At 47.4% G+C, this 144179-nt stretch overlaps 2 protein-coding genes across 3 annotated transcripts; both read left to right on the forward strand.

Annotated features, from left to right (window-relative positions):
• The first annotated feature begins 37115 nt into the window (after nucleotides 1-37115).
• On the forward strand, nucleotides 37116-38717 carry fabp7b (fatty acid binding protein 7, brain, b). Its single transcript, XM_038799719.1, has 4 exons — nucleotides 37116-37332; nucleotides 37650-37822; nucleotides 38116-38217; nucleotides 38323-38717. Exons 1-4 carry the CDS (start codon nucleotides 37260-37262, stop codon nucleotides 38371-38373), a joined length of 399 nt encoding a protein of 132 aa, XP_038655647.1. The 5' UTR covers nucleotides 37116-37259; the 3' UTR covers nucleotides 38374-38717.
• Nucleotides 38718-40234: 1517 nt separating this feature from the next.
• Nucleotides 40235-102588, forward strand: smpdl3a (sphingomyelin phosphodiesterase acid like 3A). 2 transcript variants are annotated; one of them, XM_038799717.1, is made up of 8 exons: nucleotides 40235-40397; nucleotides 65940-66153; nucleotides 70688-70832; nucleotides 81174-81270; nucleotides 84896-85074; nucleotides 93581-93761; nucleotides 95833-95957; nucleotides 102234-102588. In XM_038799717.1, exons 1-8 carry the CDS (start codon nucleotides 40280-40282, stop codon nucleotides 102537-102539), a joined length of 1365 nt encoding a protein of 454 aa, XP_038655645.1. In that variant the 5' UTR covers nucleotides 40235-40279; the 3' UTR covers nucleotides 102540-102588. The 2 variants fall into 2 exon arrangements, with proteins under 2 accessions (XP_038655645.1, XP_038655646.1); XM_038799718.1 differs by lacking the exons at nucleotides 40235-40397; nucleotides 65940-66153 and adding an exon at nucleotides 66202-66334.
• The last annotated feature ends 41591 nt before the right edge of the window (nucleotides 102589-144179 follow it).

Below are 144179 nucleotides of genomic sequence, written 5' to 3' on the forward strand. Positions count from 1 at the left end.
GTGATTTTTGAAAGATCTCAACCAACGCTTCCGCTATTTCTTCAGCCACCTCTCTCAGAACTCTAGGGTGTAGCCCATCGGGGCCAGGAGATTTGTCAATTTTAAGACCTTTTAGCTTTTTTAGCACCATCTCTTTTGTAATGGCAACCATACTCAACTCAGCCCCCTGACCCTCTATAATTTTTGGGATATTACTCATGTCTTCCACTGTGAAGACAGACGCAAAGTACTTATTAATTTCTCCAGCCATTTCCTCGTCTCCCATCACTAGCCTTCCGGAATCAGTTTGAATTGGCCCAATGTCTACTTTGGCCTGTCGTTTGTTTCTTATGTATTGAAAGAAACTTTTACTATCATTTCTTATATTACTGGCTAGCCTGCCTTCATATTTGATCCTCTCCTTCCTTATTTGTCTCTTTGTTAACCTCTGTTTGTTTTTGTAGCCTTCCCAATCTTCTGATTTCCCAGTGCTTTTGGCCACTTTATAGGATCTCTCTTTCTCTTTGATACATTTCCTGACCTCCTTTGTCAGCCATGGCTGTCTAATCCCTCCCCGGATAATCTTTCTTTTCTTGGGGATGAACCTCTGTACAGTGTCCTCAATTATGCATACAAACTCCTGCCATTTTTGCTCTGCTGTCTTCCCCACTAGGGTCTGCTTCCAGTTGATTTTCGCCAGTTCCTCTCTCATGCCCTCGTAATTACCTTTATTTAACTGTAACACCATTACATCCGATTTTGCCTTCTCTCTTTCAAACTGCAGACTGAACTCAACCATATTATGATCGCTGCTTCCTAAGTGTTCCCTTACTTTAAGATCTTTTATAAAGTCTGGTTCATTACATAGCACTAGGTCCAGAATAGCCTGCTCCCTTGTGGGCTCCATGACAAGCTGTTCCAAAAAGCCATCTTGTAAGCATTCCATGAATTCCTTTTCTTTGGATCCACTGGCTACGTTATTTACCCAATCCACCTGCATATTGAAGTCCCCCATGATCACCGTGACCTTGCCTTTCTGACATGCCTTTTCTATCCCGGTACATGTTGCGACCCTGGTCCTGACCACTGTTAGGAGGTCTGTACATAACTCCCATTATGGTTTTTTTTGCCTTTGTGGTTCCTCAATTCTACCCACACAGACTCCACATCATCCGACCCTATGTCGTTTAGTGCCATAGATTTAATTTTGTTCTTAACTAACAAGGCAACCCCACCCCCTTGGCCCACCTCCCTGTCTTTTCGATAGGTTGTATATCCTTGGATGTTTAACTGCCAGTCCTGAACCCCCTGCAGCCATGTCTCTGTGATGCCTACCACATCATAATCATTCACGATGATCTGTGCCATTAGTTCGTCTACTTTGTTACAAATGCTACGAGCATTCAGGTAAAGTACCTTAATGCTAACTTTCTTATCATTACAGATATTGGAAGTCCTAAGATGTCCAAAGTTATCCTTCCTTTTTGTTGAATTCCTAGTCTGCCTCAAGCTTAAATCCACCTGCCTACATTTTATCCTCCTGCGTATCTTGCCATTTAACTCCATGCTCCCTGTCGCTTTCACTTTCCCTTCCTTTCATTACTCCACCATTAATTCAAATTTCTACCAGTCTTTTGAATAAAGAAGGTAATTTGTTCAATTCCTATGAAAGGTTTAGCACCCCAGCCTACTTGCTGAGGCTGCATCCAAAGTTGTGTATCTTCAGTTCATTAGATGAGCTTCAGATCATTTATCGTATTAATTACCAAGAAGAACCATCCAGGATTTTGCATACCAGCAGAAACCTGTCATAAAGAATAAAAGAGGCAGGAGGGTGTGACTGTGTTAGAGGAGCTTTGGCCCTTGACTTTGATCAACAGGTATAAAATACTTGCTACTTATGTGGATGAGAAACTACAGATTCAAAAACAGCTTCTTCCCTGCTGTTACTGTAGTGATCTTTACATGGGTATGTACAGAGGGGGCTGGGTAATGGAAAGACCACAAGGGGGCAGCACTGGCGTGTATAAAAGGGGGAAACAAGCAGCTCTCTGGGCTGTGGGGTGGATTAGACTGTGAGGAGTACAGAGGCAGCGATTTAGCTCAGGGCTGCTAGTGTGGTCAGGCCTAGTTGTAGTGCATAGAAAAGTTGTAACCTTCCTACTAGTACAGTTCTTAAAGTAAGAACTCAGTTATTTAAGTTGTGTTGCTCAATAAACCTTCTATAAAACTTCTGGATGACTTTGACAATCCTGATTCTTTTGCCGTCAGTCTGGTCTCAATAAAATTTGAGATGGATTTGCAGGTATCAATTATTGTTTATTTTAACTAGCTAGCTGGGGTGACTCACTCTATTGGGAGAGCAGGACACAACCAGTCTCCTGAATCTTCAACAGCCAGAGTGAACAAAGGAACAAAACATTTCTGTACAGATACATTCAAGTTGCATCAAATTTCACATACATACGACCAAATAAGGCAACAGTAATGAATGCAAAATTTCCATCGGCTATCCCTATACACTTCTTGACCTGCCCATATATCCTGATTAGCTCATTTCACATTCCTCAGCCCTGGGCTCAGTTCACATTCTTCAGCCCTTGGGGACCCCCTTTCACTCAGCATTCTCGTCCTAGCAATTACCCATTTTGTATCACATTCGTTTGTTCAATTCCTCAACTTCGAGCCTTCTTCCAAAGCCTCTACTGTAACTGAGTTGAGTAGCACAGATTACCTGCCTTACAGGTAACAAAACAGTTACCAGACTCCTAAACGACCCTCTTATGGACTGACCTCATTAACACACCCCTGTATGTTTCACCCGATGCCGGTGTTATGTTGTTACATTGTGTACCTTGTGTTGCCCTATTATGTATTTTCTTTTATTACCTTTTCTTTTCATGTACTTAATGATCTGTTGGGCTGCTTGTAGAAAAATACTTTTCACTGTACCTTGGTACACGTGACAATAAACAACATCCAATCCATGGGTAAAATGACCATAAGTACAGTGAGGAGGGTAGTGAAAAGGAACATGGTAATGCTCAGAAATTGTATATAAAGGGCAATAGATACTATACTGTTCTCTGCAGTTATAAGTGGAAGTCTGGATGGTGTGTTCCTGCCCAATGCCAGGGTTAAAAGCATCTTGTGATGAGATCCAAAAGTTGGAGGGGAAGGATCCAGTTGCTGTGATCCATCTAGGAATCTGTGAACTCCGAATGATGTTCTGCTGAGATAATTTGAGGAGTAAGAGTTAAAGTTAAAAAGCAGAACCTCAGAAACAATCACTAGATTTTTACCTGAGCCACGCACCAATTGACATCGGGGTAAATTGAGTAGAGGTTTAAGTGAATGGCTGAAGGAATAGTGTAGGAGAAAGGAGGTTTGCTTTAGGGTCGCTGGCATGCTTACTGAGGAAAGAGGGAGCTTTTTGTTGGGACAGACCCCACTCATACTGCACAAGGACAAGTGTCCTGATGAATTGAATATCTAGGGCAGCAGCAGGCAGGGCTTTGTACTTTGTACTTGGGTTGAGCTAAGTAACAGCAAGGAGCAGAAAACACAGGAGGTGTTTCTCTGTCCTGCAACAGTAGTGTCAATGCAGGACAGAGTATATATCAAGAAGTTAGAGGCACATGTAATACGGGTAATATGATAATCATGGGGGACTTTAATTTGCATATGGACTGAGAAAACAGTCATGATGAGAAGGTGCGCAGAAATTAAAATCTCAAAAGTTTGTTTCTTTTCTGTATTCTTTTGTTTACATTCTATTTTTAAAAATGGACAGTCTCCTGGAAGGTGACACATCTTGCATTGTATGGACAGTCCAGTCAGGCCATCGTGAAGGACTAGCAGATGAAACATTTGAACCAGCTATGTCCTGTCCACAAAAAATGCAGGAGAAAACCAACCCAACCAATTACCACCCCTATCCCTCCTTTTGATCATTAGTAAATTGATGAAAGATGTCGACAATGCTAACAAGGGGCATTTAACCTGCAATAACCTGTTCACTGAAACACAGTTTAAATTCTGCCTGACCACTCAGCTCCTGGTCTCATTACAGCCTTGGTCCAAAGAAACACAAAAGAGTTGAACTCAAGAGGTGAGATGAGAGCTATCGTCCTTGACATAAAGGCACCATTTGAGTGAACGTGACATTAAGGAGCCCTATCAAAATTTAAGTGAATGGGAATCACTGGTTGGAGTTATATCAGTACAAAGGAAAATGGTTGTGGTTGTTGAAGGCCAATCACCTTAGGCCCTGGACATAAAGTGTTGTGTATTCATGTTTGTTCCTACTTGGAACAAGGTCAATTTAAGAGTTGAATCACGTGACATACTAATGATGTCATCGGCAGTTTGGGTGGGCTAACAGCCACTCTACACAGGCAGCCTGTGTGGCAACACATTCCCAATAAAACTCTTGGTTGTAATGTACCTTCACAGTCTGCAAGTTTCTCTTTTGAAATATCACATCAGGTAAGGAACATTCACATTGCACAAGTGCCAAGCAATAACTATCGAAAATATGAGATAATCTAACCACACCCTCTTGACATTCATTCACATTACCATCACTGAATCCTCACAATTAACATCTTATGGGTTATCATTGACCAGAAATTGCACTGGAACAGCCAAATAAATACTATAAGACTAAGCCAGTCACTGTATATCTGCAGCAAGAATCTTACCTCCAGACTCCCCAAAACCTATTCATCATCTACAAGGTACAAGTCAGGAGTGTAATGGAATACATTCTACTCACCTGCATGGCTGCAGCTTCAACAACACTTATATAGCTGGCTTGTGTCTCAGACTTTGAGCCACAGCTGTTTGGGGAATCTGACCATAGTTTCCATACAATTATTTTTGTCCATAATGGGAACTCGCTCTTCCATAGCCATGTCCATTCTTCCAGTAGCCTGGTGTTGAGGATTGAAAATTCAACTCAGACTGTGCTTGTCCATAACTTGAACCATACTCACTTTGACATTGACCATATCCAGAAACACCACCATCCTGCTAATATCCACCATAACCCTGTACAGCATGTAAGTCACAATAAACTCAACACCCTCCAGGACAAAACAGCCCACTTAATTGTTACTCCATCTACCACCTGAAACATTCACTCCCTCCACCATGATGCACAGTGGCAGCAGTGTGTACCATACAAGATGCCCTGCAATAACTTTCCAAGCCTCCTTCAAAACCAGCTTCCAAAGCTGTGAACTCTACCACCTAGAAGGAGAATGGCAGCACATGATTGGGAACATCACCACCTGTAAGTTTCCCTCCAAGCCACACTCAGCTCTGACTTGGAATACATTGCTCTTGCTGGATCAAAATCCTGGAACTCCTTTCCTAATAGCACAGTGGGTGTACCTATACCAGATGGGTGGCAACAGTTCAAGAAGGCAGCTAACCATTAATTACGGATGGGCAACAAAATGTTGGCCATGCCAGCGACATCACATTCAATGACAACATTTTTAAAATGTTTTCTGGATCAGTTTACTGGGAACTATCTAAGGACCAGGTTATTTTGCATCTCGCATTGTAAAATGAAAAAGTTTAACTGCTCACCTTGTAGTATAGGGGCCCTTCAGGCAGAATGACCATAATGTGTATATGGAGCTTGAAAGTGATTTAGTCAAGTCTAAGACTCGGGTCTTAAATCCAAGCAAAGCAAACTTCAGTGGTAAGCGGATGGAGTTGGCTATGGAAATTTAGAAATCACATTAAAATATATGACAAGTAGATAAGCAATAGCTATCATTAATACAAATATACATTTCATTAAGCACAGAAGTTACACAGAAGAAATGGTCTAACCATGTCTAACAACAGGAGTTAAAGATAGTGTTGGATCAAAAGACAAAGGTTTATAATGTTGCCAAAACAAAATAAGCCTGAGGTACGGGTGAATTTTAGAATTCAGCAAGGAGGACCAAGAAACTGAGAAGAAGAAAGAAAAGAGAATCGAGAATATGAGAAATATTAGCAAGAGACAAAAACAGATTGTAAACGTTTTTATGGGTAGGTAAATAGGAAGAGATTAGTAAAAGTAAATGTAGCTCTATTTGAGGCAGAGACAAGTGAAATTAGAAAGGAAATGGCATTGGCAAATATCTGTATTTGGCTTCACAGTAGAAAATACCAAAGTTATTTCAGACATCACAATCATTAGGGCACAAGGGTTTAGTGAGAGAGGGGAACTTAAAGAAATCAGTGTCATTATAGGAAATAGTGATGGGAAAATTAATGCAAATAAGTGGCAACAATTTTCCTGGACCTGGTAAGCTGTATCCTCGCATTTTCTAAGGGAAAGCTGCAGAGGCAGTGAATGCATTAGTTGATATCTTCCAGAAATCTTTAGATTCTAGGATATTTCCCAAAGATTGATCATAAGAAATAGGAACTGTAGTCGATCATTCAACCCATAGAGCCTGCTTTGCCATGGCTGATCTGATATTGGCTTCAACTCCACTTTCTGTCTGGCCCCATAACTCTCGACTCATTTGTAGATCAAACAAATCTGTCTGACTTGGCCTTGAATGCACCCAGTGACCCAGCCTCCACTTCTCTCTGTGGAAGAAAATTCCAAAGACTAACAACTCTCTGAGAGAAGAAATTTCTCCTCATCTCCATAATAAACGGACAGCTCCTTATTTTTAAACTGCATCCTCTGGTTCCCCCATGAGAGGAAACATCGTCAGCATCTACCCTGTCAAACTCCATCAGAATCTTATAGCTTTCAATAAGATCACCTCTCATTCTTCTAAACTCCAGTGAGCATCGTCCTAAACTGCTCAACTTTTTCTCATACCAGAAATCAGTCTAGTGAACCTTTTCTGAACTGCTTCCCTTCTTAAGTAAGGAGAAAAGATTAGCACAGGACTTCAGGTGTGATCTCACCAATGTCCTATACAGTTGTAACTTCTCCACTTTTATACTCCATCCCCTTTCAATAAAGGCCAATATTCCATTTGCCTTCCTAATTACATCCTGTATCTGCATACTAACTTTTCTGTGACTGATGTACAAGGACACCTTGATCCCTCTGCACTGCAGTATGCTGCAGTTTCTCTCCATTTAAATAATATTCTGCTTTTTAATTCATCCTGTTGTTAAGGAAACAGCTAATGTTAAATGCTAGGCTATGTCAAATCCCATAAGGGAAGCTTGAAATGCCTACACTCAATTGTGTTTTGCCATTTGGAATATTCTGAGGAAAGATCTGAAGGATGCCCCAGAAGCATTGGTGATGATTTTAAACAAAATAAATGTTTATTAAACAATAAAACACACAGGAAAGTCAAGTAGAAATATACTAACTATTTTAATGGTTATCCAAAGTATATTAACATTTTTCCAGTTCCAAATCACCCTATTTTCGAAATTTCAGAACTAAGCCTCTCCAAACAATATCCCATGGGTTTTAAAACTATAGGCAAAATCAAGCAATAGTTACCACACTTTGCACTTACACCTGTCGGGGTTATTTTCAGCTGAGGATCAAACAACTGGTTTCTCAAATAGACTTTTCTCCGAGCACAGCTTGTGGAGAGTTGACAGCTTCTTGTTGTGGGATGAGGTGTCAACAGCAGCTAACTTGCATAGGGTGAACTTGTCCCTGATACACTGGGTGGTATCTTACCATATTTTTTCAAAATATCAGGCACAGACTGAAAACTGGGGCATGGCTCCCCAGTTGCACAGACCAGATTTCACTCCAGATCTTGACCCTCTTTAAAGATAAAAAATGAGAGGGGGTGATTTAAGCTGTCACTCTGGCGGGTAGGAGCTTAATAGAGTTGGCACCCAGCTAGACAGAGATCGGGGCACCACACACATAAATGTAATCCCCCCCACCAATGGGTCTACAATGAGGGCCAGCCCCTGGCACTGTCCCGGCACATATTGGCTCTTCTAGTTTTGGCACTGCGAGTGTGGCATTTCTAGATCAGCACTGCCACCCTCTGCCAAGAGGCAATGCCAAGGAGCAGTGCCAAGGCATATGTGCCCCCCCCCCCCACACCCCAGGGGCTATACTTACCTTTGTGCCTCCAGAGGGATCGCTTGACTGATTCACATTTCTAAAATGCTGAGGTGTCAACAACATGTCAGATCAGCAAGGTATGAATATTTCTAACAATTGTACCAAGCCAAGGAGGCCGACTACAAGTGAATCGAACCAGCTCTTCCTCTTCCTGACTGAACATCGGGCACAAAAAAACAACGGGCTGCAGCTGGATATTACTTTTTTTTACATTTCCAAGATGGTGCCAGAGCGCGGTGACTCTCTGCGAGCTCTGCCCTACAGCTCCTCTTCCTACATCTTTTATAACCGTTATTATCGTATTATTATGATACGTTCTATTATTTATGTATCGTGTGATCTGCCTGGACTGTAAGTAGAACAATACTTTTCACTATACCTGGGCATATCAACATATCAAAACACCAGTTTTACCAATCCAGCCAACCTGTATCTCCTTTTTAAATAGGGGGCTGGATTCTCTTCCCTGTGACGTGGCAACGCGGATCACAATCTAGGTTCGCACTGGACGCCCAACCGACCGCTATGCTCTGGCCCCCCTGCTGGCGACTGGAACAGGGTTCGTGCATGCGAACCTAATGACCCATTTGCATCCATTAGCGGGCTCGCATCAGTCTCTGGGTCTTTGCAATTCTCCGGTCCTCAGGGCCGAGATCATATGGGCACGGATCACTGCTGGTCACGGATCACTGCTGGGCATGGATTACTGCTGGTATTTACCAGTGTGGCCCTCCTGACATTGGTGACCTCACCATGGACCAAGGGAGTAACTCCTTAAGGGAGCTGCCCCAAAAGTCCACCGAGGACATCCCCCAATGCACACCCTGCCCACCTCTCCCCTACCATTCCCACACACCCCTCGAGACCCCCTGAGTGGACAATGCCATATTTCCTCACATTATACTCCATCTGCCAATTTTTTTATCCATTCACTTAGCCTATCCATATTTCTTTAAAGACTATTTGCATTCTCCTCACAACTGGCTTTCCTATCATCAGCAAATTTGATTATGAAACAGACAGTCTCTTCATTCAGGTCATCAATATCAATGGAAAATACTTAAGGCCCCATCATTGATCCCTGTGGCCCTCTACTGGTTGCAACTTTCCAATCTCTCGACTCTCTGATTCCTGGAATGTTTTAAATATATTCTTGCTATTTAAGAGAGACGAGAATAAACTGGTACCTATAGGCCAGTTGGCCCAACATAGTACTGCTACAATATATTATTCAAGGCATGGTAATTTAAAAAAAAATAGATTTAGAGTACCCACTATTTTTCCAATTAAGAGGCAATTTAGCATGGCCAATCCACCTACTCTGTGTATCTTTTTGGGTTGTGGGAGTGAGATCCACACAGACACAGGGAGAATGGGCAAACTCCACACGAACAGTGACCCGGGGCCGGGTTTGAAGCCGGGTCCTTGCTGCTGTGAGGCAGCAGTGCTAACTACTGTGCCACCATGCCACCCTTCAAGACATGGTAATTGTGCAATTAGGGAATTCTTGTGTATATGTGTAGTATCCCTACTCTCCGTTTGAATACTATCCCAGGATTTGATGGTCAATTTGGGTGCATTCGTAATGCAATCAACTAAGTTGATTATTGACTTGTAAATCCTTTCAACGCACATCAATAGCAGATGACAAGAGCAGGAGCTATTCCTGGTCAGCCATATGGTCAGCCATATGATGAAAAGAAAATTGGAGCCTACAAAATGACCATCTATAGCTCCAGACTGCATCATGCATGTAAAAGTGCATGTTAGATTTAGATTTATTGCCATGTGTACCAAGGTACAATGAAAAGTATTGTTCTGCATACTGTCCAGGCAGATCGTTCCATACATGAAAAACATAGGACATACGGAGTAAATACAAAGACATACGGAGTGTAGTGCTATACAGTACAGAAAATGTGTGGAGAGATCCGTTCAGTCCATAAGAGCGTCATTCAGGAATCTGGCAACTGTTTTTGAGTCTGTCCATACGTGTTCTCATAGAATTTACAGTGCAGAAGGAGGCCATTCGGCCCATCGAGTCTGCACCAGCTCCTGGAAAGAGCACCCTACCCAATGTCAACACCTCCACCCTATCCCCACAACCCAGTAACCCCACCCAACACTAAGGGCAATTTTGTACACTAAGGGAAATTTATCATGGCCAATCCACCTAACCTGCATATCTTTGGACTGTGGGAGGAAACTGGAGCACCCGGAGGAAACCCATGCACACAGGGGGAGGATGTGCAGGCTCCGCACAGACGTGACCCAAGCCGGAATCGAACCTGGGACCCTGGAGCTGTGAAGCAATTGTGCTATCCACAATGCTACCGTGCTGCACAGGTGTTCTCAGACTTTTGCCCAATGGAAGAGGTCGGAAGAGAGAATAACCCGGGTGGAGGGGCCTTTGATTATGCTGCCGACTTTCCCAAGGTAGCAGAAGGTGTAGAAGGAGTCAATGGATGGGAGACATGTTTGTGTGATGGACTGGACTGTGTTCACGGCTCTCTATAGTTTCTTACGGTCTTGGGCCGAGCAATTGCCATTCCAAGCTGTGATGCAGCCATATAGGATGCTTTCTATGGGCCATCTGTAAAAATTGGTAAGAGTCAATGTGGAAATGCCAAATTTCCTTAGTTCCTTGAGGAAGTATAGGCGCTGTTGTGTTTTCTTGGTCGTAGCGTCGACGTGGGTGGACCAAGACAGATTGTTGATGATGTGTACACCTAGGAATTTGAAGCTGTCAACCATCTCCATCTCGGCACCATTGATGCAGACAGGGGCGTGTACGATACTTCCTGAAGTCAATGACCAGTTCTTTCGTTTTGCTGACATTAAGGGAGAGATTATTGTCATTACACCATGCCACTAGGTTCTCTATCTCTCTCAGCAACCACCATTACCACAGCAACCAGGACTCCGAGAATGTTCTGTGACACACCACCACCAACAATGCAATTAGAAAATCATAATACGATTAAGCAGAGTTTTTTAAAAAATAATTTTTATTCAAATTTTCACATTTTCACAAAAAAGAAAACAATAACAGAAAATTCTAAGAACAAAAAGAACAGAACCCCCATCCCCCCGTATATACAAAAGAGAAAATTAATGCCCGTCGTTGGCAAAAAACAGATATTCAACCCAATACAAAAACAAAGATATAACTCCACCCCCCCCCCCCCCCCCCCCCCCCCCCGCCCCACCCCAGGTTGCTGCTGCTGCTGACCTTTTGTTTTTACCGTTCTGCCAGGTGATCTAGGAATGGTTGCCATCTCCTGAAAAACCCCTGCACTGACCCCCTTAGGGCAAATTTCACCCTCTCCAATTTAATAAACCCTGCCATATCGTTGACCTAGGCCTCCACGCTTGGGTGCCTTGCATCCTTCCACTGAAGAAGAATCCTCCGCCGGGCTACTAGGGACGCAAAGGCCAGAACACCGGCCTCTTTCGCCTCCTGCACTCCTGGCTCCACTGCAACCCCAAATATTGCGAGTCCCCAGCCTGGATTGACCCTGGATCCTACCACCCTCAATACCGTCCTTGCTACACCCTTCCAAAATTCCCCCAGTGCTGGGCGTGCCCAGAACATGTGGACATGGTTTGCTGGGCTCCCTGAGCACCTAATACACCTGTCCTCGGTCCCAAAAAACCGGCTCATCCTTGTCCCGGTCATGTGAGCCCTGTGCAGTACCTTAAACTGTATGAGGCTAAGCCTCGTACACGAAGAGGAGGAGTTCACCCTTTCTAGGCCATCCGCCCACGTCCCCTCCTCAATCTCCTCACCCAGCTCCTTCTCCCATTTATCTTTCAGCTCCTCCACCGAGGCCTCGTCTACCACCTGCATCACCTGGTACACTCCCGAGATCCTCCCCTCTCCAACTGTTGCACGTTTTGGTATGTGGGCAAAACGCGTTTATTGGGGTGTATTAACTTCCAAGTGCTTAACACCACTAGGCTCTGTTCTATGTATTTATTCAGCTTTGGAGTCGCCAGGTGCCGTATAGACACCGTCACGAGTATTCCAAGGTCAAGTTCAAAGTAATAAAGACGATACACCGATTAGTAAGGTCCAAACGATAATATTTATTATACAGTTATAATAAATACTCATGCACACACTAAGAGACTAAGCTATGACTAAACTAAAGTAATCAGAATACTTATCTAACAGGAACAGGCAAGGTCAGGGAGCGAGGCCTTCGTCCTGGTCTTGGGCTGCAACCTTCAGCAAGCGTTCTGGTCACTGGGGGTTCTAGCGGGCTTAGTTCGCGTAGCGAGCGTCGTACTGGCACTTACGGTTCGGCGGCTGGTGCTCGACGGCTGGAGTCAGAGTGTATCTTCAAGGTCTTGGTCAGGGCCGGAGCACGGAATAACAGACCGGACAACACGAGGTCCCTGTCTTTTATAGGGATCCCATTGTCCTTCCCTCTTCTTGGGCGGGCTTTAACCTTTGGATATCTATTGGGTCAATTCCTCATCGATACTGTTTTAATTCCCCAATGCGAGGGGGTCTCCGTGATGGGGGGGGGGCGTTTCTTATGCCCTTTTGTTTGGAGGTTTCTGGTGCCTCGATGTCTGGGCCTGGGTTCAAATGTGTCCATTCAGAATCAAATGTTTCTATTGTGTGGGTGTTCAGGTCTGATTGCCTCATTAGCATGCAAAGCGTTTTCCATTTGCACCTAACTAAGGTCTTCTCACCTGAGCCCAAACTGGTTTCTGCTACTTGCAGAATGCAAAATGCTGTCTTTGCAGACTGCTGTTTTGGCTAAACTGCCTGTTTCCCTGCAGTCTTAGCGCTTGGCTTACTTTGTAGCTCAGCGTCCATTTTAGGTGGCTACATTCCCTCCTTGTGATCCTCACAATCAAAATATTGTGAAGGATCACCTATGTACGTCGCCTTGAGTGCATCTGGGTTGCCTTCTTTGTGTCCCCTGACCTCTTGCCAGTTCCTGGGCTACTCTATCTTAAACTATGGGAAGAAAAATTTTTTTTTACCTTACATCTCTATTTGGCGCTATGTCAAAGGGGACATGCATTACCATAAACTGGGAACCTCTACCTATCACAATTATCCTTAACTTAACTTAAACATTTCCTCACACTCTAAAACCTTAACCATTCACACCACAACATCACACTTCCTAACTCGGCAGTCGAGTATAGGACAATATAATACAGGGTCGAACTTTATTTACAGAGTGCTTTATTCATCATGGGGCAAAGGGGATTGATGAAATCGGAAAATAGGAGATCGAACTCCATAGACGGAAGGGCAGGAACGGGAGGCTCTCCTCTTCCACTTCCTCAACCTGAGGGTCTGTACAAGTATGGCGAGGATCGCAATCACTAGCAGTGATTCGATTACGTATGACATGGAGTACCATGTCATAAATTTCGTGCACCAGGTCTGAACCTCACTGATCAGAGCTGAGCACTGGGGAGTGGCTGTACGGGAAACATTTACGGTGGGGGTTGTGGGGGAAACGTGTCTTGCTTCCACACAAACAGATATAACAGTTAACAACAATAGGTGAGCTTCCATCATCTTCAACTTGGTTTTCCTTCTTTCTTCCTCCTGTATGGACAATCCTTGCTTCAATCCCTGTCTCGTCCTTCGAAAGCTATGGGATCAAGCACAGTATCTGTCAATACACAGTTTAAGATCTTTACCTGTTAGTGCATCTGTCTTTTAAATTCCAATTGACCCTTTAAAAATGACTGGCCAAGTCACACCCTGTGACTCCCCTCATTTTTTTTTTTTCAAAAGCGAATTTGAAGACCAGAATACACCTAACAATCCTTCTCCTGCGAGCCGTCTCGCAGGCTTTGCTAGTTTACCATCCGAATGTTCCCGGATGTAAATAGCATGTGGGATGGCGGCCTAAGGGCTGCCTAACGAAAAATGAAAACAAAATTTTGAAAGAAACGTCCGAATGAGTTGCGTATGGGCCGCGACGGGTACGAGTTGGATGGGATCCCCGGGTAGGGCGTGCTGTGCCATACCCGAGCTTGGCTGACCAAAGTGGGTTCTCAGACAGGGCGGGTCCTCAGTGCCGTTTGTCCACTGCCTGAGTAACCTGGAGTAAACGGGTAAGAATGTGTTAACCGTGACTTGCAGCCTCTATTCACCGAATAGAGGGGCACCTAAAAACAAGGGAGCCAAGATGCTCCTTCATCTGAAAATTGAGCTGGGCTTCAGATATTGTAGCCGATAAGGAAGGTGAGCTGCTCACCATAGAAGTTCTCAGAGGTTTCGGCAGAGAAACTAAAGTGCGTGTAAGGTGGTCACAAGCCTTACAACTTTGAAAAGATCTCCAATCAAACTGGTGTTTTGGAACCGAAGTTCTCAAAGGTATCGGCGGACAAACTAACGTGTATGTGAGGTGGTCACAATCTTTTCAGGTGAAAAGAAGATGTCCATCCTCCAGCTGAACCATTTACATTACTGAGACAAAACAAACATAAAACGAAGACAAACATACGTGCAGGTTCCATCAGAAAGGACATCGTTTCCCTCAAACGATTCCTATTTTACATCATCTGGACACCTCACTTTTCCTCTGTCTCTGTGAACAGGGTCACAAAGGGGTTGCCGTATCGGGATTCAGACACCGTGTCGTCCTGCTCTCCCGGATCCCACACCCTTGTGTGGATTAGGCATGCTATTTTTGCATTATGTGACCGGGGGTCACTTTCATCGTTGCGGACAAGTCGGTACGAATTGTCCCTGTGCCATAGTGTTGGGTCCAAACGTGAATGGGTATTGTCGGGGTCGTCGGGGTCGGGTGGTGGGTCTGGGTTTTTAATGTAAGTGACTTCCATGGGGTCACTGTAGTCGGGGTCATAGTCGCTGCTATGTGGGCTGTAGTGTGGTGTGCTGTGGCTGTCCTCAGAGTCAGTGTCTGCATCGCTGTCTCTGCCGCGGCAGCTTGTGGGCGTTTCGGGGCGTGGTCTGTCGTGGTCTGTAGGCGGAGTCGTGGGCGAGTCCGTTGATGAACTGGTCTGTGAGGGGGATGGTGGAAAGGTGTCTCTGGTGGGTGGGGTGAAGTGTTCTGCTGCGTCTAGCAGGACATGGTGAGCATGGTTGGCCTGTGTTCCATATGCCTTTAACTGGTTGATATGGAACCACGCGGTCTTACCATTAGGATATTTTATCCTATAAACTGAGGGGCTAATTTTATCCGAAATTGAGTATGGGCCGGAATATTTTGGAGCCAAAAAACTGCTGGGGTTGTAAACAGATAACATTACCTGTTGCCCAACCTGGAATTCTGTGGGGTGGACGGTCTTATTAAAACAAGCTGTGCGTTGTTGACGGCGTTTCCCTAGCTGAACGGCGGCTGCAATCTGTGCAGACCTCACAGTCTCAACCAAGTCTTTAACCGTCTTTTCGTGTGTGAGGGCCGTCACCTCGGGGCTGGTCATGTCCAGTCCTAAAAGGAATTCTGTACCTTTCATAGGGCGTCCGGTCATGAGTGTGTGTGGTGTGTAGCCTGTGGAAGTGGAAACAGTGTTCCTTATGAACATGAGTGCAAATGGGAGCACTGAATCCCATGTGGAGTTATTCTCCTGAACCATTTTTCTAAGCGTAGTTTTTATAGTCCGATTCATGCGCTCCACAATCCCGCTGGACTGTGGATGATACGCAATATGAAAATTTTGTTTTATTCCAAATATTGTCAGGACGTTCTTCATGACCCGTCCTGTAAAGTGAGATCCCTGGTCCGAATCAATACCTCGGGGTAAACCCCATCTCGTGAAGATGTGGTGGGTCAGGATCTTTGCAGCTGTCTTAGCTGTATTTGTTCTAGAGGGGAATGCCTCTACCCATTTGGTAAAGGTGTCAATGACCACCAGAACGTATTTATAGCCATTCCTGCAAGGGGGCAATGGTCCTATAAAATCGATCTGGAGGTTTGTCCAGGGGCCGTTAACTGGGCGAGTATGCCGAAGTTGTGCCTTTTTAGAATACCTCTCCGGGTTATTCTGAGCACAAATAAGGCAATTCTCAATATAATGCGTTACATCAGTCCTGAGATTAGGCCACCAACAGAGTTGTCTGAGGTGCCTCGTGGTTGCATCAATTCCTTGGTGCCCGTGGTTATCGTGAAATAAAGCAATCATTGCATTCCTGTCCTGCTGCGGGACCACATAAAGTTGTTCCTTTATGATCACACCCTCATGTGTGGTCAGTGCGTGTTTAAATCTCTCGTACTCTGGCACAAAGTTGCCTCTGAAAACCTCCCTGAGGTCCTTATCCTGCTTCTGTGCTGCTACAAGATCTTTAATATCTGTCTGTGAGATTTGGACTGCGCTCACAGGGGTGCTAGCTGGTGCGCTAGCTGGGGGTGTCCATAAGTGTCCTCGCCTGGAACCTGCCTTAGCCAGTGCGTCGGCTTTTACATTCCCAGGGGGGGATGACCTATGGTGACTTCGTACCTTTATTATGCCGAAGGTCCTGTCCTTCGCTTTTTCTAAAATATGCTGGAGTAGAGGGGCTGATGGAAGGGGTTTCCCGTCTGCGGAGACAAAACCTCGTGTCCTCCACAGGGGCAGAAAATCGGTTAAACTGTTACAGACATATAAGCTGTCTGAATATATGTCTGCTGGGCTGGGGAAAGAAGCGGGGTGGTCCACTATATACGCTATGGCCGCGAGCTCTGCTGCCTGCGCGCCTAAGTGTCCGGGTAGTTTTAAAGCTATCTCTTCGAGAGCGCGACCCTGCGCGTCCTCTACATAGATGCCGCATCCTGTGATACGCTCACCTTCTAAAACTGTGGATGAACCGTCTACGTAAATCCTCAGTGGTCCACATGTGTCTGTGGGTTGGGGGCTTTGTTTTGGGTTCCCTATCTTCCTGGGGGGTGTTTTTGCGATAAAGGGTCCTGTGTTATGCAGGGGAGCTACAATTTCACAGTCATGGGGCTGTCCGGGGTATTGGAGGTTGTCTGCTAAATATGTGTGTGTGCGGGTCCGTTTTACTGTAATGTCCCGTCCTTGTAAAAGTAGTGTCCATCTAGCTGCCCTAATCTGGCTAACTGAACCGTCCTTCAGTCGACCGTCTAGGAGTAACTGTGTGGGTGTGTGTTCGGTCAGAATAGTAATGGGGTTGAGTCCGGTAATGTATGAGAAGTATTGTACTGCCCAGAAGACAGCAAGGAGGTGCCTCTCACAGGCAGAGAATCCTTGTTCTACCGGGTCTAACAGTCGGGAGGCATAAGCCACTGGTCTTAGCTGCTCGTGCCGTTCCTGAAGCAACACGGCCGAGAGGGTCATATCGGTGCTCGCTACCTCTATTGCATAGGGGGAAAGTTGGTCTGGGACTAGCAGCGCGGGTGCTGCGCTAAGGGCTCTTTTTAACTCTTCCACAGCCTCTGTATGCTGCGGAAGCCATTCCCAGGGGGCTCCTTTCTTAAGGAGGTCTGAGAGTGGGGCGGCTTTTGTCGCGAATCCGTCGATGTGGTTCCGACAATAGCCAACCAGTCCTAAAAACGACCGGAGGGCCGAAACATTTTGGGGAAGGGGCAATTTGACAATCGAATCAATTCTTTTGAATTCGATCTCGCGTTTGCCGTGTGTGATGACTGTTCCCAAATACATCACTTTATTTTCCAAAATCTGGGCCTTTCTCGGGTTAACTTTACATCCAATTGAAGTCAACAGTTCCAGGAGTTCGGCCAGAAGCGTAATGTGCTCTGCCTTTGTGTCTGTCTGCAGTAGTAGGTCGTCTACATACTGTACCAGACATTCGGGGCGGGAGAATTTCTCTAAACCACTTGCCAACTGTCGGTGGAAAATGGAGGGGGAATTGTGGAATCCTTGTGGAAGGCATGTCCACGTATACTGCTGCGATTTGAAAGTGAAGGCAAATTTGTACTGGCACGCTTTTGCCAATGGTATTGACCAGAATCCGTTACTGATGTCCAATACCGTGAAGTATTTGGAGTTGAGTCCCTGCTTGAGCATGGTCTCGGGACTAGTAGCTACCGTTGGGGCTACTGCGGGGGTTACTTTGTTGAGTTCCCGATAATCGATGGTCAGACGCCATGATCCATCGGGCTTCCTCACTGGCCAAATAGGGGCATTATTGGTCGAGGCTACCGTTCTGAGCACACCTTGCTCCAATAAGCTTCCTATCACCTTTTCTATTTCCACCTCTGCTTCCAGGGGAAATCTATACTGTTTCTGTGGTCGGGGGTCCTGTCCGGTAACGTGAACTGGTCCAGTCATTCTGCCACAGTCATGACGGTGACTGGCAAATGCTGTCCTGTGTTTGTTCAGTAGGGCTTTTATTTGTCTGTCGGTGTGGAGTGTAGTCAGGTCAAATGAGTACTCTCCCACTGCGCTAATCCGATTAGCGTAGTCTCCTACTGTGAGGGTGGCGGGTGCTCTGTCTGATCTAGCCATTCGCCAGACACACTGGTTCACTGGGTCGAACGACAGGCTATGAGCGTTCATAAAATCTATCCCCAGGATGTGCTCTGCTGTCCGGGGAAGATTTACTAAAACTACGGGGTGTCTTGTGGAAATGTTCCCTAGCTGGATTGCTACGGGTGCCGTAATGTGTCCCTGCTGCGAGTGTCCTGTGAACCCGCTAAGTGTAATGGTGGATGTGGTCGGCCACGTGTCTGCGTGTGCCGTGGTCGTAGAGTTAATGGTGGTGCGGGACCCTCCTGTGTCCCAAAGTAACTCTATGGGCTTCCCTTTTACTCTCGCTGTGACTACGGGTCTCCCTGATGGATCCCATAGTGTGTCACAGACCCAAGTGGGGGAGCCCGAACACCGTCAGTTTGTCTCGTCCACATTGGTGGGTCCTGACTGTACTGCTATATTGTGGATGGGTTTTGCCTTACTGCGGTTCAGAGTGCCTGTCTGCTGGCCTCTCTGAGATCGCTGGGGTGCATTGCATTCCTTTGCCCAATGCCCTAACTGTCCACAGTTATAGCATTCCTGTCCTTTCTGCTGTGGGCTGCTCTTCCCTTCATTTACCCATGCGGGTTTCTGGTGCTCTCTCACTGCCTGAATATCTGCTGCAGCCTGAGCCTCTTCTGGGGATTGAACCTTACTCTTTCCCTGAATTGATTGCTCCCAAGCGCGGGACAACCTTTTCAGGACCCATTTCTCATTATGGGCCTCTTCTGAGGGGTCATAACTGTTGCAAGCGCTCTGTCCTGCCTCTGTCGCGTGTGACCATATTTTCCTGGTTCAAATGCGCTCTATTTAACTCGCCGAAAACTGCGTTGAAATGAATCCACAGCCTTCCTGCGAATGCTGTGGGGTGTTCGGATCTTTTCTGTCGGCACTTATTAAGTCCTTCTACGGGGTCACCTCGATTATACCCTATGGCATCTAAAATGGAGGTGTGCATCTCCTCTAGGGTGCCTCCGGCAACGTTCTGTGGGTCGAGGAGGGCTGCTACTACTGACTGGTCTAAGCTCAGCACGGTGAGCTTAACCTGCTCTCTCTCATCCAGGCCGTACATTGTAGCCTGCTGCTTTACTTTAGCAAAGAACTGGTGGGGGTCTGCGGTGGGGAGGAACGGAGTGATCTTCTCACATGCGTCCCTGAGCTGGGTTACAGTTAAGGGGGTGGTGTAGGTTATATCTGGTGCGCCTTCTGTTATAGCTTTTCTCTGCGTGGTTACTGGATTCATGGGTGCGGTTATGATCTGATCTGTGGGGGGTGGGGGTGCTTGCCTTTTCTGTTGTGCTGCTGGCGCACATGTTCCCTGAACATATCGCTGCGCTGTCTCACTTAATTCTTGCCAATCTGGGGCATTTTCTCCATCTAACTGGGTTCCAAAGGTGCTTGGAAACCCATTTTGCACCGAAAGCAGCGATTGCAGCTCTGCAATCTGTTTCCTGCATTTCGCGTGATCCACAGTACTTTGCCTTTGCTCTGTGGTTGCAGCATGGAGTGCTCTCAAAGCTGCTTTGAGATCAGAGCATTGCCTCTGCAAAGCCTCCACCTGCTTGTCTGATTCCTCTCTTATCAGAACGGCACGTTGCACGTCCTGATAAGCCTTTTCGTACTGGGTCTGGGAACTGCTGAGATGGGCTAGACAAGACTGATGTGCCCTCTTGGCATCATCCACCTCTCTACCTTTCTCTGCCAACTTCCCTCTTAGATCCAGGTTTTCCTTCTCAATGTCCCTGACATCGACCTTACTCATTCGGTTCCTTTCTTCTAATTCTGCCCGGAGCGTCCTGACGACCTCCTCTGTGCCTCGCAATTGTGCCAAATAGGACACAATCGCCATCGGCTTACGTGCTTTACTAAGGTTCTTTTTGTGAATTTGAGAGAGGTTCTCCCACCAAGTATGTCCTGTACTTCCGGGACCTGTCTCCTCATTTGCACAAAACTCTTTCCAAAGGGGCCATCCCTTTCCTTGCAGATATTTGCGGAGTTCCAGCTCCCACGTGGGACACTGGCCTACTCTGCTACTGCTGCTGGTCGCTGCGACCACAAACCTCTCTGGATCCATCAGACGTTCCATTGCCTGCATGGCCATTTTCTCTGACTCTCTTTTAGTTAATTTGGAACAGGGGGTTGCTGGGGTTGTGTTTCAAGAAACGGGTACGGCTTACGCTATGTTCCGTTCAAAAACTGCCGAAAGTTTGTCGCAACAAAAATGCTTTCAGTTTTACCTTACAGCCCTGTTAGTACGCATGCACTAAACACACTTCCGAATTACGCTTATTAGTTTGAACACCTTGAATACTCGTGATTTTCTTTACTTTCTTACTTTCTCTGTAATTTGGACTTCTAATTCAAATTTCAGGGTACACCGATTAGTAAGGTCCAAACGATAATATTTATTATACAGTTATAATAAATACTCATGCACACACTAAGAGACTAAGCTATGACTAAACTAAAGTAATCAGAATACTTATCTAACAGGAACAGGCAAGGTCAGGGAGCGAGGCCTTCGTCCTGGTCTTGGGCTGCAACCTTCAGCAAGCGTTCTGGTCACTGGGGGTTCTAGCGGGCTTAGTTCGCGTAGCGAGCGTCGTACTGGCACTTACGGTTCGGCGGCTGGTGCTCGACGGCTGGAGTCAGAGTGTATCTTCAAGGTCTTGGTCAGGGCCGGAGCACGGAATAACAGACCGGACAACACGAGGTCCCTGTCTTTTATAGGGATCCCATTGTCCTTCCCTCTTCTTGGGCGGGCTTTAACCTTTGGATATCTATTGGGTCAATTCCTCATCGATACTGTTTTAATTCCCCAATGCGAGGGGGTCTCCGTGATGGGGGGGGGGCGTTTCTTATGCCCTTTTGTTTGGAGGTTTCTGGTGCCTCGATGTCTGGGCCTGGGTTCAAATGTGTCCATTCAGAATCAAATGTTTCTATTGTGTGGGTGTTCAGGTCTGATTGCCTCATTAGCATGCAAAGCGTTTTCCATTTGCACCTAACTAAGGTCTTCTCACCTGAGCCCAAACTGGTTTCTGCTACTTGCAGAATGCAAAATGCTGTCTTTGCAGACTGCTGTTTTGGCTAAACTGCCTGTTTCCCTGCAGTCTTAGCGCTTGGCTTACTTTGTAGCTCAGCTTCCATTTTAGGTGGCTACACAACCCATACCCCCGAGAGCACCCTGTCCTGGACCCCACACGGCGGCAGCAGAGGGAACCCCGCCACCTGCTGCCTGACAAACGCCCTTACTTGCATGTACCTAAAGGTGTTCCCCGGGGGAAGCCCAAACTTCCCCTCCAGCTCACCCAGGCTCGCAAACTTCCCGTCTATGAACAGGTCCCCCAGCCTCCTGACACCTGCCCTGTGCCAACTCAGGAACCTGCCATCAATTCTCCCCGGAACAAACTGGTGGTTCCCCCGTATCGGGGACCCCATCGAGGCCCCCACCTCCCCCCTGTGCCGCCTCCATTGCCCCCAAATCTTGAGGGTAGCTGCCACCACCAGGCTCGTGGTAAACCTCGTCGGAGGGAGCGGCAGCGGTGCCGTTGCCAGCGCTTCCAGGCTCTTGCCCACACAGGATGCCATCTCCATCCTCTTCCATGCTGCCCCCTCCCCGTCCATTACCCACTTACGCACCATCGCTGTGTTGGCAGCCCAATAATACCCACAGAAGTTGGGCAACGCCAGCCCCCCTCATCCTTGCCCCGCTCCAAGAACACCCGTCTCACCCTTGGAGTCCCATGTGCCCACACAAACCCCGTAATGCTCCTGTTAACCCGCCTGAAAAAGGCCTTCAGGATAAGGATGGGGAGGCACTGGAACAGGAACAGAAACCTCGGGTGCACCGTCATCTTTACTGACAGCACCCTACCCGCCAAAGACAGCGGCAGCATGTCCCACCTCTTAAACTCCTCCTCCATTTGCTCCACCAGCCTTGTGAGGTTTAGCTTATGCAAGGCCCCCCAGCTCCTGGCCACCTGAACCCCCAAGTACCTGAAGCTCCTCTCTGCCCTTTTCAGTGGGAGCCTCCCAATCGCCCCCTCCTGGTCCCCCGGGTGTACCACAAACAGCTCGCTTTTCCCAAAGTTAAGTTTATACCCTGAGAAATCCCGAAATTCCCGGAGAATTCCCATCACCACCGGCATTCCCCCACCGGGTCCGCCACATATAACAATAGGTCATCCGCATAGAGCGACACTCGGTGCTCCTCCCCACCCCGGACCAGCCCCTTCCAATCCCCGGACTCCCTCAGCGCCATAGCCAGGGGTTCAAGTGCCAGCGCAAAAAGTAGGGGGGACAGGAGACACCCCTGCCTCGTCCCTCGGTATAGTCGAAAATACTCCGACCTTCTCGTATTCGTGGCCACACTCGCCATCAGGGCCTCATACAACAGCCTCACCCAACTGACAAACCCTTCCCCAAACCCAAACCTTTCCAGCACCTCCCACAAGTACCCCCACTCGACCCTATCAAAGGCCTTCTCCGCATCTAGCGCCACCACTATCTCCGCCTCCCCTTCCACCGCCGGCATCATAATAACGTTCAAGAGCCTCCGTATATTAGTGTTCAGCTGCCTCCCCTTCACAAACCCCGTTTGATCATCGTGGATAACCTGCGGCACACAATCTTCTATCCTCGTGGCTAAGATCTTTGCCAACAACTTGGCACCCACATTCAGGAGTGAGATCGGCCTGTATGACCCACACTGCAGGGGATCCTTGTCTCGCTTAAGGATCAAGGAGATCAGCGCCCGAGACGTCGTCAGGGGCAAAGCCCCCCTCCCTCGCCTCGTTGAAGGTCCTAACCAACAGGGGGCCCAACAGGTCTGCATACGACTTGTAAAATTCAACCGGGAACCCATCCAGCCCGGCGCCTTCCCCGACTGCATGTTCCCTATCCCTTTAACCAGCTCCTCAAGCTCAACTGGTGCCCCCAGACCCTCCACCCATCCCTCCTCCACCCTCGGGAATCTCAGCCGGTCCAAAAAGCGCCCCATCCCCCCCTTCTCCGCCGGAGGTTCGGACCGATATAGTCTCTCATAAAAGTCCCTGAAGACCCCATTAATGTCTACCCCCCTCCGCACCACATTTCCTCCCCGGTCCTTAACTCCACCAATCTTTTTTATTTATTTTTTATTTTTTTAATTTAGATTACCCAATTATTTTTTCCAATTAAGGGGCAATTTAGCGTGTCCAATCCACCTACTCTGCACATTTTTGGGTTGTGGGGGCGAAACCCACGCAGACACGGGGAGAATGTGCAAACTCCACACGGACAGTGACCCAGAGCCGGGATCGAACCTGGGACCTAAGCGCCGTGAGGCGGTTGTGCTAACCACTAGGCCACCGTGCTGCCCTAACTCCACCAATCTCCCTAGCCGCATCCCGCTTACGGAGCTAATGTGTCAGCATCCAACTCGCCTTCTCCCCATACTCGTACACCACACCCTGAGCCTTTCTCCATTGAGCCTCCACCTTTCTGGTGGTCAACAAGTCAAACTCAGCCCGAAGGCTGCGCTGCTCCCTCAGCAATCCCTCCTCCGGGGCCTCCGCGTACCTCCTGACCAGCCTCACCATCTCCCCCACCAATCTCTCCCTTTCTCTCTGCTCCCCTCTCTCCCTGTGGGCCCGAATTGAGATCAACTCCCCCCGAACCACCGCCTTCAGCGCCTCCCAGACCGTCCCCACTCGGACCTCCCCATTATCATTGGCCTCCAGGTGCCTCTCGACGCATCCTCAAACTCGCCCCCTCACATCCTCGTCCGCCAGCAGCCCCACCTCCAAGCACCACAACGGGCGCTGGTCCCTCTCCTCCCCCAGCTCGAGGTCCACCCAATGCGGGGCATGGTCATAAATGGCTGTCGCTGAGTACTCAGCGTCTACTACCCCCGCAATCAGCGCCCTACTCAAAACAAAGAAATCGATCCGGGAGTAGGCCTTATGCACATGGGAGAAGTATGAAAATTCCCTGGCCCTCGGCTTCGTGAACCTCCAAGGATCCACCCCTCCCATCTGGTCCATAAACCCCCTCAGCACCTTAGCCGCCGCAGGCCTCCTACCCGTCCTGGAACTGGATCCATCCAGTGGCGGATCCAGCACCGTGTTGAAATCCCCCCCCAATATCAGGCCCCCCACCTCCAAATCTGGAATCCGGCCCAACATGCGCTGCATGAAACCCGCATCATCCCAATTTTGGGCATATACATTGACCAGCACCACCCGCTCCCCGTGCAGCTTGCCGCTCACCATCACATACCTCCCGCCGCTGTCTGCCACAACACTCGCGCCTCAAACGACACCCTCTTCCCCACCAGGATCGCCACCCCCCGGTTTTTTGCATCCAGCCTCGAATGAAACACTTGGCCCACCCACCCCTTCCGCAACCTAACCTGATCCACCACCTTCAGGTGTGTCTCCTGAAGCATAGCCACGTCCGCCTTCAGCCCCCTCAGGTGCGCGACATGCGGGACCGTTTGACCGGCCCATTCAATCCCCTCACATTCCAGGTGATCAGCCGGATTGGAGGGCCACCTGCCCCCCTCCCCCGTCGACTAGCCATCGCCCTTCCGTAATCCGCCACGTGCCCACGCCCCCCCGCTCAGCCCGTTCCCCACAGCGACAGACCCCCATCCCGACCCCCTCTGCACTCTCCAGCTCCTTCTTGGGCCATTCCAGCAGCAACTCGGTATCCCCGGGAGAACAAAGTCACTGCTCAGTGAAAGGAACACAGTAAGAAGTCTTAGAACACCAGGTTCAAGTCCAACAGGTTTGTTTCGAATCACTAGCTTTCGGAGCACTGCTCCTTCCTCAGTTGACTCAGGTAAGTCACCTGATGAAGGAGCTGCACTCTGAAAGCTAGTGATTCGAAACAAACCTGTTGGACTTTAACCTGGTGTTGTAAGACTTCTTACTGTGCCTGCCCCAGTCCAACGCCGGCATCTCCACATCAATTTTTGAATGGTGAGAGATTGGGAAATGTTTGCAGTCAGAGGGACCTTGGTGCCTTTGTACATGAATTATAGCAAGTTAACATGCAGGTGCAGCAATCATTCAAAACGCAATTTAGTGCAGTAGCATTTTTATCAAAGAGATTGTAATATAAGAGTAAGGATTTGTACTACAATTGGACGGAGCACTGGTGAGTTTGAAATACTGTGTGAAGTTTTTGTTCTCCTTACTTAAGTGTCCTTACTTTGCTCGAGCTGTTGGGGAGGGTTTAAACTAATGTGGCAGGGGGATGGAAACCAATGGAGGAAGTTGGAAGGTAATAAAACAGGGACAGAAAGAAAAGGCAGTAAGGGGGAAAGTGTAAGGCACAGGAGTCACAGTCTAAAAGGGCGACAGTACAAGGTACAGTAACTGAGGGGAGCTCAGTGAATAGGCCCAGTAATACTAAAAGGAATAAAACGGGAAGTAAAAACATAAATGGTAAGCAACGCGGCAGGTTGTTTCATGAAGATATGGGTTCAACGACAAGGAAAATTAGGAGAAAAGTTAAGAGGAAATATAACTTAGGAGAGGTTACTGATCGAGGTGTTAAGATTCAAAACAGGTATAAACGCCAACATAAGTGTACTTTACCTAAATGCTCGTAGTATTTGGAATAAAGTAAATGAGTTGATGGCGCAAATCATTGTGAAAGACTATGATTTAGTGGCCATCACTGAAACATGGTTAAAGGATGGTCACGACTGGGAGTTAAATATCCAAGGGTATCAAACTATTCGTAAGGACAGAGTGGATGGTAAGGGAGGTGGTGTAGCTCTGTTATTTAAGGATGACATCCAGGCAATAGTAAAGGATGACATTGGTGCTATGGAGGATCAGGTTGAATCCATTTGGGTGGAAATCAGGAATAATAAGGCGAAAAAGTCATTGATAGGAGTAGTCTACAGGCCACCAAATAGTAACATTATGGTGGGGCAGGCCATAAAAAAGAAATAACTGATGCATGTAGAAATGGTACAGCAGTTATCATGGGGGATTTTAATATACATGTCGATTGGTTTAACCAGGTCGGTCAAGGCAGCCTTGAGGAGGAGTTTATAGAATGTATCCGTGATAGTTTCCTAGAACAGTATGTAATTGAACCGACAAGGGAACAAATGGTCCTAGATCTGGTCCTGTGTAATGAGACAGGATTGATTCATGATCTCATAGTTAGGGATCCTCTCAGAAGGAGCGATCACAATATGGTGGAATTTAAAATACAGATGGAGGGTGAGAAGGTAAAATCAAACACTAGTGTTTTGTGCTTAAACAAAGGAGATTACAATGGGATGAGAGAAGAGGTAAGGTAGACTGGGAGCAAAGACATTATGGTGAAACAGTTGAGGAACGTTGGAAAACCTTTCAAGCGATTTTTCACTGTGCTCAGCAAAGGTTTATACCAACAAAAAGGAAGGACGGTAGAAAGAGGGAAAATCGACCGTGGATTTCTAAGGAAATAAGGGAGAGTATCAAATTGAAGGAAAAAGCATACAAAGTGGCAAATATTAGTGGGAGACTAGAGGACTGGGAAATCTTTAGGGGGCAACAGAAAGCTACTAAAAAAAGCTATAAAGAAGAGTAAAATAGATTATGAGAGTAAACTTGCTCAGAATATAAAAACAGATAGTAAAAGTTTCTACAAATATATAAACAAAAAGAGTGGCTAAGGTAAATATTGGTCCTTTAGAGGAGGAGAAGGGAGTTTTAATAATGGGAGATGAGGAAATGGCTGAGGAACTTAACAGGTTTTTTGGGTCGGTCTTCACAGTGGGAGACACAAATAACATGCCAGCGACTGATAGAAATGAGGCTATGACAGGTAAGGACGTTGAGATGATTGTTATCACTAAGGAGGTAGTGATGGGCAAGCTAATAGGGCTAAAGGTAGACAAGTCTCCTGGCCCTGATGGAATGCATCCCAGAGTGCTAAAAGAGATGGCTAGGGAAATTGCAATGCACTAGTGATAATTTACCAAAATTCACTAGACTCTGGGGTGGTCTCGGCGGATTGGAAATTAGCAAACGTGACACCACTCTTTAAAAAAGGAGGTAGGCAGAAAGCAGATAATTATAGGTCAGTGAGCCTAACTTCGGTAGTAGGGAAGATGCTGGAATCTATCATCAAGGAAGAAATAGCGAGGCATCTGGATAGAAATTGTCCATTGGGCAGACGGGTATAGAGGGATATGGGCCAAATGCAGGCAAGTGGGACTAGCTTTGTGATAGAAACTGGGTGGCATGGACAAGGTGAGGCTAAGGGCCTGTTTCCATGCTGTAAACACTATGATTGTACTGGATTGGATTGGATTTGTTTATTGTCACATGTACCGAGGTACAGTGAAAAGTATTTTTCTGCGAGCAGCTCAACAGATCATTAAGTACATGGGAAGAAAAGGGAATAAAATCAAATACATAATAGGGCAACACAAGATATACAATGTAACTACCTTAGCACTGGCATCGGATGAAGCATACAGGGTGTAGTGTTAATGAGGTCAGTCCATAAGAAGGTCATTTAGGAGTCTGGTGACAGTGGGGAAGAAGCTGTTTTTGAGTTTGTTCGTGCGTGTTCTCAGACTTCTGTATCACCTGCCCGACGGAAGAAGTTGGAAGAGTGAGTAAGCCGGGTGGGAGAGATCTTTCATTATGCTGTCCGCTTTCCCCAGGCAGCAGGAGGTGAAGATGGAGTCAATGGATGGGAGGCAGGTTTGTGTGATGGACTGGGCAGTATTCACGACTCTCTATAGTTTCTTACGGTCTTGGGCCGAGCAGTTGCCATACCAGGCTGTGATGCAGCCCGATAGGATGCTTTCTATGGTGCATATGTAAAAGTTGGTAAGGGTTAATGTGGACATGCCGAATTTCCTTAGTTTCCTGAGGAAGTATAGGCGCTGTTGTGCTTTCTTGGTGGTAGCGTTGACGTGGGTGGACCAGGACAGATTTTTGGAGATGTGCACCCCTAGGAATTTAAAACTGCTAACCATCTCCACCTCAGCCCCGTTGATGCTGACAGGGGTGTGTACAGCACTTTGCTTCCTGAAGTCAATGACCAGCTCTTTAGTTTTGCTGGCATTGAGGGAGAGATTGTTGTCGCTACACCACTCCACTAGGTTCTCTATTTCCCTCCTGTATTCTGACTCGTCGTTATTCGAGATCCTGCCCACTATGGTCGTATCGTCAGCAAACATGTAGATGGAGTTGGAACCAAGTTTTGCCACACAGTCGTGTGTGTACAGGGAGCAGAGTAGGGAGCTAAGTACGCAGCCTTGTGGGGTCCCGGTATTGAGGACTATTGTGGAGGAGGTGTTGTTGTTCATTCTTACTGATTGTGGTCTGTGGTCAGAAAATCGAGGATCCAGTTGCAGAATGGAGAGCCAAGTCCGAGGTTTTGGAGCTTTGATATGAGCTTGGCTGGGATTATGCTGTTGAAGGCGGAGCTGTAGTCAATAAATAGGAATCTGATGTAGGAGTCCTTGTTTTCGAGATGCTCTGGGGATGAGTGTAGGGCCAGGGAAATGGGGTCTGATGTAGACCGGTTGCAACGGTATGCGAATAGCAGTGGATCAAGGCGTTCTGGGAGTATGGAGGTGATGCGCTTCATGGTCAACCTCTCGAAGCACGTGAATCAGAGAAAGCTAACATGCAGGTCCAACATTCTACACACAAGAAGCACAAGTTATGATAGCGCGTAGATGGCAGGAAACTGTTTCTACTGGCAGGAGAGTTGGTAATCAGTGAAAACAGATGTAACGTAATTGGCAAAATAACCAGAGATAACATTAGGAAATATGTTTGTACACAGTGACTGTCATAATCTGGAATGCACTTCTTGGAAGGGTGATTGAAACTTATTAAATAATAAAGTTCAAAGGGGAATTGGATAAATATTTGAAGGAAGAGGAATTGCAGGGCAATGGAGAAAGAGCAGTTGAGTGGGACTAAGTCTTTCAAAATAGCCAGCACAGATATAATGAGCCAACTGGTCTCCTTTGTGTTGTATGACTCAATGGTTCACTCAGTTAAAGTGTAAAGTCCAAAAAGTAGCAAGGTTCGTGGAAAGCCAGCTTAATGTCTCTGCACCAGATTTTCTGCCCCCATCAATTTATACTGGAAGGTAATTTCTACTTCCAACTCCACGTCGGGAACACCATTTCCATCCTACCTTTTTCATCACTACTGCTGAAATTCTTTTGCACGCCTTCTATACCATTGGGCTTTACTCCCCCTACGATCTGTGGTGCTTTCTCCACCAGCCACCGAACAGTGTTAAAATGTTTAGGTCAATGCTGGATATTCTCCTGAGCTCAGTGCCACTGGTTACTATTGCTGGTTGGTCCCCCACTGCTCCTAAGGCCTAGATTGCACCTTTAGACCTAATACATAGTTGTACAGTAGCACCACCCGGGATCCATAACAACAATTGCATAACTACTCATAATTTTGTTAATCACTGCTCTCGTTTTTTGGGCCGCAGCTATTTGCAATAGCTCTGCTGAAGTTATTCAAATCTCTTCCATGTCCATATACTTGTCCCATTACCATTCGTTTTTGCCATTCATCATAATCTATTTTGTCATTTAATCTCTCCTGTCTTCCACCTTTTACTCCCTTTCTCTCTTTTCCTGTCCTTGTGTAAAAACTGTTACATCTAACTTTTTCCAGTTCTGATGAAAGCTCGTTGACTTGAAATGTTAACTGTTTGACCTGCTGAGCGTTTCCAGAATTTTCTAATTTTATGACTGAAAACTGAATGAGAATTACTTATTGCCTCTCTTTCCTCATAGCATCAAAAATAACAAATTACAGAAATATTTTCCTTTTATATCGGTATACTTTTACTTTGCAAGACTATAGTAATAAATTGACTCCCGCGGGTTTAAAGTGATTATCGGTCAATCTCACTGTCCTAGGCCCCAAAGCCTCTGCAGACTTTTTTTTTCTCAAAACAGAGGGAAAGAGCCAATGATTTAACTTCCATTCCAAACCCCTGGTCAAAATACATTGTGTGATCAACTTAGACTCCTGCTGTGTGCAATAAGCGAAACTAATCCAGCATTATAGATGCAAGACTTCGAAAAAGGCAGGTTGGCTCACAAATCCATACTTTAAACAACATTTTAAAAATCTTTTGGTGAAGCTTGCAGCAGCTCGTTTAAGGAGTATTTATGAAACTGCAGAGGATGTATGGTGCACACTCTGGTGACAATGGTCATTAAACTTCACCAGGATATTATTGCCATATTGTGCCCTGATTTGTATGGGCTAATGAGGTGCTCGCCTGTTTCTGAATGGCAACAGGGATATCCATTATGAAGCCTCCAAACAAAATAACCTGAGTGAGAATGTAGCTGCAAATGCTACACTTAGCTCGGTTGGCTGGATGGCAGAGTGAGACTAACTGCACAGGTTCAATTTCTGTACTGTCTGAGGTTATTCATGAAGGCCCCGCTTTCTCAACTTTGCCCCTCGCCTGAGGTGTGGTAATCCTCAGGTTAAATCACCCCCAGTCAGCTCTCCCCCTCAAAGGGGAAAGAAGGCTATGGTCATCTGAGACTACGGCGACTTTACTTTTACTTTTTAAAACATTTATTTCTTCCCAGGAAGGAGAGGCTAGTGGATGATTCAGAAACAAAAATCAATATTCAAGATAAGATTGGATAGGTAGATGAAGGGAATGGGGGTGAAGAGATACGGGAAGTGACTAGATCAGTATAATTAGGGCCAATTTCTTGTGTGGAAGGAAAGTGACAACACTTTCCTGTAGTTATTTCTCTGTGCCTTAGATGAGGAAGACAAGTTCAGGAGAGGGTTACAAATGAGAACCCATCAAAACCTGGGGCATTTTTACACCTGTCATTATTAGGGGCTGGTTTAGCACACTGGGCTAAATTGCTGGCTTATAAAGCAGACCAACGCAGGCCAGCAGCAAGGTTCGATTCCTGTACCAGTCTCCCCGAACAGGCGCCGGAATGTGGCGACTAGGGGCTTTTCACAGTAACTTCATTTGAAGCCTACTTGTGACAATAAGCGATTTTCATTTCATTAAGGATGCCCAAATATAGACTTCATGCAGTCGCGTACACATCACAGGAGACTTGCTTTATTTCACCTCCAGCTGTTGCATACTGACCAGAAAATAATTTGGATTACAAGGGAGGATCAACTCCGTGGATGTGTTAAACTTTTATGAAGTGATTTTGGATGAATACTTTGGGCGTTAAGGAGGTACAGATGGGGTCTTCAACTGCAATGTCATTCATCGTGTCTTGGTAAAGTGTTGAAGGGCATGCTCAGGACAGCCACATGGAGGATTACTGAGAGATTGACAATTAAATTGCCTGCTAACACTACGAAAGAAGCTTAATGCCAATTTGGTGAATAATTCTTCATTTAACGACCTCTCTTAACTGCAATCCACCTTAGTGAACAAGTTGTTCCTGACGATTTTGACAGCTACTTAATAGTATACTCGGCTTTCACGGTTCAATTACTAATTAAAATCCACTGACTACAATGTACAACCTTTCATAAAATATTCATTTTCGGGGTATGGGTATCACTGCTTAAGACAGCATTTATTGCCCACCCTAATTACACTTGAGAAGGTGGTGGTGAGCTGCCTTCTTGAACCGCTGCAGTCATGTGATCTAGCTAAACTCACAGTGCTGTTAGGGAGGGAGTTCCATGATTTTGACCCAGCAAAAGTGAAGGAACGGTGATATATTTTCAAGTCAGGATGGTGAGTGGCTTGAATGGTAACTTCCAGGTGGTGATGTTCCCATTTATCTGCTGCCCTTGTCCTTCTAGATGGTAGTTCCCATGGGTTTGCAAGGTTCTCAGGAGCCATGGTGAGCTCCTGAAATATAACTTGTAGATAGTACACAAGGCTGCTAATGTGTGCTGGTGGTGGAGGTAGTGATTGCTTGTGGAAGGGGTGTCAATCAAAAGGGCTCCTGTGGCCTGGATGGTGTTGAGCTTCTTGAGTGTTGTTGGAGCTGCACTCATCCAGGCAAGTTGTTGGAGCTGCACTCACCCAGGTGAGTATTGTAGCCACCGAAGTTGGCCATTCCCTAAATACAAAATGGAGGAACGCAAAGCTTACAGGTTAAAATGGACAATGTTTGCAGCACCAGCAGGCTGCACCAAGCAAATGTGGATTCTGTTTGCTAAGAGAGCAGACAGCACCAAAACGAACATTCCGCATACTAATGAGGCAATCTCCGGCATCGTTAACATAGTAATGGAATGATCCCAGGGACAATGGACACAAATGGGGAAGTGATTGCAACAGTGTATGAGAAACCAGACACCCCGGCACCAGTGGGGTCCGAACACAAAGCACCTGAAAGCCCGCCCAGTAGCCAAGGAACAGCCTCAGTATTGGGGGGATTCAAACATATCGATTGGGAAGAGACCCAATCGATTCCAAGCAGGTAAAGGGGTCCACCCAAAGGGGCGCGGATCCCTGGGACCTATAAAAGGCAGGTCCCACACTTAGTTCATTCTCCTTAACCAGCCCTCCTCTCTGGACCAGCATTTCGACCAGCTTTGCCAAGAAGACCTTGAACGAGAGAGAGGAGAGGTTTGGGACAGCAGCCGCCAGCAAGTAAGTCTCACAACGATCGCTATCAGAGATAGACACTCCTGACCCCTTTTAACCCATACCAACCTGAAGTCTGCAGACCAGAGCAGAGCAAGAGGCCTTGTCCCCTGATCCGGCAGTTCCCTTTGAGATAAGTATTAGTTTATTTAGCGGTAGGAATAGTTTAATCCTCTTAGTGTGTGCATGGGTAGTATTATAATTGTATTATAATAAACTCAGTTGTTTGAACTTACTAATTGGTGTATGGTTTTATTGTTTTGAACTTAACTTTGAAACTTGTGGCGGTATCTTAACGATACCTGGCGACTCCAGAGCTAAGTAATGAAACAGAGCCAAATTGAGTGTTAAGCACGCTCACCCAGAACGAGCAACAGTATTCAATTCCACTCTTGAATTGTGCCTTGTGGGGTTACGGCGATAGGGTGAAGGTGTGACCTTAGGTAGGGTGCTGTTGCCAAGGGCCAGTGCAGACTCAATGGGCCGAATGGTTTCCTTCTACACTGTAAATTCTATGATTCTATGATTGTAGATGGTGGACAGGCTTTGGGAATCAGGAGGCGAGCTACTTACTCCAGGATTCTTAGCCTCTGACTTGCTCTTGTAACCACAGTATTTATATGTTCAGTTTCTGGTCAATGGTAACCTACAGGAATTTGATACTGAGGGATTCAGTGAAGGTAGTGCCATTGAATGTCAAGGGGCAATGGTTAGATTATCTCTTTTTGGAGATGGTTATTCCCTGGCAACTGTGTGGCGCGAATGTTACGTGCCTATTGTCCAGGTCATGTTGCATTTGGAAATGGACAGCTTCAGAGAAGTCATGAATGGTGCTGAACATTGTGCAGTCATGCAGGCCCCACTTCTTACCGTGTGATGGAAAGAAGGTCACTGATGAAGCAGCTGAAGATGGTTGGGCCTAGGGCACTACCCTGAGGAACTCCTGCAGTGATGTTGTGATGCATTTAAGGAGCAGCAGCAGAAGATGAAGATGATACCAGGCTGCCTGACACATGTGCTATACTAATACACTGGAGACTATCATGCCTGGCCATTGCACATATAACCATGTGCACATCTTCCTTCCCTCTCATATGCCAGCTCTGCTGAATCATCCTTAAATAGGTCAACCTACGTAACCTGCCACCCACAATAGCTCATTATTGTTAATTCCAAGAATACCAGAATATTGTGTGAATGCGCCACGCTTTTAGTACATTCGTTATTTTAATCAAAACCGATAAAGTGTGTATTTCAATAAAAACAGAAAATACTGGAAACATTCAGCAATTCTGGCAGCGGATGTGAAGAGACAAATAGTGTCTATCTGGAGGAGGCGTATCAAAGGTGAGACCAAGCTGGTGAAGCTGCATTGAAGATGCACACACCTGCACACTGGCACTTGTGCATCTGAACTTACAAACGGTTTCTCTTCACAGATGCTGCCAGACCTGCTGAGTATTTCCAGTATTTTTTATTTTTATTTTGAATTTCCTGCATCCACGTTTTTTTTCTTTTCTATTAGTATGTGTGCTTCCCTTGGTGCATGTATGTACCTACATGCCAAATGTCAGTACTTTATGCACCTTAGTTGGCAGCATTCCTGACTGTGAGTCACAACATTGTGGGTTCAAGTCCAACTCCAGATCTTGGAACATACGAATCTAGGCTGAAAGAGCACTGCACTGTTGGATGCGTTGGCTTTCAGGTGAGATGATAAACTGTGGTGCTGTCTGCTCTCCCAGCTGGGAGACACTAGTTTGAAGAAGAGTATTTCTCGGGATCTTGCTAGCATCAGATGTCCATGCTGTACCTTTTTTGCTTACCACTGTCTTCCAGGTGTGAAGCACTATTTCAGCCTTTTGGAAGACATTAAAATCAACACTCTAACTTATCATCTTCCAATTAGACATGTTACAGCCTCCTGCACACAACATTGAGTTCAACAACTTTAGACTATGAACTTCCCCCTCCACCTTGACCCCTCTTTTTGGGTTTTTTTCTTGGTTTGTCCCAATGCCCACTGCCTCCTTCATAGGACCATCTTCCTTTCACTGATGTGGAGATGCCGGCTTTGGACTGGGGTGAGCACAGTAAGAAGTCTTGCAACATCAGGTTAAAGTCCAACAGGTTTGTTTAAAACACTAGCTTTTGGAGCACTGCTCCAAGACCTCTTCATTCACCTGAGGAAAGAGCAGTGCTCTGAAAGCTAGTGTTTGAAACAAACCTGTTGGACTTTAACCTGGTGGTGTAAGACTTCTTACTGTGTTCCTTTCACTGAGCAGTGACTTTGTTCTCCCATTTATATGTTCTGCTACCTTACTTCAGTCCACAATTAACACTTCTTTAGTCCTTAATGTCACCGTTAACACCCCCTTTATCATGTGTCCATGACATATTCGTCCATCCCTCCTTAGCTCTGACCTTTCCCTGACCTCCTATTCTGCAAACCTCCACCCCCTCTCCAACTATATAATTCATTACATTTATATCCCTCTTCAGTTCTGAAGAAATCTTATTGACTCGAAATGTTAATTCTGTTTCTCTCTTCACAGATGCTGCCAGACTTGCTGAGCTTGTCCAGCATTTTGTTTTTATTTCAGATTTTCAGCATCCAGAGTATTTTGTTTTTATTACAGTAACCTACAATCTCTGATCAGAGACATATGATGAAACAAAAGCGGGTGGTGCATGAACCTCAGCAGCCCCCAGAGCATTGACCCACCTGTATTTCCAGAGTCCTCCCCCTCATTGTGACATAGGCTAGCTACCCACACAGCAAATTCTGTGGGGTGAATGGAAACCCCTCCGCCTCCCAGTGAAGGCTAAGGAACTAATAGCTGCAAATAGAGCCTGATCGAACTGTCACAGATTATTGTAATCTGCCAGGTTTGCACAATTTCCCCCTAAACTGGCCTGGCCCTGTTTCTGCAAACCCCTCGCCTCAGTTGGCTGGACGGCTGGTTTGTGATGCAGAGCGACACCAGCAGCGCGGGTTCAATTCCCGTACCCGCCAAGGTTATCCATGAAGGCCTCACCTTCTTAAACTTGCCCTTCGCCTAAGGTGTGGTGACCCTCAGTTTAAATCACCACCAGTCAGCTCTCTCGCTCAAAGGGGAGAGAAACCCTCGAGGACTATAGCGACTTTCATTTCACCACCTCCCTTTCATTCTTTTCTTTCATTTTAGTATTATCCCTTTCTTCCTTCATTATGATTCATCTCCTTCCCATCTCCCGTTCACTCTGTGGCTCTGCTGCTCGTGGAAACGATCCCAGCTATCGTGGACAGTAACTACTGCTGAGAAATTCTGCCTACAGTATGCAATAAATATAAAGTAGATGCATTCGAATAAGAAACTGGCCGTGAGCATTATCACTCACTCCCAGGCGGCCCTTTCCTCCGATCTTAGTGTTTTCTTTAAATTGAACAATAGGTGTCGCTTGTACTGGCCACAACTGTCCAGGACTCTCTCTCTCTCTCTCTCTCATTCATTCCGTCCCCAGACTGGATTTATCACAATTGCCTAAGATACGCTCCTTTCAATTATAGAAAAAGAACCTTGTACACAAACATTCAATCTTATTCAATCTTTGCGAATGTATAACACTGCATTTAAATTAAACCGAATTAAATACCATTGTTACTCTTAGGGAACAACTACATCACATAGTCTTTGGAAATGTGGAGCAGGTCTTTAATGCCAGCCCCACTCAGATTTGCGAACGGGAACAGTGCCCCAATGTGCACGGATAAAGCAGAGATTTCCCTGCTTGGGCAGAAAAGTTTACATCGCTTCATTTTCCACTCAAAACGGTGACTAGTGAACTGTAAAGATTCTGGCGGCGACAGATGGAAAGATTCGTAAACGCAACGGAGACAAAATAGTGAACAGAACTTCATCTCTGTTTTAATTACAGCCTCGCTATTTCCAGCGTTTTGTTCTTTTCACTGTTCTTTGCTACTTTCCCCCCCTTGAATTCCCTTTTGTGAAACTTTTTATCGTTTCAATCACATCCGATGAAAGGCAATTTGTCTTATCCGCTCTTGGCTCCGGCCCGCCCACAGCTCCTCCCCCCAGGGGACTGTATTTAGGGGCTCACATCCCACACTGGCCCACGGGCTTTGCAGTTTCACCGTCAGTCAGTTCCCATTCCAACGCCAAATCTCGTCCTTTCTCCAATCTCCAGAACCGTCACCATGGTCGATACTTTTGTTGGAACCTGGAAGCTGATTGAAAGCGATAATTTCGATGCATACATGAAAGCTTTGGGTAAGCAGCGCATTGGTAACCCGCTTAAATAGCTGGAGGTTCAATCTAAATCTTATATCTGCAGGCAGAGCCAAAAAGGATGGCTAAATCTTGTGGAGACGTGTGCTTGAAATAAATGCGTTTAGACTTTGATTACAGTGCAAAGTGGTCCAGATTTTAGGAGCTAAGCTGCGGGTATGTATTGATATTGTTACATATGTCTTGATGTTGTTCAAGCTAAACATTTCTGGTGATTTTTTTAGTGAGGCTAGCCGTAATTTCAGTCTCTGTCTTTGCCCAAAGAGCAGCAACTCCTGCAAGTTGTGTCTTTTTGGCAGGTGTGAGTTTCGCTACTCGCCAAGTTGGGAATGTGACCAAACCGACCATTATTATCAGTAAAGAGGAGGATAAGGTGGTGCTAAAGACCCAGAGTACCTTTAAAAATACCGAAATCAGTTTCAAACTTGGGGAAGAGTTTGACGAGACCACGCCAGATGACCGAAACTGCAAAGTAAGTTGAGAAAGTGACTGTGGCCATTCTGTGTTTCTATTAGGATGGGGAGTGAGTGGGACTTGCTCTCTGCGTTTTCTTTACCCCACCCACCCAGATTAGGTGGCACCGAGCTGAAATATTGCCCATTGCACCGTTATACGGAGAAGTGTGTTCTCTAAACTGGAATATTTCCAGTTACATTAACAACTGTGGCGGTTGGCAATGGGTGGCCTTGTCCATTCTTTAGAAAAGGCCTTGTCCATTTAACTAAAAGGTTTACCAGTCGGTAATTGGTATTTTGGTGTCAACAGACAACGGTGACTTTGAACGGCGATAAGCTTGTCCACGTCCAGAAATGGGATGGAAAGGAAACCACTTTCGCCAGAGAGATTAAGGATGGCAAAATGGTTATGGTATGTTAACCTGCAGTGACATTTCCTAGTGTTTTGCTCTTGCTGTGTGTGTGCGCGCGCGCGTGGCTTTAGTTGTCTTATTGAATTCTTTTTGTGTTCAAACAGACTCTCACATTTGACGATATTGTTGCCGTTCGTACCTACGAGAAGGCATAACGTTCCGTGGGGAGGGAGTTCCGTGCTCCCCTGTCAGAGTAATCGGGTCCGATTTATTGGACTCAATGACAGTATTTGAAATCTGGAGCGGTTCTTCCTCTTGCAGTTCTGTAACTTGCAGGGATTTCCACTGGAGGAGGGGGACGAACCCTCCAACCTCTTTTGTAACAAAATCCGAAATACTGCATTTTATGTTGTAAAGCTTAACAGAATAACCATTTTGTAATATCTGTACATCACTTATCCACCTTTTTATTTTTTATAAAACGGAGTTCAGCTGTGGAAAGCCTGTCTTTTAGTCACAATGACAAGTTGAAACGGTGAATAAAAGTGTTGCTCTGGAACTGGCAGTGGTGGTGTTTCTTATGTCAACGGTGGGTTTGCTTCAATATCAGATATTGATCGGGTCGTCAAATCACCTCCTGGCGTAGTTTTGACTATCCAAAAGTTATTTTTTAAACTGGGTGTTGTAGCTTCATTTTCGTGCAGTAGGTTTCACGAGTGTTGCATTTAAATACACGAGTCTATATGTTTATTGTGTCTGTCATTCGGCTGATTCCTGCGTCCCCTCCGGCGAACTTCAAAGGCCTGTTTGCTACATTTGTGTAAAATAGTCTGACTGGGTCCACAGTCAACCCCATTCAATACAATAGTCAGAGTGGGAGCAGAACACGTGTTTATTTAAAGATGATTTATTATTTGACAAACTATTGGCAGAATAGTAATACCTTTTAAAGGTTGATTAAGAAATTGTTCCACGTTAATTTAAAAAAATGACCCGTAATATAAAATTGGCAGTATCCTTATTTGTCCTTGAAAAATATTAAGGATTGATGATGGACTCTGACGTTTATGAAATATGCTGTAGACGACCGAACATTGTTCCCAGAAACTATAGGAATTCCAATGCATGCGAGAAAGTCATGCTTCAAATTTGCTTTGCAGAAAGACAGAGAGAACTTTCTTCTAGCTTTCCGCCCTGTTTGGTCTGGGTCACTGCTCTCTGGGTGGACATGATGTGGAGATTCCGGCATTGGACTGGGGTGAGCACAGTAAGAAGTCTTACAACACCAGGTTAAAGTCCAACAGGTTTGTTTCAAATCACTAGCTTTGGAAGCACTGCTCGGAAACAAACCTGTTGGACTTTAACCTGGTATTGTAAGACTTCTTACTGTGATCTGGGTGGAAGCATTGCAACTGGAGAACACTTTTATGTGGCGGGAATTTTCAATCTACACTACTGGAAATGCAGCATGTCCTCAATCGATGTTTTAAAAAAAGATTAACACGGCAATTCCGAATACATTTTTGGATTTGGATTTTGTTTATTGTCAGGTGTACCGAGGTACAGTGAAAAGTATTTTTCTGTCAGCAGCTCAAACAGATCATTAAGTGCATGAAAAGAAAAGGAAATAAAAGAAAATACATAATAGGGCAATACAAGTGGTGTTTTGAAAAAAAGTCCCCTCAAAACCAGTGAACTGAACCTGTGGAGTGCAACCGGCTGATTATTTAAGCAGCTGCAGTTTACTTCAAATGAATTTAAAACAAATGTTGCACTGCTTCGACACACATTAGAGGAACAACCTACTCCTTTAGTTATGCATTACGAGTGGGTTTTGTATGTACCAAATTCAAAATCAGGAGGAAAAGGAAAAGCTCTGGCAGATTTGTAAGAGTGCAGAATGTAGTTAGGTATCTGCATTCACTGTTTAAGAATTACAATGACCGGGGTGGACTCGCAAGTCCTTTTTTTGACTGTCAATGTTTCCTCAATGTGAACACTGTTAGATGCTAGCGGGGCAGGAACACTGGGAACTCGGTGAAAACTCTCCCACTTGCTCAATGAGCGTATCAGAGAGTGGACGTCAGTGACGTGAGGTCGCTCAGCTCTGCTGAGGCAGCGATGGAAGCGAGGGTGGCAGTGGTGTGTCTCTGCTTCTCCAGCTTGTGTGCCTTCATTCCAAATGCTTCTGCTTTCACCGCTGCCTTGCATCGGAAAAGGGTCGGAGGCAGGGCTGCTGGTGAGTTACCTCTGTCCTGGAAGTTAAAGGAACAGAGGAAGTATTTAGCTGCTGGAGTGAAGGCGCTTTGCCTGAGCTGGGGTCTCATCCCTCCCCTCCCCCCTCCCTTTTACTCCGTTCACACTCATTGCTGATTTATTGTGTCTCGAAAAGCAATGATCAAATAATCAAGCTATACCTATTGCTGCAATTGTTTGGATCTAAAGTCATGCTGGGAGAGCATTTGCTGACATTTTATGTTTTGGAATATAACGTCGCTGCAGAGATAAGATGACCTTTTTTGTTTTGGAACAAGTCGATCATTTGCGGGTTGCAGTCCGATTTGTTACAAAATATCCCGAGAAGTTGTTGCTGTAATTATCTGGACGAAACCGGTTTCTATCTCAGACAGCAACTCTGTGAGAAAGGTTTGTTGTTTAGTGGCTGATCCGGATATAATAACAGTGGGAAGGAGGTGTGCCCAATGTAGTTGAGTGACGCACAGCAGTTTGGAGAGGGACAATCACACACTGACAGGGAATGCTGCCTAGCATTCGCTTTCAGACCTGCTGCCTGAGACAGCAACCCCGCTCCTTCCGTCCCTCCACCCTTTGCTCATAGTCCTACACTTACTTTCCCTAAGGCAAACAAATAATTCCTTTCCATATGCCACTATTGAATCTACCTCCACCGCATGCTCAAGCGGTGCCATTTTTTATTCCAACCAATCCCTTTGGAAGAAAATAATTTTCTCATGTTGCTGGGAATTACCATGCTATTGGCCATAATCTTCCGATCCTCCCTTGATATGAGGGTGGTGCCGGAGGACTGGAGAATTGCAAATGTTAAATCCATGTTCAAAAAAAGGAATGCAAGGACAAAAGCAGCAATTGCAGGCCAATCAGTTTAGCCTTGGTGGTGGGAATGCTTTTGGAAACGATAATCTGGGTCGAAATCAACAATCAGACAAGTGTGGGTTAATTCAAGAAAAGCACAGATTGGTTAAGGCAAAGTTCCCTAGGTTTATTATTTTGATGAGGTAACAGAGGGGATTGACGAATGTAATTGGTTGAGGTGGTGTACATTAACTTCCAAAAGGCCTTTGATAAGGTGCCACATAACAGGCATGCCAGCAAGTTGAAGGTCATGGTATATAAATTGTTGGGGAGATTGTGGAGTAATATTAATGTCAGTGGATTAATAATGCAGAGGCCCAGACTATTGCTCTGGGGACACAGGTTCAAATCTCACCGTGGCAGCTGGTGGAATTGAAATTCAATTAATAAATCTGGAATTGAAAGCTAGTCTCTCGGTAATGGTGAAACTATCGATTGTCATAAAAACCCGCTTGGTGCACTAATGCCCTTTAGAGAAAGAAATCTGCCATCCTTACCTGGTCTGACCTACACATGACTGTAGACCCATGGCAGTGGTTGATGCTTACTTTCAATGGAATTAGGGCTGGGCAACAAAATGATGACCTACATTTCACGAAAGAATAAATAAAGTGCTAATCCCTCTTTCTACCTATGTCGATGCTGCCCTGACCTCTGGCTGTTCATCCTTCCCACTCAGACTGCCCTGAAGCTACTCAGTAACGTCTTTGACTCTTGTGAGTGAAGTAAAATATGATCCAGGAATTATAGGAGCCTGTCTGTTTTCCTGACTATGGAATCCTTCATGAGTATTGTTTTCCAAATCTTTCTTACTTCCCACTACTGCAGCTCAGTGACCTGTGGTGCCATGGACAAGGCTGCAGTCACAGTCGCTCATTCCCTCCAAGCCTGCATGTCCTTTAGTTGCGAGGTAATAATTTGTAGAAATCTTCCATCCACCACTGGATGCATTATACTGCTCACGCACAAACATTGTCTTGCAGTTCCCACATGGAGCAGAATGTTCATTCCAAGGAACAAAGGTCTCTTGCCATGTCTCTATTTATTAGACCAATATTCTTATCAGAAATAATATAAGACTTTAAAAACAACTTAAGAATGTTCACTTATCTGAGATTCTTATCTCAATACACAACCTGAATCATAATGTAAGTTTCCTTGTGATTTGCTGCTTCCTTTCTGACTCAAATCTCATTCTTTTTCAATTTCTGCCTGAGTTGTTGCTCTCGCATCACCCTCACAATCTCTGGATGATACTCCAGAATTGTTTATTGTTGTGGCAATTTTAGAACAAATTAATTGCCAGGTGAAAAATGCCAAAAGCTACCACGTACAAACTTATTTGGTTAAAGGAATCCTTTTCAATTTGATTTCAAATCACAGACACCCCTCTTCAGTGTCATAACACACTAAACATTTTGCCCATTTACATTTATTAATGTAAACTTCATTAGTGGCTTGCCAAAGGACTTGCATGTCATTTTGCTGGTGCTGTGAGAAACAGTGAACATTGATATAATTGTTGAAGAAATATTGCCTTTACGCTGAAGCAAAAATATAATATTACAGGTTCACAGACATGTCTGTTGTAAACGTCACTACAGCACACTTCTTCCTGGAATGAGAATTGGTTTAGGTAAAATAACACTCTTCCAGATGTAAACCTCCACCCCCTGCTGACTTGTCACTCAGCCCCCTGTTATTTAGGTTATTTCTCCCCCCCCCCCCTCCTTTTTTATTGGCTGGTCAGTGCTAAAGTATCACTGAAATGTTGCCTGGTGTGTGTCATTGTGACATTTCTACCATTGTGACATTGCCAGTAACTCATTTGGCTGGCAGCATGCACCGGACCCACACCATTGCAGCAATGGTTCCTATTCATATCATTTTATGGACTCCTGAGAACTCTCTTTAGGCCCACAGACTTCAGTTTCAAAACGATAGATCTTGCTCCTTTAGAATTTTGGCAATAATCAAAACACCTCCACACATCCCATTCTCCACTTTTCCAATGAGAATATATTCCATCGGCACAATAACTCATCAGAATTCCTCCGGTTGCTCTCTTCTTTATCCATTTAATATCCGATCCATGATTGGATTCAGTATTCTAAGTGCAGTCACACTAGCGATTTTTTTTTTCATAGAATTTACAGTGCAGAAGGAGGCCATTCGGCCCATCGAGCCTGCACCGGCTCTTGGAAAGAGCACCCTACCCAAGGTCAACACCTCCACCCTATCCCCATAACCCAGTAACCCCACCCAACACTAAGGGCAATTTTGGTCACTAAGGGCAATTTATCATGGCCAATCCACCTAACTTGCACATCTTTGGACTGTGGGAGGAAACCGGAGCACCCGGAGGAAACCCACGCACACACGGGGAGGATGTGCAGACTCCGCACAGACAGTGACCCAAGCCGGAATCAAACCTGGGACCCTGGAGCTGTGAAGCCATTGTGCTATCCACAATGCTACCGTGCTGCCCTTTATAAAGGCACAGAATTACCTCACTCTTTCACTTCAACATTGATACATAACTTTAGACCGGAATACTGTGAAGAGTGGAGTGGTCGAGAAGAACCTTCCACAGAAAATTTCTGTCACTTCATTTCTGACACTTGTTTTGGTCCATTTTATAGGTTTTTAAAATAGAATAATTCACAATTTTTAGTGACCTTTGTGGAAGTGAGAGTATTTCTGGATGTAAGACATTTCTACTCCTTACCGATCAAAAGAAGAAAAACTTGCTTGCCGAGAAGTGAATTGAACCTAACATAATTAGAATACACAGGACAGTTGCTCAGCAACCTGGCTTTTCTTCAAATTCTTGTGAAAGAACTATCTCTATAACAGACAAACAAGTGAAGCACCACTAACTAAGTGGCTACTGCGTATAGGTGCCAGGAAAATAGGTCCTTCTATCACTTTTTAAGTCAGCAATTGCAAGAAGTGTGCCTGACAACGTAGGAAACAAGAAAAAAGGGATGGATATTTGAACGGAAATCCAAAGTTGAAGGTACAAATTGTGAGTGCAGTTTTAGGCCGGTGCATCCCGTTTAAAAATGTTGCATTAAAATTCCTCATCAGCCACACGTAGCTTTCGCTTTATTACACTCCACTGGACTCCATACCTATTCACAGTAACCCTCGGTCATCAATAGGATATCTGAAATTGTAAGTTTATACAACACAGTGATTGGGCCACAGTTTATTAACCAAATCATTAAATGCATGATAAATAAAATGAGTAGATTCACCAATATGATGCCAGGGAAGGGAATCTGATTGCAAGGAAATACTGGGAATGTCACAACTGGACCACGATTTTCCAGGGGATTTAAAAATAATAACGTAGCTCGTGTTAGGGTGAATAGGGAAGGACTATTTCCTCCAATTGTGGAGTCAATAATGAATTTAAAATCTCCACTGAGAGGAAGGTCAGGAGAATTTTAAGCAGAGAGCTAAATTTTATGCAGAGAGAATGCTTTTCAGCCGGCATTGCTTTACATTTATTTTAAGTGAATGATGGTTAACTGAAGCGGAAGAAGACTGTGGCCTGTGGGGAGAGCATAGGCAATGGGGTTAATATTTTGATACGTCGAGCTAAGAGCTAGCACAGACACTACAGGCTGAATGGCATCCTCCTATGCTGTGAACATATCTGATTCTATAAAAGTATATATGTAAAATGTGCCAAAATGGTTGTGATAGGGGAAAAGGAGAGGTTAGAAAGAAGATAAAGGTTGCGTATAAAACAGGAGTTGCAGAAATATCTGAATGTCAATAGGTTTGAATAGAATATCCCAGTTGTAATGAATTGAGGTTTTCAGAAAATCACAGAATAATACAGCATAGACGAGGCCCTTCGGCCATCAAGTCTGCACCGACACATGAAAAACACCTGACCTGACTATCTAATCCCATTTGTTAGCACTTGGCCCATAGCCTTGAATGTTATGACATGCCAAGTGCTCATCCAGGTACTTTTAAAAATATGTGAGGCAACCCACCTCTACCACCATCCCACTTAGTGCATTCCAGACCGTCACCACCCCCTGGGTAAAAAGGTTTTCCTCAAATCCCCCAAAACATCCTGACCTTGAACTAGTATCTGATCCTTCAACTAAGGGGAACAACTGATCCCGAACCACCTTGTCCATGCCCATCATAATCTTGTACACCTCAGTCAGGTTGCCTCTCAATCTTCTCTGCTCCAGTAAAACAACCCAAGCCTATCCAAGCTCTCTGGATGTTCCATCGCAGACAACATCCTGGTGAATTGCCTCTGCACCCCCTCCAATGCAATCACATCCTTCCTATAATGTGGCGACCAGAATTGCACACAGTACTCCAGCTGTGGCTTTACCAAAGTTCTATACAACTTCAACTTGACTCCCTGCTTTTGTAATATATGCCTTGATTGATAAAGGCAGGTGTCCCATACGCTTTTTCACCACCTATTAAGCTGCCCTTCTGTCTTCAGAGATCTATGGACAAACATGCCAACGTCACTGTGTTCCTCAGAACGTCCCAGTGTCATGTCTTTCATTGAATACTTCCTTGTCACATTATTCCTTCCAAAGTGTATCACCTCACACTTTTCAGGGTTAAATTCCATCAGCTACCTTTCTGCCTATTTGGCCATCCCCTCTATATCGTCCTGTAATCCAAGACACTCAACCTCACTGTTAACCATCCGGCCAAACTTTGTGTCATCCACAAACTTACTGATCCTACCCACCACATAGTCATCTACATTATTTATATAAATGACAAACAATAGGGGACCAAGTACAGATCCCTGTGTTACACCACTGGACACTGGCTTCCTATCACGAAAGCAGCCGTCTGTCATCACCCTCTTCTATAGCTAAGCCGGCTTTGAATCCACCTTATCAAGTTACCCTGTGTCCCATGTGCATTTGCCTTTATAAGTCTCCCATGTGGGACCTTGTCAAAGGCTTTGCTGAAATCCATGTAAACTACATCAACTACACTACCGTCATCTACACACCTGATCACATATTCAAAAAATTCAATCAATTTCTTGAAAGCTACTAACTGGAAAAGAAGTGCTCAGCTGCAAAACTGGAACAGAATCCTTTGAAAGCACCTGTAGCAATGGGAAAGATGGGTGCATGAAAGTTTAAACAGAGATAACATAAAATAAGTTCATAAGAGACAGTTATATAGAATTGCCAGCACTTCCGGTGACGACATGTAGGTGGAGTCGCACATTGGGAGGCTCTCGCCAGAGTTCTCATATTTTGGACCTTTTCACCCAGTTTTTGAGGGAAATGTTCTGTGAACGGTCTCCAGCAAGGATGTAGTAATTAGAAGATGTCACAAGCCCAACGGAAGAATATGGGATGAAAAGCAGTGATAGTCTGTTTTCACATATCGGATGAAGGAGAAGGTGCTGAGATGGGCCAAGATGAAATGAGAGGTGAGGTGGGAAGGCAGCGGTGTTTGTATATACTGAAACGTCATGGTCGAGCTGGCAAAATGGCAGGCGGCCTTTAACGGTGAAGGCAGAGCTATATAAAAGTAATGTGTGGTTTGGTCTAACCGGCGAAGTTGAGAGTTATGCATAACTCCAAGGATCATTACTTACAGATGATGTGTTGGGGTGGGCGGGCGGTTTCTGGGAGGCAGGAGAGTGGTAGCTGGTTGACGGTGACTAGGGGCAGGGCTTGGTCCCGCTCGGATGGTGGGGCCGGGATCATGACTGATGGGGGGGTGAAGGTGAGAGACCCCTGTCCGAATGGTAATGTGGAACGTGTAGGGTTGGGTGGACTGGTGAAGCAGGTGAGAGTTTTCTTGCATTTAAAGAGCTTCAGAGCCAACGTGGTGCTGTTGCAGGAGACCGATTTGAAGGTGAAGGACCAGGTTGGGTTTTGGAAGGATTGGGTGAGTTAGGTGTTCCACTTGGGCTTTGCTAGCAGGGCCCAGGGGATAGCGGATCTTGGGGGTAAGAGAGTTAGGTTTCAGATGGAGAAGGAGGTGGCAGATCAGGGGGGTAGATATGTTATCGTAATGGGTGCGTTGGAGGGGAGGTTGCTGATGTTGATTAGCGTGTATGCCCTGAGGTGGGATGATATTGGGTTTATGAAGAGGACGTTGGCTGCAATACCAAGTCTGGATACGCATCAGTTAATTTTACGTGGAGGCTTAAACATTGTGTTGCATCTGAAGATAGATTGGTCTAAGCCATGCTCGTTGACACCTTCGGGGGCATGAAGGTTTTGACAGCAGAGGGCAGCAGAGCAGAGCTCCTGATCAGCTGTTCTGGGGAAATTTGCATACGTGCAGTGCGGTCAGCCTAAGTTGAAGGTGAACCTGCGAAGAAGACCCAAGGAGTTTGAGTAAAGGCAAGCAACCAGCAGAGGGCAGCAGAGCAGAGCTACTGATCAGCTGTTCTGGGGAAATTTGCATACGTGCAGTGCGGTCAGCCTAAGTTGAAGGTGAACCTGCGAAGAAGACCCAAGGAGTTTGAGTAAAGGCAAGCAACCAGCAGAGGGCAGCAGAGCAGAGCTCCTGATCAGCTGTTCTGGGGAAATTTGCATACGTGCAGTGCGGTCAGCCTAAGTTGAAGGTGAACCTGCGAAGAAGACCCAAGGAGTTTGAGTAAAGGCAAGCAACCAGCAGAGGGCAGCAGAGCAGAGCTCCTGATCAGCTGTTCTGGGGAAATTTGCATACGTGCAGTGCGGTCAGCCTAAGTTGAAGGTGAACCTGCGAAGAAGACCCAAGGAGTTTGAGTAAAGGCAAGCAACCAGCAGAGGGCAGCAGAGCAGAGCTACTGATCAGCTGTTCTGGGGAAATTTGCATACGTGCAGTGCGGTCAGCATAAGTTGAAGGTGGTTTGTGGAGGGGCTGTTGGCAAGTGACAGTTAAACCAGAAACACTTTGTGAGTGTTTCCCACCCTACCTCCTCCTCTAACCAACCCCCCCACCCCACGGTGGTTGGGAAGCGGGAGCAGGGGCCTGTCGTGAAGGTGAGTGAGTGCCTTTAAATTTGCTTACCTTTCAGCGGGATCAGGGTTTGAGGTAATATCAGGTAAGCTCTTCCTTTCTTTTTCTTTTTCTTGTTTTTTTTTAATCTAGAGGGGATGTCAGGGAAGGCAGTACAATGCTCCTCCTGCAGAATGTTTGAGGTGAGGGAAGCCGTCAGTGTCCCTGCTGATTTCATCTGTGGGAAGTGCACCCAACTCCAGCTCCTCAAAAACCGTGTTAGGGACCTGGAGCTTGAGCTGGATGAACTTCGGATCATTCGGGAGGCAGAGGGGGTCATAGATAGGAGCTTCAGGGAAGTAGTTACACCAAAGACTGGAGATAGATGGGTAACTGTAAGAGGGACTGGGAAGAAGCAGTCAGTGCAGGGACCCCCTGCGGTCGTTCCCCTGAGTAACAAGTATACCGTTTTGGATACTTGTGGGGGGGACGACTTACCAGGGGTAAGCCATGGGGTACGGGCCTCTGGCACGGAGTCTGTCCCTGTTGCTCAGAAGGGAAGGGGGGAAAGGAGTAGAACATTAGTAATTGGGGACTCAATAGTCAGGGGCACAGATAGGAGATTTTGTGGGAGCGAGAGAGACTCACGTTTGGTATGTTGCCTCCCAGGTGCAAGGGTACGTGATGTCTCGGATCGTGTTTTCCGGGTCCTTAAGGGGGAGGGGGAGCAGCCCCAAGTCGTAGTCCACATTGGCACTAACGACATAGGTAGGAAAGGGGACAATGATGTCAGGCAGGCCTTTAGGGAGCTAGGATGGAAGCTCAGAGCGAGAACAAACAGAGTTGTTATCTCTGGGTTGTTGCCCGTGCCACGTGATAGTGAGATGAGGAATAGGGAGAGAGAGCAATTAAACACGTGGCTACAGGGATGGTGCAGGCGGGAGGGATTCAGATTTCTGGATAACTGGGGCTCTTTCTGGGGAAGGTGGGACCTCTATAGACAGGATGGTCTACATCTGAACCTGAGGGGCACCAATATCCTGGGGGGGAGATTTGTTAGTACTCTTTGGGGGGGTTTAAACTAATTCAGCAGGGGCATGGGAACCTGGATTGTAGTTTTGGGGTGCGAGAGATTGAGAGTAGAGAGGTCAGGAGCACAGTTTTGACTTCGCAGGAGGGCGGCAGTGTTCAGGTCTGTGGTTTGAAGTGTGTCTATTTCAATGCCAGGAGTATACGAAATAAGGTAGGGGAACTGGCAGCATGGGTTGGTACCTGGGACTTCGATGTTGTGGCCATTTCAGAGACATGGATAGAGCAGGGACAGGAATGGTTGTTGCAGGTTCCGGGGTTTAGGTGCTTTAGTAAGGTCAGAGAAGGGGGCAAAAGAGGGGGAGGTGTGGCGCTGCTAGTCAAGGACAGTATTACGGTGGTAGAAAGGATGCAAGATGGGGACTCTTCTTCCGAGGTAGTATGGGCTGAGGTTAGAAACAGGAAAGGAGAGGTCACCCTGTTGGGAGTTTTCTATAGGCCACCTAATAGTTCTAGAGATGTAGAGGAAAGGATGGCGAAGATGATTCTGGAAAAGAGCGAAAGTAACAGGGTAGTTGTTATGGGAGACTTTAACTTTCCTAATATTGACTGGAAAAGATATAGTTCGAGTACATTGGATGGGTCGTTCTTTGTACAATGTGTGCAGGAGGGTTTTCTGACACAATATGTTGACAGGCCAACAAGAGGTGAGGCCACTTTGGATTTGGTTTTGGGTAATGAACCAGGCCAGGTGTTAGATCTGGAGGTAGGTGAGCACTTTGGAAACAGTGACCACAATTCGGTGACCTTTACGTTAGTGATGGAAAGGGATAAGTATACCCCGCAGGGCAAGAGTTATAGCTGGGGGAAGGGCAATTATGATGCCATTAGACATGACTTAGGATGTGTTGGTTGGAGAAGTAGGCTGCAAGGGTTGGGCACACTGGATATGTGGAGCTTGTTCAAGGAACAGCTATTGCATGTTCTTGATAAGTACGTACCAATCAGGCAGGGAGGAAGGGGTCGAGCGAGGGAACCGTGGTTTACCAAAGAAGTGGAATCTCTTGTTAAGAGGAAGAAGGAGGCCTATGTGAAGATGAGGCGTGAAGTTTCAGTTGGGGCGCTTGATAGTTACAAGGAAGCGAGGAAGGATCTAAAGAGAGAGCTGAGACGAGCAAGGAGGGGACATGAGAAGTCTTTGGCAGGTAGGATCAAGGAAAACCCAAAAGCTTTCTATAGGTATGTCAGGAATAAAAGAATGACTAGGGTAAGAGTAGGGCCAGTCAAGGACAGTGGTGGGAAGTTGTGTGTGGAGGCTGAGGAGATAAGCGAGATACTAAATGAATACTTTTCGTCAGTATTCACTCAAGAAAAAGATAATATTGTGGAGGAGAATGCTGAGACCCAGGCTATTAGAATAGATGGCATTGAGGTGCGTAGGGAAGAAGTGTTGGCAATTCTGGACAAGGTGAAAATAGATAAGTCCCCGGGGCCGGATGGGATTTATCCTAGGATTCTCTGGGAAGCCAGGGAAGAGATTGCTGAGCCTTTGGCTTTGATTTTTAGGTCATCATTGGCTACAGGAATAGTGCCAGAGGACTGGAGGATAGCAAATGTGGTCCCTTTGTTCAAGAAGGGGAGTAGAGATAACCCCGGTAACTATAGGCCGGTGAGCCTAACGTCTGTGGTGGGTAAAGTCTTGGAGAGGATTATAAAAGATACGATTTATAATCATCTAGATAGGAATAATATGATTAGGGATAGTCAGCATGGTTTTGTGAAGGGTAGGTCATGCCTCACAAACCTTATCGAGTTCTTTGAGAAGGTGACTGAACAGGTAGACGAGGGTAGAGCAGTTGATGTGGTGTATATGGATTTCAGTAAAGCGTTTGATAAGGTTCCCCACGGTCGGCTATTGCAGAAAATACGGAGGCTGGGGATTGAGGGTGATTTAGAGATGTGGATCAGAAATTGGCTAGTTGAAAGAAGACAGAGAGTGGTAGTTGATGGGAAATGTTCAGAATGGAGTTCAGTTACGAGTGGCGTACCACAAGGATCTGTTCTGGGGCCGTTGCTGTTTGTCATTTTTATAAATGACCTAGAGGAGGGCGCAGAAGGATGGGTGAGTAAATTTGCAGACGACACTAAAGTCGGTGGAGTTGTAGACAGTGCGGAAGGATGTTGCAGGTTACAGAGGGACATAGATAAGCTGCAGAGCTGGGCTGAGAGGTGGCAAATGGAGTTTAATGTGGAGAAGTGTGAGGTGATTCACTTTGGAAAGAATAACAGGCATGCGGAATATTTGGCTAATGGTAAAATTCTTGGTAGTGTGGATGAGCAGAGGGATCTCGGTGTCCATGTACATAGATCCCTGAAAGTTGCCACCCAGGTTGATAGGGTTGTGAAGAAGGCCTATGGTGTGTTGGCCTTTATTGGTAGAGGGATTGAGTTCCGGAGCCATGAGGTCATGATGCAGCTGTACCAAACTCTGGTACGGCCGCATTTGGAGTATTGCGTACAGTTCTGGTCGCCTCATTATAGGAAGGACGTGGAAGCTTTGGAACGGGTGCAGAGGAGATTTACCAGGATGTTGCCTGGTATGGAGGGAAAATCTTATGAGGAAAGGCTGATGGACTTGAGGTTGTTTTCGTTAGAGAGAAGAAGGTTAAGAGGTGACTTAATAGAGGCATACAAAATGATCAGAGGGTTAGATAGGGTGGAAAGCGAGAGCCTTCTCCCGCGGATGGAGGTGGCTAGCACGAGGGGACATAGCCTTAAATTGAGGGGTAATAGATATAGGACAGAGGTCAGAGGTGGGTTTTTTACGCAAAGAGTGGTGAGGCCGTGGAATGCCCTACCTGCAACAGTAGTGAACTCGCCAACATTGAGGGCATTTAAAAATTTATTGGATAAGCATATGGATGATAAGGGCATAGTGTAGTTAGATGGCCTTTAGTTTTTTTTTTCCATGTCGGTGCAACATCGAGGGCCGAAGGGCCTGTACTGCGCTGTATCGTTCTATGTTCTATGTTCTATGTTCTAGATGGGGGTAGCAGGTGGTTCTTACATCCAGGGGATAGAGTGTATTCCTTTTTTTTGCAAGTGCATAATGTATATTCGAGGATTCATTTCTTTATAATGGGGAGGTCATTGTTGGCGGGGTTGTGGAAAGTAGAATACTTGGCGATTGTCATTTCAGATCATGCTCTACATTTGGTGAATGTGGTCCTTGAGAAGGGACCTGTACAGAGGTGGCAGGGAGGTTAGATGTGGGGCTGCTCGCAGATCCGAGCTTTTGTGCAAGGATGGGAAAGTCGTTGATGATTATGTGGCGTTCAATAAGAATGGTCTCACTGTCAGTGGTTTGGGAGGCGCTGAAGGCAGTAGTCAGGGGTGAGATCATCTCATTTAAAGCACAGATGAACAGGGAGGCAAGAGAGGAGCGGCAGCAGCTGGTCGATGAAATCTTGGAAGTTAATGGGAACTATGCGGAAGATCCCATTCCGGAACCTTTGGTCAGTAGGAGGGAACTGCAGGCACGGTTTGACCTTTGTCTACAAGGACAGTGGGATGTCAGTTGAGGCTGGCGACGGGGTAGTTTATGAATGCGGGTAGAAGGCCATTCACTTGTTGGTAGCTCAGCTCCAGCAGCAGGTGGCCTCGTGAGAGACTGGGATGGGAAAAAGGGGCTGACAGTGACGTTGGAGCAGGTGAGCAGGGCATTGAAAGAGGTTTGTAAAAGGTTGTATATGTTGGAGCCACCGGGGGTTGAGTCAGATATGAGGTATGTTTTTTGGGGCAGGCGGGAGCTGGAGTGTCCTCGTCGGAGAGGAAGAACGGGCAGGGTTGAAAGAGCCAGTGGTGATTGAGGAGGTTTGGAAGGATATTGGGGAAGATGCAGACGAGTAAAGCACCAGGGCCTAATGGTTTTCCAGTGGGATTCTAAAAAACATTTCTGGATAGGTTGGCGCTGTTGCTGGTGGAGATGTTTCATGATGCGGTGGCTAAGGGGGCGCTATGGAAGACGATGGGACAGGCATCTATTTCCCCATTGTTAAAAAGGGATAAGGAACGGTGGAGAGTGAGACCTATTGGCTAATATCTCTGCTAAATCATAGAATTTATAGTTCAGGAGGAGGCCATTCGGCCCATCAAGTCTGCACCGGTTCTTGGAAAGAGGACCCTACCCAAGGTCCACACCTCCACCCTATCCCCATAATCCAGTAGCCCCACCCAACACTAAGGGCAATTTTGGACACTAAGGGCAATTTAGCATGGCCAATCAACCTAACCCAGACATCTTTGGATTGTGGGAAGAAACCGGAACACCCGGAGTAAACCCACGCACACACAGGGAGAACGTGCTGACTCCGCACAGACAGTGACCCAAGCTGGGAATCGAACCTGGGATCCTGGAGCTGTGAAGCAATTGTGCGAACCACTATGCTACCGTGCTGCCCTAAGTGGATGCCAAGATATGGGCAGCAGGGTAGCATGGTGGTTAGCATAAATGCTTCACAGCTCCAGGGTCCCAGGTTCGATTCCCGGCTGGGTCACTGTCTGTGTGGAGTCTGCATGTCCTCCCCCTGTGTGTGTGGGTTTCCTCCGGGTGCTCCGGTTTCCTCCCACAGTCCAAAGATGTGCGGGTTAGGTGGATTGGCCGTGATAAATTGCCCGTAGTGTCCTAATAAAAGTAAGGTTAAGGGGGGGGTTGTTGGGTTACGGGTATAGGGTGGATACGTGGGTTTGAGTAGGGTGATCATGGCTCGGCACAACATTGAGGGCCGAAGGGCCTATTCTGTGCTGTACTGTTCTATGACTCTATTCTCTCTAAGGTGTTGCCGCTCAGGTTGGAAAAGTGCCTTCCAACGGTAACTGGAGAGGATCAGACGGGATTTGTAAAGGGTAGGCATTTGTTAAATGTGGTGCTAACCCAATCTGAAGGTGGGGAACCGGTGATGGCACAGCATGCGGAGAAGGTGTTTGGTCGAGTAGACCAGAGTTACTTGTTTGTGTGTTGGAGTATTTATGGGTTAAGTTGTTACATAAGGAGCCTAAGGCGAGTGTGCTTATGAATGAGGTGAATTCGGAATATTTTCAGTTGCAAAGGGGAACGAGACAGCAGTGTCCCTTGTTTGTGTTGGCGATAGAGCCTTTGGCCATTACACTGAGGTAAAAGTGGATGGCGATAGTAAGGTGGGAGAGTGTATGCTGATGACATTTTGCTATATTTAACCCGGGTCCCATGGTGGGGGATATAACATTGCTACTCAAGAGGTTTGGGGCTTTTTTGGGATATAAACTGAATTTGGAAAAGAGCTTTTTGGTTTCTTCTCCAGGAGTAAGGGCAGACTTGCGGGGAATGGGGGGATTGCAGTTTCGTGTGGCGACTACAGGTGTTTGGGGGTGCAGGTGGCTTGGGACTGAGCCCCCTCCGCATGTTGAATTTTACCAGCCTGATGGATAGGGTTCGAGTGGATTTGTCGATGTGGGTATCCTTCCCTTATCATTGGCGGGCCGGGTGCAGGCGGTAAAGATGAATATCTTGCCATGGTTTTTATTTTATTCCAGTGCTTACCAATATTTTTGCCATTGGCATTTTATAAGGGATGGTAGAATGCTTGAATTTACCTTTTTTATGGGCAGGTAAGGTAGCGAGCATTCGGAAGACGGTGCTTCAGAGAGGGTGACAATTAGGCGGTTTGGCTCTTCTAAAACATTTGTATTATTATTGATTGGCGAACGACGAAAAGGTGTGGGGCAGGGGTAGGGTGCCGGAGGCAATGTGGGTGAGGTTGGAGGCAGGCTCTTGTAGGGTATCGAGTTTGTGGGCACTGGCAGCACCGCTTGCCCCAGGGTAATGCTCAGGTAGTCCGGTGGTGGTAGCCACGCAGAAGATATGGAGGCTATTTTGACAGCATTTTAAGTTGGGGACGGGGTCAAAGCTGATGCCTGTCGAGAAAATCATATGTTTGAGCCGACGTGGCTGGATGCTAGGTTTCAGGGTTGGGGGGAGCGGGGGTGATGGAAATGAAGGGAAGTATTTTTGGAAGGGCGGTTTGCGAGTTTTGAGAAGTTTGGGATTCCGCGGGAAGACGCCTTTAGGTATATGCAGGTGTGAGACTTTGCAAGGAAGATTTCCCAAAGGTTTCTGGTAATACCATCGTCCTTGTTTTTGGGGGGAGTGTTGTCGGTGATGGGGTTGTAGGGAGGGGTCATCTCAGCAATTTATGGGAAGATTTTGGAGGAGCATGTGGCGTCGCTGGAGGGGGTTAAGGCCAAGTGAGAGGAGAAGCTGGAGGAGGGATTGCAGTGTGAGGTGTTGCGGAGGGTGAATGCATCAATCTCGTGTGCGAGGCCAGGGTTAATACAGTTAAAGGTGGTGCACAGGGTGCACCTGACAAGGTTGAAGATGAGACGCTTCTTTGAGGTGGTGGAGGACATTTGCGAACGGTGTGGAAGAGGTCCGGATAACCATTTAACACAGGGGTGGGCAAACTTTTCCGTGCAAGGGCCACATTCAGAAATTCACAATTTTAAAGGGCCGCATAGTATATTAATTAATAGTCCCGGTTGTAACCAATTAGCGTGCGGCATATACCTCAGCGCTTCCCCCGGCGGCATCCTGCCTTTAACCCTCTTTTTCTCTACTTTTCAAAAATGGCGCTTCACCCGGTTATGATTCTGGGCGCCTCATATAGAACATAGAACATAGAACAGTACAGCACAGAACAGGCCCTTCGGCCCTCGATGTTGTGTCGAGCAATGATCACCCTACTCAAGTCAACGTATTCACCCTATACCAGTAACCCAACAGCCCCCCCCCCATTAACCTTATAAAAAAATATATAAAAAATTTAAAAAAAAAACATTTTTTTTTTTTATGACTTGATCTTGGTGGGCCGCATAAAGACCTTTGGTGGGCCGTAGTTTGCCCACCCCTGATTTAACATATGTTCTGATCCTGCCCGAAGGTGGAGAAATTTTCGGGAACGTTTTTCAGCACCATGTCGGCCATCTTGCATGTGGATGTGGAGTCCAGTCCCCTGGGGCCATATTTGGGGTATCAGATCTGCCGGAGCTGCAGATGGGAGTGGCGGCAGATATTTTAGTCTTCGCCTCGCCGATTACCCGCAGTCGGGACCTGTTGTGGTGAACATAAACCTCTCTGCCCTGTGCCTCGGTATGGCTTGGGGACCTGATGGAGTTTCTGTATTTGGAGAAGGTTAAGTTTGCTTTGAGAGGAGCGATTGAAGGCTTCCACAAGAGATGGGGGTCTGTTTATTCTGCACTTTAAGAGTTGGTTACCGTCAGCTGCTAAAGGGAGGTGGGTGGTTGATGGGGAGGTGTTTTGTGGCATTATTGGGGTGTTGGCCGGTGAAGTGGGGAAGGGGATAGCTGGTGTTTTTGTTATTTTTGCATTTTAACAAATGTATATAATGTTAACAACCGCTCCACATAAGTCTCCTACAATCTCTTCATCCAACTCTAGCAGCATGACACTCCATTTCTTTCCTCATGTGTTTACTCAACTTTCCTTTAAATGCATCTCTGCTAGCTGGCTCAACAATTATTTGCAGTCATGAGTTCAACATTTTTGTCCATGAAGTTTCTTTTGAATTTGATATCGGATTTTAGAATGTCTTAATCTTGATTGATTTGATTTGATTCATTGTCACAAGTACCGAAGTACAGTGAAAAACATTTTTCTGCAGCCGAGGGAACGTATACAGTACGTACATAGTAGACAAAATGACTAATCAACATAGTACATTGGCAAATGGTACATCGATAAACACTAATTGGTTACAGTGTGGAACAAGGGGCCAAACAAAGCAAATACATGAGCAAGAGCAGCATAGGGCATCGTGAATAATGTTCTTACAGTGAACAGGTCAGTCCGAGGGCGGAGTCATTGATAAGTCTTGTAGCTGTGGGGAACAAGCTGTTCTGATGTTTGGATGTGAGGGTCTTCAGACTTCTGTACCTTCTGCCTGATGGAAGGGTCTGGAAGAAGGCAATGCCTGGGTGGGCAGCGTCTCTGATAATGCTGTCCGCCTTCCTGAGGCAGCAGGTGGTGTAAACAGAATCAATGTGGGGGTGGCAAACTGGTGCGATGCTTGGGCTGAGTTCACCACACTCTGCAGTTTCTTGCGATCTTGGACCAAGCAGTTGCCACACCATCCAAGCTGCAGCCGGATAGGATGCTCTCTATGGAGCACCCGTGGACCGTCGCTGTTGGCGATGATGACCCCCAGGAACGTAACGCAATCGACCATCTCCACATCGGAGCCATTGATGCAGACGGGAGTGTTTGTCGTTCTGCGCTTCCTGAAGTCGATGATCAGTTCCTTGGTCTTTCCAATATTTAGAGAGAGGTTGTTTTTGGTACACCATGCAACCAAGTGATTGATCTGCCTTCCGTAGTCTGATTCGTCGTGGTTTGAGATACAGCCCACCACAGTCGTATCATCCGCAAACTTATAGATTGAGTTGGTGTTAAATCTTGCCACGCAGAGGGAGTACAGCAGAGGACAGAGCACACATCCTTGCAGGGCCCCGGTGTTGAGGACAATTGTGGAGGAGGTGCTGTTGCCTATCCTGACAGATTGGTGAGGAAGTCAAGGATCCAGCTGCACAGGGAGGGGTCCAAGATTGCAGAGTTTGGTTATTAGTCTTGTCAGGATAATGGCGTTGAAGGCAGAGCTGTAGTCTATGAACAGCAGTCTATGTAGGTGTCCTTGTTGTCGAGGTGTTCGAGTGTTGATTGAGTCCTGCTGTGGTGATAGGCAAACTGCAATGGATCGAGACCGTCTGGGAGGCTGGCATTGATCCATCTCATGACTAGCCGCTCGAAGTCTTTCAGGTAACAGACGTCAGGGCCACCGGTTGGTAGTCGTTGAACTTGTTCAGATCATCGGGTAGGGATGCTCCAGCCCCAGATATTCCACCTAGCCTTGCTTTGTGGCCTGTGATTTTGTGTAGGCACTGCCATAGTAGTTGTGGGTTAGTGTTGTTGGCCTGGGACTGCAGTTTGCTGCGGTATTATCGTTTTGCATCCCTGATGGCTTTCAGTATGTTGTACCTGGATTTCTTATATAGGTCAGGGTCTTCAGACTTGAACGCCTCCGTCTGGAACTTCAGCAGGGAGTGAACCCTTTGGTTGAGCCAGGGTTTCCGATTGGGGAATACACGTATTATCCTCTTGGTACACAGTCTTTGACACATTTACTGATGAAGTCTGTGAAGGTGTTTGCTTACTCGTCCAGCTTAGCTGCCGCTGCCTTGAATTTGGACCAGTCCACAGTCTCCAAGCAGTCGCGGAGGATGTCCTCAGATGCCTCGGACCAGCACTGCACGGTTTTCCTGACTGGTTCAGCACGCTTGAGTTGCTGTTTGTATGCCGGGAGTAGGAATACCGATTTGTGGTCGGATTTGCTGAAGTGTGGTCAGGGAATGGAGCGATAGGCACCTTTGATGCTTGTGTAGCAATAATCCAGGGTGTTTGCACCTCTGGTGGGGCAGGAGATATGTTGATGGAGTTTGGGTAGAACCTTCCTGAGGTTGGCCTAGTTGAAATCTCCAGCCACGATTGGCAGGGCTTTCGGGTGATTTGTTTCTTGGTTGTTGATGGCGGTATGAAGTTCGTCATTAATCTTCCTGATTACTTGCTGCACCTTCATGCTAGCCTTCAATGACTTACTAACAAGAACACACAGGTCCCTTTGTACATCTACACTTTTTAATCTCTCATCATTTAAGAAATACTCCTACCAAAGTTGATAATTTCACATGTTTCCACATTATATTCCATCTACCATGTTCTTGCCAACTCACTGCATGGGATTTTCAACATCCCCCGTGGCGTGTTTTGCGGCAGCGGAGGCATCCCACCATTGCCCGACGCTGGGATCCTTTGGGTTCCGCTGCTGTCAACAGTGGGGTTTCCATTGTTCGTATTGTCCACTGCCAGGGAATCTGCAGGGTAGATGGTGGGTGTGGTGGAGGGGGTAATGTTGGCAGGACCGAAAGATCCTGCCAATGGGAACGGCCAGAAATACCTGTCCCAGGTCTGTCCAAATCACTGAGAAGCCACTTTGCATCTTCCTTATAAAACACAGTCCTACCTAGTTTTATGTCATCTGTGAACTTAGAAATATCACATTTGGTCCCCACACCCAAATCATTAATAAATATTCTGAATGGCTGGGGCCCAAATAAAACTCTTGCGTTACCCCACTAGCCACAGCCTGCCAACGCGGGGATGACCCATTTATTCCTACTGTTTTGTGTCTGTTAAAACAATCCTTAATCCATGCCAATGTATTACCTCCTATCCCATGTGCCTTAACTTTGTTAACCAACCTCCTGTTGGTGACTTGTCAAAAGCCTTCTGAATATCCAAGTACACTACATCTATCAACTCCCTTTTATCAATTCTACTATTAACATCCTCAAAGAACTCCCCAACAGATTTGTCAAACATGATTCCCCATTCAGAAATCCATGTTGAGTACCGGCCTCCCCGAAAAGGTGCCGGAATGTGGCGACTAGGGGCTTTTCACAGTAACTTCGTTGAAGCATACTTGTGACAATAAGCGATTATTATTATCATCAGATCCTTATTATTATCCTAGTATCCATTTATCACTTCCTTTAGAATAGACTTTAGAATATACAGTATTGATATACGGCTAACACATCAGTAGTTCCTATTTTCTCTCTTCCTCCCTTCTTAAACAGTGGGATGGCATTTGCTACCTTCCAATCTGCAGGAACCAATCCAGAATCTATAGAATTTTGGTAGATGATCACTATTGCATCCTCTATCTTCATAAATACCTTTTTCAATACTTGGGAGACCCATAATATCAGGTTCTGGAGACGCATCAACCTCCAGTCGCATTAATTTTTCCAACATAACCTTCTTCTACAATCTTCTCTGATTGCTCATTCTTCAGAGTCTCATGGATCTCTAATAGTGGGAGATTTATTGTACCTTCCTCAGTGAAGACAGACACAAAGGGTGAATTATACGCCAGCAGCTTCTGTGGCCTTTCTCTATCCCCCATTGTAAATTTCCTGAATCTCCCTGTAATGAACCGATATTTGTTTTAGCCAAGCGCTTCCTTTTTACTATAGAAGATTTCAAAGTCCATTTTTATTTTTTACTAGTTTACATTCACATTCTATTATCCTTTTTCCTGATCAGTTTTTTGATCCTCCTTTACTGTATTCTAAAATTCTCCCAATCCTCAGGTTTCCTCCTAATGCTGGCAATTTCACAGGCCTTTTCCTTTCACCTCATATAATCCTTAACTTCTTTGGTTAGCCACAGTTGACTGAATTTACTTTCAAGGACTTTTGTGCCTTGAAGGAATGTATAGTTGCTATAAACTATATAATAATTCTTTTTTTAAAAATAAATTTAGAATACCCAATTTTTTTTCCAATTAAGGGGCAATTTAGCATGCCCAATCCACCTAAGCTGCACATCTTTGAGTTGTGAGGTGAAACCCACACAGACACGGAGAGAATGTGCAAACCCCACACAGACAGTGACCCGGGTCCTCAGCGCCATAGGCAGCAGTGCTAACAACTGCACCACCCTACTGCCCTAACTATATAATAATTCTTTAAAGGCTGTCCATTTGTTTATGTATTGTCATACCTTTTAATGTATTTTTCCAATCGATCCTAGCCAATTTATCCTCGTACCTTCATAATTTCCTTTGTTCAGATTTAAAACTCTGCATCAGATGAATTACCTCACTTTCAAATACAGTGCAAATACAGTGTAAAATTCTATCATTTTATGGTCACTGATGCCAAAAGGTTCTTTTACGAGATTAATGAGCCCTTTCTCATTACATAATACTACATCTAAAATAATCTGCATTCTAGTTGGTTCCTTGATATACTACTCTAGAAAACCAATCCAGAAACCCACCTCAGCATTACGGCTGATTTGGTTTACCTAGTCTGCATGCAGATTGAATTCACTCAAGTTACCTACTTCCATTTTAGAGGGGTGCTCTGCTTGCTGGAGATATGGAATTACTTTTATAGTCTGTCTAATTCTGAATACTTGACACAGTTAAGGACTGTTCAGTAACAGCTTTTTGAAGACCATGCAGTTTTACAATATATGGCTGAGGATAAAGTGTATCAGCTTACAGTTGGGTCTCCCTCCAGCATTACAACACAGCAAACCAATTATTAGATGACAGCAATATTTAGGGTGCTTGGGAGGGTAGGGCGACAGTCTTGAAAAGTTGTGTTGTGCTGAAAGCACAATGGTGTATCAGGCACCCAGCACCAAACTAGGAACTGCGATGATGGCACAGAAGCCAGGGAAGGATTTCAGTGAATGGAAGATCAGTTTACAGACAGACTTTGAATTAAATGCTGATGTACTGTTAAAATACTTGCGCTCACAAGAAAAGTGACTTGATTAAATAAACAACTGAATAAGTGAATAAAACAGCCTTCATTCTTTAGTGATTTGAGGCAGATGAAACGTTTGCAGGATAGTCACCATCACAAAATTACACAGGAACTTAAAAAATTTACACCACAGAAAAGAGGTCATTTGGCTCATCTTATCTGCGACAGCTGAAGAAAAAGCTATCCAGCCGAATCCCACCGTCCAATTCTTGGTCTGTAGCCTTGAAGGTTACGGCACCTCTAAGTGCATCCCAATAATCTTTGTTAATACAATGAGAGTTTTTGCCTCTGTTACCTTTCAGGCAGTGAGTTCCAGAAACCCCCACCCCCAACTCGGAGTGAAAAAAAGCTCTTCCTCAGCTTCCTACTCATCTTTCTGCCAGTTAATTTAAATCTATGCCCCTGATTATCAGCCTCCCTGCTAAAGAAAATAGGCCCAGCCCCATCTTCTATTCAGGTCCCTCATAATTTTGCCAACCTCAATTAAATTTTCCCTCAGCCTCCTGTGTTCCAAAGAAAATAATCCCAACCCATCCAGTCTTTCTTCACAGCTAAAATTCTCCATTCCTGGTAACATCCTTGTAAATCTTCTTGTACTCTCTAGTGAGGTGGTGTCCTTCCTGGCTAGAATTATATGCAGCACTCAAGCTATGGGCTAGCTGGTGGTTTATACAGTTCAGGTATAACCTCCCTGCTCTTGAATTCTATGCTGTGGATTATTAAAGGGAAGTATTTTTTTTTTACATTTAGAGTACCCAATTATTTATTTCCAATTTAGCGTGGACAATCCACCTAGCCTGCGCATCTTTGGGTTGTGGAGGAGAAACCCACGCAAACACGGGGAGAATGTGCAAACTCCACACGGACAGTAATCCAGAGCCGGGATCGAACTGGGATCTTGGCGCCGTGAGGCAGCAGGGCTAACCCACTGTGACACCGTGCTGACCCTAAAGGGAAGTATTTTGTGTGCCATTTTAGCCGCCTCATCCACTTGTCTTACTACTAGGAATCTGCAGAAGTGCAACCACCTCCCCGCCCAATGCATTAGCTCAGACATCTTCAGATTGAATTTCATTTACCACTTTTCTGCTCACATAACCATTACTATCTTCCTGCAGTGTACAAGTTTCTTTCTCACTATCAGTCATACTACCTATTATTGTATCAGCTGCAAACTTTTTAATTGGGTCCCCTACATTTAAATCTAAATGATATATACAAGAACAAGCAAAGGATCAAAATACCCATCAGCCATTAGCAATTGCTTCCTGTCACTGACCCAATTTTGGATGTAACTTGGTCCATGCCCATGGAGCCCATGGAACTTTAATTTTCTGACCAATACATCATATGGGACTTTGTCAAAAACTGTGCTAATATCCATATTGGCTACATCTTACGTGTTACCCCCACTGTCCCTCTTTGTTGCCTCCTCAGAAAGAAGTCAGACATGACCTTCCCTTATTAAATTAACATTGACTGTAATACTGATCTTCAGAATCTTTTTACAGCAATCTGAGTACTACTGTGGTTTGGTTGACTGGCCTGTACCTAAACAACAATTTGATTGGGGCTTCAAACTTGACTTTGGTCTCCACCCACTGCATCAAGAATTGCAATGAGGCCTTTGAGTGGCCATCAATTGGCCCAAGGATGCCCAATGCCTCCCCAGTCATTGTGGTGGGGCCAGAGATGGGCGGGTAAGCACCTAGAATAGCACTTGTGGCGCTGGACCCAATTTTACATTCCCTGCCACCCTGCCCCTTTAGTATAAAGTTCTGCCCAGAGTTACAAGAGAAGACCTGTAAGTTGTCTTCTGAATTTAGAAGGCTGAGGTGTTAGCAAACATTGGCTGTCATGGGTCTTGCTCATTGGAAAAAAAATGTATGACTGCAGTTAACAGAGGTCATTAGGCTGCCATACGTATGGAGAATTTGGATCAAAGAACGCTGTTTAGGACATAGGATTCATGGATTAGGAAATACAATTTAAAGTTAAAGGTGTCAAGCAAAATAAGAAACGTAGGTAATATGTTATTTAGTGAAAGGGTGTTAGAATTAGAGATTGCTAATGGGGATTATGTAACGGTAAACTTTTGCAGTTTAAAAAAGAAAGGATTTGATGAATTTCTGTTAGTGAATAGCATATATAACTGGTTAGAGTTCACTTCTGAAATTACAATTTAATTTCCACTCTTTCTTTGAACTTATGGTTAAATCCTTGATAAAAAAAAACCATATTGGGCGGAATTCTCCGGGAATCGGAGGGGTGGGCAGAAACGGCGCAGTGGAGTGGCGGGAACCACTCCGGCGTCGGGCCACCCTAAAGGTGCGGAATCCTACGCACCTACAGGGGCTAGGCCGGCACCGGAGTGATTTGCGCCCCGCCGGCCGGCATGGAAGGCCTTTGGCGCCTCGCCAGCCGGGGCCGAAGGGACTCCGCTGGCCGACGCGGGTTCACCTTCGCACAGGCCATCGCGGAGACTTACACGGCCTGCGCGTAGGACTAGAATGCCCCCACGGCACAGGCCCACCCGCGGATCGGTGGCCGCTGATCGCAGGCCAGGCCACCGTGGGGGCACCCCCCCGGGGCCAGATCACCCAGAGGCCCCCCCCCCCCCCCCGAGGACCCCGGAGCCCGCCCGCGCCGCCAGGTCCCGCTGGTAAGGGACCAATTCCAATTTCCACCCAGCGGGACTGGCATAGAACGGGCGGGACTTCGGGCCATCGCGGGGGGAGCCCGCCAACCGGCACGATTCCTGCCCCCCGCCAAATCTCCGGCGCGGAGAATTCGGCAGCCGGCGGGGGCAGGATTCACGCCGCCCCCCGGCGATTCTCCGACCCGGTGGGGGGTCGGAGAATCCCGCCCATTGAATTTAATCTTACACTGCAATATACAAATAACTCAAGTTCATTCAAAACTCTGCTGCCCATATCCTAACTCACAGTAATCCCATTCTTTCATCACATCTGTATTCGCTAACTTACGTGGCTCCTTGTGCAGCAGTGTCTCGATTTCAAGGTTCTGATCCTGACTTTCACATTCTTCACGGCATTGCTCCATGCCACCTCTGTAACCTCCTCCAGACCTCCTCTAACCATGCCCTTCTGATTTGGCTTGTTGTCTAAGCCCCATAGCACTATTTCAAACAAGGGCAGGGAGTTATTTTACTCCCCAATGTCCTGAACAATATTCATCCCTCAACCAGCATCACATCACCAGATTATCTGATCATTATCAAATTACTGTTTGTGGGAGCGTGTGTGAAAATTGCTAGCTGCATTTCCCATATTGGAACAGTACTTCGCTGGCTGTAATATGCTTGGGGATGTCCTGTGCTAATGAAACACATTATATAATTGCAGGTTTTGGTTACATTTTTTCTAATTGCCCCACCTCATCTTGGAGCCAACCCGATCCGAGGGCTAATTGTCCACTCCCTCCCCGCCTGTGAATCGAGCAGGAGAATGACTAGTAGGGTCTTATCGTGAATGAACTCTGCTGATTCCTTTGACATCTCTTGGAAAGGATTGTGACAGTATCTGGTTGAGCTTACTTTTAGCCCAAGTATTTTAACATGCTCAGTTGCCTGTTTAGACATGTTAGTATCTTTGTGCCCATGTGTCATGTAGGAGAGCACCTCAGTGAGAAGCATGACAATGGAATGAAGATGCTACATCGAGCTGGAATGGAACCCAGCTCTGCAACACCCTTACTGATATGATGCTGCATTTTAGCTTTGGATAAGGTCATTTCATATAGTCTGATACAAATGCAATTCTGCACGGAACAAATATCGACAATGTATTAGAATTGTGGTTCTCGATAATTGATCATTTTAAAAAAAGAAATGTGATTATCATTTATTTTTAAATGTGGGGGTACCACTAAACGTGTTAGCGGCCTCTTTTAACATAAAAACCCAAGTAAAGATAAAACAAGTTACAGCATTCAATTGGAAAGGGTCAAATGATGAAGGGTAGGAACAAGCTGGAGCAGAAGTAGATGTTCAGAGAGGAAAGTGACAGTGGCTCACAGGTTCAAAGTGCGTGCTGCGGCACGAGTCCTAACATTTCAAAATAGATCCAACAGTGATATGAACCTCATTGAGCAACTGCAAGTAAATATACATTGGCAGTTCAATTTGGTTCACTGTTGATATCTTATTGGAATTTGAATTTTGTGTGGCAGGTTCTGTCTGGCAAATTGCTAACCTTTGCATTTTATTTTCTGTTAGGACAATTCTGGCACATAACTGACTTGCATTTGGATCCCACCTACCACTTGACGAAGGACCCCACCAAAGTTTGCTTTTCATCAATGGGGCGCCCGGCAAAGCATGCAGGACCTTATGGAGACTATTTATGTGATTCACCATATAATCTTATCCAGTCTGCTTTAACGTTTATGAAAGATGCTAAAGTTCAACCTTCCTTTATGATCTGGACTGGGTAAATATTGACACAATGTCAAACTGAACTAGATGAGTCTTATTGCCAAGTACTAGCAGAGTGTAAAACCTTTGATTATGTCTAAAATGGTATCGATTGTAATAGAGAGACTATGCTACACTGTTGGGAAGTGCCATCTTTTGGATGAGATGTTGAATTTACATCATGTGTGCCCTGGCAAGTGAGTATAAAATATTCCATGGAATAATTTGTAGAAGAGTTCTCACTAAATCCTTGGCAAAAAATTATCTCTTTGTGACGAATGCAGGATCTTAGATATATTGGATTATAAACATTTGGCAATTTAAGGATCAAGCCTGGGTTGGAGTGCGTTTGACTGCAGTAGTCATGTTTTTAAAAATAATCTTGTTTTGCAAGATCAGAAAGCTGTTAAGGAGCCAGAGGTGAAATTGACCAGAGCAAAAAGATTGGGCTAATGCCCAGCCTCCACCACCATTCCTGGACTGATTCCCCCGATCCCTGGCCCGCCCTGAGATCCTCCCCTCCCGGCCTTATCCTCAACCCCCCATGGACCCGACACCCACCATCCTCTCCCGACCCGGCCCCCACCCTCCATGGACCTGAGCCTCCCTCCCGCCTCTCCGGACCTGACACCCATCTCCCCCCACTGGACCCGACACCCCCTCCCAGTCCAATCCCCCTTCCCCATGTGACTTGATATGACCCCCCTTTCTCTTGTACTGACCCCACCTCTGGTCAACCCACCTTCCCTCTCCGGCTCAACCCTCCTCATCCTGGATTGATCACGCTCCTCCAGTCCGAACCCCCCCCACCCCCCTCCCTGGGTCTGGTCTGCCTCCTCCCTCCAGCCCCCTTTCTCCCCCTCTGGTCCGACCTCATTTCCCCCAATTCCCCCAGTCCAACCCGATCTGCCCCCATATTGTTTGAATCACTGACCTTTTAAGTGTCCCATTAAACCGCTCCTTTCTGGCAGCTACTGCCATATAAAGGGGGACTGACCTACCTCTCTGCGCCCCAGTTACTCCATGTCGATGCAGCCAGGGGCACGATTCCCAGCCTGAGTGAGGAAGGTTGGGCGAGGCGGTGGCTTTGGATTCCCAGTGAAGGTAAATCCATCGGCACTGGCGATCCGGAGAGCGCTACTCTGAGGAGGTTCCAGGCCAATAAGACCACAGTCGGAATACCATGCAGGTTTTGGCTTCAAACTAAAGGCAGGATGTTTAGGCATCAAAAGGATCCAGATCAGAATCGCTAGGATGCTGCATTGTATGATGAAATACAAATGAAATTCAGACCGTTGGCGGTGCTATTTGATAGGGGTGTTTAAAATTCTGAATATTTGGGACAAGGTGTAGATCGAAATTAACTCTTTGCAGTAGTTGAAGGAATTTAGTACACGTGGCTTGCTTATAACATTAAAGGCAAGAGTTAGTCAGAGGACAGATTTTTTTTCATGAATGCCATGAGTGTTACTGGAGTTGAAGCAGGGACCATATCAGCATCGAAGAATAAATCAGATCAATGACTGAAAGAACATGGGGCTGGATTCTCCGACCCGGCCGGGGGCCGGCGTGAATCCCGACCCGCCAACCGCCGAATTCTCCGGCACCGGATATTCGGCGGGGACAGGAATCACGCCGTGCCTATTTGCATGCCCCCCCCCGGCGATTCTCCAGCCCGCGATGGGCCGAAGTCCCGCTGCTGTTATGCCGGTCCCGCCGGCGGGAATTAAACAAGGTATTTACCGGCAGGACCAGGCGGGCTCCGAGGATTCCGCACCTTTGGGGCGACCCGACGCAGGAGTGGTTCACACCACTCCATTCCGCCGGGACCTCCCGCCCCACCGGATAGGGGAGAATCCAGCCCATGGTTTATGGCTACAACATTTTAAAAAATTTTAAAAATAAATTTAGAGTACCCAATTATTTTTTCCAATTAAGGGGCAATTTAGCACGGCCAATCCACCTACCCTGCACATCTTTTGGGTTGTGGGGGTGGAACCCATGCAGACACGAGGAGAATGTACAAACTCCACACAGACAGTGACCCAGGGCCGGGATTCGAACCCAGGTCCTCAGTGCCGTAGGCAGCAATGCTAACCACTGTGCCACCGTGCTGCCCTGGCTGCAGCATTTTTGGCTAGTTTGGCTGAATGGCCCTGTTGAAATTTTATGAACTTCTACCTTTATAGTCTAGTCACCCATGGTGTTCTTCATGCAAAGCCAAGATCAAGTACAGTGTCCAGATCAAGGAGAGTAATGTGGGTGGGTGGATAATTGAACCCAGATGAAAGAGTGATAAGAACCATCGTAGAATTGGATGAAATTTGGTGAACTGCTTCGAGGCAGTATTTTCCTCTTCATCAGATGGGAGGGGCGGTGGTGCGGGTGGGGGTGGGGGGTGGTGATGACAGCTACACCGCAGCTATAACAGTTGCATCCTCGGAGCTCCCATCCGAGGTGCTCTCCTCGGAGTCAGGAGAGAGGGCAAGCAGGGGGTGGGCCAGCTCCTTCGGCTAGTGGACCTATGAGAGAATGGACATATGTTCAGTGGGAGGGATGGGTCAATCAGTACTCACGTTTGATATGTCCTCCGGGTGGAGCCTAGTAGTTCCTCGCCTCTGCGGCTTCCGCCACCTCTGCGTTGGTGACCAATCTGCCCTCGGCCACCCCAGTCACCTCCAGGGCCCGATCCTTGAAGGAGGTGGGGATTCTGATGTCCGGCACCCCACCGCCAGTCTGGGCCCTCTCCCGGCGATTATGGGAGAGCTTTTCCCGAGGAGACACAGAGAGGGCATCATTAGCCACATGGGTGGTTCACAGTGGTGGGAGGGGGTGAGGGAGGGAGGGGGGGGGGGGGTTGGGGTTGGGGGGGGGGGTGTTTAGGCCGGGGTTGGGGCATTGGTGTCTACTCATTTGTGCTGTCCGCTGTAGGTCATTGACCTTTTTCTGGCACTGAATGCCAGTCTTCCTGGTCACACTCCCTGACCTGACGGGTGCCGCCACCTCATCCCAGGCAGTACTGGCTGTCTTGTGACTTGCCCTCCGGGACCGTCGGGGGAACGGGGCATCCCTCCAGGCCTGCACCGGGTCCAGGAGCCTCCCTCGGTCAGCTTCCCCAAAGCTTGGGGCTGGTATCCTCGGTGCCATTATTGCGAGATGGCAGGGGCTGGCTCAGCAAGTGTATGCGAACAAGTGCTGCTCGAACTTGGTTAGCAGGGCTGGCGAGTGTGGTCCCAGCAAATCAGCTGGCGAGCAGTCATTTCCATCGAGAAGCCCGTAAGGCCTAGTTAAGTGGATCAATTAACGTTGAATTGCGTCGGCGACCTCACTGGGCTGAGCGCCGGGAAGCTCGCGGTAATTCCCGCTCGCTGTCACATTTTGAAATTTTTCCAGAGAATCGCGCCCAATGTGATGGCTCTTCCCACACCACACCAGTACCTGGTGGATGGACTCTGCAATTGCAAGCATGCTAAAAGCATTTGTCTTACCAAATTGCCATGGATTTTGTCACAGTGTAGCACCTTACAACCTCAGGCTATTCTGGTACCTTTGAAACAGCTGTAATAGAAGAAATGTGGCAGTTGTGCACAGCTAGATACCACAATAAGAATGACCAGTTTCTAGTTAACTGAGGGATAAATATTGACCAGGTCACTGAGGAGCATTCCCCTCTTCTTTGTCAATGCATGTCAAGAGAAGGAAGTCAGAGTATCGGTTTGGCATCTCTTCTGAATGCTGACATCTTCTGCAGTCCAGGCTCACTTTGTACTTCACTGAGGTATCAGCTGGTCAAGTCTCCCCAGTGGCACAGGAACCCACTCAAGAGTGGGAGTGGTACCATTGAGTCAAAGGCCAAAATCTTCCCTCATCGTTCGTGGCTGGAATTTTCCAATGATACCAAAAGTTAATGGAGTTTTCGCAGGGATACCAAAATTTCCATACTCATTGGCAATGGGTCCCACCATGGATGAGACCCGAGAACCGCACCCAAAGCTGATTTTACTCTGCAATAGGAGGAGTTAATTATTCGGAAAATAAATGCTACCATTTAACCTGTACAGCACCTGAATTTACGAAGTATTTTGAAATGGAATGTTCTGACCTGCTCGGTATTTTCAAAATATTATAAGTTGACCCTGTAAATGTCCAAGGATAACAGGGTATCATGGTAGCACAGTGGTTAGCACTGTTGCTTCACAGCGGCAGGGAGCCGGGTTCGTTTCTGGCTTGGGTCACTGTGCATAGTCTGCACTTTCTCCCCGTGTCTACGTGGGTTTCCTCCGGGTGCTCCGATTTCCTCCCACAGTCCAAAGATGTGCAGGTTTGGTGGATTGGTCACGCTAAATTGTCCAAAAGTTAGGTGGGGTTGCTAGGTTATGGGGAGAGGGTGGAGGCTTAGCTCTTTTAGGTGTTGGTGTAGTCTCGATGGGCCAAATGGCCTTCCGCTCTGTAAATGTCTAAGGATAAGAGCATGTAGTTTGGTTGTCAAAATATTGAGTCCTGTGACCACTTCCATCATCGTTGCTTTTACTTTTCTTTTGTTATTGTAGAGATAGTCCTCCCCATGTACCTGTGCCAAAGCTTTCTACAAAAATTGTGATCGACATTCTCCATAATATGACACAGACCATCCGGCAATACTTCAAAGATCTGCAGGTTTTCCCTACATTGGGAAACCATGACTATTGGCCACAGGTTAGTAGCTTAGTTCAATTTTGTAATGAAGGAAATATTGCAGAATATATAACATAATATAGATCTTAGCTGAAACAGAAAACAGCTATTTACCACATGCATTGTATTTATATTCACAAGAGAGAAACTCCACAAACCCAAATAGTTGAATTGTTTAAAATTAAATGTACAGTCCAGACCAACTTCAGCAGATGCTCTTTAGGTAGAAACTTTCAGATTTGTAAGAGTGAAAAATAACGCCAAGGTTTGATTTATTTTATAACAAATCAACAAAATTCACAATTTAGATTAACGAGAAAGTCATTTTGGATTCATTATTAACAGCTTGAAAGGATGATCATTTTTATGCTTTTTAAAAAAGTTGTTAAAAAAAATCAATAAGCATAAAAACTAACATGTTTTGGGGGAAAGACAATTAGCCAAATATAGCAAGTGTTTCAACTTCTCTCCCATCAAGGATTGTTCAGTATTGTTAACATTGAAGAGTAACCTCCTTGTGAAAACCTCACCCAACAGCAGAGTAAATGAAGACAGTGGTCAATGAGACCAGTGTGTCTGATTCACTGGGCTTCCAATTTTCTGGTGATTTATATGAATTATTAAAAGGAAATCACAAGTGCTGCAAATTCAGACACTAACCTTCCAAGTCTGAATATCCAATTCACATCCTGCTCAAACAGGCTCTTTATTTGGCCAAGGGTGGAAGCGTCAATTACTAGGGGACATAGGTTTACGGTGCGAGGGGCAAAGTTTAGAGGTGAGGGGCGTGATTCTCTGATGTCGCGCCGCATCGAGAAAGCCGTCGTGAACTCGGTCGAGTTCAACGACGGCGTGAAACGGCCCCGATCGCGATCGTTTCTGGCCCCGGGAATGGGCTAGCATCGGGGCCGCGCAGAACGCGGGGTCGTGACGTCGAATGCGCGTCGTCTGTGCGCGACGCCCGAATGACGCTGCTCCGCGTCGTAAAAGGGCACGATCTACGCACAGAAAGGATGGAGGGAAATGTCGGAGCCACGGAGGGCCGCCCCGAGGTTCCGTGATACAGACCTGGAGAACCTTCTCGATGAGGTGGAGCAGCGCAGGGGCATCGTCTGCCCAAGACGAGGGCATCGCCACCCTTCCAGCGTCGTGCGACGGGCCTGGCGTGAGGTGGGCACGGCAGTCAGTGCTGTGGGGCAGACCCCTCAGTCTGGGGAGCAGTGCCGCAAGAAGCTCCACGACCTCACCAGGGCTGCCAGGGTAAGTGCCACGAGGGTCCCCCCGGGTCACAACCATTCCCCTCCCCCCATGTCCCTCATCACACCCCCCCCCCCCTCCCGCGGGCACAAGGGAGGGGGGGGGGCGAGAGTGAGTGGAGGGTGGTTAACAAAGTTGTCACAGACTCACATGAGCGCTGCAACCCCCTGGAGAGATGCCATGGTGTAGCTGCAACTTTGACCCCAACCTGTGCCAATATCTGAACGCCCTGATGTTCCCTGCCGAATTGTGATGATCTATCTATGCCCCCACCCCCAACAGGACAAGACTGCTCACAACAGCTGGTGTGCAACAGAACCGGAGGGGGTTCACCCGTTATGCAGCCCCTGACAGTGTTTGAGCAGAGGGCACTGGACCTTGCTGGGGGATCTGCCACTCGGGAGGTCGCGCAATGCGAGGTTGGAGGTGCAGAACCAAGTGAGACAACCCTGCATGACATCCCCCCCCCCCCCCCACCCCAGCCCATCCTCTGTCCCCTCACACTCTTCCCACTGGACCCCCCATCCTCTGTCCCCTCACACTCTGCCCACTGGACCCCCCATCCTCTGTCCCCCTCACACTCTGCCCACTGGATCCCCCATCCTCTGTCCCCTCACACTCTGCCCACTGGAACATCCTACGCCCGGCCGAGCGTGTCTAACTAATCCCGTATCATTCTGTTCCCTAGGGCTAGCTGACGAACGTCCAGGGCCGTCTGGTGCCACACACAGGCGACCATCCACGACAACCACCGCACCCAGGGTCGCACGGCAGAGGGTGGCAGGAGATCGGCCAGGAGTGCCATCCTCCAAATCCGGGACTCGAGCGGGACGTACAGAGGACGGACAGTGACGACTTTCATGGCTGTGCGTTGCCCGAAGGTCGGGCCGTGAGACAGGACAGGATGGGGTCAGTATACCCAGACGCACAAAGGACGGCGACGCAGTCACGGACTCGCCTGACGCTGAACCGTACATGGGCTGCTTGCGCACTGCGCTGGGATATGACTGGGACCAGGACCATCCTGAATTTCTGATGGACGGGGACCTAGAGCTTGCGGCACTGCTGTCTCCCACACCATCCACCATCCCAGAGACACTCACCTCGGTTGGGCAATTAAGTGATGAGGCTCCTGGGTCACAGACTGGTGTGCACCACACAGCTGAGCCGGTACAGCAGGTGGAGTTCGGAGCAGCCGAGGGGCTGGACGGTTGGAGGGCAGCCCAGGCCCAGCATCCAGCTGGCACCCAGACGTTTCCCGGGTTCCTGGATTTACTCGACCCACCTGGACAGCCGATGCATTTTGAAACCCAGGGACACAATGACGGGATGTGGGCCGTCTTCCAGCAGCTGCAGACGCAGGTAGAGGAGTCGTTTTCTCAGATCGTTTTTTCGGGATCCTTAAGGGGGAGGGGGAACAACCCCAAGTCGTGGTCCACATAGGTACCAACGACATAGGTAGGAAAAGGGATAGGGATGTAAGGCAGGAATTCAGGGAGCTAGGGTGGAAACTTAGAGCTAGAACAAACAGAGTTATTATCTCTGGGTTGTTACCCGTGCCACGTGCTAGCGAGTCGAGGAATAGGGAGAGAGAGCAGTTGAACACGTGGCTGCAGGGATGGTGCAGGAGGGAGGGTTTCAGATTCCTGGACAATTGGGGCTCATTCTGGGGTAGGTGGGACCTCTACAAACGGGATGGTCTACACCTGGACCAGAGGGGTACTAATATCCTCGGGGGAAGGTTTGCTAATGCTCTTCGGGAGGGTTTAAACTAGTTCAGCAGGGGATTGGGAACCTGAATTGTAGCTCCAGTACACAAGAGGTTGAGAGTAGTGAGGTCATGAGTAAGGTTTCAAAGTTGCAGGTGTGTACCGGCAGGAAGGAAGGTGGTCTAAAGTGCGTCTACTTCAATGCCAGGAGCATCCGGAATAAGGTGGGTGAGCTTGCGGCATGGGTCAGTACCTGGGACTTCGATGTTGTGGCCATTTCGGAGACATGGATAGAGCAGGGCGAGGAATGGTTGTTGCAGGTGCCGGGGTTTAGATATTTCAGTAAGTTCAGGGAAGGTGGTAAGAGATGGGGAGGGGTGGCATTGTTAGTCAAGGACAGTATTACGGTGGCTGAGAGGACATTTGATGAGGACTCGAATACTGAGGTAGTATGGGCTGAGTTAAGAAACAGGAAAGGAGAGGTCACCCTGTTAGGGCTTTTCTATAGGCCTCCGAAAAGTTCCAGAGATGTAGAGGAAAGGATTGCAAAGATGATTCTGGATAGGAGCGAAAATAACAGGGTAGTTGTTATGGGGGACTTTAACTTTCCAAATATTGACTGGAAACACTATAGTTCGAGTACTTTAGATGGATCCGTTTTTGTCCAATGTGTGCAGGAGGGTTTCCTGATGCAGTATGTAGATAGGCCAACAAAAGGCGAGGCCATATTGGATTTGGTACTGGGTAATGAACCAGGACAGGTGTTAGATTTGGAGGTAGGTGAGCATTTTGGTGATAGTGACCACAATTCGATTACGTTTACTTTAGCGATGGAAAGGGATAGGTATAAACCGCAGGGCAAGAGTTATTGCTGGGGGAAAGGCAATTATGATGCGATGAGGCAAGACTTAGGATGCATCGCCTGGAGAGGAAAACTGCAGGGGATGGACACAATGGAAATGTGGAGCATGTTCAAGGAACAGCTACTGCGTGTCCTTGATAAGTATGTACCTGTTAGGCAGGGAGGAAGTGGTCGAGTGAGGGAACCATGGGTTACTAAAGCAGTTGACTCACTTGTCAAGAGGAAGAAGAAGGCTTATGTGAAGATGAGACGTGATGGTTCAGTTGGGTCGCTTGAGAGTTACAAGTTAGCTAGGAAAGCTCTAAAGAGAGAGCTAAGAAGAGCCAAGTGAGGACATGAGAAGTCTTTGGCAAGTAGGATCAAGGATAACCCTAAAGCTTTCTATAGGTATGTCAGGAATAAAAGAATGACGAAGGTAAGAGTAGGACCAGTCAAGGACAGTAGTGGGAAGTTGTGCGTAGAGTCCGAGGAGATAGGAGAGGTGCTAAATGAGTATTTTTCGTCAGTATTCACACAGGAAAAAGATAAAGTTGTCGAGGAGAATACTGAGAAACAGGCTACTAGACTAGAAGGGCTTGAGGTTCATAAGGAGGAGGTGTTAGCGATTCTGGAAAGTGTGAAAATAGATAAGTCCCCTGAGCCGGATGGGATTTATCCTAGGATTCTCTGGGAAGCTAGGGAGGAGATTGCTGAGCCTTTGGCTTTGATCTTTAAGTCATCTTTGTCTACAGGAATAGTGCCAGAGGACTGGAGGATAGCAAATGTTGTCCCCTTGTACAAGAAGGGGAGTAGAGATAACCCCGGTAACTATAGTCCAGTGAGCCTTACTTCTGTTGTGGGAAAAGTCGTGGAAAGGTTTATAAGAGATAGGATGTATAATCATCTGGAAAGGAATAATTTGATTAGAGATAGTCAACATGGTTTTGTGAAGGGTAGGTTGTGCCTCACAAACCTCATTGAGTTCTTCGAGAAGGTGACCAAACAGGTGGACGAGGGTAAAGCAGTTGATGTGGTGTACATGGATTTCAGTAAAGCGTTTGATAAGGTTCCCCACGGTAGGCTATTGCAGAAAATACAGAGGCATGGGATTCAGGGTGATTTAGCAGTTTGGATCAGAAATTGGCTAGCTGATAGAAGACAAAGAGTGGTGGTTGATGGGAAATGCTCTGACTGGTGTCCAGTTACTAGTGGTGTGCCACAAGGATCTGTTTTGGGGCCGTTGCTGTTTGTCATTTTTATAAATGACCTGGAGGAGGGCGTAGAAGGATGGGTGAGTAAATTTGCGGATGACACTAAAGTCGGTGGAGTTGTGGACAGTGCAGAAGGATGTTACAAGTTACAGAGGGACATAGATAAGTTGCAGAGCTGGGCTGACAGGTGGCAAATGGAGTTTAATGCAGAAAAGTGTGAGGTGATTCATTTTGGAAGGAATAACAGAAAGGCAGAGTACTGGGCTAATGGTAAGATTCTTGGTAGTGTGGACGAGGCAGAGAGATCTCGGTGTCCATGTCCATAGATCCCTGAAAGTTGCCACCCAGGTTGAGAGGGTTGTTAAGAAGGCGTATGGTGTTTTAGCTTTTATTGGTAGAGGAATTGAGTTTCGGAGCCATGAGGTCATGTTGCAGTTGTACAAAACTCTGGTGCGGCCGCATTTGGAGTATTGTGTGCAGTTCTGGTCGCCACATTATAGGAAGGATGTGGAAGCATTGGAAAGGGTACAGAGGAGATTTACAAGAATGTTGCCTGGTATGTAGGGAAGATCATATGAGGAAAGGCTGAAGGACTTGTGCCTGTTTTCGTTAGAGAGAAGAAGGTTAAGAGGTGACTTAATTGAGGCATACAAGATGATCAGAGGATTAGATAGGGTGGACAGTGAGAGCCTTTTTCCTCGGATGGTGATGTCCAGCACGAGGGGACATAGCTTTAAATTGAGGGGAGATAGATATAGGACAGATGTCAGAGGTATGTTCTTTACTCAGAGAGTAGTAAGGGCGTGGAATGCCCTGCCTGCAACAGTAGTGGACTCACCAACACTAAACGCATTCAAATGGTCATTGGATAGGCATATGGACGATAAGGGAATAGTGTAGAGGGAGTTTAGAGGGGTGTCACAGGACGGCGCAACATCGTGGGCCGAAGGGCCTATACTGCGCTGTAATGTTCTATGAGTCAAACCGCGTCCAGGAGCTTGAAGTGATGCCGCTCATGGCAGTCACCGAGGCTGGCACTGCATGGGTGGCGTCCGCGGTCGAGGCAATGAGTGAAACGGTATCGACCATGGGTCAGGTTCTGCATGGCGTTGGGCTTCACGTGCACGCGTCATCCATGGCCCTGGAGAGGGCTGCCCTCTCACAGGCAATACGCCAGAGCCAACATGACATTGCCGGCGCGCTACGGGTCCTGGCCGAGTCTCACCAGGCCATGGCCCAGTCCCAGCACGCCCTGGCCGAGTCTCACCAGGCCATGGCCCAGTCCCAGCACGCCATGGCACAGTCCCAGCAGTCAGTCGCGGACAGCATCGACCGCCTGATGCACGTGCTGGATGGCGTTGCGCACTCACAGGTTGAGGTCGCACAGTCCCTGGCGGGAATATCTCACTCCCTGGATTCCGTCTCTGTGAACGTTCAGACCCTGGTCGATACCGTTGCAGGCCTCCAGGACTGGCAGCGCCAGGTGTCGGTGGGGCGACGGGGCACCTCCTCGCTCGCACCTCCGTCCCACAGTGAGGCCCAGGGGCCACTGGGCTCCCCGAGGGAGGAGGAGGTTCTGGGGCCCGTCCCATTTGTTCCATCACGGGACGTCCCGGGACGCTCGGCCTCCCCCCGTCCCATCCCTGGTGCATCAGGTGGGCAGCGGGCAGAGCAGGGTGGCACCACGTCATCCGAAATACCCGCAGAGCAGCCTGGCCCATCAGGGCCGGGTCGCCCCAGGAAACGAGTGCCGACAGGGAGACATGTCGCTAGGCATGATTCTCAGCAGTCCGCCTCCACTCCTCCTGTACCATCTGGGGATTCACTTAGACATAGTGGTAGGGCCCGTAAGGCAATGAAGAGGGACACAGAGTAAGTTGGCATGGGTGAAGGGCACAGTTTAGTTGTAGGGGCTAGGGCATCTGTACATAATATTCACCATTAAACTCACTGTTGCACCTAACTTGTCAGACTGTGTGATTTTTCCGTTGCCATAGGGATCGTGATGGTGACCGAGTGTCGCTGGGGGTGACGAGCGGTGAAATGTTGGTGCCGGGTGTGCAGTCCCTTCCTCCCTCCCTCCCGCAGTCTGACACTGTAGTCCTCGGCTGACGAACTCAGCAACCACCAAGATGGATGGTTCAGCTATTGCCATGAGTCAGACTTTGTCTAACGATTCTGAGCTCACAGCTCATCGCAGATCAAGCTGTCATCATTCAACATGGCACTGATCACACCCACTGACACAGCCATCAATGTCGTGCCATACCGTTGCGCCGCAGTGGTAAGGATGATTTCGAAGTGGAGCATAGTACACGGAGCAGGGGTGTGGGGGAGGGGGGTTGGTGGTGGGAGTTGTGTGCTGTCCGTCTGCACGACTGGCGATGCAGGTGGTAGTGGTAGTGTTGAGCAATGCCGTCGCACATGATGCGTGAATCTTGCAGCCACCAACGCATCACGTGCCCGCTGACCTCGCCGGTGCCGTCAGGCAGCCTCCTGGACATTACCAGCACCCGGGTCGTGTCTGTGTGCTGCGCCCGACGCACCACCAGCCTCCTCCACCTCCTCCACCTCCTCCTCCTCGTCAACCTCCTCCTCCATGTTGGGACCACTGCCAGTGGCTTCTCCCTCCGACTCCTCCACCAGGGCATCTCCCCTCTGCATTGCGATGTTGTGCAGCGCACAGCAGACCACAACAATGCGAGCGACCCTCTCGGGCTGGTACTGCAGGGCCCCTCCAGAGCAGTCCAGGCACCTGAATCTCATGTTGAGCAGACCAAAGCAGCGCTCCACCACATGGGCCTCATTGTAAAGGGTCTCCGCGTTGGTCTAAGGCCTCCGTATGAGCGTCATCAGCTAAGACCTCAGTGGATAACCCCTGTTGCCCAGCAACCAGCCCCTCAGCCGGGGGGGCCGTCCCTCAAATATAGCAGGGATGAACGACTGCGCAAGAATGTACAAATCATGCACACTCCCTGGGTACCTTGCGCACACGTGCATGATCTTCATGTGGGGGTCGCATACCACCTGGATGTTCATGGAGTATGTCCCCTTCCTGTTAGTGAACACTTCCCTGTTGCCTTCAGGCGGGCGCATGGGGACGTGTACACCATCAACCCTGGACCATCGGTATCCCGGCCACCTTGGCAAATCCACGGGCTCGTGCTTCTTGATTTGCTCGGTCCTCGGGAAAGGTGATGTAACGGTCCGCGATGGCGAACAGGGCGTCGGTCACGTCCCGGATGCACCTGTGGACTGATGCCTGCGATATCCCGGATAGGTCCCCACTCGGAGACTGTAAGGAACCGGTAGCATAGAAGTTAAGTGCCACCATCACCTTGACGGCAACCGGTATCGCGTGTCCTCCTCCCGTTCCACGTGGGGCGAGGTGCGCCACGAGGTGGCAGATATGTGCGACCGTCTCTCTGCTGAACCGGAGTCTCCTGCAGGTGATATCCGGCAGTGTCTCGAAAGAGATCCGGGCACGGTACACCCTAGGCCTCGATTGTCGCCTCTGGCGCCCTGGCTCCACCAACAGTGTCTCCCCCTCCTCCTCCTCCCCCCCCCATGCTGCTCGACATCAGTGCCCGTATCCTGTGCCTTCCTCAGCATTTGGGGGTCAATGTTCCCCTCAGCCTCCCCCTGGACATACCGGCCATGAGCGCCTGCGGCCTGTACGGCGACGACGGGCCACTCCGCGGCCATTCCCTCTGCTGCTGCAGCTGCCCCTGCATCCACTGTGGGATGTCGCTGTGGATGCTGCTGGATGTCCAACTGCAGTGCAGCGGCCCCAACCACTGTGCTGAACATCGCCGTTCAGTTCGAATACATTATGGTGACCTACAGAAGGGTGGTGGGGAGCAGAGAAACGACATGTTAGACGGAGGTTATTCGACACCTCGGCAGCCGCCTGCCACGGGATACCTGTGTGTCCCGGTGGCCTGGTCGCACTGCTGACACGCGGCCAGCCTAACCCCTGGTCACTTTCTGCGTCCGACGGTCAGTTAAGAACGTCCTCCTCACTGGTGCATCAGTGGGCTGTGCCCATCAACCACAGGGAAACCAGGACTCCGGGACGGTCCGCTCACCTCCTCACTGCTCGTGCTGGCTGATGACTTTAAAAAGCAGGTGTGGACGGCGATGCCTTGAACTGGGGTCACGCCTTCGGGACTTTGGCCCATCCGGGCCGGAGAATAGCGGGAGTTCTGGAGAATCGCCATTTTGGGTGCCTCGGGCGATTCTGTGGGTTTTGGCGCGCGGAACACGATGGAACAGATTTCGCCATTTCGGAGAATCGCGGGAGCGCGTCGGACCAGCGTCGCATGAAAAACTAGCGCTGCCCACTATTCTCCCAACCGGCGTGACATCGGAGAATCGCACCCGAGGTTCAAGTTAATTTTTTTTACACAGAGGGTAGTGGGTGCCTGGAACTCGCTGCCGGAGGAGGTGGTGGAAGCAGGGACGATAGTGGCATTTAAGGGGCGTCTTGACAAATACATGAATAGGATGGGAATAGAGAGATACGGACCCCGGACGTGTAGAAGGGTTTAGGTTAGACGGGCAGCATGGTTGGCACAACCTTGGAGGACTTAAGGGGCTGTACTTTTCTCTGTTCTTTGCCCTTGCTGAGATTTTGAGGATTAAGGCACATTGTCAGTCATCGTAGGGGAGCTTTTCTGTTATTTCAGTTGTGCTATATCTGAGCTGATCATGTTTGATACTAAAAGTGGACGTTTTAAACAGAGATGTCTTCCATCCCCTGATGCTATCATCCCTTGCTTTGATGAACATGTTATTCAACTGAGAAGAACAATCAGAAAACAATTCTGCTTGTAACTATTGCTTTGAATCACAGTGGTATTGGTTCCCCTGATGAACAATTGTCTTTCGAGTCCATCCAGCACAGATAGTAGGTCCCAGGTTTAAGTAATTTGTGCTTTAATTGGTAATCCTGGCCTGACTGAGGTTGTCTAATTGGAAGAGTGGTATAATTGACAAAGGTAAATTGTAGGACTCTGATAAATACTATTTGGAGTTTCCTGCCCTGAATATTCTGTGACATCTTCTGAAAACACAGAAGTGTGGACATTGCTTGATTGTGATGTTGTCCAGACACCGCAGGAAGAATGCTTTTTAAAGTCACCGCTGTGTATTTTCTTCTTCAAAATGTCTTGCCAAAAGTAACTTGATAAAACTGTATCCCAGCAAAGGCCACATTATCAGTAGAAGGATGAGGAGTAGAAGAGAAAATGAAATAAAAATCCCAATGATATTTAAAATTCAAAGTAAGTAATTTCTTAAAACAAAAAAATGGTGATTTTGTTTGTTTTTCTTATTTTGATAGGACCAGCTTCCTGTTAATGTAAGTGAAGTTTACAATGCAGCAGCTGACATGTGGAAACAGTGGTTGACGAGCAATGCACGTAGGACTTTGCAAAAAGGTTAAAATTTAATCCTTGTTGCTTGGATTGTGGTTTTAAATGAAAGTGGAAATTCTATTTAAATGTAAAGTACCATCTAAAAATTGACTTTAAAGGATTTATGTGTATTTTCTTCTTCAAAATGTTTTGCCAAGAGTAACGTGACCATGTGACATCCCGAGTGTGCTTGATAGGGTCGATGTGGAGAGGATGTTTCCCGCTGTGGCAGAATCTAGTACTAGGGGCCACTGTTAAAAAATAAGGGGTCACCCATTTCAGGCAGAGATGAGGAGAAATCTTTCCTTTCAGAGGGTCGTGGGTCTTTGGAACTCTTTTCCTCAAAAGGTGGTATAATCAGACTCTTTGAATATTTTTAAGGCAGAGGCAGGAGTATCTTTATAAATAAGGGAGGGAAAGGTTGCCGAGTGTGGGCGGGAACATGGAATTGATTTTGAAATCCGATCAACCATGATCTTATTGAAGGGCTGAATGGCCTTCTCCTCCTAATTCATATGTATACTTGCAGCGCCATTTTAATAAAGTGATGTATGACACAAAAGAAGACCATTTAATCCATGGAGTTCATGCAATTCTTTGTAAAAGAATCCAGTCAGTACCATTGTGTTGCTCTCTCCCTGTAGCCCTGAAGGGTTACTGCCCTCAAGTGCCCATCCAAACTCCTTTTGAAATCATAGAATCCCTGCAGTGCACAAGGATGTCACTCGGTCCATCGAGTCTGCACTGACCCTCTGAAAGAACAACGTAACCTAAGCCCAATCCCCCATCCTATCCCTGTAACCCCACCTAGGGACAATTTAGCATATCCAATCCAGCTAACCTGGACATCTTTGGACTGTGGGACGAAACCTACGCAGACACAGGAAGACAGTGGCCCGAGGTTGGAATTGAATTTGGGTCCCTGGTGCTGTGAAGCGGCAGTGCTAACCACTGTGTCACTGTGTCGCCCAATCATTGATTGTTCCTGCTTCTACCACTCTTGTAAGCAGCTAGCTCCAGCACATTGCCACTTTCTGCATAACATTATTCTTCCTTACAGTGGAGCTAATTTATTTAATGATATAATAATAATCTTTATTATTGTCACAAGTAGGCTTATATTAGCAATGCAATGAAGTTACTGTGAAAATCCCCGAGTCGCCGCACTCTGGCGGCTGTTCGGATACACAGAGGGAGAATTCAAAATGTCCAATTCGAAACATGTTGGTAACAAGAAGGGCAGTGCGGTGGCCCAGTGGTTAGCTCTACTGCCTCACGGCACCATGGTCCCAGGTTCGATCCCAGCTCTGGGTCACTGTCCATGTGGAGTTTACACATTCTCCCCGTGTTTGCGTGGGTTTCGCCCCCACGACCCAAAGATGTGCAGGATAGGTGGATTGGCCACACTAAATTGCCCCTTAATTGAAAAAAAATGAATTGGGCACTCTAAATTTATTTTCAAAAAAATGTTGGTAACAAGAAGCAGAATTGAAAAAAAAATGTTCCTCTCTCTGGACAAGTGTGCAGTCTTCTGATTCAATAATGCATGTAAGACTGAATTTATACTGTATGCCTTGGAACCTCCTTACTGGCTGAGATGGCATGGGGGAAGAACCTCTCAACTGAAGGTTTAAGTACACAAGGTTGCATTCTGAGTTATATACCCACTTTAGTATTGTAGGGTACCCAAAATCACTTTGTGTTGAAACGGTAGTGCACCATGAGTACAGCTTAAAGTGCCTTGTGATAACAGTCTCCCTGAACAGGTGAACAAGTTAAGAGTATGTAATCTAAGCACAGTCATGTTGAATTCATGAACCCACACCTCCACGCATGCCCCCTCTCCCATTATACTCATTATCATTTAGAATCAAACTTTTCATAATGACAGCTTTCCATTCAGTGCAACATAAAACACCACAATTAATTAAATCATATTGAACAAAATGGTGCTTCTTAAACCAACTTTTGGGTAGAATTGTTTAGGTGTGTGAAGACCCTTTTTAGAATTGACCTTTTCAGATGTAGCAACGTTCCTAGTTGAAAGAAAACAAAAGTTTTAAGTTTACTGCAAACTTATCATCGGTTCGGAGTTGTCCTTTATCCCAATCGTTCCCCCCGTAGTGCTATCTGTTTTACAAATTCCTCAGTTCTATTACTTTTTTAAAAAAGTAATTTTTATTCAAACTTTTTACATTTTAACATTTGAAAAACATTACAATACAACATAAACCAAACACAGAACCCCACCCTTGGTAGCCCCCATCCCCCCAGACCGGCTCTTCCCGGTAAATGCAGAATAAACAAACCACACCTCTTGTAGAACACTTCTAGGGCAAATTTAACCTTCTAACTGCAGGAACTCCATTAGATCCCCCAAGCCACACCGAGGCACAGGGTGGAGAAGCTGACCTCTACCCCAACAAAAGCCACCTGCGATCAATCAGCGAGAAGAGGGCAGCACGGTAGCATGGTGGTTAGCATAAATGCTTCACAGCTCCAGGGTCCCAGGTTTGATTCCCGGCTGGGTCACTGTCTGTGCGGAGTCTGCACGTCCTCCCCGTGTGTGCGTGGGTTTCCTCCGGGTGCTCCGGTTTCCTCCCACAGTCCAAAGATGTGCGGGTTAGGTGGATTGGCCATGCTAAATTGCCCGCAGTGTCCTAAAAAGTAAGGTTAATGGGGGGGGTTGTTGGGTTACGGGTATAGGGTGGATACGTGGGTTTGAGTAGGGTGATCATTGCTCGGCACAACATCGAGGGCCGAAGGGCCTGTTCTGTGCTGTACTGTTCTATGTTCTATGTTCTAAGACTAAAACATGTGCCCCCACTCCCGTCTGCAACTCCGGTGGGTCTGATGCCCTGAATATGGCCCCCAGGGAACTGGGCTCCAAGTCCACATTTAAGATTGCCGACATGGTGCTGAAAAATAACTCCCAAAATTTCTCCAACTTTGGGTAGGACCTTAACATGTGCACATTATTAGCTGGACCCCTCCCACATGTTCACAAATATCCTCTACCCACTCAAACAGCCGGTTCATCCTTGACTTCATCAGCTGCTCCCTGTGCATCACCTTTATCAACCCCAGCCTCGCACACGAGGTTGAGGCATTTCAGTTCTTATACTTTCAGGGTAGATAAGCAGAAGATGGTTTATGACAATATTATTGACTTGACTTTAAAAACAATGGTAAAGAAGTGGAGGGGAAACTCTTCAAAATTAATTGTATCTGTGTAATCTTTTTTTCAAATTCATCCAGTTGATTTTCTGGTGCGCAATAATTCTCATCTGAATTAATGTAATCAAAATCACAATGATGACATTCTACCCTCCCATATTTTCGTTGTGTCCAAAGTCAAGCTACAGTGAGATTCCCACATCCTTTTGTTAAAAATAATAGCTTCCTCTGTAAATTGATTTAATAATAATAATAATCTTTTATTGTCACAAGTATGAAGTTACTGTGAAAAGCCCCTAGTCGCCACATTCCGACGCCTGTTCGTGTAAGCTGGTATGGGGATTGAAACCATGATTCTGGCTTGGTTCTGCATCACAAACCAGCTGTCTAGCCCCCTGAGCTAAATTCTTTAGTTTTCTGGAGTATTTTTATAACTAAATTCTTTGTTACATTTGCTTTCTTCTTTCTATAGGTGGGTTCTATACCCAAGTCTTTAATTGTAATGTTACCCAACAGACTCTCAGGATAATCAGTTTAAACACAAACTTATACTATGGTCCCAATAAAGTGACTGAGGGAATCTCGGACCCTGCAGGGCAGTTTGCCTGGCTTGAAGATACACTGAAGAGAGCTCAACAAAACAAAGAGAGGGTAAATCCATTTAACAATCTTCCAAAAAAGATGTGAATTTAAACTAGTATAAGCAGATTTTGTGACAATTCTCCTTAATAAATGTTACATTTATTTGGAAATGAATTTGCTACAGGTATTTAACAAGTTGGCTCAGTTAGTGGCATTCGATTCTCAAGTTTGTGCCATCAATACCCATGAAGAATTTGACCAGAATGTTGACTGTCACCATTTACTGACATTGTTAGATGTTCTGTCTTGCAGATGAAATTTTAACTAAGTTCCTGTCAGTTTGTTCAGATGAATGTGAATATTCTTAATCATAAGTATCTACCCTTCAAATAATAATCCATTATTTTTACACTTCTTTTGAATGTCCTGAGGACACGACAAGGAATTGTACAAATATAAAGGGACTAAGCAATCTGAAGGGATAAGCACTAAGTGCAGTAGCAAGCGCAACTTGCCGGGTGCTTCCCAATGGCCGACATGACAAGACCACGACAAATATCTATGGCACAGGCTTCACGACAACAATGACTGTCCCACCAGCTGATTCACCTGGACCGAGCCTGGCAGCTCCCTGCTAACGAGGAGGTGTGTCACACAAACCGCTGCCTCTGAGCCATGCCACTACGCAGATCCGCTCCACGTTTCGGAGATGCTGATCTGGCCAGACAGTTGGATGGGGTGGAGTCAGAACAGGACACTCTGTTCCCTTGAGAGGGCTGGAGGGTCAGCCACAGGTTAGCCAGTGCTGCCTGGGAGGCATCAGCCATCAGATCGGTAGGGTTACGAGGAATACCTCAGTCCAGCGTTCAACTGCTCCACTAGGGCCACCCATGGACCCTGCCACTGCCCCCCTCCCCAAACTACAAGCTGGCAGCTTGTATCGCAAACCCCACCCCCCCCAGTAAAATACCAAGCCTGTGCCCTGGCACGCCCTGGCCTTCACCAGCACAACCTACCCATGCCCAGCAGCGGTGCCCACACCTTTCTCCTGGCATAGATGCCCGCCAATGCATGAAGCGTGCAGCTAAAAATGCCCTCTCACTCCCCACAGGAGACGTTGGCACATAACAGGTGGAAAAATGCCCAGACAGGCCGCGGGGTGCCGGACATTCACCTGGAATGAGGAGTGGGCCTTGGTCGTCGGGGTGACCGAGGATGGAGCAGTCACTGACAGCAAGGTTGGTCTGTGCTGCAGAGATAAGGATTCACCCAGATAACCTGTAGCAAGTTAGTTGTTCATGTCAGACTCACTGACCACGTGTCCATTCTACCATAGGAGCTCCATCCTATGGTGCGAGCCCATGCAGGCCCTCCTCCTTCACCCCTCCCCCTTCCAAGAGAACATCTTGGAGGAGAGTTCCGGGAATGCCACCATCGTGGCATCACAGCCTTTCACCAGAACAGAGACCCACACCTTTAGTGGACAGGGTTCTGGAGAACTATTTGGTGAGCACCTCACAGATGCTTTGCATATCAGATGGAGGCAGAAACATCCAGGCGAGACCGCAGTCGGAGATCTGGTCCCAGTCGGATGCCAAGCCTCTGGACAAAGTTATCCCGGAGCTGATGTAGACGTTAGGGTGCAGCCATGAGATTCAGAGACTCTAGCAGGTCCAAAGCCAATTGGAGGAGTCCCAAAGGCTACGGCACAGGAGATGCCGCCGGCAACACATGGCACCGAGGTCAGCACTGCTGGGGTGGTGTTCGCAGTGGAAAACATGAGGCACAATGTCAGTTTCATGAGTGGGAGTGTCCATCATTGAGCGCCTCAACAGCATCTCCCAGTTGCTGGAGGACATGTCCTGGATGCATGTGGACATTGTTGTGGCCTAGTCACTGAATGATGTGTCCCAGATGCAGGTGGAGATTGCCGAGGCACTCCAAAGTGTGGCCCAATCACAGAGAAGCATCGCTGAAGACTATCACCCTGGAGTGATGTTACACAGACCCTGGCAGGGTAGAACAGGGTAGTTGGGGAGGGATGGATGGGGAAATAGATGAGGGCGGGGGGGAGTGATTGGGAGGTGTGCGGAAATTGGTTGGGATGACGGACAAAACCCTGTCCTATGAAAAGTGGGCGAAGATGAGGGCTTCTCTGATCCTCTGGGCATGCCAAGCCCTCTCCGCCGCTTCTCCTTCATCCTTCAGCTGCTCCCGCAGGTCCTCCCCGAGCACGTACTCCAACCCCTCCTGGTCCGTCTCCTCCATGCACCCCTCCTAAGAGGAGGCCACATGTCTCCTCCCCACCACCTCAGCACATTGCCTCACTGCTGTGCGAGGTTGTGGAGGGCACAGCAGACCACCATAAAGCAGGCGACCCTCTGGGGGGTGCCGCAGTGCTCCCTCCCGGGTTCCTCCCCAGCCTGATGGGTGGCTGGGTCCTCAGGGCATTGGGTGGGGCCCCTGCACATGGACTGCCCCTGCACATGGGCTTCCGCCACCACCTTAGGCGTCTGGCTGCCTGGACTGCCACCATCACTGAGGGCAGATGCCCTCGATAAAATCCATAATGTGATTCCTGTAAGAAATTGGAGAGGGTGAGAGACTGATACTCAGTTATGGGTTTGATCCTGAGACTCAAATCCTCCAAGTCTCTCGTGCTCTTACATTCCCTGCTATCTCTCAGGGTATCATCCAGTGAGCCAGTTGTGCTGGGGGACCCCGCCCTGCACACATGCCCCAAGCCACAGCAGAGGCCCCAGACACCAGACTGTGGACCCCAGACCCCTGCTGGGAACATTATTTGGACCAGGCTCAGGTTCCTTCCCTGATCAACACAAGGCTGCGGGGATATCCCCAGTGTGAAGCCCGGCATTCAGCTGTTTGATTGTTGCCTGCTGCCTCAGTGGTGTTAATCACTGGAGGGTTCAGGCAGAAGTGTCCAGCCCTCACAGTTTGATTGGAATGTTAGGCAATAACACTTGTCTGAGATATGGCACATGTACCCATAGGGTTCCACTCGAGCTGTGAAATGCACATATAACTAACAATGTAAGTGCAGCGCAGTGGCTCAGTGGTTAGCATTGCTGCCTCATGGTGCCAAGGTCCCAGGTTCGATCCCAGCTCTGGGTCACTGTCCGTGTGGAGTATGCACATTCTCCCCGTGTTTGCGTAGGTTTCGCCCCCAGAACCCAATGATGTGCAGGGTAGGTGAATTGGCCACGCTAAATTGCCATTTAATTGGAAAAAATGAATTGGGTACTCTAAATTTAGATAAATAAAGAACAATACTAATTCCCAATTAGCAATAGTCTTCAGCTATGCAACCAGAGGCTGCTCACAGTCAGAGGGAGTTAAAGTGACTTTCATCATATTACCACAGACAGACAGACAGTGCTCTGCCCTGGCCATGTTCAGTAGGATGGACAGGCAGCAGCTGAGGGTGCCCCTTCTATGGGTAAACACAATCCGGACCCGTGGGCGCTGAACGCCTCACCCTCCTAGCCCAGGGGAGAACCCCCCTCCCTCATCACTGATGGCACCAAGCCCCCTCCATCCCCTAGCGGCTCCTCCACCTGGAGAACTGTGGCAGCAGCTCCAAAGGTCCCGGGATGTATGCTTAATTTCGAAGATGGCAACTCAGTTCCTCCGATTCCCTCAGCAGCCATTGCGCTTGCTTCCTGTTTTTAAATAGGTATGTTAAACCTTACTGTATGGCCTCCCGCTGGGGAGCCGGTTAGATCTCAGCAGGCCATTAGATAAGGCGTGCATCCCATTAATGATATGGAATTGTGTTAATTGGAACTTCACCATGTCTAGGCGGGACCTGGAATACGAAAACTGGAGCGGGCCGGTTACATCACAGCTCCAGGGTCCCAGGTTCGATTCCGGCTTGGGTCACTGTCTATGGGGAGTCTGCACATCCTCCCCGTGTGTGCGTGGGTTTCCTCCGAGTGCTCCGGTTTCCTCCCACAGTCCAAAGATGTGCAGGTTAGGTGGATTGGCCATGATAAATTGCCCTTAGTGTCCAAAATTGCCCTTAGTGTTGGGTGGGGTTACTGGGTTATGGGGATAGGGTGGAGGTGTTGACCTTGGGTAGGGTGCTCTTTCCAACAGCCGGTGCAGACTCGATGGGCCGAATGGTTTCCTTCTGCACGGTAAATTCTATGATTCTATGATATCAGAAACCAATCGACACTTGCCGCGGATCCTGATTTTGGCTTCTCCTGCGATCTAACGCTCGCACAGATCCCCGCTGGGTGCAGGGCGGCCGTTAAATTGCGCCAAAGATTTTTCAACACGTTGAAAGTTACAAATTAAACTTGTAACAATATTTTTTCATTTGGATGTGTCCAGATACCATTGGTTTGGTGGGAAAATAAAGCCAGTATAACATTTTCTAAGAAACCTTTACAGCTGTGGAGTCCGCATGATTTCCCCTATTGTGTCTATAAGGCATGGCCTTCGTGGGTGAGCTTCCGCTCATTTCTTTTACATTAGGAATGAGTCACAACACAAGATGTTTCACAGCATGACAGAAATAAACTTTCCAAAAACACTGCATTCCTATATTTTGTTTTGTAAATTTCCACAATTTCTTCATGTTTTTGGAAGTATTTCTAGTATTTTTATATAGAATAGAATGTTTAGTTCCTTTATTTTTTGATTAACAGTCACGGATTGTTAGAAGTGTGCAAGATTTATAAAGTATGTTAAAGATTGCAATTCACTAAAATGCATACTTTATTGAAAGTATGAAGGCAGGCAAAAATAAAAATGTAATAATCATTGCAGAGTAATAAATCAGACCAGAGCGAGCCTGAAGAGGAATTGGCATTGGGTTCAAATATAGAAGTGAGATATATAGATGGAGATCTTTTATCACTCTGTAAAGTGATAAGAGATTACTGGTACTGAATGAAAACTGAGCTGTTGGATAGCATACTCTATGTCACAATATCTACAAGAAATGGTTGCTGCTTTATAATTGGGAATTGTTCGCGAGGGGAGTGGGAGGTACATGGTGTGTGTGCGTGAGTTTGTGTGTGTGTGCTCACCTTAAATCCTACTGACTGTGCCGGCTTCTGGCTGCACAGTTGGAGGCTGTTGGGAATAAGAAATTGTCAATATTAGTAATGTGAGCACTCCACACTCCCAGTGGATTCCCGTAGGTAGACGGGAGTTACTGTCTGGCATCCCAATCACACTCTTGAGGTCTGGACACTATGCCTGAACCCTAGAGGCATCAACATCTTAGATACAGCAGCCAACAATCAAACACCCATGAGCTGGGCTTGAGCACTGGGGACATCTCCGTTACCAGGGAGTATGTTGTGTGGACCAGGGAGTGGACCTCTGCCCAATCAAAGTAATATTCCAGGCGGGGGTCTGTGGTCCGGTGACTAGGGAGCCCCCACTGAGGCCGGTGTGTGTGTGAGGCAGGGTCCCCCAGCTAAACAGACTCTTTGGATGCTACCCTGAGAGATGGCAGGATCTGTAAGGACAGACAGGCTTGGGGGAATTCAAGGGTACCAGGGTGGAAGCTATAACCAATTGTCGTCCCTCACCCTCTCAAACTCCTTACATATATTGTGGACTCCGCAGCAGCTTCCATCGCTGTGGCAGTGGCAGTCCAGGTGGCCAGACACCGCAGAAGGTGGCAGCGGCAGCGTCGACAGAGGCCTGAGGTGACAGTCCATGTGTAGGGGCCCACCTCCGATGCTGAGGACTCAGCCACTTATCTGGACAGGGAGGGACCCAGAGGCGGAGGTCGGCGATGGTCCATTGTGTACAGCATCGCTGGTCATTTGAAGAGATGTCAGACAGCATGTGCCGCAGGCCACTCCACCTCAACAAGTTGGATGATGCGGCACCTGTGCCATGTTCTTGCGAACTTGGCACCACATAGAGGAGGAGGAGGATATCTGCTCCAGGTGGCCATCAAGGTCTTCCCAGCAACCCTGACATTCCGGGGTTCGAGTGGGACTTGTGTGGCATTTCCCAACCAACAGCCCACAAGTACAGCCATGAAGTTACAGATGCCCTATCTCCCAGGCAGCCAACTATATAAACTTTGACCTGGACTAGGCCCATTAAGATGCCCGGCAGCAGGATTCACCCCTATCACTGAGATACCCCAGGCACAGAGGGTAATAGATGGCATGCATGTCGCCTTACACGCACATGTGGTCCAAGAGTGCCCTTCATTAACAGAAAGGGTTCCAGGGAGGGCGCATGACAACTACATTCTGGGGCAGTTGGAGATCCTCGGTGTCTTCGGAGGACCTTCCAGGATGACCGTTTGGCTCTTGGGGGATAAGGGGTACCCACTGAGGTCCTGGCTAATGATGCCAGTGTAGAGGCCGGAGATCCATGCGGACACCCGATATAATGAACGGAGCTCTGGTGCTCCTCAATCTATGCCATAGTCTGACTCCTGAGCCACTCATGCTGCTGACATCGTACTCCAGGTTCTCCATTGCGGTCGCCACCCTAGCAGTGTTGGCCTCGGTGCTACACATTGGCAGTGGCATCACCTGTGCCCATAGCCTTTGGAACTCCACCAATCGGCTGTGAACCCACTGGAGCACAGTGGTTAGCACAGTTGCTTCACAGCTCCAGAGTCCCAGGTGGAGTCTGCATAATCTCCCCGTGTCTGTGTGGGTTTCCTCCGGGTGCTCCGGTTTCCTCCCACAATCCAAAGATGCGCAGGTTAGGTGGATTGGCCATGATAAATTGCCCTTGGTTTAGGATGGGTTGCTGGGTTACGGGATAGGATGTAGGTGTGGGCTTAAGTAGGGTGCACTTTCCAAGAGTCGGTGCAGACTCGATGGGCCGAATGGCCTCCTTCTGTACTGTAAATTCTATGATTCTATAGTGTCACTGACATCCCCTTCTGAAACATATGGCTGCACTCTTGCGTCTGCATCTGCTCTGGGATAACCTGATCCAGAGGTTAGAACCTGACTGGGACCCAGTTGGTCCTGGGATGCAGCAGACTTCCGACTGCTGCCTCCTCTGGATGTTCCTGCTTCCACTTGATATGCATTGGTAAACATGTGGTGCTCACCATAATGTGCCCGTCCATCACTTCGCCCAGTGAGATGTGTGGCTCTGCGCTGGTACAGGGTGGGGATGACAACTGTGATGCCTTGACTGTGGCATCCAAGTCTTCGACAGCAGGGGCGGGGACCACCCTGGATGGGCTGGCTCCATCGAATGGAGATCCTGCAGGAGAATGCCCATGTGGTCTGTGGGAGGGAAGAATCATTATGTCTGACATGGACAACCTACATGTGACAGACCATCTGGGTGCGGGTCGGTGAATACTTACCTCTGCGGCGCAGGCTCACCTCGGCATCGATGACCACTCTGTCCTTGGCCACACCTGCAACCTCCAGGGCCCATTCCAATGGCTGGGGTATACTGGTGGGTGCCAGGGTGTGCTGGGGCACAAGCATGGTATTGTGCTGTTGGGGATTCAGTGCCAGCCGCAGGATCGTTGATTTGCAGAGGGGCGGCGGGGGGGGGGGGGGGGGGGGGGGGTCATGTGGTGGCCCAGGGTGGCAGCTGGGACCAGTGCCATGGGGCCGATGTCAGCTCACCAGTGCAGTTCAGTGGAGGTTGTTTAGCTTCTTGCGGCACTAAGTGCCAGTTCTAATTATGACACTCCCCGTGCTGACGGCCGTTGCCACTGTCCCTCAGGTGGCACCGGCTGCCCTGTGGCTGACCCTCCGACTCCCTCAGGGGAACAGGGTACCCGTTTCATAGAATCACAGAATTTACAATGCAGATGGGGTCCATTCGGCCCATCGAGTCTGCACCAGCCCTTGGAATGAGCACCCTACTTAATCCCACGCTTCCACCCTATTCCTGTAAACCAGTAACCCCACCTAACCTTTTGGACATAAAGGGGCAATTCATCATGGCCAATCACCTAACCTGCACAGCTTTAGACTGTGGGAGGAAACCGGAGCACGCGGAGGAAACCCACGCAGACACGGAGAGAATGTGCAAACTCCACCGAGACAGTCACCCGAGGCCGGAATTGAACCCAGGACTCTGGAGCTGTGAGGCAACAGTCTGGTCAGGTTGTCATCTTCGAATCATGTAGCAGGTCTGTCCTACGGCATGGCAGCGTGCTGTCTGGGGTTTGCTCTGTGGGATTGGTTTGAGTGCTGTTCCCCCTCGTTAGCGGAGAGCTGCCAGGCGGACCAGGCGATTTAGCTGGCAGGACAATAGTTTCCAAGGTGAAGCCCTTGGAACACCATTACCGACCCTGATTGGCATTAGATACTGGTAGCTGTTCCGCCGTTGTTGGCCGTCGGGAAGCATCTGGCAATTCTTGCTTGCTACCACACTTAGAAACCTTTCCATTAGATCGCGCCCCAAAAGTTAGCTTCTGTTAGTAGGGTATGGTGGCAGAAATATTTTAAAGGTAAAACTCTTTAATGATTGGCTTAGATTTGCCTTCTATGTATTTAAAGGTAAGAAGGACAGTTGGAAGAAGAGTTTTAAATAACGACATTATGCTGAGTGGGTTTCAATTTCTCATCAGTGAATGCATTTCTTCCAGGTATATCTCATAGCACATGTTCCTCTGGGCTACTTGCCAGATTCAATGAGCACCACGGCAATAAGGGAGAAAGACAATGAGCGGCTGCTGCAGATTCTTTGCAAATACAGCGATGTCATCGATGGACAGTTTTTTGGTCACACTCACAAGGACAGCATCATGGTCCTTCTGGATAATCACGGTAATGGATTCTTGTTCCTTCCTCCTGTTGCTGACAGTTTTTTTCCAGTCGGTTTCTCCTTCCCCCAGGAAAGCATAAATTCCCTGCTGGAATATAGTTCCAAGGGTGTTGCTGATCCTCTCTTGTTCATGTGGCTTGTTTTTCATACAGATGTCCAGAAAATGGATAATCAGGTTGTGGAAGAATAAAAATGTGTTCAGTCATATTACACATGGTACCCACAAACTTTCATCAAAGGTTTCTGAAGATCCAAATCCCAGGCAAAATTAAAAACACTTTGCCCCTGCTGAATGGCAAGACCACTCGCGCGTTAGGCACCCGAATGCTGAACAAGAGGGGCTTCGGTCTGACTCTTTAACTGATTCACAGCATTGGTATTCCACTTCCATGTTTCCTGGTCCATCAGAGAGGGTGCTAGTTGATTGATTGATATTTATTGTCACATGTACCAAAGTACAGTGAAAAGTATTTTTCTGCAGCCAAGGGAACGTACACAGTACGTACATTGTAGACAAAAGAATAATGGACAGAGTACATTGACAATGGTACATCAACAAATAGTGATTGGTTACAGTGCGGAACAAGGGGCCAAACAAGAGCAGCATAGGGCATCGTAAATAGTGTTCTTACAGGGAACAGATCAGTCTGAAGGGGAGTCGTTGAGGAGTCTTGTAGCTGTGGGGAAGAAGCTGTTCCTATGTCTGGATGTGCAGGTCTTCAAACTTCTGTACCTTCTGCCTGATGGAAGGATCTGAAAGAGGGCAAAGTCCGGATGTGAGGGGTCTCTGGCAATGCTGTCTGCCTTCCTGAGGCAGCAGGAGGTGTAAACAGAATCAATGTGGGGGTGGCAAGCTTGTGTGATGTGATGTGCTGAGTTCACCAGACTCTGCAGTTTCTAGCGATCTTGGACCGAGCAGTTGCCATAACAAGCTGTAATGCAGCTGGATAGGATGTTCTCTGTGGCACATCTGTCAAAGTTTGTTAGATTTGATGCAGACATACCGAATTTCTTTAGCTTCCATAGGAAGGAGAGACGTTGTTGGGCTTTCTTGACTGTTGCATCAATGTGAGTGGGGCAGGACAAACTGTTGGTGATGGTGACCCCCAGGATCTTAAAGCTATCGACCATCTCTACTTCGGAGCCATTGATGTAGTCAGCGGGGTGGGGCATTGATATAGATGGGGAGGGGTGGTCGTGCTATGCTTCCTGACGTCGATGATCAGTTCCTTGGTCTTTCCAGCACTGAGAGAGAGGTTGTTTTTGGTACACCATGAAGTGATCTATCTCCCTTCTACAGTCTGATTTGTCGTTATTTGAGAAACGACCCATCACAGTCGTATCATCTGCAAACTTATAGATTGAATTGGAGTTGTATCTTACCACACAGTCGTGTGTGTACAGGGAGTACAGTAGAGAGCTGAACACACATCCTTGAAGGTGTTAAGAAAGGGATTTCTGATTAAAGGGACCTTGGCAGAGTTCAGAAAGATTGAACCACACACGTCGTTTTGAGGCTCAGCAACCATAGCAATGGGGAGACCTGGGAAGGTGCTTCGCTCTTACTTGAAGGTCCTTCTGTGAGATCTGAGGGACTGAAGTGAAACAAACTCTTCCAAAAACACTCAAGAAGCTTGACACCATCTGGGAGAAAACAGCTCATGTAACTGACACCCTAACTATTATTTGTGTGTTTGCTATAAATGCCTGAATAAAAATATTTTAAAAAAAGAACCACGCAGAAACTCTGGCTGTATTTCTTCAGAAGCTGTTTCTCAGCTTGTATGAGCTAACCTTCCAGCCACTCAATGTGGCTGGGTGCAATCATCCAATGAATGGGTAACACACAGTTGCTATGCTTTCTATATTTTAATCAAAGAGTGCAAGTTAAATGTGCCTCACAATACCCATGCTTGTTTCCATGGGTGGGTTCCAGTTTCGCCCCCATATTGATTTAGATCTCTAAAAGCATATTAATAATTTCAGGAATATATTTTAGAAATTTACGTATCGGTGTTGCAAATGTTTTCAATGATTAAGTTATTTTATTTCATGTCCATTATTCTTCACCAGGGTATCCTATCAACTCTTTATTTGTTGCACCAGCTGTCACTCCACAACGACGAACTTTGAACGGTGTAACCAATAACCCAGGATTACGCTTGTACAAGTATGACACAAATGACTACACCTTGTTGGTAAGAGTCTTTTAGACACTGGAATTTGGACAAAAGTGAGGCAGTGTTTCTGTTTTGGCCACAATCAGAAAATTCTTGTCAAAACATGCTTGCTATGGAATTGGGTTGGGCTTCATGTTTGTGTGAAAATGAATTGCTTAAATATAAATGTAGTGTTCCATGAAGCGGAACAGTTGGGCAATGTAATAGAAAGAATGGCGCTGGCGATTTTCAGCCCATGTTAGCCATCCGCGAGATCAGCGGCACAGGCGCAGTGGACAATGAGAATCTGGGAATGTGATTCTCGCTGGCTGGATCACATTTTCCCATTTTCCAGGCCCTTGCAGGTGCTGTAACGAGAACCTCACCACGGAAGGTCAGGAACCTCATTTAAACACATGAGCATCTTATCGAGCCTTCCCGAGACTTCCCCTCGCTGAATATTCATTGGGTGCCAACGTGACGTCACACCAGCATGATTTACAACAGCTGTATAAGAACAAGAACCTGGCAACCTCACCCCCAAGGGGATACCGGAGGTGAGCGCTCAGGTCGGCATCACCCTCCAGGGTGCCAATTGAAGAGGGGGCCCTGGAGAGGATGCGGGTGACCCAAATAAGTACAACTCGTCGCCTTGGGGAGGTTGGGGGGGTCAAGCTCAGTATCTAGGGGGGGGGGGGGGGAGGGGTGGTTATGGTGAGGGGGGTGGCTCGCAGCCCTTAACCCTTCATGGTTGTGAGCCTCTAGTTTTAAAGGGGTCTGGTGACTGGTTTGCAGGCAGCACCTCCCGTGTCCTCCTTGCTGGGCCTGTGGTGATATCATTGCTGAGGGATTGGCCTTCTAGAGCAACAGCTTGAAAGTGGGTGGGATTAGGTAAATCCAGAGTCAACACCGGGAGTGACTGTGAGGTCCCTGGGTGGTGTCATGTGATATGGCAGGCAGCATAGGCTGAGTGGGGGACATTGACAAGGGGTGTTCTCCAACTTCATGAGGGCTGAAGATCCATACACAATGAGGAGGACAAGTGCAGTCAGAATGAACCTCGACACTCTGGTTGTACTTTGAAGCCAGAGGGCATGAGCTGTCTGGACATTCAAGGCCACTGGTTATGGAGGCCAGCCTGTCAGGGATTGTGTATGGTGCCTGGCATGTTCAAGGTTTAATCCGCAGCCCACGAGAACTGGGGAATGAGGGTGCCCTCTAAGGAAGACATTGACTGCAAATTGCAGTCTTCACATGCATCAGGTATGCCTCACTTACCACAAAAGGAAGCCAGTTGCTGAATGAGCTCCTCGAGCTAATTGTGCCAATTTAGTCAGCATTGCAATGCGTGAGTGTGTCACTGATTGGTGCCCAATTGTTAACCCTGTTTGGTTTAAGGCAGTTTCTCTTTAAGGGGATGTCTCTTTAATTTGTCCTTACGTTTATTTGATTTAGTTTCCTTGGTTAATTGTTGACCAAATAGTTGGAAGCCTAACCCCCAAGCATTAAACTCTAAGGCTAATACTCATATCTCCATAACAGAGAGAGGTTTTTTTTATTAATCCTTGGCCTGGCCAGCATTTATTATCCATCCCTAATTGCCCTTGAACAGAGGGCATTTCAGAAGGGATTTTAAGAGTTAAACACATTGTTGTGTGTCTGCCGGCCTGGAGTCACATGTAAGCCAAACCGGGTACAATGCAGCTCCAAATGGAAGGCATTATGTTAAAGGTGCTCACCAGCTACCTTGTTCAGGCGATGATGGGCGGCAGAATCTTGTTTCCATCATGAGGCTAGAATGCAGACCCATTGAATGCACTCAACTGCCCTTGGAGGAGTCACCCATCCCGCAAAGGCTTGGAAGGGTCAAAGTGCTTCATTTCGGTGGAGTTGAGAGGGGCAACTGTGCGGAAGTGGCTATTATGTGACAGGAGAGGCAGTGAGGCTCATTGGAAAGGTGCTCGTATATGGGGATGCGCGCAGGTGGCTGTCCAAGATCCTGAGAGGGCTGTGGGCCAGGCCTCCTCAATGCTCACTTTGATCTTTTCCTTTCAGTTTTTGATTCGGTAAAATCACGGAGCCAGTCACGCTAACAGTTCTTTTGATTGCTATTGAGCAGCAGCAGTGACACTGACATGCCGCTGCACATGGCCTGGACCAGCGCCCTGCAGAGGAGGGAGAGACAGGGCCTGTTGATATTCTGGATGCTGTGACACAGGTGGCAGAGCCTCGGACGAGACACGATCGGCCAAGGGTATTCTGCCATAGAACTGCTTATCTCCAGATGTCCGAGGACCAGTGCCAGAGAAGACTGCTTCTGTCCCGGGGGTCAGTGGAGCACCTGTGCTAGGTAACGCAAGGGTTGGCATCACATGGATTGTGAAGCCACCCATTGCCTGTGGCATTGAAAGTTACTGCCGCTCTGAACTTCTATGCCAGCAGTTTGTTTCAGGGCTGCATGACTGACCTATGCGGCATCTCCCAGTCAGCAGTGCACAAGTGCATAAAGGAGGTCACAGATGTGTTATTTGAGGGCCCACATGTGCATCAACTTGGACTGGGACCCAGGCAAACCATGGTACCAGGGCCTTGGACTTCTCCCACATACTGGCATGCCCCAGGTACAGGGGGCGGGATTCTGCAATCCCATGGCAGAGTGTCCCGCGTTTTATGATGGTGTGAACGGACCGCTCCCACGACTAATTCTGGCCCCTCCAGGGGGCCAGCACGGCGCTGGAGCGGTCCGCGCCGCTCCAGCTGCAGATCCCGGCGCCAGAGACATAGCGTACACTGCACAGGGATGAAGCATTGCATTTGTGTGGGGGTTTGCGAAGCGTGGCACCATGACATTGTGGAGTATTCATATGGGTGATCAAAGTGATATTTAATATAAGTGCTTTAATACAATGGTGACATATCTCTATTAGTGCCCATGTTCACCCGTGTCCAGTAGGTGCCTATCATTGTTTACTCTTCCTCGCCCACTCACTACATCTAGGTGTATCCCCAGGATCCGAAGCTGAGGTTGGGGCGACCTTCTAACTTCCACACCCTGCTGCTTGAGATGATCTCGGCAGGCGTTCCATGAGGGGCCTGGACCTTGAGAGTTTGGGCCTACTTTCAGGCTGCACGGGTGGGGCAGGACTGCCCATCTCATTGTGTGAGGCTAGAGGTGTTTTGCTCATTGGGTGGTGGGGTCAGATGGGATGGACACCCCAGAGGGTCTCCTATTGCACTCCAGCCTATCCTATTCTCTTCGGGTGTCCGGGGAGTCCTGGCCTCCTCCATGGGATGGAAGGGCAGCTGGAGTGAGATCCTGAAGCCCCGTCGCACTCTGGCACTGATATTCATGGATTCCCATGAGTGCCTGCATCATTGCACTTATTCCCTCAGTTACGGAGGCCATAAGCCAAACCATGGAGCGGACATCCCCTGCCATGGAGTGCAAGTCATGTGCCAAGGTCTCCACTGTGGATGCCACCCTCGCAGTGCTGGCCCTGTTGCATAGGAGTGACAACACTCTCTACCCGGACAGAAGGCGATGACCTGAGCACCAGAGACTTTTGAGTTTGGGAGCTATTGGATAACGGAGAGAGGAAGGACGAGGTCAGAAAAATATTGTCACCACTGAAAATCTGCCATTAGACAAGGAGAGAAAAGTACCCCTGAATGATAACTGCATACCCACAGGGACACGCATACCTCACTTTGGGAACGACTGTATTTTAAAAAAAGTCTCAGAAATTTTGTGCAGAATTGTTTGCTGCTGGCAGGATTTGACTGATGTAACTCCAGCAGCAATGTCCTGGGACTGAGATGAATGACCTCCAGCACCCATCTTTTGTGCTAAGTATGACTCCAACCAGTGGAAAGGTATCCCCAAGTATTGCAAATACCCCTTGATGCTACACTCAGTCAAATGTGGTCTGGAGGACAAAGGCTTAACCTCATCTCTTGAGTTCAGCTCTTTTGTTCATATTTGGACCAAGGCTGCAATGAGGTCAGGATCTGAATAACACTGGCAGAATCCAAACTGAGAATCAGTGAGCAAGATATTGCTAAGTGCCAATTGACAGCACTTTCCATCATGATTCTGATGGGGGGAGGGGAGGGGGGGGGGTGGCACGGTGGTACAGTTGTTAGCACTGTTGCCTGACAGCTCCAGTAACCTGTGTTCAATTCTGGCATTGGGTGTCTGTCATTGTGGAATTTGCACGGTCTGTGTCTGAGTGGGTTCCCTCCGGGTGTTCCAGTTTCCTCCCACAGTCCAAAGATGTGCAGGTTAGGTGGATTGGTCATGTTAAATTGCCCCTTAGTATCCAATGATGTGCAGGTTAAGTGGGATTACAGGCACAGGGTGGGTATGTAGACCTAGGTAGGGTACTCTTTTGGAGGGTTGGTGCAGATGGCCTAATAGCCTTTGTCTGCACTGTAGGGATTCTATGATTTATATAGATTCTAAATTCCACCTGTCAGATGTCTGACCATTCTACTAGCCTAATTATGTAATTTTGCAGATGATTCATATCATCCTCACTATTTGCCACTCTTCCAATTTTGGTACAATCGGCACATTTTGAAATTTTACTCTTTACTTCAAGAGCCACATAATTTCTATGTATAAAAATACCTGTGGTCCAAGCACTGGCTCTTGGGGAATAGCAGCACTGTTTACTGTCCTCCTGTCTGAAAAATAACCATTTTCACGACCTGTAGTTCCCTTTCCTTAAGCCATTTTTATTAATCCAATCGAACACGCATCCCCATTCCATGTGCCATGATTTTGTTAACCAGCCTTTCATATGGTTCTTTTTGGAACACTTTCTTAAAATCCATGTAGACGACATCCACGGATTTCCTGTTACTTCTCTGATTGGCTCTCTTATACATAGGGCCAAGAAATCAGTGGTGTGGGAGATGGTGGTGTACTCATTGCGGCACTTCTCCACATCCACCTCGTACAAATAAAGTTCCCTTCCAGAGACCCAATGCACTGCCACATCATAAGCTGAGAAGTCTTCGGACCTGTGAATTAGAATGCCTGGGCAGCACGGTAGCGTTGTGGATAGCACAATTGCTTCACAGCTCCAGGGTCCCAGGTTCGATTCCCGGCTTGGGTCACTGTCTGTGTGGAGTCTGCACGTTCTCCCCGTGTGTGCGTGGGTTTCCTCCGGGTGCTCCGGTTTCCTCCCACAGTCCAAAGATGTGCGGGTTAGGTGGATTAGCCATGCTAAATTGTCCTTAGTGTCCTAAATTGCCCTTAATGTTGGGTGGGGTTACTGGGTAATGGGGACAGGGTGGAGGTGTGGGCATGGGTAGGGTGCTCTTTCCAAGAGCCGGTGCAGACTCGATGGGCTGAATGGCCTCCTTGTGCACTGTAAATTCTATGTAAATTCCATGTAAATGATGCCTTTTGGACGTTTTTGTCATCTTGGTGTTGCTCACCTGCTTCTTTGTTTATTTGTCCTTGATTACTCCCTTATACGTCTCTATCTGTAAATAATCTACAAACATACAAAATCCCTAATGGGCAGAGCAGCTCGCTCTTCAAGCCTGTCTCAAACAGTCATGACCCAACTAAACTGTTGTATTCACTTGAAAGTTGCAACAAAAAAACTTTAAAGAGATCTCGGCGAATTCAGGAACGAAATCTAGTAAATTCGTCTTCCCATCTTTCATTCTCAAAGAAATTGTTGTGATCCAAGGCAAGGACTCTGCACGTAGCCAGACAGACAGGATGCAACTAGGTTTATTCTACTACTCCTCAATACAATACTGTCTCACTCTCCACTGCCCCTCAGGGTTCTCCTCCCCGACCTGCTCCCAGGCCGGGGTTTATATTCTCTGGGGGATCCTCCAATTGGAAGGAAGCTCTGTCACCTAATCACCTGGGGAGTTTGCATTCCAAGGTGTAGGAGGGGAATCTAAAACAATGTAGGTTCAAACCCCTTTGGGGGCCGTAGCAGAAATCAAGGTAAGTTCCAGGAGGTTAGTGACCGTGAGGTGTATACTATTTCTGTACGTTGTGATACATGCTACAGCAAGAAACCCACACAGCTCCTTTTTGAATTATTGCAACAAATCCACACTTAACATGTGAGCTGGTAACCTATTCCAATTGTCAGTATGTCTTCATTTAAACCTCTTGATGTCTAACTTCGACCTGCAGCTGCATAGCTTAAATACACACAAACGTTTATTTTCCTTAGTTCAAATAGTCTGTCCACATAGACAAGAGACCCTTTAAAATCAAAAGCAGTTTTTAAAAATGATGTCCCAGGTAATACAGTGGAGTAAATATTGTTTTTCTTGCAGGATTTCTGGCAGTATTATCTGAATCTTACTGAAGCCAATGAGGAGAAAAGACCTGACTGGAAGCTGGAATACATCATGACAGAAGCTTATGGCATAAAAGACGTACAGCCAGAGTCCTTGTACGATTTAACTAATCAATTCATAGGGTTGCACAGTAAAAAATTTCAAATGTATTATGATCATTACTTTGTCAATTACAATATCAGTGTGCGTTGTGTTGGCCTTTGTAAAGTGAAACAGATATGTGCTATAAAATATTTAGATCATGCTGCATACACTAACTGCATTTTAAGAGGAATAGAGTAGGACTGTTTCAAGGAAAATATTTGTGTTGAACTCTTGTTACCTGTAATTTTTCAAAAAACTCTTCATTTTGTTTTGTTTCCTGAGAGGCTGCTTCTATTTTGCTCTTTTTAAATCAGTTTCCCAACTTTCATTTCTTCCTCTCCACGTGCATTTTTGGATAGAATTTTCCCATCTTTTTTCCGTGTCAGGCTTTGACTGAAACCCGGATTGTATCTCTCCAGCTGCACAGCTGCGCTTTTAGTCCAGATCACGAGCCTCTCTGAAAAAGAAAAAGTTTATGGCATCACTGTGGCAGGACGGGGCCTGATAGAGCCGGCAAGGCCACCTCCCGGGGAGCCTTTTAGAAACGGCACCCCGATCAGAACAGAAAATAAACCCCCGCCTCAAATCCTCACAATCACCTGAGACTCCCCTCCTCTCATCCCAGCGCAAGCAACAGGGCCCACAACCCCAACAAACATAACATGAGCTCCACCCCTAATGGGGCTCCCCAGAGGGTCCACCCTTGGTGCAGATTGGCACTGACAGTGACACCCTTTGCCAGTGGGAACTGCCTGGGTATGTCCCTCCCCCCCCCCCCCCCCCCCCCCCCCGGGTTATACTTACTTTTATGCCCCCCCAGGAGGATCCCCTTGACATTCAAACTTTCCAAACTTGTTGCAAACCTTGTTGATGTGATATCACATTGGCAAGGTTTGAATATTCAGTGAGGGGAGATCATGTGGCAGGGGGCTTGGTAATGAAATTAAAATATATGCAAATCTATTTAAATGAGACTCCCACCCTTTGTGGCCGTGATCCCCATTTTGTCATCGACGAATGGAGTGGAAAATTAGGAAATGAGCTCACCGGCGAAATCTCTCGAGACTTTGCGCCCATGTTTCTATTCTCACTGATAGTGGACACGGGTTCAAAATTTCAAAGTTTCCACCGTTCTACTTTCCTGCAACACTTTTTTGAATTATTTTTGTTGAATTATGTTTCCAGAGTTTCAGTTGGTGTTTCCTTATGTTCAAAGATAGGTCCAGTTTCAGCCCAGCTTCCAGTTGTGTTCCACAGGGCTCAGTGTTGGGACCCTTGCTGTTAGTTGCAGACATTATTAATATGGGAGACATGATTGGGAAATTTGCAGATGAGAAAAAACTTGACTGTGAAGTTGATAGTGAAAAGATTGTTGTTGACTCCGGGATTATATCAATGGTTTGGTTGAGTGGGCAGAGAAATGGCAAAGAGTGCAAACAAAGTAAGGGAATAATCAATAAATGGGAAGATATTGAGAGGGGTTGAAAAAGTGAGAGATCTTGGAGTACATGTCCACAGGTCAAAGTGGCAGGGGAGGTGGACCAAGTGGTCAAGAAAGTATGTGGAATGCTTTCCTTTACTGGGTGAGGTATTGAATACAAAGGTAGGGATGTAATGATGAAACTGTATAAAATGCTGCGTTACGCCACAGCTGGAATTATATGTTCAGTTCACATTACAGATAGAACATAATTGTTCTGGAGAGAGTACGGAGGAAATTTACAAGAATGGTGCAGCTATGAGGAGAGATTGGATAGGCTTGGGTTGCTTTCCTTAGAAGAATGGAGGCTAAGGGGCGACCTATTTGAAGAGTACAAAATTATGAGGGGCCTGGACTGGAAAGACTTGTTTCCCACGGGGCTTAGACTTAAGGTGATTGATAGAAGGATTAGAGGGAACATGAGGAAAAGCTTTTTCACCCAGAGGGTGGTGGGTGTCTGGAATTCACTGCCTAAATTGGTGGTTGAGGCTGAAACACTCAACTCATTTCAAAGGTGCCTGAATTTGTATCTAAAGTGCTAGAACCTGCAAGTCTATGGACCAGGTGTGAGAAAGTGGGATTAAAATGAGCAGTAAGTTTCTTTTTTTCTTTTTTAGCTGGCGCAGACACGATGGGCTAAATGGTCTCTTTCTGCACCATAACCTTTCTATGGTTCTAGGATCATACAGAAAGCAGTAATTTGACGTATTGTACCAGGACTTTGAAAGAGCTGACCAATTGGTTCCATTTCCCATATCTATCTCCAAAGTTCAGCAAATTATTCCACTTTGAGTATTCTCTTTTGAAAGCTAGTATTGAATCTGCTACTACCACGTTCCAAGGTAGTACATTCCAGGTCAGTGCAGCTTGTTATCTAAATACTTTTCCTCAAGATGCCATTAACTCAAATCTATGTCATCTTGTTACAGATCCTTCGGCCACTGAAAACAGTGTGCCCTTATTTACTTTATTGAAATCTTTCAACTATTTTGAATGCCTGTGTCAAATCTCCGCTCGGTCTGTTTGAATGAGGACAAACAGTTTCTCCTATCTCTCCGCATAACCTGAAGACCTTTCATACTGTATCATTCTCGGAAATCTTTTTTGCATCCTCTTCATGGCTTTAATATCCTTCCCAAAGAATTGGCCACTTTACGCTAGCTGGTGCCTAACCATTGTTTTGCAAACATTTAACATAGCCTCTATGTATAAGACTAAGAATTGTGTATACAATTCTCAACATCTGCAAGGAAATTTTCTTTCCTGATTCTGGAATCATGTGTCACTCTCACCTCGGAGTCAGAAAGTAATAGGTTCAAGTCTCACGCAAGGGAATTGTACATTGAATCTGGGATGAAACCTCAGTGCAATGCTCAGGGAGTGTAGGAGGTGCCCTCTTTTAGATGAGCCTCATAACTGAGATAATATCTGCCCTTTTAGCTGGACGGTGGTAGAGACCCATATCACTGGAGGAGGAAGTGTTTTCACTGTATCTTGGACATTAAAACAAGTTAACCTGGTTATTATCAGCCTGCTGTTTGTGAGACCTGTTGTGTGTATTTGGCTGCTGCATTTCCAACATTGCAACAATAACTTTGCTTCAGAAACATACTCCATTGGTTGTTTCAGATGTCCTAATGAAGTGGATTATAATCCTATCTCCATTTTGGAACTGTTCCTGATCAGGTGCACTCCTCTGATGATCACTCTTACTTTAAGGATGAGCAAGACAGGGCCCACAGACACTTAAATGGGTCTGAAGAACTGATCTAACTTTTCCCAAAGGAAAGGAACCACAGAGAATATATGACAAAGGGTCATCTGGGCTCGAAACATTAGCTCTTTTCTCTCCTGACAGATGCTGCCAGACCTGCTGAGATTTTCCAGCATTTTCTCTTTTGGTTTCAGATTCCAGCATCTGCAGTAATTCGCTTTTAACCGGAGAATATTACCGTCCTCCAGATAGCCTTTTGAATACATTTTGGCGAGATTATAACCACCAAGGTCTAAGGGCTTGAGTATCTCCCGTCAACAATGTACCTACTCACTGAAGACTGTACAGAGTTAGGTTATCGAGTTTGGATACAAAAAACTATAGGAGATAGTTTTCTAAATCATATAAACGTTTCTAAAAAACCAAATCCGCAATTCACTTTTGACGGTAATCACAACATTGATAGTATAATCCTGTTCCTAATGTGGAATCCAAATCTTATTAAGGTTACAGGGATTTTTACAATATCCATCAATATTTCAAGTAGTATTTACCTTAAATCCCAAGTAGAAAGCTACCCAGTCTAGCAACTTACCTCTGTCCCAATTAAGGATATAATAATAATTAGGGCACGTTCTCCCCGTGTGTGTGTGGGTTTCCTCCGGCTGCTCCGGTTTCCTCCCACAGTCCAAAGATGTGCAAGGTTAGGTGGATTGGCCATGCTAAATTGCCCTTGGGTTAGGTGGGGTTACTGGGTTACGGGGATAGGGTGGAGGTGTGAGCTTAAGTGGGGTGTTCTTTCCAAGAGCTGGTGCAGACTCGATGGGTCAAATGGCCTCCATCTGCACTGTAAATTCTATGACCTATGAATGTGAAAAGCCCCTAGTCGCCACATTCCATCGCCTGTTTGGGTATCAACTCTAAACTGCAGCAGCTATATCTTTACCTTGAGAGATGCTGCAGTGAATTTGATGAATCCAAAAATCTTACTGTGTGGTTCCATAAATAAACTGGACCAGCAGGAAGCATTTTGAGCACTTACGTTGGGCAACATAATTTGTTTTTGTTCAGACCCTTCATTTAGTCAACAACCTTCAAGGAAACAGGATACTAAGGTATGCAGATAGTGGTCACTACACTCAATTTTCAGGATTTAGTAGACAAGGATCATTCTTTAGGATCAACCTTAAGGATGTCATGTTTTAGATTGTAGTATCTTCTAATTTGTCAGTGCCATGCTGAAGTGGTGAATAGGCCAATTCCTGTTTTTTCAGGACTGCCTTGCTTTAAAGGATATGCTATATTCTATGCGACAGGATGTTATTGTCTTTGAGTGCACAGTTATACCCAGGCATGACTTCTAAACCTTTATCCAGCAGTTGAACTCTCTTAATTTTTAATCCCTACTTCATAAGAAAATCAATTTTAGCCCAGAAGACTTTAGGACCATAAGACGTAGGAGCAGAAATATGCCATTCTGCCCATCCAGTCTGCTCCACCACTCCATGAAATCATGACTGATCCAATGATAATCTTATAACTCTTTATTTATAGCTGGATTCCTTCGCACCGAGGCTGTGAAGCAACTTTATCAATGCAAGTTCTTTCTTTTGTGTTTTTCTGGTTTCAGCAGATATTTCTGCAATTGTATAGAGCATTAGTGAGGCCATACCTGGTGTACTGTGTGCAGTTGTGTCCTTGTCTGAGGAAGGATGTTCTTGATATGGAGGGAGAGCAGCGAAGGTTTACCGGGCTGATTCCTGGGATGGCTGGTCTGTCATATGAGGAGAGATTAAGTCAGCTAGGATTATATTCATTTGAGTTTAGAGGAGTGAGAGGGGATCTAATCGATACTTACATAAAATTCTAATAGGATTAGACAGGGTAGATTCAGAAAGAATGTTCCCAGTGGTGGTGTGTCCAGAACTAGGGGTCATAGTTTGAGGATAAGGGGCAAACCTTTTAGGACTGAGATGAAAAGACATTTTTTCACCCAGAGTGGTGAATCGTGGAATTTACTTCCATAGAAAGTAGTTGAGGCCAATAAAGAGTGCAGGAGAGCATGCCAGAAGCAACATCAGGCATAGAGAAAAATGAGGTGTAAGCCTGGTGAAGCTACAGCACAAGACTACTTGTGCGCCAAACACATAAGCAGCAAGTAATAGATAGAGCTATGTGATTCCACAATGAATACATCGGATCTAAGCTCTGTAGCCCTGCCACATCCAGCCATGAATTGTGGTGGACAATTAAACAACTCACTGGAGGAGGAGGCTCCACAAATATCCCCATCCTCAACGATGGTGGAGCCCAGCACATATGTGCAAAAGACAAGACTGAGGCATTCGCAACAATCTTCAATAAGGTTTGTGAGGCATGACCTACCCTTCACAAAACCTTGTTGACTATCGCTAATCAACTTGATAATCAAGATGATTGTAAACCCTATCTCTTATAACCTTTTCCAACATTTTACCCACAACCGAAGTAAGGCTCACAGGTCTATAATTACCAGGGCTGTCTCTACTCCCCTTCTTGAACAAGGGGACAACACTTGCTATCCTCCAGTCTTCCGGCACTATTCCTGTCGACAAAGACGACACAAAGATCAAGGACAAAGACTCTGCAATCTCCTCCCTGGCTTCCCAGAGAATCCTAGGATAAATCCCATCTGGCCCAAGGGACTTATCTATTTTTACACTTTCCAAAATTGCTAACACCTCCTCCTTGTGAACCTCAATTCCATCTAGCCTGGTCGACTGAACCTGAGTATTCTCCTCGACAACATTGTCTTTCTCCAGTGTAAACACTGACGAAAAATATCCATTTAACGCTTCCCCTATCTCCTCTGATTCCACACACAACTTTCCACTACTATCCTTGATTGGCCCTAATCTTACTCTAGTCATTCTTTTGTTCCTGATATACCTATAGAAAGCCTTAGAGTTTTCCTTGATCCTATCCGCCAATGACTTTTTGTGTCCTCTCCTCGCTCTTCTTAACTCTCCCTTTAGGTCCTTCCTGGCTAACCTGTAACTCTCAAGTGCCCTAACTGAGCTTTCATGTCTCATCCTAACATAAGCCTTCTTCTTCCTCTTGACAAGTGCTTCAACTTCCTTAGTAAACCACGGTTCCCTTGCTCGACAACTTCCTCCCTGCCTGACAGGTACATACTTATCAAGGACATGCAGTAGCTGTTCCTTGAACAAGCTCCACATTTCGATTGTACCCATCCCCTGCAGTTTCCTTCCCCATCCTATACATCCTAAATCTTGCCGAATAGCATCATAATTGCCTTTCCCCCAGCTATAATTCTTGCCTTGCGGTATATACCTATCCTGCCCATTGCTAAAGTAAACATAACCGAATTGTGATCACTATCACCAAAGTGCTCACCTACATCTAAATCTAACACCTGGCCGGGTTCATTACCCAGTACCAAATCCAATGTGGCCTCGCCCCTTGTTGGCCTGTCTACATACTGTGTCAGAAAACCCTCCTGCACACACCGCACAGAAACTGACCCATCTATAGTACTCGAACTATAGTATTTCCAGTCAATATTTGGAAAGTTAAAGTCCCCCATAACAACTACCCTGTTACTCTCGCTCCTGTCGAGAATCATCTTTGCAATCCTTTACATCTCTGAAACTATTCGGAGGTCTATAGACAACTCCCAACAGGGTGACCTCTCCTCTCCTGTTCCTAACCTCAGCCCATACTACCTCAGTAGACGAGTCTTCAAACGTCCTTTCTACCGCCGTAATACTTTCCTTGATTAACAATGCCGCCCCCCCCCCCCCCCCCCCCCCCCCCCCCCCCCCTCTTTTACCATCTTCTCTGTTCTTACAGAAACATCTAAATCCTGGAACCTGCAACAACCATTCCTGTCCCTGCTCTACCCATGTCTCCGAAATCACCACAACATCGAGATCCCAGGTACCAACCCATGCTGCAAGCTCACCCACCTTATTCCGGATGCTCCTGGTGTTGAAGTAGACACACTTCAAACCAGTGTCTTGCTTGCCGGTGCCCTCTTTCGAACTTTTAACCCTATCCCTGACCTCACTACTCTCAACATCCTGTACACTGGGACTAAAATTTAGTTTCCCATCCCCCTGCTGAATTAGTTTTAACCCCCCCCCCCCTCCCCGAAGAGCACTAGCAAATCCCCCCCCCCCCCCCCCCTCCAGGATATTGGTACCCCTCTGGTTCAGGTGAAGACCATCCTGTTTGTAGAGGTCCCACCTTCCCCAGAATGTGCCCCAATTATCCAGGAAACCAAAACCCTCCCTCCTGCACCATCCCTGTAGCCACGTGTTCAACTCCTCTCTCTTCTTATTTATCACTTCACTAGCACGTGGCACGGGTAACAACCCAGAGATAACAACTCTGTTTGTTCTAGCTCTTAGCTTCCACCCTAGCTCCCTGAATTTCTGTCTCAAATCCCCATCTCTCTTCCTACCTATGTCGTTGGTACCTATGTGGACCACGACTTGGGGCTGCTCCCCCTCCCCCTTAAGGATCCCAAAAACATGATCAGAGACATCACGAACCCTGGCACCTGGGAGGCAACACACCAACCGTGAGTCTCTTTCATTCCCACAGAACCTCCTGTCTGTTCCTCTAACTATGGAGTCCCCAATGACAAGTGCTCTGTTCCTCTTCTCCCTTCCCTTCTGTGCAACAGGGACAGACTCTGTGCCAGGGACCTGTGCCTCATTGCTTACCCCTGGTAAGTCGTCCCGCGCAACAGTATCCAAAACGGTATACTTGTTATAGAGGGGAACGACCACAGGGGATCCCTGCACTGCCTGCTGGTTCCCTCTCCCTCCCCTGACGGTAACCCATCTACCTTCTTCTTTTACCTGAGGTGTGACTACCTCCCTATAACTCCTCTCAATAACCCCCTCCGCCTCCCGAATTATCCGAAGTTCATCCAGCTCCAGCTCCGGGTCCCTAACGCGGTTCTCGAGGAGCTGGAGTTGGGGGCACTTCCCGCAGATGTAGTCGAGGTGACCCTTTCCTCCCACATTCTGCAGGAGGAACATTCAACTGCCCTAGCCTCTATTCCCACTGAACTATCTTCCCAACTACTGAAAACTAAAAAAAAAACAGGCACTGAAAAGAACCTATCCATCGAGACAGCATTCATAAGAACATAAGAACTAGGAGCAAGAGTAGGCCATCTGACCCCTCGAGCCTTCAATGAGATCATGGCTGATCTTTTGTGGACTCAGCTCCGCTTTCCGGCCTGAACACCATAACCCTTAATCCCTTTATTCTTCAAAAAACTATCAATCTTTATCTTAAAAAGATTTAATGAAGGAGCCTCAACTGCTTCACTGGGCAAGGAATTCCATAGATTCACAACACTTTGGGTGAATAAGTTCCTCCTAAACTCAGTCCTAAATCTACTTCCCCTTATTTTGAGGCTATGTTCATTTGTATATCAGGCAGCAATGTGTATTCTCTTCAACAGGCTAAACAAGCCAGCAGAAACACTAGGAGCTGAGAAATTCTCATCAAGTATGTAGGAATTATATTTTAATGAACCAGCCACATCTCTCTGATAAATCTTTTAAATATATCAGCCTGAAAATGTATTTGGGAAATTTGAAGTAGGATGTTGTAAAGTTGTTGGTATGTAACACAGTGGTTAGCACTGTGGCTTCACAGTACCAGGGTCCCAGTTTCAATTCCTGGCTTGGGTCGCTGTCTATGCGGAGTCTGCATGTTCTCCCTGTGTCTGTGTGGGTTTCCTCCGGGTGCTCCGGTTTCCTCCCACAAGTCCCGAAAATCGTGCTGTTAGGTGAATTGGATATTCTGAATTCTCCCTCTGTGTACCTGAACAGGCGCAAGAGTGTGGTGACTAGGGGCTTAGCACAGTAACTTCATTGCAGTGTTAATGTAAGCCTACTTGTGACAATAATAAAGATTATTATTATTCCTTTGCCCAATTCTCATGCTATTTCTAAGTGCTTGCTCAAGGACTAGGAGTGACATAATAACTTCATTTCTAGTGAGTTTTTTGGACAGAGGTTGCCTCCTTTCAGGTACACAGAAACCTGAGATGGGCCCATGGCAGAATGTATTTTTGGGATTGGTTCTTCAGTACCTTATGGTTACATACTTGTTCCCACTTTAGGGTATTTCTTCAACCTCTTAAAGATGTGTTGCTCTCATGAAGGAGAGCACGTTTCTTTGTTCAGATTCCTGCTTTCATACAGGATGCAAGATTAGTATCACTGATATTTTGGAAAACAGACCTAACAGTATCCCTCAAATCCTCAAACTCCCGGGAAGAAATGTGTTGGATGTTCCAAAGCTTACAGACCATTAATAAATGCTTCCATGGTAGAATTAGTGGTTTGGAGGGCATGTGGATAGGTGCAAAATATTCCTGACAGGTTTTGCCTTGGTCAAGGATGCACTGTTTTGAGCATTCCTCTGATATCCACAGAGAGTAGGCAGATATTGTTTGAGATAGAAAGCAGAGCCTCAATCCCTGTGTGATGTTCTGCTAGCATTCTTCTCTTCCTTACAAGATCTCTGAGCTTATTGTCTGCATCTCCAAACATACGCACTGTTCCTGGCCCTGCAATAAGAAAGTTAGGTACCTCTTCCATTCTTGCATCCTCTGGGCAATTTGTATTTCGTACTATCTCTTTAGACTGTTAAGTACTGCTGAGGAGAAGAATGGAGGGGATTTATTTTTTCTGATGCTTCTTGCCCTTACAGGTCCTGAAGGCTTATCTTTTTTACCTTCAGTCTTTCAAATAAATAACCACATTAAAATTATGGTACCCACTTCCTTTTTTCCTCTGTGTGGGGTCACAAAACAATAATCTGAACAGATATGATGCAGATGAAGTTGATTTTAATTGCAGTACGTTATTTTGCTGTGGGCAAACCCGTTAAAGCCACTGGGCCTCCAACTCCTCCATTCCCCCCCCCCCCCCCCCCCCCCCCCCGGCCCCTTCCCCCTCCACCCCCGGATAGATTAGAACATGGGCCAGGAGCTGAAAACTCCGTTTCCAACATAATTTAATTTCAACTGGAGCGTGAGTTCCCACCCATCACAGCATTCAGCCATCTTGCATCCCAATAAATGTTGCCCTATCCAATTGTCTGCACAGCCAATGGGATATCACGCCAGTCTGAAACTTGTCCAGACCAACGTGAGGCGGATATAAGGAGTTACATGGAAGAAGGCCGGATAGGTTGCGTAAATAGGAAAAGGGAGGCCTTCAACAACTGTGGATCTTGGAACACCACGTTCATCAATGGGTGGATGGAGCATCAATAGCATGGATCTGATGTGACCATCAATTCATATGAGATGATTAGTAGAAGTGAACAGTGGTTTTAATAAGCTAGATCTGTGCCTGCCTGCGACTGCTCTGTACTGAGTGCCGCCTACAGGCTGTAGATCTATATACCTCCCCCGAAGGGGCGGAGCCACAGGCAGAGCCCACAAGGGCATCAACATAATACAACACAGTACAGAGGTGAATTGTAATAGCATACATTCACCACAGGATCATAGCAGGAATTCTCAGGAGATGGATTTTCTTGAAGCAAGAGTTTCCAGGATGTGGATCGTCAGACTGCAGGTAGACAGCTGCTGTGCTGTGGGGGGAATTGGATGAGGAGGAGAGGAATGAGGAGCAGGGGCAGGTGCGGAGGCCTAGAAGGGGTAGAGATGGGGGTTTGTGGTAGGGAATTAAGAGAAATGCAGCAGGAGAGAGGGGGGCATGGACTGTGAGGTTCTATGGAATGGGAGTGCGAAGGGCCATAGTAGAGTGTCGAGAGGAGTGGGGCAGGGCCTGCATGGTGACGTTAGATATGAGAGTATGCAGATATGAATGGGCATAGGGGGTAGGAGGGGAAAGGGTTCAGAGGGATGGGTCACTGGTGTCGACATGCATCCTGTGGGGGATGGGGGGGAGGGGAGAACTGAGGGAATTGTTGATAGGAAGAGTTGATGAGGACAGTGCGAGCCGGTATGGTGAGGGGGAGGTCTGGAGTGACAGGTGAATGAACGCTGAGGGTTGTTGGAGAGGGAACAGAAGTAAGACTGGAATATGGGGTAAGGCAGGATGGGGGGGCATGTCTATTGTAACAGGATTGTGCTCCTCAGAAAGATAGCGATCATAGAGTCATAGATGTTTACCGCACGGAAACAGGTTCTTCGGCCCAGCTTGTCCATGCCATACAGTTTCTATCACTAGGTTAGTCCCACTTGCCTGCATTTGGCCCATATCCCTCGATACCCACCCTGCCCATGTAACTGTCTAACTGCTTTTTAAAAAACAAAATCGTACCCGCCTCTGGCAGCCCATTCCAGATGCTCACCACCCTCTGAGTGAAGAAATTTCCCCTCTGGTCTCTTTTGTATCTCTCCCGTCTCACCTTAAACCTATGCCTTTTAGTTCTAGACGCCTCTATCTTTGGGAAATTATGTTGACTATCTACATTACCTGTGCTCCTCCTTATTTTATAGACCTCTATAAGAACACCCCTCAGCCTCCTACGCTCCTATCTAGCCTCTTCTTATAACTCAGACAATCAAGTCCTGGTAGCATCCTCGTAAATATCTTCTGCACTCTTTAACAATATTCTTCCTATAATAGGGTGACCAGAACTGTCCTGGATATTCACCTGCATGGGATGGAGGGTGACCATGGGTAGGTCAAAGGTCCCACCTGGAAGGTTCATGGTTATGGGTGGAAGTGTGTACATCACGGTGGAGGTTGTAGTTGGACTCAACCTGAAAAGTCACTCACACCATGGCCACCTGTAAATATCTAGAGCCTTGATCTGGAGATCTCAAGACGCTGCATGGGAGTTCGGTCATCAAGGATGCGTGGGGAGGCAGGTCAGCTCAACTGGACAACTGAAGGGGAACCCCAATGCAAGATTGAAGAATCTGACAGGAAACCAGTGACTAAGTGTTTTAATAAGCATTTATGAGATGCAAATAAATGCAAATTACATTCTTGCCACCAGTCAGTGGGAAGGCCAACCCACCATTAAGCCACCATTGGTAGAATTCTGCCTGTAGCTCTTGCTCTGCTCTGAGATTGCAGTTCTGTCTACCGCAGGACAGATTTCAGCGAGATGTCCTTGTTTTTTTTAAACTATTAAACAGCAAGTTACTGAGAAGGTAAAGCAGAACCCGTAAGTTGGCAACAACAACTTGCATTTTTATAGTACTTTAATAGCCCATATGGTGCTTCACAGGATTTATCACTTCTCAGTCTTTTGGCTAAGATCAACTTCGATCAAATTTAAGATTAGGTGTAAAGTCTTTTCTTGTCAGCTTGGATCTAGTATGCCCCTTTTGTGGGGACAATGAATTGGATTCAAATTTGAATTATTTTTTGTAGCAAGCAAGGAGATGGATTAAGGACTTGCCCCATTCACTGTCCACTCTGCACATTGGCTTTGTAACTCTGAGAAAGAAATAGATTGTTCAAAAAATTGTTAAAGAAGAATATTAGGTGTCAAAGAGATCAGTTTTAATCAGGCTATTAAAGGAACAGATATAGCTGGACAGACAGATACATAGAGTTACATTGGTTACAGCACAAAAACAGGTCATCCAGCCCAACTATCTGTAGTGATGCTTATGTTCCATTCAAGTTTCCTCCTCCTCTGTTCATCTGACACTATTAGCATATCGTTCTGACTACAATTCAATAGGTTGGAATGGAACAAGGTAGAATCCCCGCAACACAGAATCAGGCCATTCACCCCATCGAGTCTGCACCAAACCTTCGAATGTACGCGCTAATCTAGGCCAACTCCCCGCCTCATCCCAACCCTACCTAACAATTAAACACCAAAGGACAATTTAGCATAGCCAATCCACCTATGCTGCATATTATTGTACTTTGAGAGGAAACCTGAGAAAACCCATGCAGACACGGCGAGAATGTGAAAAACTTCACACAGATAGTAATCCAAGGCCAGAATTGAACCTGGGTCCCTGGTGCTGTGAGGCTAACTCCTGTGCCACTGTGAGTGTAGTCCAGCTTAGCTAGGTAATGGAAGCATGAGGGAAGATAGTGTGACCGGTTATATTACGTGGCAGTAATATGTTGTTACTCTTTTGCTTACTTCCAGAATGGTCTGATGGTTATAGTTCAGTAAAACTATCAGTCTTCAAATTAAGAAAATAACATTTATTGAATAACAAATATAAATATCATGAGTTTGTTCACTCTTCTACAGCTATAACTGATGATGAAGTAAATAAGAATAAGTATAAATAATGTTTAACTACACATGCCAACTAAGCCATATCTCTAACACTCTGCTCACTAGTCACTCCTGATACGAAGAGGCGGGAATCTCCTCTGAGTGTAGTTTATATACATGGATCTGGTGCTACCACCTAGTGGTTGTGTAGCACTATAATACAGATGTTTACCCCTTACATACCAGCAGATATACAGATCACTACATGACCAACTTGTCAAAAGTTACAGAGAAGTCAAGAAGAATCAGGAGGTGTAAGATCTGGGGTTCACTCCATTCTCAATGAGATAGTTATCTAAAATTAACATGTAGTATGTGACCAGCTACAGACCCCTCTGGGAACAAGTATGTTGTGACAAGTTTCACTGAATTTATTAAATTAATTGTCATAAGTACAAAACGATAATACTTAACAAAGCAGTGGATCAGTCCATTCACTCTGGAATAATAGCTCTCCACTTCTGGTTGACTGTTCTGTGGACCAACTTCTTACTTCATGTTGTGTTGCATACCTAGCTACTGAAAGTTGTTGCTTACTAACCCTTACTAACAACTACCTCAACACATGTAATAGCCTTTTGTTCTGATTGGCCAAAACAGCACATAATTAGGGCAGCACGGTAGCATGGTGGTTAGCATAAATGCTTCACAGCTCCAGGGTCCCAGGTTCGATTCCCGGCTGGGTCACTGTCTGTGTGGAGTCTGCACATCCTCCCCGTGTGTGCGTGGGTTTTCTCCGGGTGCTCCGGTTTCCTCCCACAGTCCAAAGATGTGCGGGTTAGGTGGATTGGCCAGGCTAAATTGCCCTTAGTGTCCTAAAAAAAAATAAGGTTAATGGGGGTTGTTGGGTTACTGGGATAGGTATACGTGGGCTTGAGTAGGGTGATCATTGCTCGGCACAACATCGAGGGCCGAAGGGCCTGTTCTGTGCTGTACTGTTCTAATTCTAATTCTAAAAAATCAGTCCCTGATTGGTTAAATGCTACATGATCAATGTCTGATCGGCCTCTTATGGGTGATGGTCATCTTGCAGATGTCATTTCCCATTAACTCCTAATCGATATCCTAAAATGTAAGTAACTTGTGGGAACATCCTACTCTTTATAGCTTTTTCTTGTTATTTTTCTTAAGTTTAAACCTTTTTCCACTAAGATAACATGACGCCATAAGGTAATTTGTGTGCCTGCTTATTTGTGATAAGAGGATGTGCCAGGGTCCCAGGTTCAATTCTCGCTTGGGTCACTGTGTGTGCGGAGTCTGCACATTCTCCCCGTGTCTGTCCTGAGTTTACTCCAGGTGCTCTGGTTTCCTCCCACAAGTCCCGAAAGGTGTGCTGTTAGGTGAATTAGACATTCTGAATTCTCCCTCCATGTACCCAAACAGGCGCCGGAGTGTGGCGACTAGGGGATTTTCACAGTAACTGTATTTCAGTGTTAATGTCAGCCTACCTATAACCATTATAAAGATTATTATTATTATTTCATTCAGGGCTCATGTCCCAAAACACCTAACTGATACATCTTAGGTTTTCTGGAAAGTTCAAACATCTATATGTAACTTCTTAGTAACTGCTGATGCCTGAAGCAAGTTACTTTATAACAAATAATTAAAAGTGAAGTGATGTACAGGATTAAACTGATATAGCAATTTCAAAATTCCACAGTACATAGAAAATCAATTCATAATGATGATTGGTCTGCTAAAGTTGATGCAACAATATGCACATTACAAACTACTATAGTCTATTCACCTTACATCAGTGTTTTTCAAACTTTTTTATCCCGGGACCCACTTTTACCACCGCCGGAACTTCAGGACCCATGCTGGCCGATGTTCGCGACCCATGCCACCAACCTTCATTTTTTAAAATACATTTAGAATACCCAATTAACTTTTTCCAATTAAGGGACAATTTAGCATGGCCAATTCACCTACCCTGCACATCTTTGGGTTAGAACATAGAACATAAAACATAGAACGATACAGCGCAGTACAGGCCCTTCGGCCCTCGATGTTGCACCGACATGGAAAAAAAACTAAAGGCCATCTAACCTACACTATGCCCTTATCATCCATATGCTTATCCAATAAATTTTTAAATGCCCTCAATGTTGGCGAGTTCACTACTGTTGCAGGTAGGGCATTCCACGGCCTCACCACTCTTTGCGTAAAAAACCCACCTCTGACCTCTGTCCTATATCTATTACCCCTCAATTTAAGGCTATGTCCCCTCGTGCTAGCCACCTCCATCCGCGGGAGAAGGCTCTCGCTGTCCACCCTATCTAACCCTCTGATCATTTTGTATGCCTCTATTAAGTCACCTCTTAACCTTCTTCTCTCTAACGAAAACAACCTCAAGTCCATCAGCCTTTCCTCATAAGATTTTCCCTCCATACCAGGCAACATCCTGGTAAATCTCCTCTGCACCCGTTCCAAAGCTTCCACGTCCTTCCTATAATGAGGCGACCAAAACTGTACGCAATACTCCAAATGCGGCCGTACTAGAGTTTTGTACAACTGCAACATGACCTCATGGCTCCGGAACTCAATCCCTCTACCAATAAAGGCCAACACACCATAGGCCTTCTTCACAACCCTATCAACCTGGGTGGCAACTTTCAGGGATCTATGTACATGGACACCGAGATCCCTCTGCTCATCCACACTACCAAGAATTTTACCATTAGCCAAATATTCCGCATTCCTGTTATTCTTTCCAAAGTGAATCACCTCACACTTCTCCACATTAAACTCCATTTGCCACCTCTCAGCCCAGCTCTGCAGCTTATCTATGTCCCTCTGTAACCTGCAACATCCTTCCGCACTGTCTACAACTCCACTGACTTTAGTGTCGTCTGCAAATTTACTCACCCATCCTTCTGCGCCCTCCTCTAGGTCATTTATAAAAATGACAAACAGCAACGGCCCCAGAACAGATCCTTGTGGTACGCCACTCGTAACTGAACTCCATTCTGAACATTTCCCATCAACTACCACTCTCTGTCTTCTTTCAACTAGCCAATTTCTGATCCACATCTCTAAATCACCCTCAATCCCCAGCCTCCGTATTTTCTGCAATAGCCGACCGTGGGGAACCTTATCAAACGCTTTACTGAAATCCATATACACCACATCAACTGCTCTACCCTCGTCTACCTGTGGGGGCGAAACCCACACAAACATGGGAGAATGTGCAAACTCCACACGAACAGTGACCCAGAGCTGGGATCGAACCTGGGTCCTCGGCAGTGCGAGGCAGCAGGGCTAACCCACTGCGCCACCATACTGCCCTGCCACCAACCTTTATGACACACCATTATTGATTGCCTTTAATGTGGCAGGTGAGCCTGCTTGGTCCTCACAATCACACTTTCTTAGTTATTCAATGTTACATTTCTGTTGTGGGTCGGAGAGGGGAAGGTGTCTGACATCTATAAGGTAATGCAGGAGGTGGAGGAGTCGTCAGTGGAGGAGCTGAAGGCTAAATGGGAGGAGGAACTCGGGGAGCAGATAGAGGACGGAACTTGGGCGGATGCCTTGGAGAGAGTCAACTCTTCCTCCTCATGTGCGAGGCTTAGTCTCATCCAATTTAATGTGCTGCACCGGGCCCACATGTCCGGGACTAGGATGAGTAGGTTCTTTGGGGGTGAGGACTGGTGCACTAGATGTTCGGGGAGTCCTGCGAACCACGCCCATATGTTCTGGGCATGCCCAGCACTGGAAGAATTCTGGAAGGGGGTGGCGGGGACAGTGTCGAGGGTGGTTGGATCCAGGGTCAAACCAGGGTGGGGACTCGCGATTTTTGGAGCTGCGGTAGAGCCGGGAGTGCAGGAGGCGAAAGAGGCCGGTGTCCTGGCCTTTGCTTCCCTAGTAGCCCGACGAAGGATCTTGCTACAGTGGAACGATGCGAGGCCCCCAAGAGTGGAGATCTGGATCAGTGACATGGCGGGATTTATAAAATTGGAAAGGGTCAAATTTGCCCTGAGAGGATCAATACAAGGGTTCTATAAATGATGGCAGCCTTTTCTGGACTTCCTGGCTCAAAGATAGGTATCTTGGTCAATAGCAGCAGCAACCCAGGGAGGGGGGGGGCGGGGGGGGGGGGGTGTTCCTTATTGTAGTTTCTATTATGTAACTTAATATTGTGTTAATTTGCGTTGTTGTTAAAATGCTGTGTTGTTCATGGAGGTGGGGCGAATGTTTATGATTGCTAATATTATTGTTATTTTTGGTATTTTATTATGGTTCGTTGTTGTATAAATTCAAAATTTTTCAATAAAAATTATTTGAAAAAAAGAAATGTTACATTTCTGCGAAGGACTTCAGCAGGCAAGTTATGCTCTCGCTGCATCCTTTGAAAAAAGTCCAGAGTTTGTTCCTCTAGCTCGCCATGCTTAGTCTTCAAATGCCTTTGAAGATTTTTGGGTTTTAAACTTTCATTTGACAGTACTTCCCTGCATATAACACACATGGGGCGAGATTCTCCGTAAAGGCTGCCGTGGGACAGGCCGTGACCCATGGTAGCCTTCACGCCCACATCCGGGGCCGGTTCTCCCCCCCGGGCAGGGATAGGAGCGCGGCCCCGTGCATCACGACGGCGTGGCCTTGACGACGGTCGTCAAGGCCGCACGTCAGGCGTCATGCCGGCTGACACGGCTGATGACGTCGGCCGCGCATGCGCAGGTTGGACAACGCCAACCCGCGCATGCGCAGTTGGCGTCTTTTCCCTCAGCCGCCCCGTAAGACGTGGCGGCTTGATCTTGCGGGGCAGCGGAGGGAAAAGAGTGCGTCCGTTACGGATGCACGGCCCCCTTAGCACGGCCGTGGTACTGCCGTGCCAATCGGGCCCCCAGATGCCCCAAACAGGAATCTAGTGCCCGTTTCACGGCAGCGAGCAATTGTGTTAGCTGCCGTGTTGAAATGGGCGTGAAGGCCCGGCCGCTCGGCCCATCGGCCTCGGAGAATCGCTGCTCGCCGTAAAAAACGGCGAGCGGCGATTCGTGGCGTGAGTCGGGGAGAATAGTGGGAGGGCGTGAAAAATGTCGGGAGGCCCTCCAGCTATTCTCCCAACCGGCGTGGAGGGAGGAGAATCGCGCCCATGGTCTTTGCATCCTGATTTGCATTGGCACAATTAAAGTCATACCTGAAGAAATCATCTTTATACCGCTTTGTTACCGATTTCAGTTTCTTCTGAACTGTTTGTTCACCAGAGGCCCTGGAGCTCTGTATACAGCTCACACCAGCACTGCTTTGTCTTGCCTGTGAAGGTCTCCTGTGAAGCTCTCTCTAGTGATTCAATTGTGAGATCCGTGCCTGGTTGTATCTCTGGCCCCCTCTTCCTTATTACAAACCAATCCATCTTCAGTTCTTCACACAGTCCTATTGCTTTCTCGCTAGCAGGTATAAAATGGAGGAATTGCTCCTCCATGATTTTGCGCCCAAAACATAGATTTACAAGGTGCATGTCGTCAGTACCTGCTGGATACGTGACCTTCTCTCCGCAGCTGCCTCTGGCAGAATGAGTCATTTGTTCATATTTAAAGGCCGGATATGGCCTTCATTCATTTTTTTACTTTGAAACTTTATTTCCAGTACCTGATTTTTCCAAATTTATGACTTTTACTACTGAAAATTAAAAGAATTTCAGTTCAACTTGTACATTCTTACATTTACACACAAACCTTGTTTTAAATATATTCCCATTTCTTTAGAAATGTAAACATGTATAGAAAAAAGTACAATTTTGTTTTTACTTTACAAACTGACTTTAGGCGAGATGAAGTGACAAACAATGTCACAATGGCAAACCTGGCCTGGCTTCCCTCTCACTGTCCAGTAGCTGCATCCGCCCCAGTTACAGATTGATGGCCACTTCCCCACCAGTACTTCACATCGTGGGAGTGCAAGCGGACGTTGTGCCGGCCGTTGAATAGCTTGATCATGGAGCAGCAGGCCGCATACTGGCAATCATTGATGGGGGACAAGCCAAGCAGCACACAGAGGACAAGCACCAGAGTGGAGCTCCAAGCTGGGGCCACCACCATTAGCATCGCATGCCCATGTGGACGCCCGTCAGCCCCTGTCCCCACCCCCGCGCAGTTACCAGCATACAGCCCAGCTTCACGCCGGCCCGCCCCCTCAAACGTTGCAACCAATCGGAGATTGCCCATGGCCGGCAGTCTTAAAAAAACAGTCGCGGCCGTTGGGGTCTTCTTCCCGTGACTAGGAATGCTGGATCCAGTGGGTGCCAGGTCCCGAAGGGATACTGTGTTCTGGCGACCGTCCGGGAACTCCACAAATGCGTACTGGGGGTTGGAATGGAGGAAGTGCACCTTTTCAACCAGGGGGTCAGTTTTGTGCCCCCTGACGTGCTTCCTCAGGAGGACCGGGCCTGGTGTCCTCAGCCACGCCGGAAGTGAGACCCCCGTGGTGGCGCCCCTAGAAAAAATGAAGAGCCGCTCGTGAGGGGTTTTATTTGTCCGCTGTACAGAGGAGGGATCTAATTGCGTGGAGCGCGTCTGGGAGGACTTCTTGCCATTGGGAGACTTGGAGTTTTCTAGACCGGAGGGTCAGTAGGACGGTCTTCCAGACCGTCGCGTTCTCCCTCTCCACCTGCCCGTTCCACCTGGGGTTGTAGCTGGTAGTCCTGCTCGAGGCGATGCCCTTGTCGAGCAGGTATGGATGCAGCTCGTCGCTCCTAAAGGATGAACCCCGTTAATGGGCCTAAAGTACATTTTGTCCAATATCGCCAGTGCTGCGGTGTAAGAACCGGCCGGATTTAGCTGTGTGGAGATTCTGTGGCTTACCCTCACGTGCAGTAGGCTGAGTGTTTGTTCCTCCGTTGTTCCAGCGGTGCTGGCTTCTGCCAGGTAGGCCTTAAAACATCTCAGCCAGTGGGAAAAGATTTCCTTAGCCTCTGCATCCTGCGGTTCGAGTTCTAGGCGTCCGGGCTTGAGGGCTGCTTCCATGATTTACTTCGACTGTTTCGTAAGTATATTAAATTGATGGAACCATCAATTCTACGGACACGTGCTTGTAGGATTAGAATAGCGGTTTTAATATACTTACAACAGAGCCAGCCTGTTAGCCGTTGAACTTTCGGTGAACTGGCTGGCTGACTCTTTGGCACGGATCATTATACAGCAGCTCCAGGGGGAGGAGTTCTGGGCGGAGCCAAGGGGGGAGCCCAGTACAAACTCTCGAGTGCGCCCAGAGCTACTCCCCCTGGTGGTCAGGTGGTGCAACTGCACGTACAATATTGATACATATATATACTTGGAACAGAGTGACATTGGTAACTATAATACCGTGTGAATCTCATTCACCACAGTATGCACCAAAACTCACATCGCATCATACAATTTTTGAGTTAATTGATTACTACACTTTAATTCCTTGATAATTGAACATAACGAAACTATAACAATTAAAATAAGTAAACATGGAATTCCCTACAGAGGAATAATGACTCCCAGCAACAACGAGACTGTCATTTGTGATTCTGATTTGTGCTATTTTAGTGCTGTGATTGGGGCAGAAATGTGATTATTTTCAAACAGGGAGTTGTGGGAAAGCTGGGAATGGATTCAGAAGGTGAAGAACTTTGGATAGAAAAGAGAGATTGGAGCTAGTGCACAAGTCGCTTGCTCAAAGCAGCTGTATACTGCAGGCTGACTGATGTTGCTGGTAAGTGCTGTAGCAGTCTGAGGGGAGATGATAACATTCAGGATTGAAGTGACCTTGACGGACACTGGAATTTGGCAGATTCTCAGCTTGGAGCATGTAGAAAAGCTCTTATCACCACTTCTATCATTAATCATAAGTTTGGCATGTGTTGTTCTGCATCAGGCAACTTCTCTGCTACATCTCAACTTTTACTAAGCAACGATCTGTAGCTTGTAACGATCTGCCACATTTTCTGATTCTTCAGCCATGTGTGTTGCAGTCCAAGCACCTAGGCCAAACGTTTCACAATTTCACTTAGCCTTTCACTACATTGAGTATGAGTGCATCTCCAGGGAGATATACATACCCTCATTATTTTCAGTATCGACTTCTGGTTGCGGTGATGCGGAGCTAAGCCGCACGTTCGGTGGCTCCCACTTTTTTTTTTTGTCTTTTGGGCTCTTTTAAGGGCCCATAGCGGCGCTGGCTGGACTTTACCCGGTAGGGGAACACATCTGCTACTATCATCTGCCGGTGGATGGACTGGACCAGGAGTGGGGCGGTCAAAAAATCGGCTTTGGTGCAGAGGAAGGTGCGAGGCAGAAAAAACAAGATGGCGGCGGGTGGAGAACCGGCAGTGTGGCAGCACTGGGCGCAGGAGCAGCAGGAGCTGCTTCAGAGAGCTGAAAGCCGAGCTCCTGGAACCGCTTAAGGCCTCATTGGATAAGCTCATGGCGGCTCAGACGGCTCAGGGCGCAGAGATCCGTGAGTTTCGGCAGAAGGCCTTGGAGAACGAGGATGAAATCCTAGGCCTGGTAGTGAAGGTGGTCGCACGAGGCGCTTCACAAGAAATGGCAAGCGAGGATGGAGGAAATGGAGAACCGCTCCCGGCGGAAGAACTTGCGGATCCTGGGCCTCCCGGAGGGGGCCTATGTGGCCTTGATGCTGAACTCGCTAATGGGTGCGGGGTCCTTCCAAGGGCCCATGGAGCTGGAGGGTGCCCATCGAGTGTTGCTGAGGAAGCCCAGGCCGAACGAGCCGCCGAGGGCGGTGCTGGTCCGGTTTCACTGCTTCGTCGACCATGAGTGTGTGCTGAGATGGGAGAAGGAGAGGAGCAGCAGGTGGGAGCATGCAGAGATCCGGATTTATCAGGACTGGACTGCGGAGGTGGCGAAGAGAAGGGCTGGTTTTAACCGGACGAAGGCAGTGCTCCCCAAGAAAGGGGTGAAGTTCGGCCTACTACAGCCGGCACACCTCTGGGTCACTTATAAAGACCGCCAGCTCTACTTTGACTCCCCGGAAGATGCCTGGGCCTTTGTCCAGGCAGAGAAGCTGGACTCGAACTGAGGACTGGGGGGGCTGAGGACTGATGTATACTGTCCGGAGGCATTGTCCTCCCTGGTACCTTTCTTTTTTTTTGTTGGTTCCTTTTTGTTTTTTCGCTTTTTGGGGCTTTTTAATTATTTATTTTGGTGCCTTGGGTTTTTTTTTCCTCACTGGTGGAGGGCTGGGGAGCTGTATCGCGGGCCGGTTGGGTCGCGCCCCATTCTCTTTCCCGCGTTTTGGGTCGGGGGGACGGGGTTCTAGATGGAAGTGCGGGCTTTTTTCCCATGCTGGAGGTGGAGTGGGAGGGGCCGGCACCGGGCGGGGGGGTGGTGGTTGTGTTGCGCCAGGGGGGTCGTTGGGGTGGTGGGAGCAGCCGGGGTCAGCAGGAGTCGGCTGACTTACGGAAGTGCGATGGAAGGGATAACGCAGCTAGGGGGGGCCCTAGCTAGGGGGTGTGGGGGGGTGGGAGAAGAGTGTTGGGGGGGGGGAATAGGGGGGAGGCACCGGGTTGCTGCTGGAAGGGCTGAAGGGGAACTATTGGAGAGGGGGGGGAGGTTGGGAAGGGGATCTGCCACCGTGGGGGACGGGCCTGGGGGGTACTGCAGGTACGTGGTGGGTCGAGGGAGAGCTATGGCTGATCGGCGCAGAGGGAGACCCCCCCAATTCAGCTGGTCACATGGAATGTAAGGGAGCTGAATGGACCGGTGAAGCGGGCCCGGGTGATGGCGCACTTGAAGGGGCTGGGGCGGACGTAGTTATGCTCCAGGAGATGCACCTTAAAGTGGCGGATCAGGTGAGGCTGAGAAGAGGGTGGGTTGGACAAGTGTTCCACTCGGGGTTAGATGCGAGGAACCGGGGGGTGGCCATTTTGGTTGGAAAGAGCTTGTCGTTTGTGGCGTTGAGCGTGGTGGCGGATAGCAGTGGCAGATATGTAATGGTGAGCGGTAGACTCGAAGGGGAGCGGGTGGTACTGGTCAATGTGTACGCCCCTAATTGGGATGATGCAGGCTTCATGCGGTGCATGCTGAGCCGGATCCCAGACCTGGAGACGGGGGGCTTGATATTGGGCGGAGATTTTAATACAGTTCTGAACCCGGCTCTGGATCGTTCGAGGTTCAAAATGGGTAAGAGGCCAGCGGCGGCCACAGTGGTGAGGGGGTTCATGGACCAGATGGGAGGGGTGGACCCTTGGAGGTTTTTGAGGCCGGGAAGTAGGGAGTTCTCGTTTTTTCCCCCCACATTCACAAGGCTTATTCCCAGATCGACTTTTTTGTCCTCAGCAGAGCGCTAATTCCGAGGGTGGTAGGGGCGGAGTACTCGGCGATAACCATATCTGACCACGCTCCGCAATGGGTGGACCTGGAGCTGGGGAAGGGGAAGGATCAACGCCCGCTGTGGAGGTTAGATGTGGGGCTTCTGTCGGAGGAGGAAGTATGTGGGCGGGTCCGGAGGTGTATAGAAGGGTATTTGGAAGCTAATGACAATGGGGAGGTGCAAGTGGAGGTGGTCTGGGAGGCGTTGAAGGCGGTGGTTAGAGGGGAGCTGATATCTATTAGGGCACAAAGAGAGAGGGGGGAGAAAGTTGAGAGGGAGAGGTTGGTGGAAGAAATGGTAAGGGTGGACAGGAGGTATGCGGATGTCCCGGAAGAGGGGCTTTTGATTTAGGAGGGTTAATAGGAGCATTTTGGGGTTCGTGTGGACACAAAAGACCCCGAGAGTGAGGAGGGTATTCTTGGAGCGAGGCAGGGAGGTGGGTGGACTGGCGTTACCCAAGTTGTGTGGGTATTACTGGGCCGCAAATGTGGCAATGATTCGTAGGTGGGTGATGGAGGGGGAGGGAGCCGCATGGAAGAGGATGGAGGCAGCGTCCTGTGTGGGCATGAGTTTGGAGGCACTAGTGATGGCCCCGCCACCACTCCCCCTGGCAAGGTACTCTACGAGTCCAGTAGTGGTAGCTACCCTCAAAATTTGGGGTCAGTGGAGGCATCATAGGGGGGGAAATGAAGGCCTCAGTTTGGTCCCCGATACGGGGGAACCACCGGTTTGGACCAGGGAGGATATGGGGGTTTGTTCTTACGATTCTATGTTTATTACTTTTTCTTGTTGTTAATTTATTGCTTTATATTGGGGGGCAGGTGTTTTTGTTTTTTCTTTTTTTATTGTTGGGATAAAATTTGTTGTTGGAAAATCTGAATAAAAATTATTTTTTAAAAAATAATAATTTTCAGTATCATAGCATTAAGGGTCATGTTTCATCCTCTTTAACCTTTACCCACCTCCTTATAACCTGTCAGCATGTTATAAAAGATTTCAGATTAAAAATGAAAAGAAAAAATATGGAAAAACATTTTTACTGCCATTACTTGCCTACAACACAATGCTGAAAGACACATAAATAAACGTGTTTTGCTCTATCTTGTGCAAGACATGGAGATCAACATAATATCCTGATAAACCTAGGTATAAAGGAAACACATCACAATATACAGCATTCTATCTTTGTCAATTCGGATAAAAACAGAAACTGAATGGTATCCTGGTAAAGTTGAATAAGAATTAAACAAAATATAGAAAACAGCATCTGTCTTTGAAAACTTGGCTAGGCTTAAACTTTCAGAGTGTTAAAAGTCGAGCTTTAGAGAGGATTTCATCATTGTTGTGTCTATGATGTAAGTTGTGAATTGCAACAAATCTTTTGTCTGTATGAATCCCATATCTTTAGGTTGTTTCCAATTTTTCTGTGCTGTTACATTCTACTGCCCGTTTCTTAAAAAAGACTGGACAAAATACTTGTGTGTAATTTAAAAATAAATCAAAATCTTATTCGAATTGAAGATAGCCAACACTGTTATGACCCTGGAATGCGAGTCAAGCATCCTCAGAATCATACTTCCTGATGAGTTTCTGAGGAGGCCGGAGTCAGGTTGAACTTTAGTTCACACAGAAATGGCCTGTAACATTAGAGGGAGATAGTCTCAAGTGGAGGCACAGATTTTGCCAGGGAATTACTTGCCTTAGTCTGCCGACTGTGCCGTCATCTGGATGACAGTCTGGTAAAGCTCAGTCTGGAGTAGTCCTCTAAAGAAATGCCATCTGCTGTTCTGTCTTCTCACCAGCGGCACTCACAGCACCCCCATCCGCTTCACCCCCCCACTCCACAACCAACTGCCCATCTCACCACCACCACTAATAGCCCCATATGTTCATTTGCCAACCCATTTCCTGCTCTCCCCCACGGAGGAATCTCAAGATAATATTGGCATCTGCTGGCAACATTTGAATTGAATAATTCCAACATATTTTGGCTGAGCACAACAGTGATGGCTAAAGGTAATCTGTGGTCATGCACTAGAACTGACCGGCAGCTGAATTATTAGGTGAAGAAGGATTGAATAAAGGCTGAGACAATAAGGGGTGGGAGACCCCAGAACGCTTATGGTGATGGTGGAAGGGCCATCCCGTGACCCACCAGAAACCGCGCTTCCCCCACAGGCATCTCACAATGGAGCAGCAGCATATTAATCAACCCACAGACATGCATAAAGAACAAGCTGTTTTTGTTTACCAGGAGCAGTAATGTATCTGGCCCAACTAGCTACAAATTCAAAACCAATAGAGAAAAGTACAGAGGAAATTTATGAAGATGTTACTAAGAATGGAAGATTTTCTCATTGAGGAAAGATTGAATAGGCTGAGTTTGTGTTCTGTGGAGCAGAAGAGGCAGAGAGGAGATTTAATTGCTGTGTATAAAATAAGGAGTGGCTTAGATCGAGTATCTAGGAAAGATCTCATACTGAGGTTCTACCTGTCCCCCGTGTTACGAAGGATGGGCCTGGCCTCATTGCCGCGGAACGCTCCAAGTAGTTGGACCGTGCCGTACCACTTGTCCCTCGTGGAAACATTTTTTGAAGAAAAACACCTTTGATCACACGGCAATGAAGCAGTGGTCAGCACGTAATGTCCTCGAGGCCCTCAGGGAAAAGGAGACTGTGGAGGACGTTGGATGGTTCTCTGAGCAGACTGTCAGAGTCATCTGGAAGAATGCCTCATCACCAGAACTTACAAATAAGACCTCGCTTGGCTGGTGCTGAGAAGGGCCCTCCCCATCAGAGTTTTCATGTACACCCGAAGGCTCAGCACCGTTGCACGCTGCTCTTGGAGTGACTGTGGAGGAAATGAGACGGTCACCTACCTCCTTGTGGAATGTGCCTTTGCAAAGAAGGTCTGGAGAGAGATGCAGTGGTATTTGTCAAGGTTCATCCCGAGCAGCTCTGTGACACAGGACTCTGTGCTCTACGGACTGTTTCCAGGGACGCACACCGAGACAAACATCAACTGCTGCTGGAAGGTCATCAACTCGGTGAAAGACGCTCTTTGGTCTGCCCGAAACTTGCTGATCTTCCAGTGCAAAGAATTGTCCTCGACCGAGTGTTGCAGACTGGCACGTTCCAAGGTCCAGGACTATTTGCTGAGGGACGCACTCAAGCTTGGGGCAGCTGCCGCCAAGGCGCAATGGGGAAAGACCACTGTGTAAGGTCTCACCAGCAAATGTACACCGAGGGGTGGGTAACAGTGTAAAACCCCTTGGTCCGGGTCTTCAATACTCCAATGTATAAAAGAAACAAGACAATGTAAATATTTAAGAAAGAACTGTAACATAAAGAAGGATATGTGTGTAATGTCATCCCAATTGAATGGAAGAAAGACAAGTGAATGTGAAACTTTGATGGAAATGTACAGTCAAGACAATTTAAAATGTTCTGTAATGTTTATTAGATATTTTATGAATAAAGTATATTTTTTGGGGAAAAAAAATCTAGGAAAGATCTATTTCCCTTAGCAGAGAGGTCAATAACCAGGGGACATAGATTGAAAGTAATTGGTATACAGATTAGAGTGAGTTTAAGAGAATGTCTATCACCCAGTGGTTGGGGGTCTGGAACTCATTGTCTGAAAGAATAGTGGAGGCAGACACCCTAATCACATTCAAAAAAGCTTAGGTATGCACTTGAAGTGCCTTAATTTACAGGGCTACACACCAAGAGTTGAAAGGTGGGATTAGGTTGGATGACTATTTCTCACCTGATGGATTTAATGGCTGCTTTCTTCTGTACCGTAAATGTTCTATGTTCCTCTGCCTTTCAGGGTGTACAAAAGCAAAATTCCTGGAGTAAGATCTTAGCAGGAGATTAAAACCACAGAAAGCCTCATATTAAAAGGTTACATTTTCTGGATACAGTTACATATGAATATGATTAGCTTTAGGGAGTGAAGAGATTCTGTGTTACACGACCGCTAACAGTGTATGAAAACATAATGAAGGAAACACTTTAGAAAGAGTGTAAATTTTAAACTGTCTTAATGAATGAAAATGCGACCTTATCATCTTTATGAGAATAAACATTTGGAGATGTTCTTTTAGCATCAGTGAGGTCAATATTGTGTGCCATGCTCCTGACATAGAGCTCTGTGTGAACAGAAGCACATATTATTTTGTATTTTATTGTCAACTTTAATGGATGGACAATTGTGGGGTGCTGGAGGTGCATGCCAAAATTTTCAGCAGGCCCTCTCAGCACACAAAGCTTATTTGTACTAAAATAAAAGTTTACCATGATATATACTTTATCAATGATGCAGTTAGACCAATAATTAGGTCAAGATTGCTTGTAGGTTTGCAAGAGTCGTGAGTTTCTCATCTGTGAAACTGGGTATTTTCAAATCATTTTATTACAAACCATTAACGATCCTTGCAAAAATATAAGAACAGCTCAAGTTAAGTAATTAAAATAAGACCATATTACCTAACATTTTTTATTTGCAATCATAATAATAATAAGGAACATGCAGATTTACCAGACAGTGTTAAATAGGAATTTATCCATGAAGAAATTAAAACAGAGCCGTTATATATTCTATGTACGCTGCTAGGAAAATCTCCATGGTGATGGGAAACTAATTAGTAAATCTCTTGCGTGCTTTCTGCATTTTCCAGTGTATTAAAAACAAGGACTTAAGTTAATTTCATCACCAAGGAGATTTTCTAGTCGTTTACACAGGACTAGAGTACTGCTTTCCATTAATTCTTTTTACTTAGGATTTCAGCAATTTATCGCAGTGAAATGTTTACCCAGTTTAAATTCTAATATAAGAAATGCCTTGTTTGAAACCATACAGGGGAACCATGTTAATATGGAAAACATATCTTGAATGTTTTAGGGCATCAATGGATTTTCTAGATTGTACTCTAATGTTACGCTTTCTTGAACAGAACATCTATGATGTCATCTATAATCTTTTTTGAAGGATTACCATTTCATATTATACATACAAGCATGCAGATATTGGAATTATATGCAGGAGCCATTCGGCCCCTCAAATCTGCTCTGCCATTTTGTAACATTTTTCTGCAACTCACATTTCTTAGAAAAAGGATTGTGCTCAACAATCTTTCCAAAAAGCTTAGTGGAAGGAAAGAATATACTTCTTTAAACAATTAGTTTGAGAATGATGATGCAGTAGCACAGTGGGCTAAACAGCCGGCTAGTAATGCAGAACAAGGCCAGCAGCGCGGGTTCAATACCGGCCTCCCCTAACAGGCACCGGAATGTGGCGACTAGGGCCTTTTCACAGTAACTTCATTGAAGCCTACATGTGACAATAAGCGATTATGATTATTATTATTACATTACCTGCCAGTTCTGCAAGTTGTGATTCCATGGTTGCAATCTCATAAATTTAAGGAGTAGAGCCAGATAGCTCACGAAGATTTTACCAGTTATCTGCTATGAATAATATGTATGTATACCATACTTCTGCATATGACCACATGATAACTATAAAGGATGTAATTTTATAATTTTCTCCCATTTTGTTGATGAGTGTAAAGCATTTGAGAAAAAAATGTAATATTGGCTGGAATTCTTCGGTCATTATGATTCACTTTTCCCGCCGGCAACACACGAGTTCCCCAGCCGCGTGGGGTGGTTACAATGGGAAATCCTATTGACAAGTGGCGGGAAAATGGAATTACACCGCCAGTGAATGGGGCACTGCCGAGAAACACACTGCTGGGGGAGCAGAGAATCCACTCATTATGTTTTATTTATGCGAGAGATAATTATATTGTGTAAAATGTGGTGGTTCCTGAGTAAATGGAACCAAAAAAAAATGACATTCCAGGCTAGTAAACAATTTAGTTTGAATAATATAGAATATAAGACCAGGCAAAGTTTTGGGGCCGGATTCTCCGACCCAGCGGGGGTGGGGGGGGGCATGAATCCCGCCCTGCTGCTCCGATGCCGGCTGCCGAATTCTTTGGCGCCGGTTTTTTGCGGGGGCGAGGATCGCGCCACGCCGGTCGGGAGCCATTGGCTGTGGCCCCCCACCTCAGCGATTCTACCGTCCCCGATGGGATGAGCGGCCGCCGGTTTTCGGCCAGTCCCACCGGCGTGAATTACACAAGGTCTGTACCGGCGGGACCTGGATCTGAGGGCGGCCTGCGGAGCCCTCAGGGAGGTACGGGGGATCCAGCCCTGGGGGGGTGGCCACGGTGGCCTGGACTGCGATCAGGGCCCACCGATCTGCGGGTGGGCCTGTGCTGTGGGAGAACACTTTCCCTCCGTGCCGGCTGCTGTACAGCTCCACCATGGCCGGCGGGGGGAAGAAACCTCCTGCGTATCCGCAGGAATCACGGCAGCAGTTCTGGGAACACGCTGGCGCTCCTGCGCATGCGCCAACTCGCGCCAGACGGCAGAGCCAACCACTCCAGCGCCGACCTAACCCCCGAAGGTGCGGAGGATTCTGCACCTTCCGGGTGGCCCGACGCCGGAGCGGTTCACACCACTCTTTGTCGGTACGCCCTCCTGCTAATCCTGCCCTTGGAATTTTATTATATTCAACTTCAGTAGCAGAGAAAAACTGGATTTTTTTCTCTCAAAATTAATTGTGTTAAATTCATGATGGAGCAATCTGTACATTTTTTTAATCCGGTGTTTCTTACAGTTTTATATTTCTTCCAGTTGAGGAATAGAGGGAGGCACCGTGTCTGGATGGGTTTGTGTGCCTTCTAGCTGGTGGGAGTTTTAGTGCTGGATTCAAGAAAACCTTGGACTCACTCACCTTGGCTTCAGTTAGGTGGGGAAAATGGGAAAAAAAGACGAAGTAGGGACTTATATGCTGATAAACCAAATCAGTGTGCATAGTAGGACATTGTTAGGCATATACTGTACTAGGCTTTCTCTAGTTATTTTGATATTTTCATTATACAGAAATGACGAAATAAAAATCAAATATACATTCATAAAAGTATAAGAGCCATCAGCAAGTATTAAACTGCATCGTATAGAGTTGCGAGAGTAAATGCTCGCCATTCTCCGGAAAGATTTCTAAGTGTGATAGTGAGCGGGAATTGCTGCGAGCTTCCCAGCACTCGTCCCGGCAAGGCCGCAATGCCATAAAATGTTAATTGGTCCACTTAAAAGGCCCCACGAACATCATGCCACAAATGGAGGCTCGTAAGCCGATTGCCTGGACCGCACTTGCCACCCCCCACTAACAAGATTGGGAGGCATTTAAACAGCTCTTGCACAGACAACCCCACTCGGTTCGCAATCATGGCGCCGAGACGTCCGGCCCCAAGTTTTAAGAGATGCGGATGTGGGGAGGCTCCTAGATGCGGTCGAGGCCAGGAGTGATCTTCTGTACCCCGGAGTGTCCCAGGGTGAGCCACAAGTGCTGCCTGGGATGAAGTGACAGAGACCGTCAGCTCAGGAAGAGTGACAAGGAAGACAGGCCTCCAGTGCCGTAAGAAGGCCAACACCCTAAACTGGGTCGCACAGGTGAGTTGCCATAACCTCCCTCCCTGAAACCTTCCCACCCCCAAAATCAACCCCCCCAACCCTCCATTTATACCCCCATTTACACCCCCCCCAGCCCACCCTTCACCCCTCCCCATCTCCTTTCATGCCCTCCCTTGAGCCCTCTTCTTTCACCCCAACCTTCCTTCATCCCAATCCCACCCTTCACTCTAACCCTCCATTCACCCTCCCCATGACCTCCTTCACACCCAACCCCCCTGATGTGCCATCAATTGTACGAGGGACGAGTTGCTTTACAAAAGTTAGGCTTTAATAAACTAGAACTTAGCCCTGCGGTCGTCTACAATAAAATGGACGACCGCCGGACGTTTGACTATTTATACCTCGGCAAGGAGGGGCGGTTAACTCAGCCTCTCGACCAATCGGTCGAGAGGCACATGACCGACCAGGGCCAATGGTAAGCCGGTGTTCTGCCCCAATGGCAGACAGGTATGCAAATCATATCACCACACCCCCCCCACCACCACCACCATGTGAACTGCACGTGCAACTAACATTGCCTTCCCTGTTTCTGCAGGAGAAGCTTTCCCACGATTGTTGGAAGAGGACCCAAAAGGGGTGCCGGACATAAGAATCCTCACAGCCTTCGAAGAACGGACCCTGCAGTTGACGGGGGTGGCCGAGGGCAGAGCGGTCAGCAATGCGAAGGAGCATTGAAGGCCATGGGACGAGTTAAGCAACTGGCTGCCTCAACCTCTGATCTGCCTTGTGGGGATACACATGGATGTAGCCATAGAGCAAGGAAGGCAATGACATTGAGGATCACTAAGAGGGCACTGGGAGGGCGATCGGGTGTATTTGGGGGGGGGTAAGGGGTTGCGTGTGTGTGGGGGTGGAGGGGAGAGGGGGTGAGGACATTGTGGGTCATTTGGGGTGGGGAGGGGGGAGGGTGGGTATACTGGGGCATGGCCATTGGGATAGTGGGGCAGTATGTACACTTGTACAAGGAACATCGTTGCAGTCTCGCTCGAGCAAAGCGAGGCCAGAGAATCGCGCCCAATTTATTATTTGTGAATGGCACTTCTTGCTGGGGTGGGGTATTTCCCATCTAATACTCAGCCAGGTGAGGTTGTATGTTATCATTATGATACAACTGAGACCAGTAATAGCAGAGAGAATCGCATATGTGGCTACCCAAACCCTATCATTCTGCACCAGAATGCACTGGTAATCCAAATAGAATTTGGAATTTAAAGTCTGTCCTAGGCATTCATTTTCCGAGTAAGAAGTCTTACAACACCAGGTTAAAGTTCAACATGTTTGTTTCAAACACTAGCTTTCGGAGCACTGCTCCTTCCTCAGGTTCATTTTCCTACACTCACTAATAACCAGCCCTCTGCTGTCACACTCATCCTGTCATTTTTCCTGGCATAGAAACAAATTGAAATCTGTATAGAACCACTTCTTTTCAATCCCAGCAATGAACTAAATGCAGGATGATGGTTATGGTGGGAAAATGCTTCTCTGGTTTGTGATTATGGATTCTCTGGTAATTGTAAGACATAATGCAAACATTTATTCATGCTTCATATGTGTCATTGCCACTATAGTTCCATATTAATGTTTTGGGCACTTCACTAAAACAATGCCATCTGATTTTCCTTTTTCTTAATTTGGACAGGAAGGAATAAAGTACCTAAATGATCCCTTTATTAAATCTAATGTAAGTCTGGTTAGTTTTCTGTTTTCATTGCTACAACTAATAAATATCTCACACAAATGCTCAGTGGCAACAGTTTGGTGAAGTAATTTGTATGCACGGCACTGATTTCTGTCTGAGCTTCACAAAGATTAAGCTGTGGGAGAGGTTAGACCGAGACCTTTGACAAAAGAAAATTCCACAGAACTGTACAAATCCCACTACTTCCACTGCTCTGCAGACTGAGTACCTCTCCTGCACAAACACAAAATGCCTCCAAGTCTTCTGTCTGGAAGGAATAAAGTCATATCCTTATTTTAAAAAGAATGTTCCTATGTCACAATTTCAATCTGAATTGGTAAACTGAATGTGAAGCTGAACAGATCAGAATTTTATATAAGGCAGCTAGTTTTCGTAAGGAATTAAATTGTATGCCGAGCAAAGACATTGCATTGCAGTGGCAAAGAAAAACCCATAGCAACTGAACAAAGACAATTCCTTCAATTATGCAGTTGATAATGTTGTGGCAAAATGTTTAATCAGAACCACAGTACTTTCAGACATAGAATTAGAGAGGATATGATTGGGCAGGTCTTATTGTCATAGGCAAACTACTACTCAATTACTGCCTTGATGTGGGTATTAAAATACAGCCCAACATTGATTTATTCCATGCATGAACTAATATCATGCCACTTAAGAAGCTTTGCAGAGCAACATTCTTTTGTCAAATTAAACAGGTTGTTCTGGAAACTGAAATAAATATAACAGGAACTAACTTTATTCTCCATTCCATCGCCAAATTATTTTAGTGTCACACTTATCATCAAATATATTTACGAACATCATTGAAAGCATAGAACACTTTATTTAATCTATAATTAGTATTCTAGAGAAAAATCTAATTTTACTTGATAATTTGTTTGCATTTGGAATAGGAAGCGCCTCTCATTACTTCCAGAATACAATATTCCTATTGTCCTCATTTTGGGCCAAAAAGCAACTATTGGAGTATGAATAACAGCTGCCTGTTGTGCTGCAAACTGATTAATCTTCATTCAAGTCAGCCTAAGGAGTTCACAATGCTTTTAATGAGACAGATTGAACTAAAATAACCTCTTGGCTCAGCTGAGTGAGCTTGGTTACTAATGGGGATGGCGAGAGTTGTAGTCAGCAGTCATAAATTATGAAACATTAATTGATAAAAAGATTTTTACTCAAGGGCAAAGCTTCTTTGCCACTTTAACTTACGTTGTGTATTTTAATTGACTAATTTATGTATTATCTACTCGCCTTTTGAGTTACCATCACTCAATGCTCACAGAACTGGTTTAGTCATCCTCTTGAAAGCATGGCAGATTTTGATATTGAGAGTAGTTTATTGGAAATCACCATACACTTTTTTTGGGGTGGGTGAGGTGCTGAAATTGAGAACCGTGTTCTTTTGGGGCCTAGAGGGTGCTTGGGGGCTGGTAGCAGGGCAGGTAACATGAGCCATTAGAGCTCCAAAGTGGCATTCGCAATACTTTTGGGGATGAGTCATCTGGATGCCATGTTGGACATGGTGCACGGGTGTTGCCCGTCCACCAATGCGCAGCCATCAAAAGTATGCATACCAGGCAGATCATAACATCATAGAATAGAAGAATCATAGAATTCCTACAGTGCAGGACGAAGCAATTCGGTCCATCAGGTCTGCACTGACCCTCTGAACAAGCACCCTACCCAGGTCCACTATCCCGCCCATCCCGTAACCCCATAATCTAACCTGCGCCTCTTTGGAAACCTGAGCATCCGGACAAAACCCATGGAGAGAATGCGAAACATCCACACAGTTACCCATGGCTAAAATTTAACCTGGGAACTGGTGTTGTGAGGCAGCAGTGCGAGCCACTGTGCCACCCGTGCCGTCCCACATCACTCAGCATTGATATGATGGTAGGATGCCATTTGGGAGCTCAATGCTGCGGTCAACATCAACTTAACCTTGTACTTCTGAACATGTATTCAATTGCAGGAGAGATGCCATCCCCTAGAAACCCCACTCCATCCCACACCAGTACCAATTAAAGGGGTCTTTAGCTACTTACACATTAGTTTCTTGATTTTCTTTTGCTGTTATTTGATTATAAAGTGTTTGCTGTTTTCCGTAGTTGTCTATAGATGCTTCAATGCTTCTGCGCAAATTGCCAATTGCCCCCAAAGACTAGTACAGTATAGCCATTCCCCTTGAAATCCAGCATGAAGAACGAATGGAGGTCACAGAGAGCAGGACAAGCTCCTGGTAGAGGGAGGAAAAGGAGGGGGAGAATGACTCTCGCGTCGACTCTACCATATCCATTCATCCAGGACAGTCAAAGATAAATTTCCCTACCTGAATCTCAGTGAAGAACAATGTGTGATATCTGCACTGAAATGAGGATGCTCTCACTGAAATCTTCCACCTATTGCAGCCACAACTCTCAAAAACATCAGCATTTATTGCCCATCCCTAATTGCTCTTGAGGGGGCAGTTAGAAGTCAACTGCATTGCTGTGGATGTGGGGTCACATGTAGGCCAGACCAGGTAAGTATGGCAGATTTCATTCCCTAATGGACATTAGTGAATCAGATAGGTTTTACGACAATTGACAATGGTTTTCATGATCATCATTAGACTTCTAACTCCAGATTTTTTATTGTATTCAAATTTCACCATCTGCAGTGGCAGGATTTGAACCCATGTCCCCAGAGCATTACTCTGGATCTCTGGATTACTAGTCCAGTGACAATGCCAGTATGCCTCCCCTGAAAGCTGTGAAAGTAACTGTGATAATGAATGTCTGTATGGTTGCTTCCAGGTATGAGCTGATTGTATTTGCAGCACCTTGCTGTTTGCCATCCATAGTTGTGTAAGGGAACACTGGGGCCCTCTATTCATTGAAAGCTAACTATGTTTCATTCTGTCTTGAGAGAGAGGAGGAAGAGCGTGTGGCTTCATTAGGATTGAAGGTTTCCCCATAGGACAGGATGCCATTAACTATATGACTTTATTTTGTTCTCAGTTGCCAACTCTGCTCTATAAACATAGGTGAAAGAGACTCCACTCCTTCAGCATCTACCTGGGGTGGGACCAACAGCTTTGGTGCCTTCATTCTCTATCAGCCATCTGTGTCAGCTGCATTTGTGCCACTATGGCAAAGCAAAGAGCGACTACTAGGCAACAAGACGTAACTGCTGACAACATGGCAGAAGGCTGTACTGTGCAAAATGTGCACAGTATGCATGCAATGAAGGCTATGATGTCACACAAAATAGGAGACCGCTGGTGTGCCAAACCAGCACATCCTCCGGCTGATCAAGCAGGAGGAGCCCTCAGGAATACTCAGCAGAGAGGGCACCTGCATGCAGCACCTCATGAGAACGCAGCCCTTTCCAGCAGTGAACAGGTGAGAACGGGGAGCATGAGCAAGGTGAGATGGGAACTGTGTTCTCGCAATTCAAGTCAATAGGGTGGTATATAAGGCATTAAAATAATGAAACCAGTGAGTGGGATGATTCCGTAAAGGGTAAATTCAAAAGCAGTAAAAGGAATGTTAATGCTTTGGAGAAGAATAGTAATTTGGATAGAAATAAGAACACTGATTCAGAAAAGCAGAGAACTTAACAAAGATATGAGTGACTCAGGTGACAATAAGGAACAGTAGAAGAAAGTTGAAGTTAAAAACACAAATGTTGTATTTTATATGCTTAAAGCTTGCAGAGATGGCATTAGCATCTGAGTATATAACAGGTTTTATTCAGTGCTTTAAAATGTCTGCTCCATGCTTAAAGCTGTACATTCCAACAATTTCAAAAGTTAGTTTATTTTTCTGAGTCCACACCTAGGCTTAACGAACAAAACACAGTGAGCAACAATAGTAAACATACTCTCATATTCAAACGATTGAACACTATACTGAGAAATGCTGAGTCTAGTGAGTGATGGGGTTTTCAGGTTTAACTCCTATCTAAATGGTAGCTTTTTTCTTGAATTTGATAATGAACTAAAATTATTCCTTAAATTAAGAGAAGCTAAGAGTGGGGTTTAGTGGGTTCTTTAGCCTAGCTTTGGTCTCCTTACTTCAGAAAGTATATGCTTAATTTAGGGAGTTGCAGTGTAGGTTTAACAGAGGTGAAGTTGAGGTAGAAGATTCGTTATGATATTATTGAATGGTGGAGCAAGCTCGAAAGGCAATTGGCCGGATTCTCCCTTCCTCAGAAGAAGTGTTGACACTGGGGCAGGATTTGTGGACTTTTATGACAGCAAAATTGGTGCCACAACTGGACCGATTCAATGACCATTAAGGGGCTAGCACCGGCACCACATGGAACACAATCAAGTCCAATTAGAAATGGTTCAGGATTCGCCATGTTCGCGATCGACACTCAGGAGGCCTGAGTGCAGCCTAACATACACACTTCACTCGTCACACATACCACCCCAGCCAACAAGTTGGAGAGCCGCACCCCGTTTCACAGATGCCGAGCTCGAGACCCTGCTAGACACCATGGAAGAGAGGCGGGTAACCCTGTACCCCGGCCAGGGAACGAGGCTGCCAGCCGCCGGCGTTCGTCAGGCCTGGGCACAGGTGGCAGACGTCGTCAGTGCCATGAGCAACACCGGGCGGGATTCTCCGTTGCCCGTCGTAACGCGGGTTTCCGGCGAGAAAAATCGGTGTTAATCACTCCGGCGTCGGGGCCTTCTTTAAGGCCGCTATTCTCCGTTCCCAGAGGGGCCAGCAGCTGACTGACGCGATACGCGTCAGTTTCACCGGCTGCGGAAGTGGTGAGACCCGGCGTATTTTGGAGGAGGAGGAGGAGAGAGACAGACCCGGCATTTGGGGGGGCGGGGGGGGGGGGGGGGGTGTGTTCCGGCATTTGGGGGGGGGGTGTTCCGGCATTTGGGGGGGGGGTGGTGTGTTCCGGCATTTGGGGGGGGGGGGGTGGTGTGTTCCGGCATTTGGGGGGGGGTGGTGTGTTCCGGCATTGGGGGGGGGGGTGTTCCGGCATTTGGGGGGGGGGGGTTCCGGCAATTGGGGGGGGGTGTTCCGGCGTGGGGGGGGGTGTGTTCCGGCATTGGGGGGGGGGGGGGGGTTGTTCCGGCATTTGGGGGGGGGTGTTCCGGCATTTGGGGGGGGGTTCCGGTATTTGGGGGGGGGGGTTCCGGTATTTGGGGGGGGGGGGCTCCAGCATTGGGGGGGGGGGTTTGGGGGCAGCGGCGGGCAGAGAGGGGGGGCGACGGATGCCCGGGGCCAACGCACCGTCGCCCCCCCCTCTGTACGCCGCTGCCCCCTACCCCAACCCCCCCTCACCACCCCTACCTCCCTCCCCACCACCCCTACCTCCCTCCCCACCAACCCCCCTCCCCACCAACCCCCCTCCAACGCCGCCCCCCATCTCTCGCAACGCCGCAACCCCCCCCCCCCTCAACGCCGGGTCCCCCCCCCCTCAACGCCGGGTCCCCCCCCCTCAACGCCGGGTCCCCCCCCCTCAACGCCGGGTCCCCCCCCCCTCAATGCCGGGTCTCCCCCCCCCCTGAACGCCGGTACCCACACCCTGTCCCCCTCCCTCTGAAGGCCGGTACCCACACCCCCCCCCTCTCTCCTCCTCCCCTCTCTCCTCCTCCCCCCTTCCTTCCTCCCCCCCCCCTTCCTTCCTCCGTTAGTGGGGGGGGGGGGGTGCGGCATTGGAGGGGGTAGGGGTGGTGAAGGGGGTAGGGGTGGTGAGGGGGGGTTGGGGTAGGGGCAGCGGCGTGCAGAGAGGGGGGCGACTGATGCCCGGGGCCAACGCACCGTCGCCCCCCCTCTGCACGCAGCTGCCCCTACCCCAACCCCCTCCCCTCACCACCCCTACCCCCTTCACCACCCCTACCCCACTCCAACGCCGCACCCCCCCACCCCCCCACCCCCCACTAACGCCGCACCCCCCCCCCACTAACGGAGGAAGGAAGGGGGGAGGAAGGAAGGGGGAGGAAGGAAGGGGAGGGGGAGGAAGGAAGGGGCGAGGAGGAAGGAGGGGGGGGAGGAGGAAGGAAGGGGGGGAGGAGGAGAGAGGGGGGGGTGTGGGTACCGGCCATCAGAGGGAGGGGGACGGGCTGTGGGTACCGGCGTTGAGGGGGGGGACCCGGCGTTGAGGGGGGGGGACCCGGCGTTGAGGGGGGGGGACCCGGCGTTGAGGGGGGGGGGGACCCGGCGTTGAGGGGGGGGGACCCGGCGTTGAGGGGGGGGGACCCGGCGTTAAGGGGGGGGGGGGTTGCGGCGTTGCAAGAGATGGGGGGCGGCGTTGGAAGGGGGTAGGGGTGGTGGGGAGGGGGGTAGGGGTGGTGGGGAGGGGGGTAGGGGTGGTGGGGAGGGGGGTAGGGGTGGTGAGGGGGGTGGTTGGGGTAGGGGGCAGCGGCGTACAGAGGGGGGGGGCGACGGTGCGTTGGCCCAGGGCATCCATAGCCCCCCCTCTCTGCACGCTGCTGCCCCCAAACCCCCCCCCGATGCCGCAACCCCCCGATGGCCGCAACCCACCCCCCCGATGGCCGCAACCCACCCACCCGATGGCCGCAACCCACTCCCCGATGGCCGCAACCCACCCCCCCGATGGCCGCAACCCACCCCTCCGATGGCCGCAACCCACCCCCCCCCCGATGCCGCAACCCACCCCCCGATGCCGCAACCCACCCCCCCCGATGCCGCAACCCAGCCCCCCGATGCCGCAACCCACCCCCCCGATGCCGCAACCCACCCCCCCGATGCCGCAACCCACCCCCCCCGATGGCTGCAACCCCCCGATGGCCGCAACCCACCCCCCCCGATGCCGCAAACCCACCCCCCCGATGGCCGCAACCCCCCCCCCCGATGCCGCAACCCACCCCCCCGATGCCGCAACCCACCCCCCCCGATGCCGCAACCCACCCCCCCGATGCCGCAACCCACCCCCCCCATGCCGCAACCCACCCCCCCCCCATGCCGCAACCCACCCCCCACCCCCCCCGATGCCGCAACCCACCCCCCGACACTGAACGGCGTCAACCATCATCAATGGTTGACGCTGTTTTAAAGCAACTGTGATTTTCGCCGACGTGACCCGTGGCCACGTCGGCGGGACTTCGGCCCATCCGGGCCGGAGATTTGTGGACTCTAAAAATATAATGAAATCCCGCCGGCGCCAGCTGTTTTCAGAGGCTGCCGGCGGGATTTGCACAACGCCGGTTTTTGGCCGGTGGGAGATTTAAAAACCCTGCGGGAGCGGAAATAACGCCGCTGCCGGCCGATTCTCCGACCCTGCGTGGGGTCGGAGAATCCCGCCCACCATCTGGAACGGCCTGCAATGCAGGAAGAAACTGCAGGACCTCCTCAGGCCGGCCAGACAGCACTCTGCCTCTCGCACCAACCCCAGTCCCACACACCAGTAACCCCAGCCCCCCATACCTGGACGCCGGCCGGGCCCCGACCCTGCGCCACATCCCTGGCCACTGAGCAATCAGCTATCCACCCTCTGGGCAGCATGCGTCTGACTGTTGGATTGGATTTATTTATTGCCATGTGTACCGAGGAGCTCAAACAGATTATTTAGTACATGAAAAGAAAATAAAAGAAAAAGAAAATACATAATAAGGCAACACAAGGTACACAATGTAAATACATAGAGAGTGGCATTGGGTGAAGCATATAGGAGTGTCGTCTTAATCGGATCAGTCCATAAGAGGGTCTGGTAACAGCGGGGAAGAAGCTGTTTTTGAATCTGTTTGTGCGTGTTCTCAGACTTTTGTATCTCCTGCCCAATCGAAGAAGTTAGAAGAGTGAGTAAGCTGGGTGGGAGAGATCTTTGGTTATGCTGCTGCTTTCCCCAGCGAGATGTGTAGATGGAGTAAATGGACTGGGCGGCGTTCACGACTCTCTGAAGGTTCTTGCGGCCTTGGGCCGAGCAGTTGCCATACCAGGATATGATGCAGCCAGAGAGGATGCTTTCTATGGTGCATCTGTAAACATTGGTAAGAGTCAGTGTGGACATGCCGAATTTCCTTACTTTCCTGAGGAAGTATAGGCGCTGTTGTGCGCCGACGTGGGTGGACCAGGACAGACTTTTGGTGATGTGCACACCTAGGAATTTGAAACTGTTAACCATCTGCACCTCGGCCCCGTTGATGCTGACAGGGGTGTGTACAGTACTTTGCTTCCTGAAGTCAATGACCAGCTCTTTAGTTTTACTGACATTGAGGAAGAGATTGTTATTGTTACACCACTCCACTAGGTTCTCTATCTCCCTCCTGTATTCTGACTCGTTGTTGTTCGAGATCCGACCCACTATGGTCGTGTCGTCAGCAAAATTGTAGATGGAGTTGGAACCAAATTTGGACTGTCTAACGCTGTGCATTTACTAGTCCCCCCGCCTCCCCTCAGGAGAAGGATGCCCATGACTGGCAGGAGTGAGAGAAGACTGGAAGGGGACCACCGGATCTGCGGTTCCTCACTGCAGCAGGGCAGAGGGCCCTGGACATGGTCGGTGGGCCCGAAGAAAGGGCAGTCGTCAGAGTGCAGGTCGGCATCGGGCAAGGAAATGAAATGAAATGAAATGAAAATCACTTATTGTCATAAGTAGGCTTCAAATGAAGTTACTGTCAAAAGCCCCTAGTCGCCACATTCCGGCACCTGTTCGGGGAGGCTGGTACGGGAATTGAACCGTGCTGCTGGCCTGCCTTGGTCTGCTTTCAAAGCCAGCGATTTAGCCCAGTTTGCTAAACCAACCCTGCTTAGTTGTGATTCCCCATGACACTCAGCACCACCCCACGCCGACCCCACCCCCACACCACCCTCACCAACACCCCTCCTCCCCCCCCTTCCTAACAACACCGCCCCCC

The sequence above is a fragment of the Scyliorhinus canicula genome, chromosome 6 (genome assembly GCF_902713615.1).
Source record: "Scyliorhinus canicula chromosome 6, sScyCan1.1, whole genome shotgun sequence".
In the NCBI taxonomy this organism is placed as follows: Eukaryota; Metazoa; Chordata; class Chondrichthyes; order Carcharhiniformes; family Scyliorhinidae; genus Scyliorhinus; species Scyliorhinus canicula.

What these genes read in the sequence shown, in the direction of transcription:
- smpdl3a (XM_038799717.1), top strand. Translation starts at nt 40,280, where the DNA reads ATGGAAGCGAGGGTGGCAGTGGTGTGTCTCTGCTTCTCCAGCTTGTGT. An exon ending in TCCTTTATGATCTGGACTGG is followed by an intron (nt 66,154 to 70,687) that starts GTAAATATTGAC and finishes TTGTTATTGTAG; the next exon opens with AGATAGTCCTCCCCATGTAC. An exon ending in ACGTAGGACTTTGCAAAAAG is followed by an intron (nt 81,271 to 84,895) that starts GTTAAAATTTAA and finishes TTCTTTCTATAG; the next exon opens with GTGGGTTCTATACCCAAGTC.
- fabp7b (XM_038799719.1), top strand. Translation starts at nt 37,260, where the DNA reads ATGGTCGATACTTTTGTTGGAACCTGGAAGCTGATTGAAAGCGATAAT. An exon ending in CAGATGACCGAAACTGCAAA is followed by an intron (nt 37,823 to 38,115) that starts GTAAGTTGAGAA and finishes TGGTGTCAACAG; the next exon opens with ACAACGGTGACTTTGAACGG. An exon ending in AGGATGGCAAAATGGTTATG is followed by an intron (nt 38,218 to 38,322) that starts GTATGTTAACCT and finishes GTGTTCAAACAG; the next exon opens with ACTCTCACATTTGACGATAT.